Source organism: Vidua macroura, chromosome 12 (assembly GCF_024509145.1).
Source record: "Vidua macroura isolate BioBank_ID:100142 chromosome 12, ASM2450914v1, whole genome shotgun sequence".
Lineage (NCBI taxonomy): Eukaryota > Metazoa > Chordata > Aves > Passeriformes > Viduidae > Vidua > Vidua macroura.
Genome location: NC_071582.1, coordinates 13,929,785 through 14,056,677, shown reverse-complemented (window position 1 = coordinate 14,056,677; position 126,893 = coordinate 13,929,785). Strand labels below are relative to the sequence as shown.

At 41.0% G+C, this 126,893-nt stretch overlaps 1 protein-coding gene across 4 annotated transcripts; it reads left to right on the top strand.

Annotated features, from left to right (window-relative positions):
* Window positions 1–24,715: 24,715 nt before the first annotated feature.
* On the top strand, window positions 24,716–121,853 carry ARNT2 (aryl hydrocarbon receptor nuclear translocator 2). 4 transcript variants are annotated; one of them, XM_053988446.1, is made up of 20 exons: window positions 24,716–24,830; window positions 49,148–49,259; window positions 54,926–54,973; window positions 57,977–58,021; window positions 60,537–60,750; window positions 62,647–62,860; window positions 79,896–79,998; window positions 81,980–82,045; window positions 82,442–82,527; window positions 89,554–89,630; window positions 91,560–91,694; window positions 92,477–92,551; window positions 96,629–96,780; window positions 102,562–102,634; window positions 102,792–102,915; window positions 106,895–106,994; window positions 109,545–109,683; window positions 112,127–112,292; window positions 114,811–114,947; window positions 117,299–121,853. In XM_053988446.1, the coding sequence occupies exons 1-20, from the start codon at window positions 24,800–24,802 to the stop codon at window positions 117,395–117,397; spliced, it is 2,196 nt and encodes a 731-aa protein (XP_053844421.1). In that variant the 5' UTR covers window positions 24,716–24,799; the 3' UTR covers window positions 117,398–121,853. The 4 variants fall into 4 exon arrangements, with proteins under 4 accessions (XP_053844421.1, XP_053844424.1, XP_053844422.1 ...); XM_053988447.1 differs by lacking the exon at window positions 24,716–24,830 and adding an exon at window positions 43,157–43,177; XM_053988448.1 differs by lacking the exon at window positions 24,716–24,830 and adding an exon at window positions 45,540–45,610.
* The last annotated feature ends 5,040 nt before the right edge of the window (window positions 121,854–126,893 follow it).

The window sequence follows — 126,893 nt, the reverse complement described above, 5'->3', positions numbered from 1 at the left end:
TGTCGAGTCATAGAAAGCAAAAACCAACAAAGCTGCCTTGAATGTTAAGTTTGTTTTGTATAGTAATTATGTATTATGTGTGTGTCTTTACTTTTAAAATGCAGACAAGGAGCAGTTCCTGTCCCAGGGAGTATCCAGTCAAGTCAAACAAAAAGATGTAACAAGCAGGACTACCAGGTGAGAGCCTTGTTTTAAGCAAAGCAGGAAAACCTGGATGGATTTGGGAGCTGCAGTATTGGTAGCAGAAACAATTAACTCACACTGAAGGTTCTCAGCCTTTATAGGACCCTGTAGAAAGGTGCTCCAATATTCCTCTTTACTCCTGCCTCACCCTTTTGGAGTATATTGATCCTTCAAGTAAGTCCATTTATTTCCCTTGGTTGGGGATAAGCTATAATGGATTTCTTTAAAGTATGAGTTGGACAAAAATAATCAAGTCAGCACCATAATTAGGTGTGGCCCCTCTCAGCATTCCAGGAAACACCAGCCCTGGCCACGGGCAGATAAGCAGTTATTCTAACAAGCATAATAATCTCGTGTTCTGGAGCTGTGGTGAGGGAAGGAATATAGATTCCAGTGGATCATTTTCCTTTGGTTTTCTGGGCTCCTTGCCTCAGTTCAATAACGCAGGAACTCTGCTATGCTAACACATCACTTCACTTTCTGTTGGTAACAGTATTTTAAACCCTGAAAACAAAGAACCAGGCACCTGATTTACTGGGGAGAGGCACAAAGCATGACAGCATGGACTCAAAGCCTCCAGGAGACACTGAAAACCTAAAAGCACCGTCGTGCCCTCACCCAGAAACCCCTCAAAACAAAAAGAAACACAAAACTCTCTTTGCAGTCGTTTCAATAAAAAGCAAATATGTTGTAAAAGAGCTCTCCTGTTTAAGGACAGACCAATAAATAGCCTGGAAGTGTGGGGCTGTCAGGCTGTTGTTGTGTAGGGAGGTACCAGTGACTAAGAAGATGATTTAACTGAGGAGCTTTTGCTAGCCAGCTGGAGAGCATATTGTATTTGCAAACTGCAATAAAGGAGAATTGAATTTTAACCTTCCTGCTAGAGAAATATAAAGGTTTATAATTGACTCTGGACGTGCAATATTGAAGAGAGCCATATAGTGCAGAGTGCTTGTCTGTGAGAAAAATAAACCAGTTCAGGTATGAATTTATGTTTGTTGTAAATTTATTTATTTGTCATAAATATAGAAATATTTATATAGTAACAGTATAGCTGTATCAAGAACAGGCTCTGCATGCTTAAGAAAAACTGGGAACAGTCTGAATTAGTGTTACAGGTTAATTGTGGCTGCATGGAGTAGCCCTAGGAATATCCTGGCATAACTTGTGGTAGTTACTGTACAGCAGGGTGAAGAGCATGGCCTGCACAGAGGGAAGCTGAGCTGCAGGCAATCAATGTCTGCAGGAATTAATGCCTTGCTACTCTTCTTTCAGCTGGGCAAGAGAAAAATGGGGGGAAAGACACTGAGCAAAGGCTGCTCAAGTCACTTGAGCCTTCAGAGGACTCAGAGCGTACAACTTCAGGTTATAAAAAGCTTAGAGTGTTCTGTGCCTCCTTCCAAAGTTAGCCAAAAGATCATCCTTTTTCCTCAGATATTTAAATGAACTGTAATTCAAATTTGAGTTATTCTCTTGCTTTGTCATCTTTCAGCTGGCTCCATGGTCAGCTGCTCACTGCAACCTATAGAAATCAAGGACTAGAATAAGGACTTCCTCACTACACATCTCGTGACAGGAATTAGAGGGAAATCTGCCTGATATCGTGTCCTAGAAGAGAAATAGTTATAAAAAGTAGACATTTGCACATTAAGGGTTAGGACAATATTAATTTCTTTTATGTGTGAGACCAGATTTGCATCCACACTGAATTAACTTGTCACAGTTAAATTGTGTTTAATGTGTGAGAGGGACACTGTTTCCTGCCTTTAGTGCTGATGATCTGTATTTTATTATTCCAGAATAATTTAACCTAAGATGAAAGACAAACACCTTAATTTTCAACATAAGCATATAGCTACAAACAAATAATTTAGGAATCTACTTATTTCAGATGAATTGTCCTGAATATACATAGTCAGACCCTGTAAAGGTGAATGCATGGGAATTATGCTTGTCTCCTCTAGCAGGACATTCCCAAATCTTTCTTAAACTGACTTCATTGTATTCCATTTGAGATATTACAGTTCTTTAAGATGAGGAGAAAAAGGAACTGAGTATTTAGCCAGCAAAACATCTCATTTGAATTAGGGACGTGCTTTCTAATTTAATGGGACACTTAACTGTGGGCATCAATATCTTAATTAGCTTATATTTTTCTCTTAAATTAGCAGATTCCATACTGTTCTATAATCTGTTTCAGCTTTTCTTCTTTAGTTTCTCTGGGTGCTTGTACTCCTACTGTGCAACTAAAATGCATTATTTAATTCACAGCTTTTCATCCCTAATGTTCTTCTGTTAAACCCATGAGTTCAACTTTACTCTCCTTACTCTTTCTATGCAGTTATTCTCTCTGAGGTCAAGAATTAGGAGAAATCCTCCTGTCACACAAATCCATGTATGTCACCAGTAAAACTGAAAGTGGGATCATGGACTTTGAACCTGATCTAATGGAATATTTAAGATCTATTTACATAAATTGTAGTCTCTGTGCCCAAAGTTGCATTAGATCCTTCACGGTTGATGAGAGGGCAGGCCCAGCCCTAAAAAATCCTTCAGTTTGGAGAAGATATGTGCTCTGAGAGGATGTGCTCTGGAGCCGTGGGAAGCTGTGGTTTTGTATTTCAGGACAAGAGGAAAAAGAGCAGAAAGGAAAGCAGATGATGTGAACAGAGAGGTATGCAGACAGCCCTGATTGTTCATGAGATCAGAGAATGTATTTTCTCCAAACTCATTCTGCATTTGGATCTTGCCACTGGAATTTTTGGGGAACTGCCTCTGAAGGATCATGTGTTCATTTTGGAGGTGGTTTTGACTTGAAAAGAGACAGTGATAGGCTGAAGGGGGGGGCTACATAGTGAAGGTTTGATTTTGCCAACATGTGAGGCAGTTGGTGCTACTGAGAGCCCTGAACAGCAGCTGAGGAGAGGGCTGGGGGTGTGGATATGGATATGCTGAAAATAAAAACGAAAGTCAGACCTGGAGTGTGTGAACAAACTTCAGCTATCCCAGATTATGCCAGGACAGAGGCTGGAAATTCACAACCCTGATACAGGTCATGGGATGAAGCCAGGACAGGCCACTGGCCTCTTCCTGTTCTTCTGTGATAGTTATTCCCTGCACAGCAGGGAGAGAAAATGAAAATTCTTTCCCATTTGAACAGTATTAATTCTACCTATCAAGCTCCCTTTGGTATTGAAATTTCTGAGGAATAAAACAAATTATTTTATGTAGCCAGTCCCCAAAAGCCTCCAAGAGAATAAAAATTGAATGGGATCATCAGGGAAATATTTTTTTCTCTTTCTCCTGTGTCTTTGGGGAAATGTATGATCTGATGAGCTCCTTATCTGTGCATCTTTATTCTTATTCTCCTCAGAGCTGAAGTCAAACATTCAAAAGCCTGGGTCAAAAGAATTGCAATAGCAAAGAAAGTAATCTGGCTGAAAATGAAGGAGTTAGCAAAATGGGGTTTTTATGCAGCCAGCTTCTACAAAGAGAAAGGCAAGTGCAGTGCCTCTGCTGTCCCATTAATGTTCTCCTGACTTAATTTAGTCAGGAGCTGGGATAAGAGAGGAGTTCAGGTCTGAGGGTCCAGAATGTTCTCTGAAGCTGTCTGACATGCTGATGGTTGTCTTGGGCCAGTAATGCTTTGAAGGATGTGCTAAGAAATATTTATATATGTGTATATTATATATACACACATATCATATAATTACAATATTATAGATTCTATTCTATTCTATTCTATTCTATTCTATTCTATTCTATTCTATTCTATTCTATTCTATTCTATTAGTTTTTAATATATAATATGTGAGTCACATTAATGGCCAGTGTTGAACCAGGGCAGAACTGGGCTGCTCCTGTCTTTACAGTCTGTGTGTGGTGGGGCTGGGAGCGCTGAGCAGAGAGTTAATGAGCCCTCCTGAAAGCAGAGAGCTCCTGCTGCGTTGCAAAAAAATGTGCTCAGTCTCTCAGTGGAACAGCCAAAATGAGTGTGGTTCCTGCTCTGGGAGGTTGGTGACCTGGCACTTGATGTTACAGTGATGGGAAGAACTCATCTGCCATCTCAGATGGTGTCTGTGGGCAGACACTGACTGTTAGATTTGTTTCAACACATGAATTTTAGCTTATTAGCTAATGTCTGAATACATCAAGTAGTTAATAGCTGGGTGTGAATCTGGTTTTAATGCTTTGTATTAAGCAACAACTTAAAACTTGTGAATTAAGATGTCTAGGGAGCAAAACTAAATAAAAAAATAATTACAGCAAGTTAGAGCTTCTTAAGAGATGGGAAGAATCTCAAACCAAAACTGGGTTATTAAAGGATGGATCATAAGACTGTGGGTAATGGGGTCATACATTATGTGAGGCTCCCTTCAAGTGTTTGCCATTGTCCATGGCATGTATCCCTTGGAACAGCATGCAGGTAAAAATGCATCATATCTGGAATGTGTAAGTCATAGATGAGGAATAACAGCTATGAACGATCTCATTCAGCTGGGCATAATTTTCAGATTATGTTGTTGTTACTCAGCATCACAAGACATTTATGACCGGAAAATCAAATTGAAAATATGGACTTGGAACACAAAATGGTTCATCATGCCAAATGCAAGCTGGTTGTTTTTTGTATTTTTTTTTCTAGAGAGCAAATCATGCATTCCTGCCATGGATGCTTTGGGGTTTCTTTGCAGGAAGCAGGCATCTCGATGCAGTTCAGAGAACTGCAGGGAAAATGTCTTCAAACAGAAACCTTCCAGTATGTCCTATTGTCAAAGGGAATATCTAAAAACCTAGGATGCAAATGGAGAAACCATAAACCCCAAACTGACTGGTTGTTTTGGAATGCTCTTCAGTGGATGGGGTGCTCCTCAGGGAGTGGAATGGCCTTGACTTAGTGAGCTGAGAGTGATGGGCTTTGGGTAGGACATGTCTCTGCTTTGCTGTCATAGTCCTGTTTCTTCTGAAGAGCATTTTTTTTTTGTCCTCTAAAAGGCTGCACTTAATGCTCCCAGCTTTTTTCATTAGGCAAAATAATTTTCCAAGCTTATCCTCTGTGATTTCCAAGGGGTGCAGTAAAACAGTATGCCAAGCCCAATTTAGATAAGAACTATTATCTCTGAGGTTTTCTAGCTGATGTGCTTGGTAAGATACTTAAATTGCACCTGTGGGTTTATTATCCAGCCACACCACAAACCTCACTGTGGGCCTGAGATGAAGCTGCATGAATAGGATTTATATCTCACTCTTGTACCCATCATATATTAGTCTGTTCTATAAGTCAGTGCTTGATTTGCCACAAATGATCAGCTCTGATTAGAGCTGCAGATGTAGAAGGAAGAGTAAAGTTACCTCTGTATCTTGATTTACCTGTATCTTCTTATAAAACATCACAGCCTTAAAAATTACCAGGCAGTGTAGGGGAAAGCTGCATGAAGATAATGAAGAGTTTTCTGAGAAATTCAGCTCATTCATTAGGACTTCATTCATTGCACTGTCATAGCAAAAGATGCAAGAAAAGTTTCAGTTATTAGTTCAAATAAAATCAGCTCAGCTGGGGAACAAAATAAATCAACCTCAGGCCTCAGGCATATGACAAACAACAATTCCAGTTGAGACCTCCATTTCTTTCTGATGAGACTGTCAAACATTATTAAAAAATCATGAACACAATTTCTTTTCTGTAAACAAAGAACACTTCATTATAATATCTGCCTGCTGATCTTCCATGCCAGCATATATCAGCAATGAAAATTAAATGCCTTTCCTTGAAAAATGAAACAGAAAATAAAATTAACTGAATGTAGGTTTTTTTACATACTTAGAAAGTCCTGGTTATATTGCCTGTATATTTAATCTGTTGCAACCATCTTTTTAAATCAAAATAAATCTCCATCTCTCTTTTCTGTTTTAGAAAAAAACTCTGCTCCAGTAAAAGTGAGCTCAATTATAACAGTTCATTACAGCAAACAAAAAACTCAGTTCCCCAGAGAAAAATAACATTAAGAATGATGAGTTGTTTGCTGTTTTATGACCAAGTGTCTGTGAATGGCTCAGTACTGAACAAATTCCTTTTAATTTTTGCTCATATTGGAATTATCTGTCCTTTACTAAAATAGCTTTTAGATCTCTGCCACAAGTTGAAAGACCAGAAACCAAACCTAGATCCCAGCCTTGTTATTGTAACACAATTGTTTTAGGCTTCTGAGCTTTTAGTTTTTTAGTGACCTGCAGCTTTGTTCCACATTTGAAAATAGAAGTGATGTTTGTTACCTATTTAGTGCTGCTAAGTATTTCAGCGTAATGAAAAGACAGAGTCCAGAAAATCTGAGTCCTATCTCAGTGTGTGTGAGCCTGTTCTGCACCACAGTAGCCATTCCAATGTGACTGATGGAAATCTTCATGGGAATCCCTTCACGCACTTTCCCATTCACTATTCAGCTAAAAAAGGGAATCAGAGCTTGTTCTGACCTTTCTGAAGGAGCCTTTCCCATTGGTAATAACGAGTTTTCTTTCTTTCTGCTATGATGAGTAGAATCCACACTGATGGACTTTTTTCATCATCTGACAGGGAAAAGAGAATGAATTTCTCTCAATGAATCCCATTGTCTAGGATAATGTGAAGACATAGGACTGACTTAAAGGCATCCCAAAATCTGTTTCCACATCCTATCCCAAATCTTTCTCAAGAGAAAGCCTTCAAAGGCTGGAAGAGGACTTTTCCCTGCCATAGATCAGTGCACAGAAATGGTCCTGAAGCTCCACAAGTGCTGGAATTCTCATCCATCTCTTTTGTTCCAAGACAGCCCTGTTCATCAAACACCTGAGGCTTCCAGCTGTACCAGTGCCAGGGGTCAGTGTTGGACCTTCTGGGGGCCAGAGGATGAGCAAGCCCTGGCAGCTGGCTGCGTGGGAGCCAAACTCCATCCCTTCTCCATCAGGAGACTCAGGCTCCATCCCTCCAAACGCCGCTGTGCTCACACATCCACACCGCGTCTCACACTCACCCACTCGCTCTCCAGTGGGTTAACACTGACGTTCCTCTTGGAAACAACGTGTTCTCCAGAAGCTCATGACTGAGATGTGTGGCTGCTCACAAATATCAGCATGCTGAATGCTCTTCCTGCATTGCAAAGGAACATTTCCTAACCCTGCAACGGGATACTGCATTTTGTCTAGCAGTTGGATGCTTTGTCTGGGTGGATTCTGTAGCGGCTCCAAAAATTTCTTACAAAGTGCCAAAAAACTCCTGCTGTTGCAATTCCACCTCAGTGCTAAATTTGGAGAAAAGTGTTATCCTTGCACCAAGAATGAAGAGAGCCCCAGGTGTTAGTGGAAGTTGACTCCAGATGGATCCAGGCTACTCAAGGAAGGCTTTCTCCCAGTGTCACCCTGTTAGCACAGGCACACAGGGGACACAGGCAGGGTTTCCAAAAACACAAAAGATTTTAATTCAGTGTTGTGTGGACCTGGACAGGGTGGAATCAATGACAGTTGGTGCAGCCTCATCTCCTCTTTCATTCATACTGCAGATTTCTGTATCATCATATCAGAGGTGTTCAGCATACAAGCTGGCTGATAAAGGGTATCTGATAAATATGATATACACACCGATTGCAGCTAAACTTTTCCAGAAAAATGAAAATAGATTTGTAAGTTATTTTTCTTCTTCCAAGCATTTATGCTCATTTCCTTATTTTTTAAGTCTTAATGGTAACTAGCAGAAGTGGGGAATTAGGCAAACAAGTAAGATGCAGTGTTTTCTGTTTTCAGTGCATTGCTCTACCCACAAACAGTGTATTTTAGGAAGTCTTGAAAAATATTTTCCATTTTCTCTCAGGAATTCCCACCACTTTTTAAAAGGAATATAAACAAATTAAGAAACCTCAGGCAATGTTGCAAAAAACATTCTTTGTATAAAATGGTTTATAAAAAGATGTGGTATGAAAATATGAGTTGGAGGGGAGGAGATAAGAAAGATAAGGAAACAGATGTGTTGGAAAGCTAGAAAATATTAAACAAAGGGACAATTTTAGCAAGCGAATGCACAAAGCATGAAATATGTGCTCGCTAGGAATTTTTGGAAGAAACTTGTTCATACAATAATACCTCAGGTGGCGACTCACCTACTCCCTCACTTCCCTATTCATGTGAATAGCTGAGAAAACCTACAAAGGAGAGCAAATTCAGCAGGCAGAGACTGCAGCACAGAAACCTGTTCCACTGCTGACCTAACCTATAAATCTGGGAATTGTTAGTACAACGTTCTAGATAGCTAATCCTAACTCCTGTGGTTTGGAGAACCAGGGGAATTAAGTGCACTGCTTTTCATGAAGAGTTTATGTGCTTCAGCCTGTGCATGTGAAGATTATTTATAGAGTTAAGTCCAAGAAAGCTGTTTAGTCTGGGAGAAGATGGAAACCAATGGACAACAAAACAGCGATCGAGACATGATACCTGGGGTAAACAACTTCAAGGGAGTTAAAATAACAATAATTCAATAATCAGCTGGGAAAATGCTGTTTTCCAAGCCTCGGGCAGTTACACAGCTGGCATGCTAAGTCTGAGAGCCTGGAGATCAAAAATAATATGCATCTTAAAAGGATTGTGTTGGAACAAGAAAGGGAGGCGTGAGCTGTGAGCAGCTGCCTGGGGATGAGAGGAGGAGTCTGAAAAAGGAAGGGAATGCAGCTGAACCCAAAGGTGCAGGTAACTGAACAGGCAGGGAAAATGTGGGCTGAAACCACACTCCTGCAGAGATCTTATCTCAGCAGCAGGTGGAAGGAAGTCCTAGCACACCTGGGTACACAATAACCAGAAATACCTGATTACCACAGGGATTTGCACTGGTAACCTTGGTTTTCAGTGGAAGAGCTAAAACTGGAGTTGAAATTCCCTTGTAGCTTGGAATTCACCTTTTTGTGCTAATATTTCACTGAGCAAGCAAGACTGTTCTTTCTACATGGTGGAGAAATTTCTTGTCTACTGGAAAGGATCTGTAGAGTGCTAATATCTTTGTTCATCAAGGAACGTTCATCAACCACCACGTGTTGGCTGAGGTCCAATAATAACTGGTGTTTCTATCCATTACTGGAAAAACAAAAGTCTTTAAGATATGCTTAAGTAAGTATAATAATATATTTTGTTGAAACTGTCTAGAAAGAGAGTGCCTTTAAGTTGAACTTCTCTGGATAACACATTTTGTTTGAACATGATTGTGACACACTTTGTTTTCTCCTCCCTTTTCCTCTTTTTCCTTCCTCTAACACTGCTCCTATGCCATACATAGGGCACACTGAGCCCTTTGGTAAATTGTGATCATCCACATGCAGCACTTCCCTGAAGTCAGTGTCACATCTCCAAATTCACCTCCTGGCAATTATATTCAGAAACAATAAGATTTTCTACTGAAAACAAAAGCTTGTTGACACAACAGCATGTAAGTACAAGCACTGTTTGTGTGGGATGAGAGTTTGTGTTTGGAATGACTCTTTTATCTTTGAAGCCTTGAAAACCTTAATAAATATTTTGGAAGCTGTTTCCCTGACTGGGCTTTGTTTGGGATTTTTTTGAAATCCCATCATGCCTGCCTCCTACCCCATCCCACAGATTTGTGTTGTCTGTCTGCTATGGCTTGTCAGCCAAGCTTCAGGCTCCATGGATTGTCATTATCTTCATGTTTCAATGAGCTGCCCACCACATGCTACAAAAATATTTGCTATTAAAACAACAATAACAGCTCATCCAAGTGGTATTCACTTAAGTATTGAGTTATTGCTTTTGAATTTGGAATCTCTTGTTCAGATCTTCAGGAAAATATTGAGTTTTCTGAGAGGAAATTCCTCTGCAATAAACAGCCATAGCCCACAGCAGAACAGGGGCTACCAGATAGTGACATCCTCATTAGGCTGCTAAACTGTGTCAAATGATCAGCACTTTCTATTGAATATTTGATTAATATTGGAATAAACTTTGTATTTTTATGGGTACTTCAAATTCTGCCAGTGGACATTGCCAATAGCCCAGTTTGCTGTGCAGCTGCCCACAGGCTCTTATGGTGTAGCTGAGTCTGTTCCCCCTCTCCTCCATAAAATGCACGTTGTGTTGGAGCCAAACACCTGCCCCAGTTTGTGCCAGTGTGGGCTCCATGTCTAGGCCCACCCATGGAATAATGTCAGCATGGAATATTGAGCAGGGCAGGAGCTTGGGTTTTTCCATCTCTGTAGAGAGCTAGCTTGATGTTTCCACTGAAGATAAAACTATGCAGCTTGTGCAGCAGGGGATTAGGAAGTCTATCAGAAATCCTGTGCCACTGAGTTTTCAGAGCAATGCACTATCCTTGTTCATCTGCCTCCTCAGAATTAACATCCACCTGAGCAACTCTGCACCTTGGCTAAAGGCCAAGCATGTTCTCAGCCCAAGGCAGGGAAAAGGAAGCTCAAAGACTTCTCCCAAGAAACTGGCACCACAGTGGAGGCATTGACAGCCTCGTAAAACCCATGGAAAGCCAGGTCTTAAATCATCACAGGTTTACAGCTTTGATTGTTACTCAACAGGATCCTGGCTGGAAGAAACAAGGACATGGAAAAAGTGAGCCTTGAAGTGTGACTGAAAAAAAAGGGATGGTATTAATGGCTGTGGCTCTGCAGAGTAGCCAGAGAGAGCTTTCTCTGACAGCTGCCCAGTGTGTGCAGGGAGTGGGCAGGGCTGTGGAGTCACCTGTGACTTTGGTACTTTAATTCTCAAATTAAGAATTTCATTCTCATGGCCCTGAAGCAGCCATGAGGCTCAGGGACCTTTTCCAGGAGGACAGACATTTGTGCAGGGCTGCAAACAGGGGAATGTCCTCTGCAGCACCAGTGGGTGCCAGCTCAAGGGTGTGGGAACTGGGAGCAGCACATCTGGTTTCAGGGCAGTTCATTGTGTTCTATCAAGAGTGATTTTCAGGATTTCTGCTGCAATTTTGCTTTGGTTCCAGCTCTTGACCCTTTCCCATGAGTTCTCTTGCTTTTTTCCTACTCTTGTTCTGCATAAGAGGACCAAGTATTGTGTTTCATTTTCAAATGCAATGAAGTGTTCAAACTCACCACCTTCTTCCTTGGGGAAAAAAGGAATTACAAATAAATAATGAAATGTTCTTAATCATCAAAAAATGCTCAGTATCTCTGACTGATGTCATTAGGAATCTTCCCATTGACACTGGTATCTTTTATTTATTTATTTATTTATTTATCACTGGAAATTATGCATTATGGTTAAATATACATTTTTAAAAAATCTGTGCTTTGTTGAAAAGTGACATAGAATGTGGGACACAGAGATAAAGGCTAAATAATTATCTAAATAGATAAAATAATGGTAATATGCTTAAATAGGTAGGATGAGTTATCAGGAACTTCAAACCAGCTTGCTGATGATATTTAAGACTCTCAATCCACTCAAAAATTAATTTTAGATTTTGGCAAGAAGAATAATATATTGTGCAGGAGATAGCACATGATCAGGACAGTCTACTTTTGGTTTTTTTCCTCACTAAACATAGTACTTTGATATGTATGAAAAAAAAATTTCTTCATTTTGATCTCTAATTTTACTGCAGCATGGAGGGAAGCCTGTCCTATGGAAGGCTGCTCCTATGAAATTATGAAACATCTTTTCACACAGTTATCTAATAATACACACAGTCCCTGAATATCAAGGTAAAATTGTATTTGCTCTGTCTCCTGACAATCATTCTCAAAGAAGGTACTCACAGAAAGCAATTCCTTTCATCCACTTACACTGTTTTGACAATCTGGCTCCCTGTTTTATCCCCAATTTGTTCTAACATGATCCACAGGATAGAAACATGGTGTCTCTGTCCCTGACTTTTCTTCTCCCAGCACATATTTCACTAATCTTGTGTGATAAGTAAATAAATACAACAATGTATATTATTACTTCTCGCTGTTCTGTGTCTGCTAGCCAACATTACTTCATAACCCACTGAGTTTATTAGGGGATTTTTAGAAGGCAGTTCTGGAAATGCTGGTCAGATGCAATTCCACTGGACTTAAAAAAATATTTTTTGTCTTTGTGCAGTTGTGTATTAAAGCCAAATTCACATCTGGGTAGACATTACTTGTTTCTTGTTCCAAATAAGACAGTGATAAAACAATACCACTGTCTGTGCATTCCTCATATTCAGGGATCACTGGTTCAGCAAGCTCTTACTAACAGGCTGATATTTGTCTCCAAGAAGCGTATGAGAGGTGACATAACCAATGCCAGAATTTACTTTTGTGGATCCAAAACTCTTGTTCATTACAAATATGAATTAGTGATCAGTGACAAATCTTAGCACTGGGACTGTATTTACCTTTGCATCTTAGTTCTTCTATTTGCCTTGTATCCATCCTTTGTACCAAGGGTACAAAAATTGATGTAATATTATCTTTGGGTAATTTGGTTTTTTTTCAGAACTCCTGGAGGTCCAAAGGAACTGATCCTGCAGGCTTCCCTGTTCACACCACTGAGGGCCTTGGAGTCTGTCCAGTGCTTCCCTGAACTCCAGTTCCATCCTGCTGCTGCCCACAATTGAGTGTGAACTTTGGGACAGCCACACCCCAGCCTGTCATGGTCCAGTTTGGCATTTCATCCTTAAATTTTATTTTTAATGAAAGCATTTCATGGCATGGGATCCTGCAAGCACTCATGCTAATCTGCTTTAAAACTGATCTATGAAGTCTTCTTAGTTAGCCCTTTAAAATGACAAACCTACAAAATTTTCTGGCACCTGATTCTTCTACTTAAGCATTTACACCTTGTGTTCAGAGTAATGCCTCCATTCCAGTGCTCATGGACTAACAGTCTAACCTGCACAATGAAAGCAGTATCTGGGCATTCATTTACCTCTGTATGGCACTTGTATAATTTAAATAACCTCCCATGACCCTTGTGTGAATGCTAGAGTTCATGTAATTACCAACAAAAATTATCTTGCCCATAAACCGAGTGAACTGTGTATAAATCCTTGATGTCAGGGATAGGATTCTGAAATGTAAGTTATATATAAAAGGAATATAACATGCAGAAGAAATTACTCTTGCCAGAAAAAAGATTGATTCACTGAGTTCTATTTCGCTTTTAATTTATAACAAACTAGACTAATCTCAGTTTCTTTAGCTTCTGTAAAAATATTAAATAACATTATTATATCAAATACATCCCCTGTGACATTAAAGGAAATGGAAAGCTTAGGCACACATTAATTGCATTCCAAAATGTGGCATAAACCTTAATAAACCTAATTTAAAGAACCTGAGAACAATGACATTTATGCTTTAATTAGAGCAAAGGAAAGCTGTGCTGCACACTTTTACATAAACAATTTTTCTTGTGGGACTCGGCCTTTCTGGCAAGGTGCACATTTCCCTGCAGTGTGCCACAGGTCAGACTTCTTCCAGAGGCAAAATTTGCTTCCTGGAGATGGACTCTGCCACACCAAAACACAGCAAGAACAAGCACTGTGAGAACCAAGCTGACAGTATAGGCAACCTTGAAGCCAGGCTTTCTCAAAACCAGACTGGACTATCCCAGGAAAACGAAGTTATTTCCTTTTAGGGAGAACACATTAAAATGGCCAGATAGGCACCAAACCCAACAATAACAGTTTAAGATGATAAATGTTTTTTTAATGATCCCTATCACTCTGGTATTCTAATCACAGCACATACGTTTAAAATGGAAAATATCCAAGTCTGCAAAAAAAACATTTGACATGAGATTAAAAAGGCATCCAAAATCAGATAGATTAATAGATCTAATTTACTTTAGAGGTATTCAAAAACTGTTACAAAAACCAGATTGGTCATACGACTCTAAGTTGTTACCATATGCATCTCACAGGTTCTGTGTTATTTTCCTTATGCTGGCAAACTGACTAATGAGTTCAAGACTGTTCCCCAGACAAGAACATGACAATTTGTGTGCTGTGCATTACAGCACTTTGTGCTCTGCAGCAGAATGAAACATAAATTTTGTGGAAGAATTTAGATGTTCTTTCACAATCTGCTCTGGTAAAAAGGAAATTTTGCAGTAGCTTAATATATATTTAAAAGTGAGAATCTCACTGAATGCAGATGAATGATGTAATACATATACTGCACTTGTATTTACTTTCGTTTTATTTTTAAAATCTTTTACTGCTATTGCCACAATCTCGGCATCTCGTTATTGTTCAGGTCTTCATATTGTTAATTTCTGTAGACCCTTTGTTTTCTCAGGAATGTCTGCTGTTTCTCTGCAATTACACAGAGTTTGGAGGCACTTGGGACCATTGGACAAGCACAGCAACCAGGTAAACCTGTTGAAAATAACAGCAATTTAATTGTTTACTCTGAAACTTAATGGCACTAATTAAAAATGTCAATACTGTCAACAATTCAATAGCACTATCAATTCTAAATACAGGCGTTTTGAAAGATAGCCAAAATACTATTTTCAAAAAGTTGATCATAAAATAAAATTGCAGTTCCCTAGGGCATTGTAGCCTCTCCTGGACTTTCCTTGGTATCAGTTTAAAACCCCTTTTATGTGAGGGGCTGGTGTGGCAACAATGCATTCAAGTCCAGAAAGCTGTCATGACTTGCTTCAATTAACAGGACATAAGTATTTGATGCTGACTTTTGAAATCAATGATTTTGATAGGACTGAAATAAAATTTTGAGTAAAAATGCTTCCACATTTTTGCAAAAAAAGTTTTTTAGGAGAAAAAAAAAAAAAAAAAAAAAGTAGCGTGTTCCAAAGGAATACTTTGATGAAACTGCAGATTCTGGAAAAAGCTGCTGCATTGAAGAAATGTCATCAACCTCTATCTTGGGGCTCATTCAGGCAATTTAATGAACACAAAAGCTAACACTTGTAATCAAGAAGGACTAGTGATACATTTTTTTAAAGGGAAATTAATTTTGGAAAACACTAGAACTCTAACACTGTAGGACGTCTGTGGCATCACGCCAAGTACTTGATAGTAGCAGTTAATTGGCACTCAAATTCTCATTCTTTATGTGGGCATGTATGCCTGAAAAGTGATGAACCCAGGGCAGCTCTATGCAGGACTGGATGCTAAAGGAGTCCCTTAAAACCATTCCTATAAATGGTCACACCTTGCTAGCAAGAGGCACATGTCTAACATCAAAATCCTGGTAGAACAGAAGCTCAGAGTTCATTAATCCTAGACTGTACCAGCCCCAAGCTTTAGCAGAAAGCCCAGGTGGATAGGAAACATGTTCCTGTGCTCCTTGGGATGAAAATGATGATGCTGATGAGCTATGCAATGGATGTCAGGTGATTTGGGAGCAAAGCTCCAACCCATGTGATCCTGTGGTGAGGCAAAGACAGGAATTTTCTGAGTATTATTGCTGCTGCCTGGCAGAGAAAACAGGAATAAATGAGCAGTTACTAATGAGTTCTCCTCTATTTAAATCCTGTGACATGACCCACAGCATCACACTTAAGAATTTAAAAATACTGAATCATGCCTTTGAATTGTGGCTACCTAAAATTTCATTTGACTGTGGCAAAGGTTTTTTTTTCTGAAGATACAATACAGAAGATCAGAAAATGCAAAGTTAATCTGTAGATAAAAATGTGGGTTGCATACAGTGTGAGTGCCAGAAAAATCATTGGTATTTTAAGAAATTCTTTTTCTTCCCTGTTACCTCCATGGTGTTGTAGCACAATTCAGCAGAGCTGGCTTTGCATATGCAACAAGCAATGCTTAGATGATTAGTAACATAACTTGACCTTCAATTCCATCACCCACAGACTGGCTTATTTCTATTTTGCTATTGCTTTGGGCAGGAAAAAATAGAAGGATTTGCCTTCTTTGTGAATACCTTAACAGCAGGACTAATCTGATTCCATATGGTAGTAATAGAAGTTCTTTTTTTTTTTTTTTTTAATAAATGAAAAATGTCTGAGAACAGAACTTGATATTAGTCATGGTAGTATGAAAACATTGTGTCAATATTTTTTTCCATGGGAAATACTGCAAGAAAAGATGCATTTTGCAGATTCTGGTCTTCAGGACACATTCCTACTATTCAGTCACCTGTGCTCAGGGGTAAGGCAGTGAGAGGTACAACAAATATCTCAAACACATACTGAAGGATGTGTTCATTGGGAATGAGACACAGAGTATTCATTCCTATTTTTAATGGCTGTCTTTCATCTCAGGAGGAGATTCTCAAAGACCTGATTTGCTCAGGCCTTTTGAAGATCATAAATTCAGTAAGGTGTCTGAGGATCAATGGGGGGCAGAACTTACCCAGTCCACATTTTGGCCTTGGAAAATGTCTAAACCAACTTTTTCATTCCCAGACCTTGAGCATTCCAGAGGTGACTCTAGCCAAGTGCTTCTGTAACATTCAGCAGCTTTGGGGCAGTCAGGTAACCACTGGGAAGTCTCACTGTTCTCCCTGGAAATAATCTGTTTCAGGTAACAGGAGCAGAGAAGGAAACATTAGACTGATGCTGAGCATGATTAAAGGCAAATTTAGACCAGGACCTGCACCATTCCAGCTAGAAGCACTGGGGAAGTATGTTCCTGTGATCCCATATTATTGCTTATGCCCTGACTAACCACATTTCACAGCTCCCCCTGCACCTGCTCAGTGCTCTGCTCTGTCTCCATCGTGCACAGTCACTGCCATGGACTCTGCCCATGTAATTGGAACAAGGGGGAAAACCTGTGGCAGACAGACAGAGCTGCAGAGCCTTAGCATCCTCCCTCCTGGGGGCTGAGAATTAGCATAATCTCTGTGCTCCTCTGTAGCTCCAATGCACCAAGGGCATTTCTGGAAAATCCTGTTCTCTGATTTTGCCTCCCACCACCGTTCAATACTCTAATTGATAGATGGGAACTTTGAGGTGGAGCACAACGTGCTTGGAATGGGAAATCCCTGACAAAACCTGTAAACGTCACACTACAAAAGGGTAGCTCAGGCTCTGAGGAATCAGGCCCCAGCCCAGCATTCTTCTGATCTTTTTGGCTTTGTCTTTCTGCCTCACACCAATGGGCAGAATAAAATGCACCATGAAAGCGGCAGTATGAAAAAAGTGTCCTGCTTACCCCTTACCAACAAAGCTTTAAAGCTATGTCCTTTCCAACTGAGCTGTGAACATGCAGCCCTGCAGTGAAATCCATGTGCACTCAGGGAAAAATGTTGCTCTGGAGTGGCAGTAAGTGGCTCTTCTAGAAGTGTGAATTGTCCCACGAGCCAGACAGGAGAAGCCCAACATAATATCCCAGCCCTTATCACATTCCATTTTGAAATATGGAGACAATTGTGAAACAGCTTACTACTTTTTATTCTTGTTTTCTTAGACCAGGATGAGTAGGAAAAGAAGATGCTGATTTTCCAGCTTCCAGACACCCAAAATTCATTTGACTAATATTGTCTGGGAGCCTTATCCTCAAAATAAGGCTTTTGACATTGTGGCTTTGAACACTGACATTGTGAATTCAGATGAGATGAACACAGTAGATATCCTGAATAGCCAGGATATTTAGTGACAAATTTTTTTCACTATTTTGTACACTTCAAAGCACACACCTCAGGCATTATTATTCCACAGTCTTTTCTTTATAAGCATTCATCTCAGTTGCCTTGCAGTGCTATTTGCACTGTACTATTACTTCCTACCCCAAAAGATGCAGCTGCCAAACAGGAATCTGTGTGCCAACTCTATCACTCCACTGTTTAAAATCCTGACACTCAGCCTCCTGTTTGAGGGGAATCAATACATGATCCGGCCTGGGTGGATAGAAATTAATTGATGTGACATTTCACAATAAATTCAGAGCACTGGGCTAATGCTCAGAGTGGATTTATTTTGCAAATGAAACCCTCTACTGCATGAATTCTTGTAGTTGCAGTTTGCTGGAAGCTGCAAGAGTACAGCAGAGGGAAGTATAGCTCAGTATTTGCCTCGTCTCTGCCTTCTTTCCTCAATTGTTGCAGAGTTAATGGACATTTTCAGACACAAAATGCTCAGCCAGCTGCATCTTTGCTCTGATTAGTTTTTATATGTTGGCAACTGTTTTTAATGTAAGTATATGCTGACACAGTCTTATTTATATAAATTAGCAGATATGGTAGAAGAATTTTAGTATATTCATGGTGATCTGAAGAATAGATAGGAAAGAAAAATCATCTATGGCTATATATCCAGCTATTCAAAATAGGTGTTCCTTCTTGTTAATGCAACTGCAAGAACCATAAAGCATATGGTAAGGGATGCTCCATCACTTTTAAAGAACAGCTAATGCAGAAATTAATTATGCTGCATTCCATAATTCAGGGATTTGATTTTTGAACATAATGAAGCATGTACTGCCTGGTCTTTGAGACACAGGTACATGTGTTCAGTTTGTGTGTTTCAGAAATAAAATCAAAAGCGAGCCACCAAAAATATTTTGTGCAAGCTCTTTAAATAAAAGGGTCTGCTGAAAATTTGCATAATATCTTACTTGTGAAATGTAAAAACTGTCATAAATCGTAATTCAATTTGTAAGACAATTAAATGCATGTGTTTCTGTTCTCTTTTATGGTTCTTGGAAATCATTATCTTGTGTAGCTGGAGAAAAAGGGGCTAAAGAAAGCAGAGAAGAATTAAAATAGAATTAGCATTAGAACAGAGGGAAAATATCAGACAGTCACTTCCTTCACGTATTTGTTTTTTCTAGCTGTCCTGAGCTCAACTGAAATAGCACAGCATGCTCCACATTCCTCAGAATTTCTTATTTTCCTTAGGACAGAGGTTGCTTTCTACGTCTCCTGGGACTCAGATGGTTTTGCTGCAATTAACTGTGAGAGATTTTCTGCCATTGTAGTCTCTTTGCAGCTTATGATACTCATTAAATCTCTCTGATGATATAAAGAAAACCCTGTAAAGATGATAGAATGTTGTTTATAAAACTTACTGAAACACTCTTCATAAATTCTCATTTCAAACAAGGCAAAGGTGTCCCATAAGTTAGCAGCAGTACTTTTCTAATGTACCATGTTCTTAAAGTATGTTTTTCAAACAGCCTTGCCATAAATGTAAACGTGTCCTGGTCCTACCAGTGGTTTTATTGTATGTCAGAACATATCCATCTTTTGTTGGTTACAAATAGGTCAAGTCTAGAAATATTAAAAAACGAGAAATCACAAACCAAGAAATGAAAAAATGTGAAAACTTTCTCAAGACATGTAGTGTGGATGTTGCATTACTTGAACCTTTAGACTTTACTACATTTGCAGACTTTGCAATAGAGCAGATGGGGCAGCAGGAATCTGGGAAAATGGCAGTTTGGTCCCACACTGAGCAGTGAGAGAAAAAGGCCCTTTTCCCTGCAAAAGCCCAGTTCTGGTTTTATTGCTCATTTGTACTAAACTGACTGATCTTTTACTCCAGCTGGTATTACAGCACTAGTGAGTAGGGTGATGTCACACAAAATTGTTGAAGAAAAGTCTTCACCTTATTGGAACTGCTACTGATGTGCATATTTTTGTTTCTGCAGAATTTTGTTTCTTATTTCTGAAGGTCAAAAGAGATAAAGATGTTCAAGACTCTCTACTGATGTGGAATTCCATTTTTGTGTCTCCAGTCCAACATGTCTCTTGAAATCATTATATCCTGATTAAAATGTACCAGCAACACATCCCTTCAGAAGAAAAAGCTTTTAGTTCAACATGAGATATATGGTATTTGGGGAAAAATAGGTCTGATCTCAGTTGCTGTTCCTGGGATCTATATTTTTGCTCGTGTCTTGGGTTTATGTAAGTAGACCAGTACTCTCTACACCATTTGTTTTTTTTGCCCATTTGCTTTACAGAATGGTTTCAGGGCTATAATTAGGAAAGCAGTGTGAAGAGTGTATTCCCAAAAGCCTTGTGGTCAGTCCTGCCTGAGGTAACCACCAACAGCCTGTCTCAGCTTAATGATGTCTACTGGCAGTGTTTCTGCCAGAGAGTGAGGTTAATGTCGGGAAATGAAATAAAATAAAATCTGCTTAGTAAACACTGCAAAGAAAAAAGGTTATGTGTTAATGTGCTTGCACCAGCTATTCCTCTCTGAGGCTTTATTTTCAAGTTTCGTTGTTTAAATTTTGGTTGGTCATACATGGTTAAATTTCTACAAACTTTGAAGAAGCTCAAAATGATAGAGATGAAATTAAGAGATAAAAGATGTCTGTCAGGTGTTTGGCTCCTAGTCCATACTTCCACTAGCATTGGAACACTTGTCTGATCTCAGTTGAATTTCTTAGGTAAGAGACATCTGCCACACACATTTCACTTTTAGAAGAGTTTCTCTAATACTCAATGTCATTTTCCCTAAAGGAAAACCACTGCAGAATTTAACAGCAATAGCTGTAGAGAACATCATAGAAATTACATTTCTATACCTGCAGGACTGAATAGAGATTAACATAACTTACACATTCCTATCGAGGTGTTTTATTGCATTTTATAGGAAGAATACAATTTTCTCTTAAATTATATGGGATAGTTTAAAGAACAAGGTTGTAATTTCCTTAACAAATGCTTTTAAGACCTTCCTATGATAGTTCATGTTTTAAATTTCATCATTGTCTCTATAGCTTATTTAGGCAAGTGTGGCCACCCATATGTGACGAAACAAATTAAAAAGGGCACATAATGTTCCAGTTTCAAGTACTTGGGTGGATGGGGTTGCTTTAATATACATATATCATATTCTTCCAAGCTATCAAAGACCTTTGGATGAATTGGGTGCAATATATTAACTCAATTACAATGGAAACACAGATCAAAGAATGTAGCTGGGAGGTCTTATTAAAGTATGAGACTTCATTAAAATGTCACTGGTTTTGATTATACTGGATTAAAGTGTCTGAAATTTCACTTAACTTCTTCATGTCCCCAGAAAAGAAAATTCTGCTGTGTAACTGTAAGTTCACAGTTTCAGAACTTGTTTTGCAGTGCTGTTATTAAAGTGGACTTTTCATAAATTGGTAAAAAACACCAAAGATCTTTTTTGTTCATTTCTGACACTGAATATATACTGTCATTTGCTTCAATTTGTTTCCTTTTCCATTTGTGATTTTTATTTCTGACTTTTACTCATTCAAATCCATCTTGGAAAGACTTCAGTTTTTCTAAGGAAATAATAATAAAACCCCCTACTTTTCCTCTACTTAAAAGAAATAAAATCATTTAGAAATTACTAATTACGTCACGGGATGAACACATAGAAAGGTACAAAGTCCGGTTTTTTTCCAACTGGCAGAGCAGTGCTGAGCTTTCCAAGGAAAGGTGTTAATGGGGAGCAGTTTCTGCGTGCTGCAGTGCTCAGCTGATCTATTTCTGCCTCTCCAGCCAAGAAACAGAATACACATGTATGCTGAGCACTGCTCTCAGTGGTAATAGCCCTTTAAATTGGAAACAATCATTGTAAAAGACACCTAACAGACATTCTCTGGTACGTAATAACAAGATTGAGACAAAAATCACTTTTCTTAATTTGTTTATTTTCCTGTTGCTACACATGATGTCAACACTTGTTTGTAATTTTATTAAAATGGTGACGCACCCCCTGTTGTGATGCAGGAGCAGCAAAAAGTTTGCATATTGCTATCTTGCATATCCATAATATTTTGTGCTTGATATTGATACAGCTCTGCTTAATCTCTCTGCAAGTGCCAGGGTAGAGTCCAGCCCTGTCCCTGCTTTTGTTGTGAGGAGCCCCATTCCATGGGATTTAGGTTTTCAAGGTACATAGCTCAGCATGAACTTAACAAAACATGAATTCATTCTGTAACTAAATTGATTTCCTGCTTTGCTGTGTATGTGTTCCTTAAATTACAGTGCAAGTAAAATACAGAGTGTGCATTTCCACCATAACCAGAACACAATTTTACGAGCAGCTGTTGCCAGTGTTATGGATCTCCCCACAGATCTGGAAAGGCTCAGGACGAGACAAGCAAGGAAGTAGTGTATTACAGATAGACAGAGAATAATTCCATTCATTTATGGATTGTTTCAGGGATTCTGAAGGACTCTGCTAATACTGGCTATTAAGATAGAGAAGATGGGGAGGAGAGAAAATCAATTCATTTCTCAATCTATTTAAGTGAACAAAGAATTTGCGTGTGAAACTGAACAGAGCGTGTCAACAAAGCTCACACCAAACAAAAAAAGAAAAGCAGCTTTATTTTGCATAATTATGTCTGAATCACAGAAGATTTGACAGAACCTGTTCCATTCTAAGCCCCAAAGTCTTATTTAGGCAAAGCACAATATCAAATACCCTGTAATGTGTTTTTTCTGGGCTAATCTAACATTTCACAGGATATCATGCAAGGGGACAGCACAGGCAGTTGAGTGGTTTCCTTGGTTTATATTCAGTCTTTGCAGGACTTATTCCATCTGTCTGTTGAAAGCTACGACTGTGCACTGTCAGATCTCTCCAGTTTTTTTAGGGTGGCTTCCTTATCTCTGAAATAGGAATGAAATAAGAAATATTAGTGTGTTTCTGGTAAGAGAGAGAGATAAGGTTTAACCTTTGAACACTTGTAAAGGTCTTCAGAGGACACTTCAGAAGTGCCTAATGCTATAAATTCTGGCTTTATAAGGTCTTTTGCTATCATTAGAGTATTAGGAACTTGACCTTTTAACCTTTATACACATATGTTACCTGACATAATGGAGGCTGGTGGAAAAGCTTTCATGACCAGCATTACCTGTGCAATTTGAACACCAGACTCTGCAGAAATCTGAAGGAATTGAGCTATGACTCTGCAGCAGGGTAAGTCACTCCAAATTTTGCCTTCCTCATAAAAGGTGTCTAGAAAAACTATAACCAAGATTTCATCAAATCACAATGTTTGATCTGAACAGAAATAAGCTGCATTTACAAAATTGCTGATATTAACAGTCTAGTATTAGCAGGGTAAATGCCTTGAGATAAGAATTAAGATTGCCTGCTGAGCATCCAAAACTCTACAGCATCAGCAGGCACTAAAGCAGTGAGATGCTTGGAAAAACGGCTCCACATCTGATAGGGAAAAGCACAATAAATCAAAGATAAAGTAAACTTTCTAGATAACCAGGAGCATTTTGTGCCGTTCTGATTAAACTCCTCTACAGGAAATGAGTCAACACAGCCTCCATGCTTTCCCTGCCTTTCTGCCAATTTACATCTTAATGGATAAACTGGTTCAGGTTACTCATTTGGCAAAGTAAGGGATTGATTTGCAACTTTTCATTTTGACTGCTCCCATCAACTTCTGCAGGGCTGTTCAGGGCAACTGAGCACAGCCATGGGCAGGCATTTAAAGATTAACAGGCTTTTGCAGCATTCCATAGGGATGACAAAGCCATCAAAATTCATTATTTTTTTCCCAGTATTTCACACACATTACACATGACTGCTGCAGTTATTATACCAGTGGCTTTTCAGAAATCTTGCCGTTTAATTCTGGAATACTGGGTTTTTTTCCCCTTGAAGACCCAAGTTATGAGATTATGAGAAGAATCTCCGATTTCATTGAAAGTGTATTTTTGTCCTTGTGTTTGCAATGCAAAGCCTTGAGATGTGAGCTGAGTTACAAAGGATCGGTTGTTCAGTTGCACTACTTAGCATGAAAGCGAGCGCAGTGTGAGCCAAAGCAAGGTTTTTAGAGGGATATGGGACCATTCATACACTCCACCTGGAGGGGCACAGAATGTCTGAATTCCTGGACACTTTTGTACACTTGACGAGCGTGAAGTCAAGGGGCTCTGTCCCCCTTCCACCTTCTAGAGAACCCCATCACCTCAGGGGGAAAGGGATGTCGTTATCTGGGGACATCACGGATGGTGGTAACATCGTTCTACAGCAGCTCTTCGGCATCCGCTCAGCTTTGGGGGGTGCTGACCTGCACCTCGATCTTCCCCTTAAGTTCAGGAGGGCATGAACAGCACTCCAACCTCCCCCTGCAATTTAAGGGTGACACAGAGCAGCCCAACCTCTTCCATCAATTTAAGGGTGATGCAGAGCACCCCAACCTTCCCGCTCAGTGCCGGAGGTCAGCACCCCAACCTCCTCCCTCAATTTAAGGTGACGCAGAGCACCCCAGTCAGCGCCCCATTCCCCGCTGGTTTTGGGGGCGTTGGGCCGCACCCACGCACGGCCCCGCGCCCCTCCCGCCCGCGGGCTGCGCTGCCTGCCCCCGGCTCAGGGAAGTTCGCGCCCCGGGGCCGCGGGTTCGAGCCCCGAGGGGGGCGGCCGGTCCGGGGCCGCGTCGGGGGCGGCTCCCGCCGGTTCTTGCGGGGGGTCCCGGCCGGGCAGCGGCGACCGCGGGCCCAGCGCACATGTGCGGCCGCCCGGCACATGCTCACTGAGCGCGGCGCATGAGCAGAGGCGGCGCGGGGCCATCGGACATCTTGGGCCGCCCCGCACGGAGCGGGCAGCGCCGCCGGTCCCGGGGCGGGAGCAGCCGCCGCCCCCGCGCCGCCCGGCCCGCCCGCCCTGGCGCCGGCTGCCCGCCCCTCCCGCGCTTCCCCCGGGCTGCTCTGAGCATCCCTCCGCCCCTCTTGCATTTGTCTTAATTCTTCTCAGAGACAAGATGGCAACGCCGGCGGCGGTAAACCCTCCCGGTGAGTAGCTGCCGTCTCGCCCCAAGTGGCCCCGCCGCACAACACGCCCCCGCCGCCGGCTCCCCCCGCCCGGCCCGGCGCGGTCCCCGCAGCCCCGCGGCGGTCCCGCCGCTCCTCCCGCCGCTCCTCCCGCCGCCCCCGCGGGGCCCCGGGCCGGGCAGAGCCGGGAGCCCGTGGGGGTTCCTCGGGACACGCCGCCCCTCTGGCCCCGGCTGCCGGCGCTCGGCGCAGCCCTGCAGAAATGAACAGTTGTGCATAAGCATCCGCGGGCTTAGGGCAGCGGGGCGGGCAGTGCGGAGCCGTGCCTGCCCTGGGGATGAGTAGGAACATTGGCTTTCCCTGCCTCTACCTTTGTCAGCTTTATTGTCGGCTCGTGAAGCCAAAACGGTGTTGAAACTGACCAAGGGCACCTCGGCATGTGCCTTGTGTTTGTTTTCTTTCCAAAGAATGTAGTAAATATTTGCTGTTACTACTAAAGTTATTGACAAAAGAAACTTACAAGCATTTTCCCATCTAATTTTTTTTCGTGAGGGAAGGCATTCCCCGGCGTTTTGTTATGTGTCTGTGAGATGTAACATCTGTTTTATTCAGTGTGTGATGCAATAAAGTGAAAGGCCAGAGTAGTATTTTGGAGATGTACTTGGGTCAACTTGGTGTGGATCAACAAGTATCTGACACTAAAAAATAAGTGGGATGACGGATCTTACACTGGGCCCAGTACTAAGGAAGAATATTGCTATTAGAGGTCAATTTCAGTTTTACTTGTTTTAATATGTGCTTGCATTGTGTCATTCTTTGTAGAGTCAGGTTGAGTTTTGACAATTAAAGGCTTGCTTGAGTAAATGCCAACTAATGTTTAAAGCTTGTTCATTAGATTAAATCCTGCTGTAGTTGGTATAGTTGTCATGCTGAAAGTAAATATTATGATATAAACAATTAATTTGGTTCAGTAAGCGCCAATACAGTAAGCAGAAACTGATATTTGTCAGTCAGCGTAGGTTTTAATATCAGAATTCTACAAATTAAATGAAAATTAATATTTAAGGGAAGATTATGAAATGAATACCGTTTAGCTTCCAGGGTACCGTGTTGTGCATCATAACAGAGAGTTTCACTGAGTGCACTCAGTGCAATCAGTTTTGCAGACAGAGGAGATTACAAACAGCACTTTTTGACTTGGGTTTGGTTTGCCGTTCTGCTGTCTGCTCTCCAAGCTGCACAGTGCAGGAACAGCCCTGTCCGCTTAGAGGTCAGTGCTGAAACTGCCGAGTTACAGCAGAGCCGGTGCCCCTTGGGCAGCAGCCTTTTCCACTTTCTGTACCCACCTGCCTGTGGCTGAGCCCACAGAGAGATGTGGTTGCAGGAGGTACGGCACACGTGGACTGCTCCTAACTCCGCGTAGGGCTTCACCATTGTTCTCCTGTGACCGCTTTGTGAATTGAGGGATTGTAATGGGATTATTGAGGAAACGTAAAGAAAAGAGGAAAGAAGGGCCAGGTGTGTTGCCTATGTGCATCTCTGTGCACGTGACATGGTGAAAGTTGACTTGCAGTGTGGTCCTCAAACTCTCTGAAGCACAGATTGCCGGTCCATGGGAAGGATAAGGAAAGGTGTTGGCTTCCTGAAGTGAACCAAGATCCCTTCTACAAGGCTGAGGTTACAGAGCATCATTCTGCTCCTGTCTGGGCAGCTGGAGTGGATCTGAGCTGAAAGACAAATTCGCTGCCTGGTAATGATCCTCCCACGTTTTCTGTGCGAGAAGTGTTGTTGTCAGACACCGGGGCGAAGTCGAAGTGGGGAGCTGTGAGGAAAGGAGACCCTCGATCTGTAGCATAGTGCTGCCTTTGCTCTACCATGGACAGCAGAAGATAAAACTGTGTGAAATATCTGGACTTGTATTGTGGCTTGTTAAAATCATAATTTGTCACTGTTCTTTTTTTTTAATAAGTAACTGCAAGCAATGCAGAGAAACAGTCAAAATCTGTAGTGAAATGATTTTAATCCTGTTGTTTTCTCCTGGGGACAGATCCTCAGCTGGAGTAAGATGAGAGTAGCCCTATTAGTATTGGTGAAGCCGTGCCACCTTGTGCCAGTTGACTTTCTGATCTGCAATGTTAGGGGAGCACAATAGAGGATTAACTTGTTAAGCATCTTTAATGATGATTAGAAATTACAATATGATTAAATTTTTATTAAGCAATTGTCTGGGGTTCTAATAACAGTTGGTAATTTAGGCAGGACATTAACTTGCAGCTACCACAATACCAATACATGTGGTTTTAGTCATATTCTAGATAGTGGAATGGGGATTAGCAGAGAGAGAAAAGCCGGGTGTTCTCTAAGCAAGTGAAAGTCTTTCAGTTTGGGATCTCCTGCTGCAGACCTATGCAGTGCTCTGTGGCAGCATCTTCTCTCTTGTGTTAGATGCAGATTTATCATTTTTCCCACTGATCTTTTTTTAATGGAGAGTTTCAGTTAGGGAAGTTCATAGACATGGGAGCAGTTTGCATCCTTTCCCACCTGAGGCTCACAGGAACTGCAGTGTCAGGGACCAAATGTGTGGTGGCTGTAAGGCTGCCTCTGTGGGCTTCCTGGGCTGTGTCAGATGTACACTGATGGTTCTTTTTGGTGAAGGTGCATAGCTGGGCATCACCCTGACACAGCTGAGGGGCTCTGTGGGGTAAGCTGCTTCCTCTTGCTGCACGCTCAGCCTGGGAACGGGTCTGGCTGGGAGTGCTGGGTTGGTTTCTCGTACTCGGGGTGACAAACTGAAGTGCGAAACAATACAGGTGTGTGGGAAGCTCATCTGCATTGGCACAAAGCATCACAGTTAATTTATTTCCTCCTGAAATAAGATTGGCATATTAAATGGGATTTAAGAACAAAAAAACTGTGGAGGTGTTACAAGCATTTTGTATATTGCTGCTTGCAGCAAAGTAACTTAGTGCCGTGTCTGTTTTAAAGGTGTTATTTTTGGAATGCAAACTTTGTCCGTAACTATTGCTTCTTTGGGTTCAGATTTTACTTAACTTGAGTGTGATACATGAAGTGGTGATTCTTGTATTAGCCAGGGTGGGATGAAAACATAAAATTCTTCATGAGTTTAGGAGTTTTTTTTCCTGAGACATCAGCTGGTTTTGGGTGATGAGTTGCAGTCTGGCTCACTCTGATGGGTGAGCAGCAACTTTCTGCTGTGGTCAGGTGATGAGAAATGAACTGAAAGGCATCCTTTCAGTTCTTCCCACTGAGGTACCCCTGAATGGAAGGTAGTACACACAGATGTATTGCCAGAATGCCACGAACTCAAAAGCCAAGTCAAGAGAAATCATGAGATTTTGCAGTTTATCTAGAGTTACTTTAGAGGGAAGATCCCACAGGATGCATTTTTGGCGATGTTTTATGATTTTATAAATCCCTAGGGTTGTATTTTTATATTTAATTGGGAAAAAAAAAAGTAACTGAGTTGTTCATGTAATCCCTAAAGCTCCTTTTAGTGATTTCTTTTTAAGCAGAGAGCCCCAAATACAAAGGTATGGAGAACATGTCCTCCAAAGGGCATCTGCTACCTCATGAGGGGTACTTTCAGCCCATGGCTAATCCAAAATATAAAAAATTGGCATTTTAACTTAAAGAAATATTACTAAATAAGCTCTCTTTACTTTCAGTTTGTAATGAGTTAACAGCAAATTTTCTGTCATATTCATGAAGACTTGTAAGCCCTGCATTTAAGCTCTTTGTTTAGGTAAGTGCATTGGGTTCCGGGAGGTGGTTTTGGGTTTTATGTGTTTGTTTGACTTGGGAGTTAAGTGGAGAGAAATCACTCTTCTATTTGAACTAGATATTCTGACAACCAAGTAATTTGTTACCCAGTCCTACATTTGGGCTGAAGTTACTAAGTGCTGTGGAAGAATTTTTTTTATGCTGCTCAGTTCATATTCCCAAAAGGAACTGGCTTTCTGACAATCTTTTCCTTAGATTTCAAACAGCTTTGAAATTGATGATTAAAAAAAGAATCTACTTCACTGCTTTAGATTTCAAAATCATTCAACTCAAAGCCCAAAAGTTGTGTTTTATTGCTGCCACTCTGCCCTTCATTACAACACAGACTATCCAGTAAACAAAAAAATCAATTTAACAGCATCCTGGGGAGTAAATGGAGTGTTGTAGTGATGGAGGTTATAATGAGCTCTGATGTTTCTGGTATGCAAAAAAGTAGTCATCATTCTAGGATAAAGTTAAAAAAAAAGGCTTTCAAAATTAGAATACTCATTAGCTAATGGGAGGTTTACATTGCAGATCTTTTTCTTCTTGGGTTTTCATAGCTCTTGTACTGCAGAATTGGTCCTTAATTCAGTCAAACTGTGGTATGAGATGCTAATGCCTCTTGAATTGTTCTGAGACAATGTTTTGTCCTTCAGGACTGTGTACTGAACAGTAACTGGCATTGAACTGCCATTATTTTTATATTTCTATTATACAGGTATAGGGCATACAAAAGATTTCATCTCTTCTATCACAAAATAGTTACTTAAAATTTGCATATGTAGGTTGTGGTTAGTTCCAATTTTTTTTTTTTTTTTCAATAGAATAATGTTTCCCCATTCTTCTAATAAAAATGCAAAACAAAAGAGATATTGCTGATTTCTGTAATACCATATGGTGTTGCTGATATTTCTTAGCAGTAAGGAAAATTGCAATAGAGATTAGGTAGAAAAGAAAAAAAATAGCCTTTTCAAAATAGTCAAGGCAAAATAACCCTGTTGATGTAGTGATTATTGTTATTAAGAGGACAGAAATGGGGCTGTCATTATGAAGATGTATTCAGAGATTATGCTTAAATGGTTGTGAAGATCAGATATGTGTGTCGCTCAGAGTAATTTTGGGGGGCTTACTGCTTCATAACTGACAAGCAAGAATAGAAAATGTGTTAATTCAGTGCTACCTGCACAAATTACAGTGTTATTAAAATTTGCAGTAGGAAAGAGAAAGAGGGGTCTTGAGTTTAAGAGATGGGAATTTAGATCGCGGCTCTTGGTGTAGATCTCTGGCAGATTTTCCCGTCTATCAATAGCAAAGTGTCTTTGGCTGGCCAGCAGTGTTTAGAGATGGATGAATCAGCTCAGGATGAGCTGTTCTGTCTGGCCAGCTCTGGGGAGAGCAGGGATGTGTGCAGATACCAACCCCAGCTGCCTCTCTGGCTGTAGGGCTGTGCTCAGTAAAGGTTATGTGGGAAAGAAATCAGCAATGTCAGAGGTGCTCCTTCACCATTCCGCAACATATTTCTTGCAAAACATAACATTTGCTGGACGACACAGGCAAAAATGTGACATTCCAGAGATTGTGGGTGGGTGCTTGCTCTAGAAACCATTGGTACAGTTTACTTCTTGCTAACAGTGTTTTCTTTGTTCAGCTCTAAAGCATTTCCTGTCACCCCATCTGTATCAATCATTCTGTCAAGGAGGAAAAGAAAAATTTTATGAGGCTGCATTTGTACATTTTATTTGCCTTTTGACTGTAACCTAAGTAAGATAGATGGAAAGAAAAAACTTCAGAAAAATAATCCTTCATCATCTTCCATTGTTTCAAATAAAAATCCACATGAAAATTAATAGATGGGATAAACCCCCATGGACTGTGCACTTTCTGTCTGTTCTGGGAAAGCTACTTTGTCACAAAATGTTACAGGATTTTGGCATGATCTGGCTTTTAACGTGCAGAAATTACATGGTTTGAAAATTTAGGATGAAATGGAGAATGTCAATTTTTTAGCAAGAGCTGATTCAGAGTTTATTTTGGATAGTCAAAATTTCAAATGGATCTCAGTTTTGTTGTTGGCATGGATTAGTGGCCGTAGTCATGCGATGCGTGTGAATTAGAAGCTGGTTTCAAGATAGATCTGATTTCCTTTTTTTTGTACCCAAAGCACGCTGGTCTTCCTTGAGCGAAGCCATCTGCACAGGGAGAAAGAGAAATCCTTTCTTTGGATATCCAACATATTGATAAATGTTCCTAAACTTTCTGCTTCCACTCTCCTTTTTGTGAATGTTTGTTTCCATTTTGCTTATCTTTGGTATTTCTGTCCTGTGGTTTCAATCCTGCTTTTCACACTTAGGTGTCTCCACCTTTCTCACAACTGCTGTAACTACTGTATTTTCTCTGTGCTGAGCTTTGTATTGACTTCTCGGTCTTGTTGAAATGTAAATGAATCCTGGCATTGTGCTGGTGCTACTCCCAAGTCTTTCAACAGCTTATGAATTCAGATTTGTTCTGTGGGGAGCATCTGAAGTCCCCCTTAGAGAAAAGTGGTACTTTTTCTGTGCTGCCTCCCTGCAGCCCAGCAGGTACTGGGAGGTGTAATCAGTTGTGTCAAATTAGGAGCCTCTATTAGCTTACATCTGCCCTGGATGGGTGTTGTTGTTTTGTTCAAGGACAGCTCATAGTATTAATTTCAAATGCTTAGATCTGGGCTGCTGCAGGTTTTTCTCATCTAAATGTCAACTGCATATGACAAGTAGAATAATATAAAATAATTGTGATTTTTTCTCTAATCAAGCAAAAGGGGTGTTGAATTGTTTAATTACTGGCTTTGCCAGCATGCAGATGGAAAGGCTTTTCAGGTAAGTTGCTCATACAAAATGCCTAAAATGGATAGTAATTAACAACTGGCTCTTCATTGGTATGTTAATTATGCTGCCATTTGTCCTGGTGCCTGTCGTTCTTTAAATGTTCAGTTACACTGAAGTGAAGCGTTCACTTCCTGGCAAACACAGAATGTATCAGAACAGTTTGACTCTCAGATATATGCAAATATTTTATGGGAAGAGGCATGCCAGTAAATCACTGAGCTGCAAAGAACAAAAACACTGCATATTTGTATTCCTCAGAGGTAAAAGCAAAGGAACCTGTGTGTCTGAAGAACCTGCAGGCCTGATTTTGAAAAATGATCTCTAATACTTTCTCAGTACTAAACCAGAACACAGTTCCATGCAAGTAGATAGTTTTAGGAACTTGTTACTGCTGGCTGTTTCTATTAGTGAAACTAGGTGGGCATCTGGGTGCTGTTAAATGCCCTTGAAATGCATATATTTTAAAACTCTATTGCTTGTAATACCTGGATGGAAAATTCTAACTGAACTGGAAATGCTTTTAGAAATTGGGATAGAACTAATTATTTTGAATGCAAGTAGAGTTAAAATAACTTGTGTAGAGGTCTCAGATTTTATTCAATTTTCTGTTAAATCCTTTTGAGAACAGAGGTTGTCTCCTGTTTTCTGGACTGTGCTTTGCAGAGTGCATCCCCAATCTCCACATACTATTGCAATAAGTAAAAGCAGGCTGTGTCTGGTATGTCTGCAAGTCATCCAGTAGTGTCCTGAAGAGGGCCAGGCTGCTGAAGTTATGTGGCAAGTTAACTTGCCTATGAGTATGAGGCTGGTATTTTAAATTGCTGAGCTTCTGCCACGTGTAAAGTGGTTAATCAGCCCAGCACACAGTGACCCTCACACATGGCAGCAGTCAGCCCCTGAAATGAGGTGCTGATTGTAACAGTAGCTGAGGGAAGTGGATTATAGCCATAAAATTAGCTATTAAAAGGCACTAGCTACTGTCTGTCACTGCCCTCTGCATCATGTTTCATCCTTTCATGGACAAAAAATTGTATTGCTGTTAGTAAGGCCAGGCCGTGGCTGAGCTGGATTTCCATTGTGTTGTGTCCACTGAAATTGCTAGCAAAGTTCCTAGCTCAGTTTTGAGCCCAGCTTTAAACACTTAAAGTAGTGATAGCTAGAAAAGCTTAGTTTGAAATGGTAAATTCTTGTGTTCCCAGTCACTGAGAGGTGGCTCATTCAGCATCAGTCCATGGAGGCTGCCCTGTGGTCGGTCTGTTGGCTACTCCTGTGAGTCATATTAACGTCACAGTATATGGGACACCACTGTTTTCCTTGGATTTAATTTTTTTTAAGCATCTTTAGAGATACTCTGGCCCTCTGCATATAGATGTCTCACCCTGAAAATGTTTTGCACTTTATTTACTAAGTAGTCGTTTGACCAGTAGAAATCAAGGCTGTGTAATTAAAACTTTCTTTTAATGTAATGAGATTTTCAGTGTAGGAATATAATGGCAAATTATTGGAGCTATGTCAGGATTTCAGTGTTTTAGAGATAGGAGTTCCTCTGCTAAGTTTTTAATGTTTTCATCTAAAAATATTTCTGGTTTAAGGGAGAAAAGATAAAGTAAATTTATTTGGTATGCAATAAGGCTTGTGGGAACAGCAATTGCAGTATATTTCTGCTTACTAGTGAAGGTTTGAAATATGCATTTTTGTTGTTGAAATTGAAGTAAATGAACGATCTCTATGAAAAACATAGGAGCATTTTCAAGCTCTCTTATGAGGACTGGAAAACTGTGTTCATTTTCTAGCTGCATCTCCAGCAAAGGGGACAGTGCGTTGCTGGAATTAAGAATGTCTTAAGTGAACATAACAATCTTCCCCAAATGCCAGTGTTGAGTTCTACAGGATCCAAATTTCCCAGTTTGCAGAAACAAGTTCTTAAAAATGTGTAATGTCTCTGTGGATTCTCTGCCATCTGTGAGTTAGGGTTGGTCCAAGTGAAACTATTTCTCTGGAACTGGATTCTCACTAACAACAAAACATTCTAGATCGGACTATACATGGAACCCCTACCAAAAATAGCCCATTAGAGATACTTTAAAATTAAGTATAAAATTTCCATTATGGATACTTACAGAATAAGACAGCAATAGGGAATTTTCTTCCTTTTTTGTTGTTGATGATCACTATGAAGTACTTGGGTGTCTATGAGTCTTTGGGCTCCTTGTTGTTTATTCATACTTGAGACTTTGTTCTTGAATGATCACAGATGTTGGGTTGTTTTTCTTCTAAGTAAAACCCAAGTGTTCCTGGACTTTCTGTACTCTCTGATCTGTTTCTGGTACAGAAATGAACATGTGCTTTTCTGAGATGTATTAGTCTTTTGCTTAAATATATCTTGATACGCTTTCACTTTTCAGACAAGCTAACATTATACATTTCCTAACTGTTTCCTGACTCAAGACTTAATTATATTTTGTTTTAGTGGTGTTCTCCTCCTGCTTCAGAATGCTTTGGTTCTGAACTGTAAATGGGACTGAGACTTATAATGATCTTTAATGGTTTAGGGGAAGCTGCCAGTCTCAATATCTTTGCTCTCCAAAGCGTTCCCTTTTGTCACCTGTGTTTCTTCTCCAGGTTCCATGCATGTTTTTAAAAAAGGAGGCACGTAAATATGTAAATAATGTTCGAGGTTAGGCAGCTGTAGCTGTGGAATGAAATCTTAGTGCTGGAGTACAGTAGCTGAATTAAAAGGTGTGTGGTTTTACTTGTTGGCATTTTGGTTGAGTACTATCAGCTGGAGATGTGTGAGTGGGTGGAAAGAACAGTAACGTGGAGTTCATGCTGAATTATGTTTTGCTGGAGGAAAGCTATTCATTAGTCTCATAGCTGGCACATGCCTCTTTATTCCTTCTCTAAAGTAGTATCTGACGACTTTGATGAAAAGGTTGATATGACATTAAGGAATTGGTTCTGCCTCATCTACTGATGTGCAAAAGCCTTTCTGCCCTTGGCAGAGCTGAGTGAGACACAGGCAGCATGCCAATCCTCACTTTGCTCTAGGAAGGGCACGCATGTGGTAAATGGTTCAGGGTTTGAGGAGCCTTGGCTCCATCTCCGAGTGTTACAGTGGAGGTTAATGATGGTGTGTCCAAGCTCAGCTCCGCCGTTCATCGTGTCTCCACCTACGCCCCTCCCTGGGTTTTTCAGGACTGTCCTAAGGACGAATACTCTTTCGTCATTGCTAAATTTAAAATGAATGTGGTGATTAGGAATAAGACTTTCAGAGACCAGTAAATTGTCGCTGTGCAGGAAAATTCCTGACTGCTGCACATTTCTCATGTGTCACTGGCTGGCTGCCTCATGTCTGAGAATCTACCAGGGCAAGAAGGCAGGCTCGTGGTACAGGCCCTGGACAGGGTTCAAGTTCACTACAGGCTTTCTTCTGAATCACCGACAAATAACATTCACATGCCACAATTCAGTCATCTGACTTTTGTTTTCATTTATCTTACCACTGGTTTGCAAGTCCTGTTTGTAAGACTGTGTAATTTGAGATGCTTTTTTCATATTTATCAGTTGTAAAAATGACATATTTGTGAGATGCTTATGCTGGGACAAGCAGAGAATGTGTTTCATTGTGATGTGCTAATTGATAATGTTTTATTAATAGACTTTTATTTCAACCACTTTTATGTTGGATTAGTGAAAAATTTTCCTCCCTTTGGGAAGAGAGAGAAAAGGAAAATATACAGCTCCTTTCTCTCTGGAAACAGCAGTTATTATTTATTCCAGGCACATGAATAACCATTAATTTGTATTTTCTTACAGAGTAGGTAGGATATTTGGATAATGTGCTTTTTAAGTGTCTTGGCAGAATATACACATGATAGATAGTTATTTCAGTGCTGAACTAGCAACAATCCAGCTGGCTTTAAAGTATTAATATAGTTTTTACAGCTTATATCATGTTGTCTTATGGTTGCTTTTGACACTTAAATTTGCCTTTGAAAATGCATTAGTTTATTCTTATCCAGTTACAGTTTGTATTAAGATTGAGAACAAAATATGCATTACTTCATACACCAAAGAGATGATCAAACTATATGAAAAATACAGTTGCACTGAGTGAAAATTATGAGATTGTTTTCAAGTGTTTGTTGTGCATTTGCAAGTTAAATTTTAAAAGTAGGAAAATGTATTATATGGGGGTATTTGGTTAGTGGGTTAACTCAAACTGCTCTTTAAATCAAATCAATGAACTGTCCCTGGAAGTAAATACATTTTCAAAAATGAAATGATTCTTTCTAATGTTCAAACGTAAGAATAAAGTATTTGTAGTGATTTCTTGGTAAATGCATGTGGCTGCCACTGGTTGTTTGCTTTGTTGGATAGAGTCCCTGTAGTAGCTGGAACCTGATTGCCAGGTTTGGAATTCAGACTAATCTTGTGTGTCCTGTGTATTTGCCTGTGCTGCTCTTCAGTCAGCAAATAGCAAAGCTAAAACCTTACTTTGGTCAATATTTACAGACAAACAATCAGCTTGTTTTTTGACAAACATCCAGTTTGTTTACAATGAGGGTTTTTTCAGTATCATTCTTCACTTCTGCATTTGGTATATGCACAGAACTGTCTGTATGCTTTTGGGAACAAGTGGCTTGTAATGGATGTCAAATCATGTTTAATGTGAATATGGGGACAGAAAAACAGTGCTTTGTTGTTACATGCTGTTTTTGTTGTTGTTTAGTGGTTCACTGGTAGAACATCCAGCAAATCTTGAAAAAGCAAGTACCAGCATGGCTATTACTGCTGATCACTTCAGAATGTCTAGCACAGCCCATCTGCAAACAGCATTTTCTCTTATGTTAAACTATTAATTTTACAAAGAAAGCATGAGATTCAGTTTTATGAAATATGTTCAGGACGTAGCTCTGGGAAGATGTTAAGCAGAAAAAAGTGATCCAAATTCATGACAAATTCTTGGGAGTGCAGGAAACTTAAAGTAACACTAAGGAATATTCTGCAGCAGAGCTTTGTAGTATTTTGTATTTTCTACATGCCTGTGAAGGTTTCCCTTATGCCATAACACTGAGTTGTGCCATTTGAAATATTTGTAGGAATGAAAAATTCTAGAATGTAACAGCAACAGCAGTAAATCCAATTTTGAGAACCCAAAATCTTATGAACTTCTATTGCTTTTTTTTCTATTTGCAGACATGAAAGATACAATATGTGAAATTACCTAAAAGGAAGAATGTTCTAAAAAATATTCAGTGAAGGGGCTGTGAAAAGTAGAAAAATCATTAAAACCTTTATTTGAAATGTAGGTTTTTTGCTTGCAGAAAAATTCAGGGTTTCGGAGACTCATCTGCAAAGAGGGGGGTAACTGCTAATGTGGGATGGTGTATCAGATTAGTTAAGACATCAGAAGATGTTCTGAAGGCTGTCCTTGTTGGGAGATTAAACTGAACACATCCAGATTGGTGACAGGTGCCAGATGAGTATTGTGGGAACACTGGTGCACTCTTTTCAGGTGGCTTTTTGAGATTCAGTTCACTTCGAATCTGGAATTTTCTTATCCATAGCCCTCTTCCATGGTCTGAAGGCTGGACTACAGTATTTTGTAAACTGAGCAAGGAGTTTGAGAAATAATGGCTGCTCACTTGTACACCCTGTCTGAGTCATATTTTTTGATCCTTCTTGCTGCTATGGGAAAGTGAAGTTGGCTGTTTTCTTCAGTCTCTAGAGAAAAAAATAAAAGAAAAGAAATTTTAATCAGAAAATCTCCTTTGACTTAAAGGAATTTCAGACAGGCATAAAATGAACTGAGTATTTACAATGCTCAGGCTAGGTTTTTGAAAGGAGTTAAATGTGGGGTTTTTCCCCTGCAGTTTTTAGGCAGAGAACATTGTATTAGAAATCGTGAGAAAAGAAGTAAGTACTGAACCACACCCTATTTTTAGAATGTGTTTTTGACGAATACTGATATTCTTTTTAAGGTGTTTCACATAAAAATTCTTACTCTTAGTAATGAATTGGGGTGTGAAAGCACCTGAAAAGGCTAATTAATTATCATAACATCAAATAAGCATCATTTGCTTGTTGATCAGGCAGAACTGAAGTCATTAGTGCTATCAATAGAATGTTGTTTAATGAAAACAATAGCATTCTGATTACCCAACAGTGCCCAAGGACACTGTAAATTTACTGATAATTAAGTATTTGGTAACGCAAGTTGCTGTTCTGAATGAAATTTAAAATTAACAGGCCCTTCTGAGGCACACTTATAAATCTTTGTAATAAATAATAAAGGCATTTGAAGGACACGAGTCAGTAATTTTCAGTGAATCATTTGAATGGGAGTGGGGCACATTTTGCACCTTTGCCGCTGGGCTGTGTTGCTCCCAAGCTTTCTGGGGAGTGAATGTCTTGGTCTGGTGTGCTGGGAGCGCCACAAAGACCTCAGTCTGTGACCACAGTGTGGCTTGCAGGACAGCTCTTGGGCCAGCAGCAGAGCAGTGGTGCTGGGTTTGCTGGGATGGAGTTTGACAGTCGCCACTTCCTCAGAAAGAGGATGTACAAAGCCTTCCTCAGTGACTGTACAGATTCCTCCTGTGATTGCCCCCTGCTCTGTTGTAGCCACGTCAGGGGCAGGATAACACTTCTGTTTTGGTCTGGCTCCATGCATTTTCAAATTTCTACATCTAGAGTAAATTATATAACCACTTGCACCTGTGAACTTAGAACAGTGCTCAGTGAAAATGAGTTAAAAGATTATTTTTATGAAACAATTGTAAGAGGAGAGCAAGAATTTATTAATTCACTTGAACGTTTCTGCTCATTATTTAAGAAATATGTTGTCTAATTTCTTTGAATGTGAACCAAAAGTTATAGTCATAAATACAGCCTCTCATGGTCATGAAATCTGATAGCTGATTTCTTCTGTAATTAACAGAAAATATGGACAAGTGATGTTGGCAATGACTTTCATGTGAATTCTGTGCATTTCTGGTTAGAGGAAAAAAATGAAATAGTTGAGAGAAGACATTGGATTTCTGGGAAAGCTAGGCTGCCCCTGATCTGCATTTAGTTAAAATCCATTTTGGTGAATGTTCTGAACAGATTTATTACCAATTAGCTTTATTTCTTTGCATTTATACAGCTATTGACTATGTTTTATGTACTTGATAGGAGTTTAGAGTGCTGTCATCTTGTTATGATGTAAACTCTGGAGAGCCACGGTATTGATCTGTTTTTTTCTTATGTATACCATTGCAAGTATTTTAATAGAAGCTTCAAACTAATTTCCACAAATTGGCAGTTGAACTTGTACATTAAAAAATAGATTTGTGATCAAGCACTGAAAATGCTTGAAATCTAAACCAGCTTCTATTGCTGGAAAATAATTGCTAGATAGATAGTAATAAGTCAGACTACTTGATAGAAGATTGTGGAAATATTATTTTAAAATAAATAGTTTGAAGATGGATGAACAAAAATGAAGCCTCAAATGATGACATAGTGCAGATAAACTATTGAGCAATTACTACTGTTGTTATTTCTTTATCATAAAACAGTTACATAGGAATTTATAAAAGGAAATTTGCTTGCAAATATTTTTTTGATGATTATAGAACAGGGAAAAGAAACAAAATGAGTTTAGGAAAGAAAATTAGCAGTGATGGTATAAAATTAATAATCAGTGATCCAGAGCAAGGGCATACAATGAAAAATGCTTGATTTTATTGTTAATGAAATAAAGTAATAGCAGTAATTGGTTAATTTCCTATCTTTCTTCTTTGTAGAAGAAACACACTTAAGAAATGCTACTTCTGCTGCTCCTGATGTAAAAACATGCTGTCTTGTCCTGAAAGTAAAATTTTTCATATCTTTTCTAGCACTGACCAAAAGCAGGTGCTTGAAGGAGTACAAAATCAGATTAAGCTTGTGTGGTGCTTCCCCTGGCTACCATCCCACCCTCCAGCCAGCCAGTGATGTTTGATTCATAGAGCTCAGTGAATTTCTTTTCCACAGTTTTGGATAGGCTCTATATAAATCCTATATCGTTTTTTGGCATCCGCAGATGCCCATTGTAGGGAGTTTGGGGCATCCAGAGATAGTTGTGATTGCTCAGGAAAGCTTGGCAAAAATGCTAAGGGTAAGGGAAGGTAAGAAAGATGAGAAGGGGGAAGTTTTGGGATAGTGTGACAGTGGCTGAAACACTTTGACATTGCCTTTGAGGAGTGCACTGGCTTGGAGTGACACCCAAGAGGGGAGAAGCAATGCAGTGGGAGAAGGAATCCAGGCTTAACTCTTCTGGTCTTTATATATATATTTATATTTATATATGTGTGTGTCTACAAAAATACATATATATGTGTGTACATACACCTATATCTATATCTATATATGTATGTATGTATACAGAGTCATGAGAGCGGCCAGCAAAAATGGGAAGCTGTGCAAGGCAGGAGATGAGGAGTGGTTGGATGAGAGGGCTTTTCTTTCTGTGTAGACAGAAGTCCAATCTCAATAAATCTTACAGATATAGAGGCAGATATGACAAAACACATCCATAACTGAAATTACAGTAGAGCTGAGAGCATGGCTGTGTGGGTTATTTTTTTTTTTTTTTAACTTGCACTTGCCAACTGGGTAACTCTCAATTTATTCTCTTTGATTATTTACTAAGCAACAGATTTTACTAGGCCCTTTTAACAATTAGTGATAATCCTGTGGACAGGGCTGTATGGAGATGTTTTGCCTAATTCAGGATTATTGTGCCTGGCTTTAGTGTAGCTTTAGCTTACTTGCCCTCCTGATGTTTTACTGCATGAAATACAGCAACTGTTCTGTTTTAAAAAGGAAAAAAAAAATTGTCCTGTACATGACTTTCTAATTGAGTGCCAACCAAAACAAGATAAACGAAGCAGACTTGTTAAATGAAGAATTAATGGATGGAGCATGATCTGTCTCCGAGAAATTTGAAAGAAAGTCCTTAGAGTTTGTTATTTTTTCCTCATGTTTGTTTGCCCAGGCTGGGTGTGTGCTTGCACGGTTTTTGTGAGTTCATTAATGGGTCAGCTGTGGGCAGTTGTACATAACAGAACAGCCATATATGCTATTTGCTAGTCTGATGCTCAGTAAAAAGTATGGAAAATAACATTGAATGTTACCTTCTGTTTCTTGCACATAACTTATAATTATGCAGTTACTTTTGGCAAATACAAAATGTCAGAGAAGGAGGAAGAATCACCATTCATTTCAAATGGAAATGATGCATAGTTTGGGGAGCCTTGGTTTTTGGTGATTTGCTTGGCACTTTTGCTACAAGTCAGTAATGTCAGCCAAAATAACGTCAATAAAACCAGGGCATGTTAATGCAGAGGTGATTAAGTGTGGAATTATGTTGTATGATTGCATTATCACGTCTGTAGTTGCTGAAAACCAGGTAGGGTCACATTCAAACACCTTAAATGGTCCTGCTGCTGTTGTCTGCTGTTTTACTGTGACCCTTCATGTAAGCTAAGCACCTGCCTCTCTTCTTTTAATGATGTTTACATCAATCCTGAAGCAGCCTTTCCAAGTCAGATTTTCATCCTCCCTGTAAACTGGTCTCTTACAGTAGCTGCCCTACTTCCCTGCCTGATTTGCATGTGCACTTTCCCACTTGTACCTATTTATATCTGAGACGTTTGCCAAGTGTTGGAGGCTCAGGTTGTGTTATCAATGTGAGTCTACCCCAGGTCCTTGGATTTGCTTCTGGCTCACTGCTTCATGCACTTCCAGACTTTGGAAGTGTAAGAAGTACTTTTCTTCTAATGTGTCAGTCCATCATAATCATGGTGGAGACCTGGGTGCTCTTCTGCTTGAGTTAAAGCCCCCACTTCTGCAAGGGGAAGGATTATCAAATTTTAGAGGCAGGCCAGGTGCTTAGGTTCAGGTCAGTTTTCACGTTCATTCTGCAGTGCAGACACAAGCCTTGTTTTAATTCTGAGAGGGTTTATTGTTTTTCCAAGACTAGAGACATGCTTTCAGAACAGGAGCTTCTTTTTTAACCTTTGCTCCCTGTTCTGAATTTCAGCAACATCTTTTGAGGGAAATGGCTGTAGTTTGGCAAGACTTGTCAGCAGTTGGATGCACTTATTAAAGAGAGTACAAGAAATAGTTCACCTCAGTCAGAGGCTGAATAGGTCAAGAGATAACATGGAATTATGAATAAGAAGTGGAAAAATAGCCAGGGAAAAATACAGGGGCATAAGGTGCAATGTCATTTGTCAGGAAGATAGGAGGAATGAAGAAGCAGCTACCTTTTCCCTTCTTCCCAGGCTAACTTCAAGTAGCCAAGTGCATCTTCTGTCTGTTGCTTCAAGTTCAATTTTTAGTCTATAACATTCTCTGCAGTGGGTGCAGAGGTGTGACTTCTGTCTTCTTCTGGATTGTGCTAATTGATTCTGAGTTTATTCAATTACATGGGTCGTGTTGGTCATTTAGGCAGTGAATATGAATGTGGTCCACATCCTTTCCTTACTTCATCATATCTCTGGAAATTTTTGTGCCTTGACCACAAGGTAGGTATGGATGAATGGAATTACCAACATGACTGGAATGAATAAGGTGATTAACATGAAAATTGGAAATTAAAATAAGAATTGCTGTCAAAATAACATTCAAAATCAGCTAGTAATGTATGAAATAATGTTTTGGTTTTACAGATCATAAGATCGATGTTTCCACAGGTTTTTGGGTACTCTGGTTTCTGCATTTCTCACATTGTCCATCAAGCTGCACGAATTCCCATAAAGTAGACCAAAAGTCTCTTTTATCACAGTTTACTTCCAATTCTTTGTCTGCATCCCACCTTCTTTTGTACATCCAGGTGGTGGTGTTGAGCTGTGGGGCACACAAAAGGGCGTGGATTGCAGTGAGATCCCAGGACATCCCACATGGATGACTTGTGTGAACACAGCAGTCCAATGTGGAGGTACCATAGAGGGTTTCACCTCTTTGACTTCAAAACTTGCTCTTCCAGTCTATTGGTGGGGCATATGGCAGATACCTCCTAAGTGTGTCACTGAGCCTGCATCTCCTGCAGAGTCACAGCAGAGAAGGCAGGGAGCGAGGTAACTGGATTTGGCCTCTGGAGCACCAGTTAGGCCACTCTCCTAAATGCTGGGTCCCAGTCTCTGCTGAGCAGACAGTGCCCCTTCACCTGAGCAGCTCAATCTCATCATCTCCCCCCCGCATCGAGTATGCTTAACATTCACCTGGGATGCAGGCAGAGGATAAAGCTCTGATCTTCGTTTTGAAAAAGAGAACGTTTCTCTAGTAACTGCTCACCGTATGCCCTAATTTATCTTCAAGATTAGGGGTGGGCCCCCCTCACACCCCAAAGCACAGGGCATTGTGGTGGAGGGGAAAGTTTTTAATTAATTAGGATTTTTATATTATTCCTATCTTAGTAGCTCTTTCCAGAACCTAAATGGTTAAAGTAGAAAATGTTAGTAATTTTGCTGCAAATAAATTGATCAGTATGCAAGACGGTTGTCACCGGCTGAATCATGGTCCACAGTTAAGGTAAACAGATCTGTGATGACATTTTCTGAGCAGAATACCAATGCTGCTACATTTCTTCCCAGAGGTTTCTGACTCTTCTTATATGCGGATAAAATTTCTCTCCAAGAAGGTTTTGTTCACAGGAAGGAAATAGCATCTTTGTAAGAGTCTTCCTTAAAGGTGGGATTTCTTATATTTTGTGATTTATTTGTAATCGTAATTCTGTCGAGAGCATGGCAAGGAATGTTTTTTGCTTTCTGCATATCCTCTCTGTACAGTAGATGTTTTTGATGTGCAGTCTATTTAAAGTGTCTGGCAATGGAATGCAAGTAAAACAGTACTAACAGAGTTATCAGGAACAATGAAAACGAGGGGGATTTTTTATATTCTTTGAGAGTGAGCTCTGTTTTATAATCTCTGTAGTTAATATGTAAAAGCAATGACTAAATATACAGCTAGATTTTTAGCATTAGTGTTTCTGTGAAGTATTTTTGACTACATGATGGCTTCATGTTTTTGTTGGCATATTCTAAAGTAAGAGCTACGATATAGTTTATTCTTAAATGTCTCTGTGCTAGGCAGAAAATCCCCCTTGCAATTGACTGCAATCAAAACCATTTAGCTGAGATGCATCTAACTCCCGTATGACTTCAGGGTAATGAAAAATACAGTTTCTAAAGAAGTTTTTAAAATCTGCTTTCTTAGAATATTTAAAAGAACATTTTGAAATCACTGTGTACGATGCTGTTGATGGGATTGGCCGCGTTCGTAATTCTGTGTTTAGCCTTAGATCCACATTTACTGGGAGTGATTGACATCTCAGCCATTCTGTGGATTAGTGGCTGGAAATCTGTCACATTTGTATTGATAAAAGTAGAATTTCCTCTCGTTTAGTCAGGTGTTGGTATCTGACTTTAGCCGTGTTTATTACAGTAGACACTGAAGGATAAAGGATCCCTGTGGAGAGCATGCTCAGTGGTACCTGGCACAGAATAGCAAACCTGGAACTGGTCCTCACAGCTCTTGTCAGGGATTCAAAGTCTCTGGGAGTCAGAAAAAACATTTCTCCAGTAGACTTTGGGTTTAAACCTGGCCCTGTCCACGTCTGCTGTATTTAGGCAAGGGGAGTATAGCTCGAGTGGCTGAAAATAGTGTAATTAACAGGACCTTTTGTAAGACAGACTTAGAAAGTCTTGTCATGAACAGCATTTTAAAGCTCAGCAGGATGCATGGCTGAGAGGAGATGCAGAGGGGGGCAGAGCAGAGGCCACCATCCCTGGAGCTGTGTGATGCTCCCTGTGAGGACACCTGGCCAAAGAGCTGCCCTTCTCTGGGGGATACCTCAGCGAGTCACAAAGCTGTGTCAGAGAAAAGACAGAGCTGCATTTCAGGCACTGGATCTGGGGTGGGGCTCAAGATTTAAAGTTTTGGCTTGAGAGCTGTGGTTTAATAATTCCCTAGCAAAAAAGAGAAGTCCAGGTTCATCCTGGCATACTGCACTTTTCAGTAATTCTTGGTCTGATTGGGGTTCTCGTGTACTTTCATGGTATCCTTGTGCAGCATTTAGCTTGCTCTTTGTGCTTTGCTTTTTGAAGTGCACAGCAGCTATTTCTTTTGCAGATCTATGTAACAGCTTGAGACGAACACGGATTTTGGGGGAATAAATCCCTGTATTTTATCCCAGTATTTTAATGTGCGTTTGCAGATTATCTTTTATTTCAGAAACATCCATGAATATTTTGGGGTCGACCTAAATGTGACACTGAAGTAAAGTGTAATATCCAAACTTTGAATGTTCAGCAGTAGAATTAAGTCTGGACAGAAATGGAGGGACTAATTCTGCTTTTACATTGTTTCTGAATTAATGTGGCTCCTCAGGGATCCCCAAGATGAACATAAGTATTAGTGGCAGGATCTGGCCTGCTCCCAGACATGACAGTGATAAGACAAGAGCTGTTAAGTGTTGTCCAGCTGGAGGAATGTTCACTAAAGGTTGCAAGTGTTGTGCTGGGTTTTGTTCTAATAACATTTCTGTGTTCTTTGGCAGATCTCTAGGAACTCTCTAACCTCCAAATGAAATACCGCACGCATTTGTTCAGCAAAAAAATTATTTCTATTTGACACTAAGAAACACTAATGCTTTTAAAGATCATAAAGAAATTTTTCAGAACTCCGCCTTGATAGTTACAGATGATTTTCATGAATGTTCAGCTTGACCTTGTTTCACTTCCTGAGAATTGTCCCCTTACATTTGTGCTTTATTTTTGGGTACAGTAAGCAATGCTTGTTTATTTCCATTGGCAGAAGGAAGTCCATTCTTTGAACATTCAATCTCAGAAAGAGCACCATGTTTCCCAACACTTATTGCTGATGAAACACTTCTGTGAGCATCCGTGATAATGTGTATCTGGACATGGGTTTAGATAAGCCTGAAAACATGATCTTTATGATTGTTGACTCAGCATGTCTTTTTTGTTGTTGTTTTTGTTTGTTTGTTTCTTAAATATATCTGCAACCAACTTGATGCTGCAGGTCTGGGCTTCCATACTAATTTATGCTCCAACAGAGTGGCTGGGACTGCCCTAAATTTATGTAACTCTTCAGAATTGTGAGGTATTCTTAAGACTTCCTTATGTTATTTTATTCTTTTGGTCTGTGTCTGATGCATTCTCCTGGGTTTTTTTGTTTTGTTTATGCTAATAGGCTCCTTGTGATGCTTCTCTACCACAGTATTTCTATCCGAGACTCCAGTTTATGTGTGCCATTTTTTTCTTCTCTCTCTTGTTTTCTTTCCAGAGCATACATAGACAGATATCTTCACATGTTTAGTCAGAGAAGCACCCGATTGTTCCATCAGATTTTGCTTTTGGCTCTGCCTTCCCAGGTTGGCCCTTGTTTTTGAGATAACATGTCAATGTTTTTACTTTCCTCAGCAGGCATAATTTATAAACATAAAAATATCATCAAGATCTGCTTCTTTTTTATATTCTCATGAATGAGTAGAGATGAAAGTAATTTGGGAAGCAGTTCATATCCATTCTTTCTTCTATCCAGATGTTCTTGTGGCCTTCAGCTCTTCTGAGTTAAGTTCTTACAGCCACGATCTATTGTTTACATTTCTGCATAGCCGTCCAACTTGGATAGAGCTCCTGACACCCAGCTGGCTGCAGCTGAGCACTGAGATCCCTTTGTCATCTCTGTCCCTGGAGTCCTCCTGCAGTGCTCTGGTGTCACCGTTGGAACACCAGGGTAGTGTGTGAGGAGCTCCACTGCTGCCCTGCCTGGGTCAGGTTCAGGGTGTTCCATGCTCCATGGTGCTGTTCCCTCAGAGTTGCTTTCTTTGCTGTGTGGCTTGAAAGAGACCAAAGCCTCTTGGTTTTTCCATCAGCAGAACTTTTAATTCTGTTGTTTCAGGGGAGAGAGCCTGGAAAGCTGACTGCTTTTCTCAGCAGTGTACCTCGAGTGGCTCACGAGAGCTGCAATAGCTCACACTGTGGGTGATGTCTCTGACATGGGAAGCTCTGAAATGGAAAGGTAAATTACACACTGATAGGTGTGCAGATCTGTCACAACTGCACCACACTGCTGCAGAATGGAAAGTCTTGTGATTTGAAGGCCTGAGCCTTTCCTCCCTCTTAGCTGAGCTTTCATGTGGATGAGTGTCAGTGCGTCCCCTGATTTTTTTTTCTTCTTGTGCTCATATCTTGGAAGTGGAAGTTTTTGAAGACCTCCTTCTAGAGCAGTAAGTACAATGAACTTGGTTTCATTCTCCCAAGACTGTGAAGACTTATCTGAAGGCTGATTTGTCTAAGAAGTTAAGTTATTGCACTGTCTTTGATGTGCAATTCTGTAGCATCAAGATATCTACACGGTAATTCTTTAGCTTATACCGTGATAGACACATGATCTGTTTGTAGTAAAATATATTCTTTCATGTGTTTTTGGACACTGACATAACTGAACCTCTGCTTTGGCCATTCCTTTTAATTTTTTTCCCTCTTTATAAAAAATACACAGTTCTGTTTGTCCTTCCTACTTGAATCTTGATAGCTGCCCTTGCCTCTTACATTTTCATATGTGTAAGGCTGAAAATACGTGCAGAAAAAGAACTCATTCTGCCTATCCACAACCACCTAAACTGGACAATGATCAAAACTATGTCTAGATCTTCCTGACTTGTCAGGAGTGAGAGCAAGGGCTCTACAGAAAGGTTTGCTCATCCTGTTTTGGATGCACCTCTAAGCATGGAATGCATAAAGGAGAGCAAGGGGGCTTTGTTTCCTTTTTTGGGGAAGCTGTAAAGTTACCAGAAACAATTAGTTTTGGCTTTTGGATGCAACCCTTGGTGTGTTTTTTCATCATCTTTGGTTTAGATTGAGGAAAATGAGGTTACAAGAGTTTCTCAACACAGTATAGTATTGTTTTACTCTTAAAATATTGCTCAGAGATGATCTGAAATTGTCTTAGTATCTCCTTGATGATCTATATGAAAATGTGTTTCTGAGTGACGGGGACACTTTGCAGGTAGATTTATTATGGTTTTTACCATCTGCTTTAATAAATGAGTGAGCAGAGCATTTCAGAATGACCTTCGGTTCTATCCATGAGAGACGAGTTTGAATGTTCTGAGTGAATTATGTGCATTAGACAGCTAAGGGTACTTATTCTGGAAATAGTGATTTGCCAGTTGTTTGCATGCTGATGCTTTTATTTGTCTGGAGATATGCTAATGTGCTTTAATGTTGTATTTCCACATAGCTGCAGCTTTAGCCATTTTCTGTGGTGTGGGGGCATAGGCAGCAGTCTCATTGTTTGGCCTTGCAGACTTTGTTAAAAAATATTGGATTGCTGTGTTGCTTTTTAGTTGGAAAGGAGTTAATAAAACTAAATGTACTAGAAGAAATCCATGAAATCAGTGAACAGATAAAATGTTATTATTTGAAATGCATAATGTTGCATAATGGATGTGTATAAAGTGTGGCAGAGATGGAAGTGCTCTCCAGACATAATGAAAGAACATGGATTCCTGTTTCCATAATTGAAGTTCTTTCATACTTATCTGTTGGGGAAAAAATAGCAGGATTTTTTAAACAGATTTACTTTCCATTAGTAATTATATTTAGCTGTAGCTCCAGATACCTTGCCAAGTCTTTTTTTTTTAAAGTTGGAAGGAAGATGCATTTTCTTTCAAGATAATTAAATGTTTTGACTGTAGATTTTTCCTCCAGAGTGAATAAAGTATATGTGCATTAGAAAAAAGTTTTAATTGCTCATATAGTTTATAAGAGTTATATGGAGGAAAAACATTCTTAATCCCATGCTTAATAATGGGATTGAAGAAAAGGGTATAAATATGTTATATTCCACTTTTCTTTTTTGAAGTATAATGGACTGTTATTAATAGACTTCAGAAGTACGTGCCATTAGTGGTCTGAAAGCCATTGCATAAGGTGAGCTTTTGCAGTTTCTCACATCAGAGTTTTGAGGTTTGATTAAACCTGTGGCTATACCTCGAGCCCTGGCAGAGGGATAAATATCAGCCTGGATTTTGGGCGCAGTTCTGCTCTGCAAGACACCAGACAGAAATGCAGGAAGCCTTTGAGCTCTTCCAAGTTCACTCTGGCCCTCGGAATGCCTCCAGAATATAAATAATAAAAACCAGTATCACCTGATAATTCATCTCTGCTCTCAACTCTTGGCCTCTCTGCCAAACTGAGTTTTTGAACTTTTATTTTCCTTGGTACCCTGGTACCATGATCCACAGCTTCATTTGCCTTGGTGATTCAGCTCTGCATTTCTGTACAAGCACTTTAACTGTTGTAGAAGGTTGTTGGCCTTGATCTGACAGCTTCTTTGAGACTTAAAATGAGACCCATTAGGTCAGTGGAATTACAGAGATATCTGCCTGCAATTCTCTCTGTCTCCCAGGCACACTATAATGTCTGTTGATCTAGCTGGGCTTTTTCTAAAGGATCTGTGAAACTGCTGGGTTTTAGTGGGAGAGCTTTACTTTTCCTCAGAAATAAAAAGGAAAGATTTCTCTGTTTGTTTTGGGAAGGGCCTGTCTCTAATGTTATCAGCAGAAGTTTCTCGTTGAAGGTAATGGATTAAGGGATTTCCCCCACCTCTTCCCCTACCTCTGCCTTACAGAAATGGCATCAGACATTCCTGGCTCGGTGGCCTTGCCAGTGGCTCCGATGGCGAGTGGACAAGTGAGGATGGCAGGATCCATGCCTTCCAGAGGAGGAAAGCGTCGCTCTGGGTAAGCCATCTCCTTTTTTTTTCAGGTCTGAAGCTCGAAATTACTTGCCTTGGAAAAGTCAAAATGCACCTGTATATATGTGTGTGTTTATTATGTAATGTTGTATTTATGTAAACTGCATTATGACATTAGTCACTGATGTTTTGTTTTTCTCTTCAATGCATCTGTTCTTCCTGCAAGATCAAACTTGCTGATAAGCATATGGCTTGTTGTTTTGCTTGTTTCAAAAGATTTCCAGGTTTGGCAAAGCATCCAGAAAGGAGTTTGCATCCTGTGGCTGTTGTAGATATAGTGAATGGGTATTGCCTATATCTATTTAATCTCACAGAGATTTATCAAGTGAAAAAAGGTAGCAAGATTGCAAATGCAGACTTATGCAATTTCATCTGAAGGTTACACTTGGAATCTCTTAAAGAGAGGCCTATTAAAGATGTTTTCTTTATAGTTCCAGGTACAGAAATGCCATGAGAGCTCACTCTTCAGAGATTGTGGACCATGATATTCTAGGTCTCACTGGAAGCAGCACAGTCTTCTGGGAGGAGGGCCTGAATCAAATTCAGCCCTTACACAAGCTTGAGGGCTCTGCTAAAGAAGAAAATTTGTTTTGTGTAGTGTCAGAGGCTGATGTGGTGTCGGGGTAGTTGCCCACATCAGATTGCTCTGTGGCAACTCATAGTAAGTCTCTGTATTAGAAGAAAAGTGTAGCAAGAGCTTGGGAAGAGCAGAAAACTACTCTCTAGTGTTACCAACTCCCTCTTGTTTTTATCAAAGGTTGATCACAAATAGTAATGGTCTTCGGATGTTTTCTCAGAGATAACTGATCTGAGAGTCTCTTGAAAAGAGATTAATTAGTCTTATATTTAGTCCTAAATCAGAAAGTGGTGGGGCTTAACAGGATCGACAGTGAGTGAAATCTTCACTGGCGAACACCTAAGGAGGACATTATTCCTGGCAAGAACTGCTCTAGGGATTGTTCACCAAGGTACGTTGCCAGCTTTGTGTGTCTGCTCCAGTAACAGTGCTGGAGTCTCAGTCTTGGAGTGAATTAACAAGGGGAAGGTTGAGCTTGCCTCGAATGCGGAGCGAGGTTGGTGTGCTGTGAACACTCTGGATGGTTGTTCTGAGGGGTGTTCCTTTGGACAGAACAGTTTGAATATCTCCCCCCACTGAGTGCCCTTCTTATGCTCGGCTAACTGTATGAAATTGGTTTGAGAAACTCCTAAAATCTGTCTTTGACAGGCATCACATATTATTTTCAAGCTGCTCAATGAGAAAACCTTTTTAAACTTGCACTCAAAAGAAAAGACAAAGCATTAACATCTTTTCATTGCTATCTAACATAGATAAGGTTTTGTACTTGAGTTGCAGGATATTTGATCTCTTTTTTTGATCATAAACCATGTCAGCTCTGAATATCAGTTTGCAATTCACTGTTGCCAAGGTTTGATGCTGCTGACTGTGAAATATTGTGATATTAAATACGGACTTGATATTAATTGAAATGCTTTAACTGTTACATTTCAAGTATTGTCATTTATTTGTAAGAAGGTGAAGTGAGGGGAGGGTGGGAGGAACATTAAATCAAATTATTTTAAATGTCTATAATGTGTTAATTCAGTGAGTAAATTAGTATAGATTCACTTTTATACCTGGATCGTGGTATTTCATCTGTGCACTATAGCTTTGAACTAATTGCCTTTCTCCAAGCCTGAGCTGAGACTGCTTTTTTTTATTATTTTTATAATTTTTTTTTAATGTTCGCTCTGTGTATTCAGACCTTGAGGGAAAGAATGCCTGCTGTGTCTAATTCCTCTGAGCTTCTCTTTGAACAAAGTTGCGACTAACACTTGGTCCTTTCACTGCTGTTCTGGTGATACATCTTTGTACACCTCCATCCTTGGGCATTTTAGGAGTGTTCTGTGTCCAACATAAAGGAGTGGAGCTAGCACACACAGCCAGCTTTCCCAGTTTCAGTTATCTCTGAAAATTGTTTCTTTTTTCATAATTGCTGAGGCAAGCTGGCAGAATAATTGCTGTGTGGACTTGAATATAGATCAGTTTAAACTCACTGGCTGTCCAGAAGGTGTTTCTGCCGTGTCGGCATTTGGCTTCATTGACAGCTTGGAAAAATATTTTTCCTTTCTATAAATTATACCCACTACTTCATAGAAAAAAGTGACAGCATAATGCACTGCAGTGGTCAATGACTGCCTTGGATTAATGCACCCTCAGTTCTTTATTTAATGTGGTTTTAATGCAGGCTTTGCTGTGTTAGAGGATAAGGGGCTTTTTTCACCTTCCTGGGCTGTCTGTACTTGGGCAGGGAGGGTTGGTTTTTTTTGGATGAGCTGTTTTCAGTTGCATTGGTTTTGTTTTGGTTCACGGTGTCTTGCCTTTTCTCTGAACCAGAACTACCAAAATCTGGGGAAAAGAGACCTCACTCCACCATTCTACCCCTCAAAATTGTGCTCAATAAAAGGCTGTAATACAGATCCCCATCTGCTTCTCAGCTGCATTTGCTCCTGACCATTCCTGCCTGCCCTCCTCCTACACTGTGTAATCATGGCAAGCATCTTTTGACATTTCTTGGGAATTTTACATAATAATTTTGTTGCAGTGTTGAAATCCTCTCACATGTCAATGTTTTAATATGTGCAGGTCCACCTTGTTGGAGGCATTTTGGTTTCTTGGGTTTTTTATGAAAATATTTCTAATTAAGAATAACTAATTTTTAAAAGTATTTTTATTACTGTATTTATGGTAGCCACACATCTTCTAAGGAAAATACATTTTAATAAGTACCTCATGCATCAGGCCTTTTCACGATTGATGTGAACAGTATGAAAGAGGAAAACAAGATTTATGCTGTCTCTTCAAAACAAAAGAGCATAGTGCAGCTCTTTTTTAAAGCCTTTTTTTAATGGGAATTTTAAATGAAGATAAAAGATAGTCTTTCTGAATCTTCCGAAATGATGTCATTTGTCTTTTGGGAGGCTGCTTCTACTGTTTTGCTAATGTGCAGTATATTCTATCTAAACAGAAGATCTTATCTGTCAGGGTGTGAGGAGGTTGATGGAATATTATTTTTACGTGTTCTGCTGTGTTCTACTAAAGGTTACAACTGATTCACTGCCTTTCCTTCTGCCTTGCTGTAAAGCAGACACAATGGATCAGGCAGGACAGTGGAATCAATGACTTTATATCTGGGGGAGTTTCTTTTTAATGTTTCAAAGGGTTTTTCATTTTGCACAGTGAAATTAGGAAATGTGTTATTAACAAAGATGGAACAGTGATACATTTGCTCTTGCATTTTTTTAAAGTATTGATATTTTAAATTAAATTTATGTTCAATTTCTGTATGAAATAAAGGAGTTTGGGTAGTTTAACAAAGCAAAGGCATTATTTAAAGACTTAGTCTGGTGCAGACTGATGTTATACCCTATGCATTCAGATTCTGCTGTGATGAGCCCACTGTAAATGTGGGAGGTGTTACCTGAGGATATTAACCCATCAAGAATCTCCTTAAGGAAGAAGCTGATATCCAACCATCGAAATAAATAGGTGTGTTAGTCACCCTCACTCCCTCAGAGGTGGTGATACAGTGCAGGCAGCAGGATCAAGCCTTAAACTGTTATCATCATCACTAATTCTCTGCATTGTATTCCAGTAATAATAAACCAGATTAAATGCAGTACAGCTAATATTTGATTTTGGGGAAAGCCCATTCCTTAGCACTCAGCTGGAGTATTTGGCTGGAAGCGAAATAAATCATAGGATCATATCCACAAGGTATGTGATCTCAGCGTACTGGAGAGGAAGGAAAAGAGTAACAATATTAATCTGTCCCAGATTAAACCAGTGTCTCATAAAGTCCCTGAAGAAAAGGCTTTCCCCCACAGGTGTATAACTTTTTCTGCAGGCCTTTCCACCCAGTTTGAAACTGTTTCTCTCGGGTGTGTTTCAGCTGCCAGTGAAACCAAGTGAGGGCGTGCCTGATGTGATGGTTTTGTGAGTGGCTTCAGGTGGAGCCATCCCAGTGCTGCCCTCCACTTGCAAACAAACAGCTCTCCTTAACATTGACTTCTGCATTTTCAGTGCAGGTAGAAACATTCCAGTTCATATAAATGGGAAGGTTTTTCTGGAATGTCACATTATTACATGTGGGGAGGAAGCAGGTAGGTGAGAGGAGACCCTGGGCTGTACCACATGTGTAAATGTTGAATTTCTGGGAGTGCTGCAAGTGAATCAAGGGGGATTCAGGCTGCTGGTGGCAGCCCTGAGGGCCACATTTGAGGTGGCAGCAGCAGCTGGGTCCTGCCTTAGCTGCAGCCCTGGCAGAGGTGAGGCCAGTGGCCACTGGGGGTCGGTGGTGTTCTGCACGAGGCAGCTGAGGGACCGCGGACCTTGGAACCGGATTTGGTGGTAATTGGGTGAGCAAAGATGTAATTTATAGTGAAAGCGACGATTGCATCAAAGCTGAGCAAGTTAAATACGCAGCTTTTCTTAAAGCTCTTTGGGGAAAATGGTTTTCTCTTTGCTTCCTCCAGAAATGAATAATCACTGTTACCATCTGGAAAATATTATTGTAACTTTTCTAGAGCCATGTCCAATTCCTGTGCTGACTTGCTGCCCTCATTCCAATTGTATGGAGGTTGCTGTGACTCAGACACATCTTTTATGGGCCAGGCTGTCTTGGTTCAGAATTCAAGAAGGAAGAATTCAGAAGAATTTAGGAAGGCAGTGCCTGACTGGCACTTCTACTTCTCTATGCTGATGTAGTTTTAGAGACAGGTTTTGCATCTTTGTTCTCACACTCTGGACATACAAATCGCAATTTGTCATTGGTAGGAATGACAAATTAATACTGAAATAAATATCATTGTCACTTTGAAGGGTTTTTGCCCTTAATAGGACTTATACCCCTTAATGTGTACAGTGTTAGAGACATGGAATGTGTAGTTGTATGACGTTTTACTGCACTGAAAGGTTGGAAAGTTTAGAGTGTTGAAGAAATCTGAGAAAATGTTTGCAAAACAAAACTATAATTTCCTATCTACACTAATTAAAAGTGATTGATCAAGGTCTGTATATAATACTAATGTATTTTTTATTAAAATAAATACACTAATACAATAATTGTCTATGATAGTTATTTTCAGCTTGACTTTTCACTTTAATGGCAGAGTTACATCCTTATATTTGGGGATATAAATATTTATCCACCTCTTTTTAGAGGTATAAAATGTCTAAAATGCTTTGTAAATTATACTGTTGTATAACTTTGTAGTGATAACATCTATGATACAATCACACTGCCTAATCAGAATCTAATTTAGATGTTTAAATAAGGAAGATAATCTTCCTAGTCTGTCTGTGTAAGAAGTGAAGAAAGAGGTTCCTGCTGTTTGTGGCTCCCTGGAGGAGCCAAACTGGCGGGCTGGGATTTGGCCCAAAGAAGAACTCGGCACTTCCACAGCCTTGAGAAGGTCTGGGACATAAATCAGCTGATGAGCTGCTGCTAGGTCTGGAGGGGATGAGCAAGACTGGAATCCTCAGTCGTTAACACCGCTAGGCAAAATCTAACAACACTGAGAGCAGCTGGCTTGAATGTTCATGCCACCCTTGCCAATGCCTTCATTGCTGATTTGGAAATCTTGCTTTTACAGAATGGACTTTGATGATGAAGATGGGGAGGGGCCCAGCAAATTTTCAAGGTGAGCATTTACAGGAGTTGGCCAAATCACTGACTTCTTTCAGTGGGGAAAGACGGCTGTCTCATTACTGATGTTTGAAAATCAATATGAATACAGGTGAAGAACTTGACAACAACTAAGTCCAAATATCAGTTACTCTTTTTATCAGCTCCCTCTGAAAATTAGGCATTCTGGCAGAAACCTGCCTAATGTAGTTATTGGCTTATAAAGCTGACAGTGTGCGTGTGTCACAATTTCACTCTGCAGCTATATCAAATGAGAAAACTTGTGATTTTCAGCTTAGTATTTCAACTGCTGTAGATGGACCTAAGTTATTTGACATTGCTGAAGTTGTCTTTCAGCCACTGAAAATGAAATTTAATTTCTAATTTATTTCAGATGTTAATTGCTTGTTAAGCCAATTTGGCAGATCCTAGAGGTGGATTGTTTTTTTAAAGTTAATGAGCTTTACATTATGTACCATTAGGTGTAACTGAATAGTAAAAATTGACAAAAAATGTTAATTAACATGGAATATTCAAAGTTAGAAATAAACAGTAAAGCCTCATTTCCATTTTTTCTTTTTTCCTTTATTTTTCCTGGTCACAGTTTGCATTTTTTCATTAGAAACCAAGCAGCTGCACTGAGGGGAGTAGATACTTTGAGGGCTCTGGGTAACTGCTGATTATCCACATTGTAATTCCAGCTCTGTAGCAGCAGCAGTTTTGAAGCACAGCTGTCACTGTAGGGTTTAACAGGGTTTTTCCAGTCAGAAAGAGAAGTGTGCTGAAGATACACTGTGGCACCATATCATAATTTACTGGACAAGACCAGCAGCACTCCTGTTTGGTTGATTTAATTTACAGAACCAGGCCCTGGTGTTAAAACTGGTGATTTGAGGGCTTAGTCCTAATATTAGCTAGAAGACACATGTTAAGGGAACAAGATTTGTGAGGAATGGGAGCTGATGTGTGCCTGCACAAGCATCAGGGTTTCTGGGCACCCTGATACATATGTGTTGGTCCTTCCCCATTCTGGTTTTGGCCTTTCAAAATTTGGGTTGAGCCAATAATTCCATCGCTTCTAATGGAGAGGTATGCTGTGATTAGACTCAGTTGATTTTAGGTGTCAGATCAAAATCTGATATTTAAGTCTTATTTGTATAGACCCCAGATTGTTCTGTTTTTAGAGAGTACAGAAAAAACATGCAGAGACACCCAGGGCTACGTTCAGACATCCTCTTCTAGTTGTTCCCTTCTCCAGATTGCTCACATGACTTATTCCTAGATTGTTTCGATCAAAATTATTTAGTTATCAAAGAGCTGCTGTTTAAATGTTGAAGCTAACCCAGCTGGCTTTGACTGAAGTGCCTGAAGGAGCCTGTGTGCAGAGGTCAGCTGGGAGACTGGAAGGGAAAAGCCAGTAGTTGGAGGCAATAACATCCTCAGCCCTGTCAAGCAGAGAAGGATGAGTAGCCAAGCCCCAGGCTGGTGGGAGCACAGGAGTAGTGGTGCTAGCACAGTGCTCCATGGCAGGTGACACACTCTGGTCCTCAGGGCTTCCAGCTCAGCTCAGGTATCCCTGCATGACCCCTCATCTCACACAAAGCCTGTGCATGTGCTTCCCCCTGTAACATGCCCACTCCTCTTGAATTGGTCTTTTTGCTGAAAATTACTTGGGTCTCAGTCTGTTCTCCAGGCAGAGTCAAGGGGAATAAAGTGGCATTGTCACTTGAATGTTCTGAGGGTGCTGGTGTTGAACACAACATAAAGAAGTACAGCTCAAGGCTTGCTTAAGCTTTGTCTTCGCTGTTTGAATGAGGAATTTGCATAGGTGAATTCCTTAAAAATTGTTTTAATTCATTTCAGATAGAAAAAAAGAAAAAGTTCATTATTGATTTGTTAGAAGAGGAAAAACATGCTTATTTAGGCTGTATTACGTTTTTAGCTAATACATGGGACCTTCATAGACTGTCTGTTGTAATAAATTACATCATTCTGGAAAGGTGTAATTTTAGTAGAAAATCTCATTTAACTGTTCTTGAGCAGTTGCAGTCTTCACTTCTAGAAAAGCTATTACCTTATTTTTGTGTTTTCCAAAACATACATTTTGTGTTTTGGAACTAGCAGTTTCATTTCAAACAAATGAGTCTTTCCATAACTATGCTAGCAAAATCGAATTTAAATGATTCGTGAGTTTTTTAGTAAAGAGAAGGAGAAGCAGCATGTCATTTTTTACTGAAATGTCACGTTGCTGCCTGTCTTTGGGACAATGCTTCAGAAACAGTGAAGCTTTAGTCCCACAGGATCAAAGTCCCATTGGTCTGGATTTCCTCCACAGAGGTGTTGCTCAAACACCACACATCCCTGGCTGGGCATCCAGCTTCTGTTGATTTGAGTAGCAATGAGGTACCTGTTTACTTCTAGGGAATTGAGCCAGTTTAAATTTCACTTCTGTTTACAGAGCAGTTTCACCTGCCTGCCTGCCTTTTGCCAGCCTCCACGACAGTCAGTGCAGTGTCTGTACCTACAGAGCTTTTTCCTGAAGGCTCCCTTCCATAAGGCATCGCCCTTCAGCCGTGTCTCTGCCCTCCCGTGTTATCTGTAGACCATCAGTGCCCTCTGCTGAATGGAGGGAGCTGTGGTTGCAAGCTGGAACAGATACACCCGTTCACTTCCAGCACAGCAATGAATATTTCATGCTCTGCTGTGGATAAAAGCTCACTGGTGTTTTCTGTACTGGTGCTGCTTGTAAAGTTTCCCAAGAAATCAGTGTATGTCAAAGTGTTTGCTTAAATCCACTGAAACGTGTCTTCTCTTTTTGTAAATATACAAATGAAGTTTCTGGATTGGCATGGCTTGGATCAGGCTCTGTGTTTTCTTTGCTGTATCATTCTCATTCCCTTGTTTTTCTTGCTGTTATTTGTAATGGTTTGCAGTTGTGAATTTTTTTGCTTTCTGCTGTGTGTTGGCTATCATGCAATGCATAACCCTTGTTGATTGATGTACTATCTTTTGTTTCTAGGTATGATGGTGATCAAATCACTGGTGATAAGGAAAAGTTTGCAAGGTAGGCGTGTCCTGTAGAGCTCTTCTGCTGAGAGAAAAGAGGGGGATGTTCGTGTCCAAAAAATCTCAGTACGTGTGCCTTAGTTTAGAGAGATGGTTATTTTGTTTTAGGTGGGATGATGATCAAAGTACTGCTGACATAGAAGGGAAAGGCAGGAAAAAGGGAAGTCAAATATGGTTTGCCCCCATTTTTCTTTTATATAATGCTGTTCATACTGATCTTTTGGCTGTTCCAAAACTACTTGAATTCAGAAATACAAAACCTTAGTGGTTTTGGATCAGCTCCCCTGTATCCCAAAATTTAATGTCCCTTTGTAATTTCCATATAAAAACAAAGTTAAAAATGACAGAATTAGGACATCATTCTGTACAAGTTTGTGAATGCCAGGGTTCCTAGGACACATACTTTGAAAGAGGAACACAGCCCCTCTTTTTCTTTTAAAGATTTAAATTTGAACTAGTTTCGGGAAACTTTTGGGGTGTTGTCTGCTTGAACATTTCCAGTAGATTGACATGCTATTACTTTCTAGCTTTTGAGATCATAAATGAAATGGACTATTCGGATACCCCTTTTCTCTCAGGAAGTTTTACAGTCTCTTTGTTACTATAAGGGTTGTTTTCAATGTCCAGAAGTACTAAAATACTTGAGTGGTAGACAATGTATTATGTACTTATAAGTGTGAAATGTATGTTGAATCTGTCTGTTCTTTGTCTCTCTCTCTTTTTTTCTTAACCACTGCTTCTGTGAAAATGCTGAACTTAGAGCAAGCTTTCATCATGTAAAAATGCTTTTATCTTCCCTGTGTCCATATTTATCTGCATGTCCCAGCTGGCATGTACACATGTGTGCTCTGTGTACATGTGCACTGTCACACCAGCCGTGTGTATGATCCAACTCCCCCTGTTCCCTCCTACATCTGTGCAGGCCCACACGAGGGCTGTTCCTCAGCCAGGTGAAATGAAAGGTTCACTATTACAGTGTCCTGGACAGTGACCTCAGGCAGGGTTTGGCTGTAATTTACTGAGCAGCCATGGGCTGTCACAGCTGGATTTTCTGCATATCACCCAGTAAGCACAGGAATAATAACTCTGCATGTAGCCCTAACAAGTGTTTCTGTAGACTGTGCCTCGTGCATGTAACACCTGTATGTGCAGGGGCAGGATACCCAAAGCAGGGCAAGCCCTTGCATTCCTCTATTTCAGGAAGCAGTGTACAATTATTTCCTGCATTTTAAGAAAAGGCTTAATTCCTAAAAGTGTCCAAAAAGCGTGCCAAGCCTAGCTTCTGCTTTCATGGTTGGTCTTCATAGCAGTCAGCTCCAAAGAATGTTGCAGTTTCTTTTAATGTTGTGTTATCACATCAGTCAATGCTGGTGGACTCTCCAAGTGATCACCTCTCACATCTTGTTGGATCAGCCAGCGATCCCACAAGACAATGCCATGCACAGCTCATTGAAATCAGTGGAAGATGCTGCTTTGACAACTGAAGCATCATCTACCTGTCGTGTACTTGTATTTAGCTGCCACCTGACAGGTACAGTATGAGAAGAATAAGTGCTGGGCACTGAAGCATTCTAGGTCCATTTGGACCATTTCAGATGTATATATTGATGTGATTCCTTAATGCTGATCAAGCAATGGTGATTTCCAGAATGGGAAAACTGAACTCTGAGATGTTTATTTCTGAAAGATTCTGGTGGGTGTCCATTTTGGGATTTCTCAAATTAGACTCACCACCTCAGCCATATGATTCCTCTAAAGGATGAGAACATTGCAGCCTAGCCCAACTTGGGGCAGCATCAAGTACTGTCATTGTTATTTCCCTGCTGTGCTAAATTGTCCCTGAACATAAATTCCAGTCTGTGTCTGACAAGCTGGATGTTTACTTGCTGTCTTTCATATTTATTTATTTATTGGGATTTTCTTTTTGGTATGTACTGTTATCCCATATATGATCCCAGTGCTGCAGTCTGATCCTGCAGGCATGTAGTGACTCCCTCCAGCAATGTGGGGTGTTCCAAACAGCATTGTTTGGGATCTGTGTTGTCACTGAGTGTTTTTTTTTCATAAGTCAGTGCTGATGTTTCCTGCTGATCCAGTTGTTAGTGAGAGGTTTCCTCTAAAGGACACCTTTTATGAGAAGCTGAGACATGAATCACAGCAAATCTGTGAGTTTGACTGGAGATGGCAGATGTTAGCGCCTCACATATTTCTGCTTCATTTTGGTCCTTAAACCAAAGGAGATTAAACTGGTTAAGAGATTAAGGCCACAAGCCAATAAATAGAAATACAAGTTCTTTTCACAGCTATGGGTAAATCATATTTATCTGTCTGTGGCCTGGATTTTCTGTCTGTAAAAGGAGGGATAACAGTGGTTGGCTTTGTAAAGCACTTTGCTCTCCTGGGGTGCAAACAGCAAAACAAGTGTGAAGCATTATGATTCATTACCTCCAGTTCAGATTCTTACCCCGCTCACGTCTCTTTCCTGTTGCTTTGGTGTTTCTTTAAATGCTCAGGGAGAATCACAGTGAGATCGAGAGGCGCAGGAGAAATAAGATGACCCAGTACATCACCGAGCTGTCGGACATGGTGCCCACGTGCAGCGCCCTGGCTCGCAAGCCCGACAAGCTGACCATTCTTCGCATGGCTGTTTCCCACATGAAATCCATGAGGGGCACTGGAAACAAATCTACTGATGGAGCTTACAAGCCTTCCTTTCTTACAGAACAGGTAGAATTTACAAAAATGTTGGTTATCCCTGGGTTTTTGGTCTTAAAAGGTGTGAAGAAATGCTGAGAAGAGTAGAGCCTCAGCTTGATCCTTCACTGTAGTGTAGCAGCTGGTACCAGTTACATATCCAAGGTGTGAATACAGACAGTTTTTTGTGACTGTTTGGATGTGATCTTAACACTGTGACAGATCTTTCTTCTTGGAGAAGCAAATTGGCATTCTTACCATTGAGATCTGTCCATCTGAAAAACAAGTCACTTACTGCCTCAAAGAAAGGAATTTTCACCTCCAGATCTGGGTTCTTCCCATCTTAACAGAGATTCTCTAAAATAAGTAAAAATGAGTCTGGAAAGACCTGCCTCTTTCTCTGGGGATTAGAGAAAGGTTAAAAAAATAATTTAGTCTTAATGCTGGAGTTCCCAGCAGCTGAACTGGGCAGAGATGAATCCCATCTGTACTGGCTGAGGTACTTCTTGGTTACATTTTTGATGGAAGAAGGAAGATGCACCCAGTGCTTGAAGGAAAACTCTATTTACTGAGCACATTGAAAATTCCTACCACCTGCATTGTTTTTGAAGTCCTATGGGTGTAGTGTTCATTTTTGTGGTCTGAAGTGATTTAAGCACTTACACATGGAAGTTATGGCTGGAGGCAATAGTTCTTTCTCTTAGATAAACAGCAGCTGCTGCTGACCCCTCAGTGCTCATGACTGCTTATTCCAGCTCTCCTGGAGTGTGCTTCTGGAGGGACTGTGCCATTCTGCGGGTGGCACACCCTAGTCACTTCTCATTGCAATTTTTTCTTTTTTTAAATCTTGCAGAATTACAGAGTTTGCTTTCATCTTTTTTAATAATGTGCAAAACTTATTATACTATCCTCAGTATAGTGTGACCAGCTGTGCTATGAGGTTTTTTGTTTAGTCAGTAGTTCAGGATCAGTGTGCTTTCTCTAAAACAAAGCAGCAGAAGTAGACAGTCTGTTGAGTTTCTTGAGATGAGTTATCCATTTCTTAGTAGTTCACCAGATTTTTATCCTCACCTTATCAGCTAATATCTACCACTCAGACATTAACCCTGCTGAGCTGTCCCACCTGGAATGGGACTCAGCTTGTCCAGACCTCTGTGTTTGAGTTCCAGGTGCAGTAACTTATCAAGCTCTGGTGGTCACTGGAGCCACCAAAGGCTGTTCAAGCTTCTTTGCCAGGAATTGGAGTGGTGGTTGTCATCCTTTGCCATGAGATGTTTTCAAGCTCTGTTAAGGAAAGGGAGTATTTCTGGGTGATGCTGAGGCTTCATACTCACAGGCTGGAAAAAGAAGTCAAAAAGCAATAGAACCTTCTTGTGTAGCGGCTTAGGGCCCCTAATGGAAGAAGAGGCTGGGGATTCTTCCCTCATTCCCATTACACTATTGCCTTTTGTCCACTGACTGTTTAATTTACAAACAGAGCTCATCCTGAGCAGGGCCGGGGAGAACCAAACAAGAAAGTCTTATTGCTTTCTTTCCAATTAAATTATTCAGAGCTTTTAATTAAGGGATGAGTTTGCCATGAGTTAGAGCTGTTCATTTCTTCTGTTTGTACTCTGAAATATCTTTTTATTTTTTAATGTTAGATGCCTAGCACAGATTATACAGTGAGTATTAGTTGTTTATTTTCCTTAAGTGCATGGAGATCACCAGACGAAAGGCAATAACAGAAAATGAAACATTGTTTGTTATTGAGATGGGCAATTTATGCTTTGCTGCAAGTTTGGTTGTATTGTTACATCAATGAAAATTTCTGTCTCAGTTTTGATCAGCTACTAAGATCACAAGAAAACAATATTCTCTGACAGTGACAGACGTTATATTTAATTGCCTTTGCTCACTGGCATTCTAATCAAATCCTTTCTTTGGAAGGAACTGAAACACCTTATCCTGGAGGCTGCAGATGGGTTCCTGTTTGTAGTTGCAGCTGAGACAGGCAGAGTGATCTACGTGTCAGACTCTGTGACTCCTGTGCTGAACCAGCCTCAGTCGGAATGGTTTGGCAGCACTTTGTACGAGCAGGTTCATCCAGACGATGTGGAAAAGCTGCGAGAGCAACTGTGCACATCTGAAAACTCCATGACAGGTCAGATATGGCTGATGTATGCTTCTGTGTGTTCAGGATCCCTGGAGAGCTTTTCCTGACATTCAGAGTGCCAGGTGTAAAAATGTGGTTAAAGTGAAACTTGGCTAGATTAAACTGTGTTTTCTTGCAGGCAGTACAGTAATATAAATCTTCTTTTGAGTGACTGCATTTTGCTTCCTATTCATTGACTTCAGTCAAACCACTTTCATGTAGCTCTGCATTTAAACTCTGGTTTGGAATCTGGATTGTTCTCAGGCTTGGTCTGGAATCTAGATTGTTTTCATTTCATCCTCAGTGAACTTGTGACTTCTTTACAAGTATTTGTTTCTTTAGGGCAGCATTTAATTAGAAGTCAAAAATCATACTTTAGACTTTTCTGTTTTCATACAAGTTCCTTGTGGTTTGCTAATTGGAATCTTGAGGGGAAAAATTCCAGTGTTTGGCAACTGAAAATATACTGGATTTTAATCATTAAGCTCCTGTGCAGTAGTGTAAGTTACCTGCAAGTTGATTACCTATCATATTGCACATAAAACTAAACCATATTCATATCTACAACTCTGACTTTTAGTTATTCGTGCTCAAAGCTGCCAATAGGAAACTACCTTGTCTTTAATAGGATATGTATATGTTAGAGCTGTGAGAATTCGTTAAATCCTGTTGTAACTCAAACTTGGAAAGGAGGAAACTTTTTATTCTTCACATATTATGTTTTTAGCTGAATGAAAAAATGTAGGGGATAATATTAAAAAATCCCCTGATCCTAGCAGAAGTCACATTATTTCTCTTTGCTTTAGTAGTTAAGATTTCTGACCTGGTTTGCTGGAAGTTTTGTTGTGTTTCATAACTCAAAGGACAGTGATCCAGTTTTGAGTGAACCTGCACACTGTTTACAGCTTCCATGTCAAAACACTGCCAAATTCATGATTTCCTGTGGTTTGAATGTGATGTGGTTTTGGCAGAGCTTTCATGTATTCAAATGGGAAACTCAAAGCAAAATTCTGTGGTGAAACTCCAGATGGATAGAAACCAAGTGAACAGTTAGGGGAACCTGTACAGGGCAAAACCAGCTGAGTTTCATACCACGAGACTTGCAAAAGAGCACAAAGTCTGTTTTTATTATGCAGCCTCTAATACATTTTAACATACACACCATCTTGTCCAAGAAGCAGTTACTCCAGAGCCTTAGTGAACAGTCATGTTTTGACTTCCAAAAGTGCTCAGTTATGGGACTTAACCTGCTCAAACTAGAGCTGGACTAGACATATGCAGAGCACTTCTGAAAACCCAACTCTGTATTTTTTCCAGCCTTAGCTATGGGCTTTTCTTCTGCACTGAATTGATCTGTAGCCAGTGGAAAGAGAAGTTCAATAGTATTTATAGAGATAAATCCTTTCCCTGCCTGAGTCTTTTGGAGTTGTCAGATTGACACAGAAAGCCTGTAAATCTGGTGTACATGGACAGCTGAACATTTTCCCAGCATGAGGAAAGCAGGGTCAGCTTTTTGAGTACTTTTGTTTTAAAGGTGTGTCTGGTAAAGTACAGTAATTTTGTATACAAGTAGTTCTTCAGGTTTTGGAGCACACAGATAACCAGAAAGTTTTAGATTTATTATTTTAAAGTTGTATTTCCTCCACTCCACAAGAGTGTTGAATAAGAGAAGCAGTCTTCTATAAGGACTGTCAGTCCAGCCTCAATTTGTTTATAAGCAGCAGGCAGCAGGACTTTAGCACCATCACTCTTGCTCCTTTGAGATACCTTTCTAGGAGAAAGGTGATTCTAGAGTCCATTCAGCAGTTGCACTTCCCTTGCTGTAACACGGGCCATATTGAGAGCAGCAGCTTTGTAACAATTAGTGAAAGAAATCTTGCAGTGACCTGAAATAATGTGTCTTAGTGACATTTTAAAAGATGTCAAGGAAGCAAATGCATTTCCTCTAATTTGGTGTTTATTAAACCAAGTTTTCCTTGGCTTTCCAAAGGCATGTTTCATGCAGAACAAAAGGCAGTGTAGAGCTTGAAAGTGATGGAAACCACAAACCAGTCAGCTGCATCTGGAATGTTTTTTTGCTCAGAGTTTGCTCAAGTTTGCTTCAGGCAGTAGGAACATCCTCATCTTGTAGTGACGTCTGGCTGTTGAGCACAGGATCTGCTTAGGGAAAAGATTTTCAAGTGAAATTGTCTGTTATGATTTTTAATTTTGCTCTCTTCCTCATTTTCTCAGGGTCCATTTTCTCAGTGCTTGTAACCTCTCCCTTCAGCCCTTGAGCTGGGAAAGCAGTGACAGCATTTTGACTGAGGGCTTTGACTGAGGACTGACTTCACTTGCCCTGCAGCAGATCCAATCGGTGTCCTTTGGTTGTAATTGTCTTGTTACAAGTGCTGATCATTAGTGTGGTATTGCTGGGATTTTCCCAGCACCTCTTAGCAGTCCTGCTAACTCAGAGATGCTGCTGCAGACCCTGAGAACTTGGGAGGCTGCCACTGCCAATGGGGAGGGACAGAGAACAAGCCAGTGGAGGAAGCAGGCTCCCACTCACATTTCTGCCCCCAGGAATAAGTCTGGGACTGGGGCTGTGCTCACATGAGCATTTCTTTGGCAGTCACACAGCTTATGCAATCCTCACCTCATTTCACCCTCTCCTCCTTTGGCATTTCTGTGGTACTTACATATGAGTCACAGCAAGGGGTTGACCTGCTGAAAACTAAACTAAGCTAAAACCGCTTGGTTTTGGTAGAGACAGCTCTTTGGCCCACCTGATGATGGGGTTTCTCAAACTCTTCTGAGTACTAACACCAAGGAGAAGCAGGAAGTGAGTAGTTAGGAGGAGACTGGACTTCAGGAGCTGTAAAATGTATGTCATATTGAAGTGTCTGTTAACCATGGCCTCAACCACGTGATGTGTTTGGGGAGTTAGTTGCTTGCTCTTCCTTGAAATCTTAGGATATGTGGATGGATGGATAGTTTATATTTAATTTTGTGTCCTTGGAGATTTTATTCCCTGGAAATGGAACAATTGTCTACTTGTTTATTGTGCATTAATTGCTAACACATTGTAGCAACATGAAAGCTGAACTGTGAAGTGTATGAATGGTTAGAAATGATCTAGAAAAGAGCAGCTGAGCCGTGATGATGGCAAAAAACTGAGCTCCCAAGAAGTCCTTATGTGCGTCATGTGCATGATTAATCAGAATGGGGCAGATATTCAGAGTGATAATTCATTTTCCCTCTTTGTTCTTGAGAATCTGCAGATGTCAGAATAAATCACTTCAAATATGGATGAAGATCAGATCCCACAGGAGGATCCATTAGCAAAGACCTCTTTGAGCTCAGGGTGCACTGGTGGAACTTGGGGGATGTTTGGTTCAGGTGCAGGCTCAGCCCCAGTGCAAGTGAGAGCCTCTCAGTTGCAGACAACTTATTTCTAATGGTACAGGGAACAGACAGAACTTAGATTTAAGCATAGAGAAAAGCCACTTTTGAAGAATTCCTCTGCTACATTAGCTTTCAAAAAAAAAAAGGCTGAGTAAGTATTGTAGTAGACTATCCTTCTGTTAAAATGCAGTGTTCCAGAGCACTTTGCAGGACTCATTTCTACAAATCTAATTCTCCATAAGTAGTTCATGAAATAAGAGTGATCAATACAGACACCTCTGTGTGGTTGCCTGGAAATATTCCCAGTGATTTGATGATGTGTCTGAGATGTGCTTGTCAGGGCTGTAAGATCCCTGTTCCTGCTCCAGTATCTGCAGTGGTGCAAATGGAATCACCCAGGTTTGTTACCTTCATGCAGGCAGCACGGCACATAGAAATCAGCTATAACATCTCCCTTCAGCCTCAGCCTCTGGAACCCGAAATATGCCATGGAGCAGCATGTGCCATCCCACCCATGACACAAAGGCTCCTCAGGACAGTCAGGTTTCTCGGGAGTCCTTGCAAACTGTTCCAGCTGAGCAGTTTAGGGATGCTGAAAGTGCAGAGCAGTGACTGCAAGAAAATTATGAGAACCAGAACCTCTACAGCTTTCATTTTCAAGTGATTTAAAAATGACTAAGTCACTTCACTTGCTAGCTGACAAAGATTAGTTGAGGTTACTTCTGGACAGAACTTGTATGCCAAGTTTAGTCTTGGCAAGATCTTTTATTGCCATATTTTTTAAGTGCGACAGAGTAGAACTTTATGATGGAAATTATGACTGACCACAGCAAAAGTTGAGCTGATAGGCATCTCTTGAGAAGAAAAAAGCATTGTGTGACAATTTTCTGTGGTTCATGTATATTATGGAAGTATCACTCCATGCTATACAAGCATAGATTTGGATTGGGAACCTGTCTCACAGAACCTTCTAATAAGATGTTGTCTTGCAGTGATGATTTCAGCTTAGGCAGTTTTCTGTCCAGCTGCAAACCCATTACCAAGTAGTTTGTAGACACAGCCACAAAATCCAGATGTTGTAGATAGAGTCAAATTGCAAAAACGAGAAAACTAGTGTTCAGCTTGAAAGAGGGAAGTGCCAGAGACCAGGGGCTCGCCAGTGGAGAAGCAGAGTAAGGCATTCCACAGCACTGAACAGATGATAAATAACCATGTGAAAGAGAAAATTAGGGATAACTTTTCTCCTCAACACATAATCTTCCTGAAAATCAGCACAGGATTTTTTTGTGCTGTGAGCTGCCTTATACTGCCATGTCTGTTTTCCAGCTCTGATTTCTGCATGATCTTTCCTAGAAGGAAGAGGATGGTTCTCATATTGACAGTCAGCCAAGTGAATGCAAATGTGTTTTGAACTCTGACTTTCCATGAATTATTTAGAACTCCAGCTGATACAGAGAAGAGCTAGATGAGACTCCTCTTTGGCTTCACATATAAAATTCTCCAAAGAAATTCAAAGACTGAGTTGAGCTATGACAAGAAACACAGTCCTGGCAAATACAATCCTGTTCTGCTTTAAACGTCATCATCAGTAATAGTAAAACTCATGTTTAATGGAAAAGTAATATATTATCAAAACATTGTATGGGTTGAGTTCTGCACTCTATTGGCAAACTGCTGTATGAGTTTCTCCACATCCACTTTAAAATTGGATCAGCCTATTTATTAAAAAAAAAGGGGTAAAAATGTCTATTGCAGGTATTTGTGCCAAAAGTTCTATACTAAAAATATATTGTCAAAAGGTCTGTCTTTTTTCTGTCTTTTGTAGACATTCAGATACTTGTCAAAGATTGATACTTTTCTACTCAGAGCTCTTAACACTCCCTGGGAAAAAGAAAAAAAAAAAAAAAAAAAAAAATCCCTTTTTTCAGGGCAGTGTATTTTTGCTGAGACAGTTGGACTAAACAAGAAGCTGTCGTAGAGCTCCTTTGGGACTTTGTTCTGTAGCCTTTGGTTCTGAAGAGCACATTTTGTCAGAGGTTTATGCATCAGAAAGGTACTCTGCATGTGAAGGGCTGTTTCAACTGACAGCACTTGATTTCTTTATTTTTTATTTTCTTTACTTCTGTCTGTGAGCTCTTTTAAGTACATGAACCCTAAAGAACCATCTGTCTCTGAAACGTGCCCAGCCCAGCAGATTAGGAAGTCAGAGAACAGAGAATTAAAACCAGATCCCAGCATTTTTGATTTTAACATCTTAGTACAGGGTGACTGACCTAGTAAGACAGTTGCCTCTGGGCAGGTGGGGAATGAATTGTATAATATTTTGTTTATAGAGAGTTAATAGCTACTTGTGCTTTTTATCCCAGGATACAACAGAACTTTTCACTGAATGTCCATGAAGCATCACAACCTGTAGAGTGAAGACAAGCAGGCACCCAGTAAACAGCACACAGCAAAGCTGGTGGGATGGGGAGGAGAGAAAGTTTCCATAGACTTGATATGTCCTGAATTCTTTTATGTCTCTGCAGAACTGTCCAAGACTTGACTCAGTTTTTTATGGGATTTTCCACCCACCCACACATACCCACACAGCCCCCACTTTATTCCTTGGAGGGTTGGAGGCTGGAGACAGCTGTGTCAGGATTATGGTACCTGCAGTGGAAGGTAACAGAGATTTCTGAAAATAGATACTTCAACACTGTGGTTGCTCTGAAAAAGAAGGAGCAATTCTTGAAATATACTGCTATGTATAGAATGTATATGAGTGACTGATGTGAACAGCATATTTCAGGTTCCAGTCTGCTTTTGCTGTAGAAAAAGCCCATTTTGGCAAGGCATCTTTTTGTCTTTTAAGTGTGAAATCTGGAAAGAGATTTGCCTTGTTGTTGACAACTACCAAATCATCATGTGATACCTGTTTTTCAGTAGAGTTATGTGGTCCCACTGGCATTGCTGAGAATGAGGAGGATGTTTCGGATGTGAGACTTTCCATCCACACCAGCCCATTGCTGTGCTGTTGTTCCAGAGAAAAAGACCTGCCCATATTTTTTGTGGACTGCTTGTTCTCATAGCAGGAAGGTCACGGTGCCAGCCAGAGATGGCCTTAGAACTTGGGCAGTGCCAAGCATAGGAATTTGTGGATTTTCAGCTTTAGTCTGTTCAGCCCGCAGGATTTTTACATGCAGGATGGAGGAAATGAATGTCCTGCTTCTTCCATCCCCATTCTGCTTGCAAATAAATGAATTAGTGCAGGAAACAAGGAACCTGTGACTGTAGGGCATCCTAGAGTGCCATTCCTGCCCTTTGACACACTAGACAGTAACACAGAAATAAGAAAAAACAGTCTGCTCCCAAGAAATTGGTACTTTCAAATGATCCTGTTTTAAATGTATGGTACATTTAATCTCTCAAACATTCCAAGAGAATTTTGTTTTCCTTTGGTCTCTAGGACTGTTTCGGGGTGGGGGGTGGGAAATCCCAAATATTGGGAGAAGCCAACTATGTATAAAGCAGTTCAAAAGCAACTCTTACAAAAACACAGTGACCCAGTGGTCTCTCCACTGCTGACACATTCCATTTGGGTGGATAGTACTGGAAGAAAAACCAGTGATAACAAATTGCATTTTTTAAAAATTACTTTGGTAATTATAATGGTGGTTTAAAGAGGTCAGTACATGCTTTTACCAAGACAAGGAAACAACTTTAGCCTAGTACTCCTGAGACAAACTCACTACACCTGATTAACATTAGGGAATGCTTTTAGGGTGAATTTTCAGGTGTTTGGACATGCACATGCAAGTGGATTTTGTGGTTGCTGTTTCTATTCAGTCTTCACCTTGAATTTCCCACTTGGAAACTGCTGCATTCTTGGGTCTGTTATCACAGATGTTGGACTGGATCACTTTCACTTGCTGGGTTTCAAGGGTGGTGGGTACTTCTTTCATGTTCAATATTTGTTCAGCCTCCTCTGTTTTGTTAAACACGATGGGCTGTATGAAGTTAGTGGGGTTTTCCCCCCTTTCAAAAATACTGGAGTTTTACAAATACCTGAACAACTTCCTTGGTTAACACATTGGCAATAAAACAGTCCAAGTGTGCCTGGAGGGTTTTGGCACTGGCAAACTTGCAACCCTCTCAGGTTCTTCAGTGCTTTGATGGCAGGAGATGCTGGGAGAATGCAGCTTTAACATCTGCCTTGTGGAGAAGGAGCTTTGACTGTTGTGTTGTCTCAGTGAAGTCAATACAAGGCACTGAAATATTTTATTATTGGTGATGAGCTGTAGCAGCAGCCTAGGGAGGTGTGGTGAGGAGGGGTGCCTCGTGTGTAGGAATATTCCACCCATAATTGGTTTATCCTGTGCTGCTGTCACCTCTCCTTCCTTAGCTGAGGCTCAGCTCTGTGGCAGCAAAGACAGCACTTCTGGGTCTTTGGTCCTTCCCTGGCCTCCCACCAGCTTATTGAGGCCACAGCTCCCACTGGCTCCTCTCTGATGCCCTGCACAGAGCTGCTGGAGGGAAAAGCCTCCCGTGGGGCAGCTCACAACCAGAGTGGGAGCATGGCCCACAGGCAGTGTTCTTTGGTTTGGTCTTTTATTGCAGTCCCTGGCATGTGAGCTTATGTCTTCAAACAGTCTTCTTTCTATTTTTGTAGTGTGGAGACTTTTGCATGTGATTTTTTAAGTGTCTGGAGTCTTCAAAAAGAGAATTAAAACTTATAATGGATGTTTTGCCCCACACACCTTATTTTAATTGAACTAAAGAAGTAACCTGTAAAAACAACCAGACAGCATCCTTGAGCCTTTTTCTTCTCCCTCTCTTTCCCTTCTCATGTGTTTAAATTTAATTCTGTCCACAGCAATGTATCTTACAAGGTCATCTTGTGGTCGTTATTTCCTCTAATGAACTATTCCATGGTGTGTCACCACAGCCAGATTTCAGAACCAGACAATACTAGTATTTACTAACAAAGCATAAATCCCAGTTACTTGAGTTTGATAATGAAGTTCAAATAATATAGAATGCCAGGAGGTGAAGCTTTTTTGGCAGAAGGGCTTTTCAGGAAAGCTTTTTGTTGAGCATCCAAGTGAAGCAAGTAGGTTAGTTTAGAAGCTACTTACAGCGTTTGTGTATTGATTTATTATGCAGCTGTGGATGGTAAAAGAATAAATTACGTATTCCAGTGTTATTTTGGATAGCTGTTCTGTCCTGGGAGTATCTGCTGATGGTGCTTTGGAGTTTCTGGGGTTTCCATGCCTTTTTCTAGAAAGTCCAACTGTCTTTTGAGGAGCTGTTTGTACAGGTGTTACTGTGATAGTTTTCTCCAGCTCAGAATTTCCTTCAGGTACATCTGATATTTGTGACAGAAGGGCTACCCCAACTGCCCAAATCATGGAACCATTAACCTTGTCATGAGTACTTGTTTTGGGAATGAAAACACCTGCAGAGATCCCAGATAGATCTACAGATCTGTATGGGCTTTAATAAGCTATTTTACTTAATATTCTGAACGTGCCCCATACTTTCAGTAACCATTCTTGAGAGTTCAAAATATATTTGGTTAAAGTGTTTTATGGGTTGGTTTTTTGAAGGTTTTTTTTGTGTTATGATTTAACTTTCAACATATGCTTTGAATTATTTGCTCCAGTTTCAAGTCCAGTTTTTCCAGGTCCATCAGCAAAGAGACTTGCATGTGATCAGTAACACTATCCCTTCTGATAGTCCCTGAAAATTAACTGAATAGCAAGGCTCAAAAACCCACATAGTTTCCTTTTTAATTTAATTAAAATGATGCATATTTGCCCAACACTGTGGAGAATGACATGATGCAGACTGGTTAGTCAAACATGAAGGCAGGCACAGCAGGGACCTTTCGGCCTCGAGCTTTTGTAATAACAAGTTGTATTAAGCAAACAACTGTGTAACATGAGGGGTTTCTTATTGAAAAACAAGAAGGGGTGAGAAAGCTTTTCAATTTCCCCCTTGTGGGTCAGTGTCTCCAGTTGGTAAGTAGGGAACAGACAGATATTTAAAAATAGGTGCATTTCAATTGCATTACTTATTTTTTATTTTTTTAACTTTGCTGTTGATTGGATCAACTCTTCATTCTATTGTAGGAATGTCATAACTTGACTCTAATGCTTATACAACGCCTTTTGCAATTAGATGATGTAAACCTTAACATATTTAGAGAGGTTCAAGTAATCCCCCTGAGAAGCTAGGCCAGTGAGGAGAGTGAGCTTTGATGGTTTATATTTATAATCATGGAATAGTTTTGCTTGGAAAGGACCTTAAAGATCATCTTGTTCCCCACTCCCCCCCTGCCGTGGGCAGGGACACCTTCCACTAGACCAAGTTTCTCAGAGCTCCATCCAACACTTCCATGGAAGGGGCATCCACAGCTTCTCTGGGCAACCTGTGCCAGGGCCTTGCCACCCTCTGAGTGAAGAATTTCTTCCTCATGTCTAATCTAAACCTGCCCTTCTTCAGCTTAAGGCCATTTGTCATTGTCCTTTCACTCCATACCCTTGTAAAAAATCTCTTTCCATCTCTCTTGGAGGCTCCCTTTAGGTACTGGAAGGGGCTCTAAAATTACCCCAGAGCCTTCTCTTCTGCAGGCTGAACAATCCAGCTGTCCCAGCCTCCCCTTATAGCAAAGGTTCTCCTGCCATCTGAGCATCTTTGTGGCCTCTGGGCTAATTTGTTTCAGGTTTTATACTGATATATCCAGAGGCTACCACTGCATATAAATAGGACACTCAGCCTGTAAGCATAAATTTAAGCTGACTGTGCCCTGTTAAGAATATAGGTGTAATGAGATTTATATGGACTTACTGAGAATCACTGTGCATTATATTATTGAGTATTTTTATCTGCAGCTACAGCATTTTGAGAATCTTGTCAGTCATGTGAGTTTGGACCCTGTTCCTAGCTGCACCTCTGCTGCTGACTGACTGCAGGCAGGAGAAATCATTCCTTTGGGTTCAGTGTCCTCACCTTTAAAATAATAGTAAAGCTGTAGAAGTCTTCTGGAAGTTGCTGTGATGTCTGCTAACAGCAAATTTGTGCTCCAAGCCAGTTATTTGTTTTGTATGTCAATACATTTATCAGTGTATTGCAATGTAGTGGTGTGTGCAGTGGGGTAGGGCTATGGGGCTGCTTCCTGCTGCAGGATAAAGCAAGCACATGAGGCCAGGGAAGCCCCAGCCTGGGAGATCTAAAACAGTCTCATAACATTGGGGTGGAAGGCAGTGCCAGCTTTGGAGCAAGAGCCAAAGAGCAAGAGCAACTGCATTTTATCCCTGCCATCCCACAAGTTTCTTGGCTGGTATGTGTGCAGTATGATCACAGCTGGGAAGTCCTGTGTGGTCTCTGATGTAGTTCCAGGCTGTGTGAGCTGACTGATTTTACAGTTCTACTGTATTCTCAAGGGATGTTTGCAAAGCAATGTCCCCTCAGCTTCGTTCTTATGGAGAATTTAGCAAGCACAAAATCCTGTATGGCAGAGGAGAGGTACGAGTGTTGTGCTGCTGTACAGCAGGCTGGTAGGGTGCAATCCCATGTGGGCAGGTCCCATCCTCTGTAGAGCCAGGCCAGCTGGGAAGCAAGAGTGGGAAGTATATGTGGAGAGACCTTATTTCCACGTGCAGTGCTTCTTGGTCCTTGAAACTTCTGAAAGGATCATAATTTTAATATCATGGAAGATTACATCAGCCATCTCTATATGACAGGAACGTGTCCATTTTTGTCATTGTCCCCCCCACCTCACCCCTGCCATGTCCTCACTTTCCTGTAAGCCAGGGATGGAGTGGTGATTCTGGTCCATAAAGGCTGTGGTACCAGCAGGGGATGACCTGTGCTACCCAACACCTTCCAGGCAGAACCAGGGGCTCCTGCACCACGGGGGAGAACAGAGCACTCACTCTCTGACTGATGTGAAGCAGGAATGTTACAGTAAACAGCAGCTTAGTGGGTATTGCCTTGAGAGCTGCACTGTGTCCCTGATGTGAGCGAAATGTGAGGCTGTAAAAATCAGCACTGGTTCTGGGTGCACTGGGTAACTGATGCCAGTCTGGTGCTTATGCCCTTAGTTTGTAATTTTAAGAGGATGGTCTTAAGTTCACCTGTGTTTTGAGTGTTTGCTTTCGTCTCGATGAGGGGGCAGAGGGATGCACTTTTTGTTAGTACAGTTTTATTAAAATTGTATTGTTTGGTGTGTACTCTGATATGGGTATGTGCGTGGTAGGTAAGTCTTTGCTTTTATAAGCCTTGCCTTTATGTAAATAATAAACCCCAGAATGCTAAAAAAAGGCTGTTCATGTTTTGGGGTTTATTTAATTTGTTCTATTTATAAATTGCAAACTTCTTCTGGTTTATGTAAATGTGAGTTCCTGGAAGGAGAGTCTTCAAATGCTGTGTTTGCAAGGCAGTTGTGATTCTTAATGTGTTCTGTAATTTTTTTAATATTGGAATCCACAGGGTGGATGTATATTTATTACACTTAATAGAGCTTAAAGCACTTGCTGAGCTGCAGTAAACACCAGATAAAACTGTATCCCTTACAGTTGTGGGGCATACATTGTAAAGTTTTTTTATTTTGTTTTAATTGTTGAATTAATGCAGAATAATTGCTCTGGAATAAGCATATCAAGAGTAATTTAATATAAATTGATCAAATTTAGGCTATTTATTCTTATTGGAGACATTTTGTTTATGCATTTGTAATGCATCTGTTGTTTTGAAGAAGAGCTCTGTCAGTTGTGTAAAGCTGAATGCTCAGCTGTAGTCATTGCATGTGTGTAAACTGATAAATGGCAGTTTCAAGAAGAGTTTCACCTTGTCTTCTTGAACTTGACTGTTTATCTCAAACAGTTACCTGGGTCTTGATTCTCTACAAAGTGGAGAGCAGTCAAAGATTTTTAAGCTGATCTTTTCTGTTAATTTCTAAGGACTTAATGTACTAATACAGAACATCACCAGGAAAATCCTTTGTTCTCTGACCCTTCACTTTGAGGGTGAGCCTACATTTGGAGCTGTGTTCAGCAGCAGCAGTACCTTGACCATCACTTTGTTTTTATTTTTAATTATTTCCTCTTGTTTTCCTCCATCCTGGTCTTGCTTTTTCCGGTTTTATAGTAAGATAAAGATGGTTTTAGTTTTTATAAGGATTTTTGAGTTCAGTATTCCTGTGTTCTGTTTGTCTTCCTTGAGCAGCCTGTGGAGTATTTTTGATGAACACAAAGTCATCTTTTGTTATCTTGTCCAAACCAAACTTTATCCTTTATTTTATTTTGCCTGGAAAAAAATGTGTGGACAGTCGGTGGCTGAGAATAATTATGAAATATCAAACTTCTTCTTTGTAAGACAAGACATTATCATCTAAAAGGTGAAACTTGCTGTGTTGCTGAAGGTATTGAGGTCAAGGTGAGATCTATTAGTTCAGACTGTTTCCCTATCAGGTCCATGATTCTGTGCAAGACAGGAGTCCATCTACTGCTGAATTAGATGGAAATGGAAAATTGTACCATGTGCTTTGCCAGCAGTATTTCTGTGCACGTGAGGCCAAACCAAATTTCTCCTGAGATTTTTGAGCTGGGTTTTTCCATGCTGCAGACTGGATGTGGGCACTGTATGGTTGTTTTAGACCAAACCATTTCAACTTGCACTGAAATCTTTGCAGAAGAATGTGCTCATGTAACAACCTTTCTTTCTAGTTACAGGCTGCAGCATTCTTAGGAACTGGGGATCCAGCAGAGAAAAAAGCATTTGTGGTGGAATTAGGTGTTGAAGTTTATGGAGTTTTGAATTTAAAAAAAAAAAAATAAAACAAAAAAAAACCACTAAACCTGAAAAAAGTAAAAAGAACAGACTGTGTTTGATTACCAGGCTATAAACCTTAGCATGCAGTGCATAAACATGGAGGAAAATTTTCTGACAGGCTGGTGCTATTGTGTGAAAGTGGATTTGAGCCAAATTCCCAGATTTGAAACCCCATGAACTTCAGTAGGCCCGGGCCAATCCTTGGCTTAGGTTCATCTCAAAACATCGCAAGCGCAGAACACAAGTTTGAACGTTCTCAGTAGGAACTGGAGATCCAAAAGGGGAAGGTTTGTGCATAATCCAGTCGCTGTTTGCACACACAAGGGACACATCAGTGCCAACATGAACATTTGCCCCCTTGATCATCATGAGAATGTTTTTAGAGCATCTTTGAAAACACCCTGCAGGAAATGTTTCTAGCATGTGTCCTCAGTACTTCAATCTGTTATCTCTTTACTGGTGAGAGCTCTATATGGCTTCTCTAATTCTACCCAAATAATGAACTTGCCTGTTGTCCTCACCTCCGTGTGCCTGTGTGCCAGCCCTTTCCTGTCACAGCAGCTGACATCAGGTTTCTGGATCACACTGTGGTTTCCTGCTTGGAGAACAACTGGTTTATTACAAGTTGAAGCAATACTGCCTTCTGGATGGGGACTGTAGTGGGGAGATCCAACAAATTATCAACTATACCCAGACCAGCCAGAGAGATTTATGTGCCCATTTTAATCAGCATTGTGCTCATTTGTTTGCATTCTCCTTCTCAGCAGAGCAAACTCTGGTTTCCTCTGAGTTGTGCAGCTGCTGTAAAGGGCAATAAGACAGCAGTGTCAGTCACAGCAGTGCTCCTGCACTTGCTGCATCCCAGGGTTGTGTCTGGAGCTGGAGAGGGGAAAAGTTTAACACAGAAATGAGCTGCATGCAATTAACAGTTTATGGGGAAGCTCGTAAAGGATCCAGCTGGTGGTGGCACTGGGCTGTTAAATGGCTTTTCTGAAGAAACTAGAATGAGAAATTTAAAAAAATACACACATGCACTGTTCAGTTAACAGAAGTTGTCAGAGCATCCTGGAATATTTCTTATTAATAAGAGTATCATTTCCAAGTTCAACATCAGATGTGCTTTGTGTTTGTCCCATGGAGAAACCTAAATGAGCTTTTATCACCGAGGATGCTGGAACAAACAGAGATGGGAATACTTTATGATTCTGTGACAGAGCTATCATCATGACATGCCAGCTGAGCTGCCAGTGTGACTAAGGTGCAGTTTGTGTCAGTTTGCTTGATTTAGTCTATTAATTATAATTCTATCTATTGATATTTAGCTATGATTAATCTATAATCCTTCCTCTTTTTAATATAATTTGATCATAAGATTCTAATAACAGATGAGACACAAACTGCTTGTTCTATTTCAGAATCTGTAGTATATTGTTAGAGTTCTACAAGGTTGACATGTGCATGCTGGACTATTGAAACAAGCTGCTGGGAGAGCTTTGTCATAGTATCAGTACAGCAAACATTTCTCTGACTCACATACCCCCTGCAGTGATTTTGTAAATCAGGAGAAAATTTAGAACTCTATTTGTTATCTGGGACATATTTCAAAGACATTGCCAAACAAAAAGCTAAATTTAAAAACTCTGGCTTTTGTTGTTGGGGGTTCCAGACATGCCAAAGGAACACGTGTCAGCAATTTTAGACTTAGTGGCCACGTAATTGTGAAATAGCCTTTTTCTTTTTTGTTATAGATGCTCTTAGATGACAAAACCAGAGAAATTTCTATTAGCTGTTTGAGTTACATTCACTGTCAGTCCTTTTTGTTTAATATTGGTGTCTGTTCAAGAATTTGTATTGGAATGAAAAAAGAAAGTGCACAGAAAAAAAACTTTTCTTTTGTTTGTGTGTATGTTATTTTGCCCTAAGAGAATATTGCTTTTAGTGGTTTGATTCAACTGGCCTGTTGACATGGACAGCCATTGGATCCTACATATATATCTTGTCTTTCTGTGCTTTATTGTATAATGCCTTCATTTCTGAATGAGTTTGCCTCCTGCCTGATGGTATTCTATTTCTCTAAATTGTCTGATTAGTTGGGGGGATGGGGAGACAGACTGTGACTTTGGCTATAGAAAATGTGACAGAGTGTCCAGTGCAGGGGAGAGAAGTGTGTTAGAATTTCAGATCCATCCTGCATCGTGGGGTCAGCACAGCTGAGCTGGAAAATGTGGTGTGATTTCTTCCCAGCTCACACCTGAATCATAGACCAGGATTAATATATAGCCCAGTGCTTTAAATTGAAGAACCTTTAGGACTTGTTCCCCAGGCTTGCTGACTTCTCAACCATCTGAGCTATACCTTGGAGATAACACCAAGTGAGGTCTGACCTTCTGTTGGCAGGGGTGGCTTTCCTCCAGAAGGAGTTATCTGGAGTATAGCTTAAAAATAAAATACTGCTGCCTAGCTCCTTATCTGAAAACTATTGCATAATGATTTCATTCCCATTCATGGATGGAAGTCAATATTTAGAGGTAGAGTAATACTGAACTTAGTGTTTGGCAGTAAGTTTATTTCAGAACTTCATTTTTGGACAGAGACTTTTAGGTCAGTCTGGTGAGGGAGACTTTGAATGTATTCTGCATGTTTTCTTCAGTTCATTACAGACAGAATAGGTGCCTTATATTGGGTAAACCTGGCTACTTACACCACAGTGAAGACTTAGGCTGGTATAGTTTCAGCTACTGAAAGATACTCACCTAAAACATGTGGGTTTGTTCATGGCCATGTGTTGTCAGCACTGGTGGCTGTCATCTAATTGCCTGGCAGCTGTTCCACTGCATTGCTCTGGTCCACTGTCACTTCTGTGGCTGCATCCAGCCCTTGAGCATTGTGGATCTGGTCCAGTGATTCATTTCTTGTCTGTGCTGCATTTTGTAGTCTTCTCTTTGCACTTGAGCTCTAGACGTGAAAATTCATTCTGTTGGTGATAAGCAGAAGGATTCTGTGTGATACTCAAATCCCTGATCTGAACCTGTAGTAGTAATCAATCTTCTGTTTTAAATGAAAAAATTAATCTGTTACCCCTTCACACCTTTGCATGCATTCCCTCCCTCCTGTCCTCTCTTGAGCTGACTTGGTGATTGTCATCCCTTTGCCAAGCTGTGCCTGTGGTGTGTGATTCTGAGGGTTGGAGGGAGCAGGGTCCGGCCCTGGACCTTGAACAAGGTTGTGTTGCTTTGTAGTGAACCAGATCATCTCACTGATCGGTCTGAAAATGAACTTTAGCATTTAGAAATGCTCTTGACATGTGAGTTTTTTAGCAACTTTAAAAGGGCCCCAGCACAAGGGCTGCTGTGACACAACCTGTATCTCATCATCAAGGAGAAAAATGTGGTCTTTTGTGCATCTCACCATCCTGACAGCTCTTACTGAGGTGGTGCTGTGGTGAAGAGTGTTCTGGATGGGCACAAGCACAGGGAAAGAGGAGCAGCTGTCAGGAGACTGATAAATGTTGCTTTATCCACAGTTCCGGTAAAGAGAGGAGCAAGCAGATAAGTCAAAAGCTGGTCTTGCTGTCATTGCCTTGTTTGCCTCCAGGCATTTGACTCTGCCCTGGAAGTTGGTCTTGGGCCAGCTGAGAAAAGAGCCATCACTCCTGTGGCTCAGAGTCAGCTTTGCTGAAATCTTTAGTGAAACCAGCACATAACTGGTCCTCCCCTGTGGGACCAGGATCAAGATTTTTTTGTTGGTATTTTTTTCAGCTCATTAATTTCTTGTTATCTTAGTTTCTAGTAAATGGAATTAAATTTATGTACTGAACACCAGTTGCTCTCCCTGGCTTTTCTAGGACGAATCCTGGACTTGAAGACGGGGACAGTAAAGAAGGAAGGTCAGCAGTCCTCCATGAGAATGTGCATGGGATCCAGGCGCTCCTTCATTTGCAGGATGAGGTATGCATTTACCCTGGGTTCCCATCGTGGTTCCAGTCCTGTCTCAGCTTAGACTTCAGACATTTTGTTGCACCAATTTGGCCTTAATTACAAACTAAAGCTGTAATGACACACTGCCATGAAATATTTCTAGAATACTTTGCTTTAGGAACTGGAGTGAAACTGAAACTAGTCTTCCTTAACAGTTAAAACAGCACCTCATTTCTGTTGTAGTTATTCTTATGAGTGTGGGGTGTAGGTTCCTTTTTCCAGAGAACTTCATGACGGCTTCACCCCTGGAATTTTAGCCATTGTCTTTTCTAGTAAAGTTACTCAAATTGATACTTTGGGAACAAAGCTTTCGCAAGTGTTATGAGCACCCAGCTCTGTGTATTTTTTCAGCAAACCAAGAATATTAAAAGCATCTTAAAGATAAACAAGAATTCAGCTGCAAAGCTGCCAGCTATGTAGGAATTAGCCAAGCCTGGTATGAATTAACCAGATGTCAGCTGGCTGATGTTAGATAAATGAGTAATTGTTAGAGGGCTTTTGATTTGCAATTTTCCAACTTCTGGATTGTTTCAGCTTCTTTAAAGAAATTTGTCTGCCCAGTGTTTTTTTTTTGGGGGGGCTTGTGAGCACTTCTCTTGTTTTAGTGCTAACAGGCTAAAATGCCTGTTGCTATTGCAATAAATTTTTGTCTGTGGTTAGGAGGGGAAAGGACATCATTGTATCTGTAGGCTATGTCCAGTATAAATGCTGATAACAGCACTGCAAAATTCATCACAGAATGAAGCACACAAAGCACAGTATTTGAGACATTAAAATACAGATACCTGTACTTTGGTAATGTGGTGGATTTCTTCCAGTCCTGTGAGGGTGTTGAATGTGTGGATTTTGGGTGCCTTTGTAAGGTGTTTATAGAATTTATACCTGCAAGATCAGACTTCAGAGCTATAGAACCTTTTTCCTCCTTAACTGGGAGGGAAGAAATACAGCCTAGCAGAGCAGCACTGAGAACACTGCTTTTTTCTTCCTCCCAAGATGCACATCATGTTTTCTGTGTTTGTTCATAGAAAACCAGGCCTAGTGTCCTGTTTGCAGTTGTTCCCCAGCTTTCAAAACAGTTCAGATTGCAGTCATTTCCTAGCACCCTGATTCTGTAAATTCCAGTGCATGAGTGTGATTCTACACATGCCCATAACCCTACTGTTTTTGTATTTCTAAATCTTATTTTAGTTGTTCACTTCTTCTCTTTGGCAGTGACTGATAAGAAAAAAAAAAAATTAAAGGAATAAAAGAAAATTCTTCTGAGAAGAATGGGCCTCAGATAATTTGAACTTTCCTTGTGGTTTCTTCTTTCATTGTTGTTATTATTTTTCCATTAAAAATGAACTGCTTTTACCCTTCAAACTATTTACTCAGCTTCAGATGGATTGTTGAGATTTTATAGTTAGGCATACTTATAAATATCACAAAATACACATCAGCAAGTGTTAAACAAAGTTACTTGACAGTGTAAATAGTTTGATCTTGCAAACATTATCTTAATGTCTACAGACATTGTAGCTGGTGTATGGCAGTGGAATTTTTCTGTCCAGGGAAGCTACAGGAACACTGAGATTGGTTTGTGTGGACGTTTGGGGGCCTGACATATTTTTCTCTAGTTTTCACCCCTGTTTTATGGTATTTTGAAGTGTGTCTATTCTTTAGCCACCCTTGGGATATCAATTTCAAATAGTCTTTATCCTGGGGGAGTGTGGAAGGGAATCTTTTTCTAGTCTTTTTCATTTTTCTAAAATAAAGAAGATTTTTATAGCACATATAAAAAGCTCAGCCTGTGGAAGCAGCATGTTCTATGTAAACACGAATATGCAACCTTTTGCCAGGAATAAGTATCTATTATTGTCTTCTTATACAAGTAGTAAGGATCTCAAAATGCCTTTTTATCATGTGTATTTACATTCATTTTTGAGCCTTTAAAATACTAATTTACTTTTAGGTGTGGAAATGCTCCTCTGGATCATTTACCTCTGAACAGAATAACCACCATGAGAAAAAGATACAGGTACTATTACTTAATTCACCACAAAGCAGCTGTAGTTGCCCTAAGCCCTCTCATTTGCCACTGGGCTAATGCCCACTCCAGGAGTATTACCTGCTCCTGCACACACTGGATCCTTTTGCAAACCTAATCTCTTGCATGTGTCACTCAGATTCTTTGTCTTACACCAGCTCCAGCTCTGAATCAATCTTCGATATCTTTCTCAGAGAAATATTACAGAAAACAGGTGCAGCTTGAATAGCAGCATAACAGAGCTGGCAGTGTACAGAACCCTAGGCGGATTCTCGGGTGTTTCCAGCATAACTTACAAATACTGGTAAATCATTAGTAGCCATAGTTTGAAGGTATGAAGCTATTCTGCATGTCAGTGTGATGTTTTTGTGTTTCTTGTTCATTCAGGAATGGCCTGGGCCCGGTGAAAGAAGGTGAAGCACAATATGCTGTTGTCCACTGCACTGGCTATATCAAGGCTTGGCCACCAGCAGGTTTGTATCCCTTATGGAAGACTGCTTGCACCAAACTGTCCTCAGGACAGCTGAAAACCTGGCTCAGGTTTCCTTGCTGCTAGAAAAACAGGGAGAGTTTTAGTGGGGTAGCTGATTAAAGCTCACCTTGAGAAGCTCTTGATAAGAAGAAATCAGCTGTTGTACTCACTCAGGGCATCCCTGTTTTCCATGTGACACCCTTCTCCATTTCATTGCCACAGAGGACCTGTAGGAATTGCCAGTAATGCAGGATTCCACAAACTGGGGCCAAAAGTTTTCAACTTACATTGGTAAACCAATATAAAAATGGCCTCATTTTGAGAAAGTGGATGCAAAGGATTGTGTACCTCTTAATGCTTTTATACTTAAGTACTGAATTGCAAGCACTTATGTATGAAAATGTGTAATTTCACTTTAGACACATGGAAGTTCTCAGTAATGGTGTTACTTGAGAATGTTCAGTATTTGTGATAAATTCTGTTTTGAGGCTGTTTTTCTGGGAATCAAGTCTTGGCACACTGCTTTGATCTACGGAGAAAAACATTTACCTGCTGGAACTCAGTGTTACCTATGGGAATATTTACCTTTGAAAAATTCCAAGAGGAGACAGTGGAGCTCATCCAGACCTCATTATGAGGGGGGTTACTTGACCTTGGCGTTAGCAGGAGTTGAAGAGGTTGTTTGCAATGCGACAGCGCCTGCTGGCATGAATCAAACCAGGAGCTGTCCTGCCCTTTTGTGGTTGTACACCATGGCCATAAATCACATTGATCCAGGGATTGTGAGTTCTAAGAGGTGGTTTGTACCAAATGTGTGCAGGGGTGTGCAGACAGCAGCGTGCAGATGTGAACTTCTTGCCATCTTTTTTTTTTTTCTGAAATGTGGTTTTGGAAGGTGAGGAAAACTGCCCCTCTTGTTGCTAATAGGATTTAATAGGATTCAAGATGTTGCAATTTTGCTTCTTTCTCAAAAGTGTGAGAGCACAGTGTCTGTAAAGTGCTCTGGAAATGGATGTTTTTTTCTGTTTTGTGTTCTTCTACAAAAAGATGTACTTTTCTGTTGGTAATTCTGTATGTAATTGAATTCGACCTTGATATACAGCATGTCTCCTCAAGAAGGTGTATCAATTAAGATTTTGTTTAGCTTCAATGAGAATCTTTCCAGACATTATGGGACGTTTAAAGAGATCTGACTCTTCAGGGGTGTATGTTGCTGATACAGAGCTACAGGTGCATGAACTCATGTCAGCACTAGGTCCTGATGTTGGCAGTGTGTGCTCTTCAGCCCTCAGTTCTGCAGGACAGCAGCTTGGGATTAAAATGATCTATTGGCTCTTTGAGTGCCCAGTGGCCAGGTACCAAATCCCATTTGGCATTAGTGAAGTCTTTTCCCCATCTCAACTCTTCCAAAACCTTGCTGCTTATTACTTTATGGGAAGTTTTTATTTCACTGAAGGTCTAATGGGAGTTTTCCTGCCTAGTGCCTCTGTGTCTCTCCAGTGTTCTGGTGTGTTTCCAGAAAGAGGTTATAACCTGTCAGCCTGGACTTTGCAAAGACAATCCAGGCCATTTCTCAGGATGCATTCTCTTTACCTTTGTGGCTTTTCTCTGCAATTGTTTGTGTTTTCACTTCACTTCTCAAAATGGAGGTCACTGGCACTACACATTCTTATTTCAGATGAGATTGTAGTGATGGATAACACAAACAATAGTTCCTGTCTTGCCTGGCAGTGCAGCATCCTTCTCTTTAGTGTGGTGCATCCTGAAGCCATCCTAAGACATCTGATATAAATGTATATGTCTTCTAGGTTGCCTTTTTCACACTTGTCAACTGCAAATCTTGCTTTGAATTCTGTGATGTTTCAATTAGTAATATCAAGTTCCATCCTATTTCTGTTGCTTTAGCTTATGACTGTTACTGTTCCCCAAGTGCATGCTTATGCCTTTAGTAATGTTGGATTTCATCCCATTTCTATTACTCCACTCCTCAAAATCACATGGTGCTCCTTATGATATCCCATTGCTCCTCCACAGTGTTAATGCCTCCAAACTAATCCTAAGGGATGTTTTTGATTTTGGCAGCCTTATGTGGAATTTCATTGGTCTTTTATGTTACCATCCAAATTGTTACTTCTATTAGTCACGTCTGGGTGCCTTTTTCAGGGCACACAGAATTGAATCAGGGCCTTTTCCATGAGGGTTTATTTGCCTTCCCAGTCTTCCCCACTTTGTGTTGGTGATTGTCACGTATCCATTGGCTTTCAAAGTTGAATGGGAATATCTATAGGCTGAATTGTTCCCCTATATATTTGAGTAAATAAGTGACAACATCACTGGATTTGTTGTCATTTCCAGTGGTAATCCAACTGTAATCTGCAAAGCAAATGAGATAACTACAGCAGTAATGGAATTTGCCAAGGTTTCTCTACCCTGTAATAAAATTACTTTGTTCAAATCAGCAAGCCCTGCATGGTCTCTGGATTCTTGGGAATAAATGGGCTTGTGCTAAATCACAGCTATTTAAAAATTCAGTGATCAAAAAGATAATTTTCATTTATTTTTCAGTTGCCAAGTGGACACCAATATAAACTCCAGATCCTTTTCTTTCAAAGCATGCAGTGTGGCATGTGCATTACATAGCTAATATACAATATGAAGTGTACTTTCACAAGCAAAAGAACCATTATTATCAAATGTCTTTAATCTGTACTTAGTCTCATTTGTTTAGCACTTGGTATTTTCTCTTTCTGGGTTGAATTGCATTGTCTGTAGCCAGTGTTCAGATTTTTAGTCCAACGCTGAATAAATCAGTGTTGATACAGAAGCAAGAAGAGAATTGCTTTGTGATCATTATTGCTGTGATAGACAATTTGGCAGTGCTGCTGCAGGGATGAGTCTGTGCAAATCTGAAGTCATCTGAGTACTTCAAGCAGGTGAAAATGAATAAGCTGCAGACAGCTGGTGGCATATTTTAAGGACTGGATTTGTGTTATGGCTCAGGTCTGTGTTCAGCATGAAAACACTGGCACATCCAGCCTGCCTTTGTGGCTTTTCTCACTTGTGTAGAGCAGCAAGGCTCATGTACTGGCAACCTGTCTTCAGCCCCTTCTTCACTGAGAAAGGGGAGAGAAAACAGAGGAAGCATCCTGCCTCACCCTCTGTTCAGGCTGTGTGTTGTTGGTCTGTTGATTTTTCTCCATTGTGCCTAAAAAGACAGGTAAAATTAAGATCAAGTGCAAAAGCAGGCATGCGATGCCTACACACTTCTGTCCCCACAGGTTATATGCTGGCCTCAAGTAATCAGGTGTAAATTTGGTGTGGAAGTCAAAGGAAAAAGGAGTCAGATATTTCAGATGGATGCTCCAGCCAGTCATGTTGTATGTTTGGTTAAATAATGAGAGTGTGGTGTTGGGTTATTTTGAATGAGGTAAAAGGACCCCTTGTTTGAAGCTGGCTGAGCAGCAATCCCAACCCTTTGTCCCTCTGTTCCCAGCAAAGCAGCACAGATGGAGCTTGTGATCCTCAGCCTGGACAGTGCTTCAAGTTCATAGCCAGTCATAAAACTGAGAAGTGCTGACCTTCTCCTGGGGCTTTTTTTCCTGTTTTCAACTTAAGCAAGATTTGATTTTCTTCCATTTTTTTCCCCTCTGAATACCGTATTCCTGGAAGGAAATGAGTCTTCTGTGGTCCATATGATATTTTCCTAATAGGTTTGTTTTGCTTTCTTTTTGTGGCATAAGATTTGGTGGAGAGAGAAGATAAAGTCTGTCAGGATGTTGGTAGTTTTCTGTAAATCAAAGCCAGGATCTGCACAAAAGCACATAGTGAAGCAAAAAGATAGATACATGTTTTGAAACTTCAAATAGAGTCACAGAATAATGTTAAATTCAGATAATGTTGAAATATTTTTTTTCTCTTTAGTTAAAAAAGAAACATTTTAGTCTTCCAAGTCAGACTTACGGTAACATCTTAACCACAGCATGCCAAAGCTGTTAGGTTATTTTAAAGTTTTGGCCAGAATCTGGACATTTGTGCAAAGTACTCCCTCTTCCAATACAAAACAAAATAGTTGCTGGATATTCCTTGCACTGCTGTCATTTTTAAGGCTTTATTTATTTTTTAAAGAGTGGTTAATTTAGTTTTTATTGGGATTTTTCATGAGATTTTTATCCTTAGTCTGCTATCCACAGCCTTTTTTGTGAAAGCCTATTTCCATTGTTTTGTATGAGAGATGAAGTCACACAGTGTAGTTCCTTCCCTGGCAAGTAACTATCAGAAGTGCATCTAATGAAGACAGGCATTATCAGGGAGTTGCTAGTGACCGCTTAAATTCCATCTTTTTAAAGAATTATAAATAATTTCTTTTTTAGTGTAGTGAAATAAAACCATAAATCCATCAGTGCTGTTCTGTGTCTTGCAGAAGATGTGGGGCAGAAGGGTAGAGAAAGAAAGCAGAAAATGAAGCTTTTCTGTTGTTAGAGCCAACTGGAAGCTCATTGGGAAAACTAAAAAGTTCCTTATGTCCACACCAACACATGCTGTTGCCTTGTGGGAAACTGTTTGCTGGTATAGAGGACACTTGGAAATTAAATATAACCTCTGATGGCACAGCATTCTATTTGTGATGCTCAGTTGCAGCTTAGCTGTGCCAGTTGTTGATGTGAACTCAGGCAAGCACAGCACTGTATTTATTATTCAAGAGGGCTGTATATTTGGTGTTGAGAAATAAACCCTCTCCCAGGGTTACACATAAAGAATGTGAATAACTGAAATATGTTTATTTTGTTGATGCCTCTTAAAGGTCAGTTTGGTGGCTGCTTTCCTCCAAGCTCTTACAACTTTTTTTAGAGGTAATGATGGGACTTGGTGGTGTTAAGGAGCAATATTGCATTTTGTTAAGAGCTGGACAAACTGGTAGAAAGTGCAGTGCACATCTTTATTTACCTGTCCATACTGGAGTGTGTTCAATAGGAAGTGTGCTAAAGCAAAAGTAAATCTCATCTACAAATTGCACCGTCTCATATAAAGACACCCAGAGTGGATCCTTGGAAATATCAGCTGAAGAATAAAGAAAATAATTTCTCTCTGTGGAATACTGCCAATAATAGCACCTACATTGCAGAGAAGCAGAAAATATTCTTGTCATATTTTTTCTCTAGGCACTTTGGGAAGGGGTTAACAATCCACTGGGTGATGTATTGATTAATTCCAGGCAGATTGGTTTTTACTCATAGAGTGTCTTGTGGCATAACCCAACTAAGGCATTTTCCAGTTTGCTATACAGACCAAATGTAATCCATCTTGGGGAAAAAAGGAAAAAAAAAAAAAGAAAATTAGAACAACAGCCTCCCTTTGTCAACAGAGTGACATCAGAAATAATGTTTCTTAGCTGGGTTTAATTTTGGAGGTTGTTTATGTTACTTTGATTCTATTTGAGCAGTAGCAAGCATGGACCAGGTTCCTAAAAAGGAAATCACTGTTAAAAGCTACAGAGAAAAAAAGATCATGCAAAGTGGAAGCTGTCCAACTGTATCTTTGCTGTCCTTTGCAATACTCTGTGCCACTAAGGAAATGATTGGAAAAAAGCTTTTGAGGCCAAGGGAATGTGCTTTAAACGTGTCCTTCTCAAATGCAAAACTCGATTTGAAAGGGATCTTTTGGTTAAGATTATCCAGCTAGAATGCTTCAAGTTATGTCCTTAAAACAGCACTTGTTAGATGAGATAATAATGCTCCTCCTTTGTAAAGCTCTTGAGACCCCTTGATAAAATTCTAGTTATCAGTAGGGGGCTGCAAATAATCTTGTGTACCCCAAATTGTGAAGTTATTGCAAAGCAAGTTTCAATATATTACACAAAAACATGGGGTGGTTTCTCATACTTAGTGTACTTTATTTTATTGTATAGTTCAGTGAGGACCAAAAAATACCTGTAAAATGCTGTTTGGAAGCTGATTGTCAGATAAGATTCAACTGTTTTGATACAAAATGACATTCTTAGAGATTACTCCATTCAGCAGCATTTTTAGTGGTTTTTCAGAGGTGTCATTTATGAAAGTGGTGTGCTGTCATCCTCTGGACTGTCCAAAGATTGGCTTACACTGGGGATTATAAATTTAAAAAATAAAGTGGCTGTTGTTTCATAAAAGGTAGCTGCTTTGCAATTAATTTCGTTAATGCTGTGACGTGCCTCTTAAACGATTCACTGCCTGTTATGATTGAATTCCTTGAAAATCCTTGTGAAAGAGTTTACAGATCACTTAAAATAGGTCAGTGGTGTCACTTCTGGAAGATGTTTTTTCAAGTGTTTTATACGAATTTGGTATCTCAGTACTGGAGCTGGGAAATAGCCTTAGCTCAAGGCTTAGCCAACAAGCAAGTAAACAGTGCTAATCTGAGTGTTCCTAATTGTGAAACGCTGAGATGGAAGATAGTACACATGTATGTTTTGAAACTGTTCCTGTGTTTATAGTAGTTACTCCTGTTACACAGCTGGAACGAGCAGTGTTAGCAAAGCATACGCATTTTTTTCACTCTTTCAACATAACAACGCAGGTTTAGTCCATTATAGAAAAAAGTAAAACCAGCTGTTCAATATGAGCACGGATTTAGTGATTAATTTAGGCTGTGCCTTGTTTTTAAGGCTCATTATAAAATATTATTCACAAAGAAAACTGAACATAGTGTGCATTCACTGACCATAGTTAAGTGACCCCATTGTTCCATAAGGTGCTGGTGGAGCAGCACTCATGGAAATGTTACTGTCCATCTTGGTGTATAATGGAATTTTAGTATCTGCTTTTGTCTTCAGCAGCCAAACTTGCTGCTATGGGTACTGTGTATTCATGTGAGGCATACAGGATTGATACATCATCTGATCTGAACCCAGAAATAATGACTGAATCTTAGAGAAGAAAATGAGGTTATTTGTAAGACTTAAAGCATCTAGAAAAGCACAGAGCCAGGACAGCAGCATCTCTGTTTATCCCAATTTCCTAATTATAACAGTATTTGTTATTGTTTACTCCAGGAATGACTATACCAGAAGAAGATGCTGATGTGGGACAAGGTAGTAAATACTGCCTCGTGGCAATAGGAAGGCTTCAGGTAATGCCAGTCTTTCCATATACAAACTATTTCTGAAAGCATGGTCATTGTTCTGGTGTGTTTATAAAAGATTTACACACTGTTTTGCTACCAGCCTGTAACTTTTAACATGCCTCCAGTTTATCAAGTGCCTTGATGTCTGTGCAGTCAGTGACTTGTCTAGAACTTGTCAGCAGAGCAAAATGAAACTGATTTTGATGCTGGATGTGTGTACTTAAATCCAGTAACAACAGCAGAGAAGCTCCTGATGAGTGTGCACAGACCTGCCATTCTTCAGCGTGTGTAGTGCTGGGGTGTTGGAGGTAGTGAGAAATGTGGCAGTACAGGTGCTGCAGGTGGTGGGTTGAAGTGACCCCCAAAGCCAGTGATATGCTCCCTGGCATTTTTCCAGTCATTCACTCTCTGACTAATCAACTGCTTGGAAAAGTATGATTGCAGGAGTTACTCTCAAAATGGTAAAGATAAAGCAGTCAAGAGGCACTTCAGAAATCATAGCTTTATTCTCAGCGTGTATTGTGAGATGTGAGCTGAAGGAACTGGGAGAATAAAATTTTCCTTCCTTTTTGTGCAGGGGGTTGCAATTGTTGTAGTGCATTTCCTCCTTTGTGCATTGCTGAGCAGAGTTCAGAGCTCTGAGCTAAAGCAGTCATGGTGAATCTCCTTCACCACAGCAGGGAGGACAGTTTTTATCTTCCTGGTCTGGGAATTCTGCCATGGGTGAACATGTTTGAGCCTCTTGCATGATCCCCTGGACTCGCTGCCATCTGCTAGGAGGGGATCACTCTTCCTGACAAGGTGGAAAGATCCTTTCACAGGGGCCAAACCCATCTTACCCGAGGTGAGCAGCCTGCAGGTGTTAGCACATCTGCAGAGTGGCTCTCCATGGCCGTGGCAGAGCTACACAAGTACTGCAGGATGGGTTTCAGGTTAATCATGCTTTCATAATCAAGAGTAATATATTCCACAAATGGAAAGAAGGAAGTTATGGGGTTTATGTGTTACAGCTTCCAAAGAAAGATAGTTTCCAAGTAATGTCAAAACGTCTGTTACGTTAGAGGAGCCATTGTGGTATGTGAGGGTGGGCAGGAGGGAGCTGTGTGGTGGGTTAAATCAGAAAGGAGTCAGGGTGCACAAATTAAAAACTCTTGTTCTCTAACAGCAAGTTGAAATCTTGCATATGGTTAATTGGCTAATCAGTTCTGAGTTAGCAAAAAAATGTGATTTTGCTCATTTTACATTGTTAGCAGAGATAGCTCTGGAACTTGTAAAAAAATCAGTGGTCTCCTTTGTACCTCCAGTGGGAAAGAATAGATAAGAAGTGGCCTGATAGCACAGATTTCAGGCAGAGAGAAAACACACAGTTCTTTCTGGTGAGATTTGAGAAATATTTAGAAAACTGTGTTTTTCATTATGAGCAGCCACTTGCTGGTCTATTATCCCCTACCTCAGCCTCTGGAGGACTTGGTTCAGGTGTTTCAGGTGAGGTTCATGTCACCTGAAACAGGAGTGATTAGTCTGAACAGTGCTGTTGGTTAGGTCTACAGATAATGGGTTGGTTTCCTATCCTAAAATGCGTGTACTGCATTGTCCTCTGCAAGTCATTCATTCTTGGTTGAGAGAGATAGGAACCACGATGCCTGATGCGCTGCAAAGTGAGATGAGTCCAGCTGGACTTACATTCTCAGTATATCCCCCCTTCCTGGGAACCTCTGGTGTGTTTGTTTCTCTGCTGTGCTGTTAATCCTCCATAGATGCCATGGGGTGAGATATTTGCCCTGCAAACTGGACTAAAGGCTGTTCTGTCATTTATCTGTGCTGTTGTTTTATTTTACTTCCTTCAGCTGCTAGCAGTCTGCCAGCAGATTCTGTCCTTTAGCTGTGGGCTCAGATGTGCCTTTGGGTGACTGGTGTGGACTCTCTTGGCCCTAGGTGACCAGCTCTCCCGTGTGCATGGACATGAACGGCATGTCGGTCCCCACGGAGTTCCTGTCCAGGCACAACTCTGATGGAGTCATCACCTTTGTGGACCCAAGGTGCATCAGCGTCATTGGCTACCAGCCCCAGGTCTGTGGCCACTGGGAATGTGGAGAATGGGTGGAGCTAATGCAGAAAATCCCAGTTGCAAGCATGAAGTATTTGTAGCTGATAATTCATACGTCAGGCACTGAATGCTGTTCGTTTTTCTTTGCTGTCCACGCCTCTGTGTGGGGTATCTGTTTATACCTTTAGATCTGATTAAAATTCCAACAGCAGAGCGCTCTGAGCCTTGCACTGCTTTCCAGTGAAGACATTTCTGTGATAGAAAGTTAACAGTGCTTGGAAAGAGTTTTAGTCCTGTAGACCTTTGATTCTGCCAATCTCTTGAACAGTAAGCAAACATAATTTACAGCATCTATTTTCCTTTAGGCTTACATCTGCTCCTCTGAACAGGAGGCTAGTACAGAACTGAGTAGAATAGTAAATGAACCACAGCTCTTCCTCAGATAACTCCCAGCAGTTGCAATTTAGAGGCAAAAGTAGTTCCTTGTTCATTTGCTTATTAATTTTTTTTTAATTTTAAATTGCTTTATTATAAGTGCTTTTACAAAAAATAGTGCCATTAAGTGAGCTGTAGTAGCAGATGTCAGTCAAGACACCATTTCACAGGTATTAGAAAATAACTTAAACTTTTTTGTAAAAACATGGGGCATGATGCCTACAAACCTTGTTTGTATGGTTCATCCCTGATTAACTGAGTAGTCTCATTAAATGTGATAGATCTTGTGTTTGCAAAAATGACTTGTAGGTCTACATGTGGATTTGTGTTGTAGATTGGGTTTTTCACATAATTTTATGTTTTATTCTAGGATCTTCTGGGGAAAGATATTTTAGAATTCTGCCATCCTGAAGACCAAAGCCATTTGCGAGAGAGTTTCCAGCAGGTACTGTGTCCTGCTCCTTTTGTTCCACACTTTCTTATTTTGTTATTATTTTGTCCACAGAAGTAGTTTTTATTTTATTTTTATGCAGGAGAAGAAGTGGCAAGATACAAAACAATCTGTTGGTCAGTTATCAGTTGGTTAAGCTGCATAATAAATGGTAGCTTAAACTGCAGCATGGGTTGACAATATTTTCAGAAATAAATTTTCTAGTTATATATTTGGGTTTTTGCTGCACAGAGTGAACTGTTTTGGAGTTGCCTGTGTTGATCCCCCTATTTTAAGTGGTAACCAAAATGATTTACCTTCCAAGATGGGCTGTTGACTTGGAAGTAGTTACATCCCTTTGTGACACTGGATTGTTTGTAACTGAGTTCTCTGCTAGCACAGATTATTTGCTTTTTCGTGTACTTTAATGAAGTTGCACCACTTTACATCTACATGTAATTTGGCCCTTTTTCTCTGTTAGAAATTGAAATGTACAGGGAAGTAACAAAAGAAATACAACATACAGGAAGAGTTACTGGTTTGGATTAATTTTTACCACAGGCCGCATTTACATCAGCTGAATCAGTGACATTTATTCCATTGCAGAGCTTGCTGTTTCAGCTTGGTCTGGGACATGCATTAGCAGGGCTTTCCCTGAGCTGCCTCCTTATTGCTGGGCTTTTCAGTGCCTTTCCTGCTGCACCAGAACACTCAGCACAGGATGTTTAACCTGGTGCTGAGGCTCAGCTGATCTAATCAGTTGATCTAAGTGGTTCCAGATCAGTTGATCTAAGTGGTTCCAGATTTTCTAACAACAGCCAACAGCTCAACCAAGTTGTGTTGATCCATCTTGCGCTGGATGCTGAGATATATTTTCAGCTGTGAAATGTGGATATGAAGTGACTTCTGAGTAATTTGTACAGCCAACCGTTTGTTCAGGCATGGCATGCACAGACAGAGCCTCTGGGGGAAAAACAACTAAGTACTGTGTCCCTAGAACAGATTGTGAAACTGAGGTTATGGTCTCTGCAGAAGCGTTGGAGATGGTGTAAGATATTCATCCTTCTGAGCTGTTTCTCACCATCCCCTCTGCAACAGGGACTACCAGCCCCATGGTCAAGTGTGCCTCCAGTTCCCATGCACAGACTGAGTGTAAACAGCAGCTTTTTAAAATTCAAGATGTTGATTCAGAGGCTATGAGAATTCAATGCTTTAAACAGGTCACCACACCCAGAACATCTTCTCTGCCTCACCTCGGCTGGGGATGTGATGCTGCAGCTGAATCCTTCTGATCTGTCACCAGGAGTCAGCTCCTGCTTCCCCTCTTCTCTCCTGCCTGCCCTCCTCCCCACCTTCCTGCTGCCTTGGTGCTGGCCTGGGTGGACTTGCTGGGAGGGCTGAGGCCCTAATTCCATTTGCATGGAACTTCCAGCCTTGGGCTGGTTCAGCTCCCTGAACTGGTGCCTGATGGCATCAGCGGCGCAGCAGCGGTGAGAACACATATGCTGTTTTTCAGTGGTGCCCAAATGATTGATTCCACTCATCTGTCCAAGGGACAGTGACAGAGAGCTGCTGGATAATGGCCTGTCAAACATCCTCTGCAGGGAATCCATCCAGTGATTGCCTGGGTCTCAGCAGGGCTGACTAATGAACATTGCAGTTAATGACTTGGTCCTCCCTGTGTTCACAGGGAGGGACATCAGGCTGTGGCAGGCTGCCAGTGTGTCCTAAACCCGCTGGGGACTCCACTGTCACCACTCACTGCTAGGCATGTGCATAAGTGATTTGCTGCATCAGGGACCTGCATGATTTGCTTAAGGTCATGCAGAAAGACAGCAGGAAAAAATGCAATTAGAAGTGAAAGTTCCTGTTCACTCAATCTATGTCCAGTCTATGAAAATACTGTGTTGTTTCCTTAGCAGGCAATGCCTTCTTGGGTGTATTTTTGTTCAGTACAGTAGCAGATTGGAGCTGTTATTCCCATCATGCAATAAAAGACTGAAGTAAATAGTTAAGCTTTGCACCAGGTGGTTTTTATTTCTGAAGAATGTAAGAAAGTAAAGTTTAATCATTGGCTTTGAAATTTTTTTTGTGCTAGTTTGTTTGTGTGCTCTGTCTTAAGACAGTTCAGGATTTTCCCACCAGCAATCTCTCTGCTTTATATATTATTACAGAATTACTGTTTGCTTAATCAGGGTTTCAGGGTAATAGATCACTGCCATTTGTTTTATTATTATTAGTTTGGACTTAGAAATATCTTAATTAAAAAGGTAACTGTGATTTCAACTCTTTTTCCTTTTTTTCCTAAAACCTGAAAACTTGACACTTCTGATTTGCTGACAGTATCAGAACCAGGCTGGTGCATGACAGAGGAGGGAGGGAGGGAGGGAGGGAGGGAGGGTGAGTTTTGCAATTTTTGGTCAATTGCCAGTATCTATCTCAGAGCTTTGTTTCCTTGGGAAGATAAATTCATTCATCAGGGTGGGAAAAATCAGGCCAGAATAAGATAGTCTCAAGGCTAAGACAAACAAATACAGGTTAATATCAAAGGGTCCAGTATACAGTTGGATACCCAGTAGAATAGTATTCAGATTGCACACTATACACCAGCTCTGTGGTTTCTGCCCTGGGTGTGGTAGTAGAAAATTGCTGATAAAAGAATGTTGCTCAGTGAGCTCAGAAAAGCATTAAAAGGCCCCAAGAAAACCTGTAAAAGCATTAAAAAGGCCCCAAGAAAACCAACCAAAAGTAATTTACTTCAATATGATTTTGAACTTCCCTGGGCTTGTTGTGTCTTCTGTTTGCATTGTCTTCTATTTACATTCTTCCATTTAGTCCCATATCCAGTTGATTAATTTGAAGTGCAAATCTCTGAAAAAAGCAGCATTGGAACATTTTTCTTAATCTAATTGCTTGTCAGTGAAGACAGAGGGTAAATAGTGGGACTTCTACTTTTAGAGAATCCAGGTTGCAGATAGCCAATAAAAAGTAAATTCCAGATGTTAATGATTAAGAATCCACAAGATGTGGCATTTATTTGCAGTAGACCTTCCCTTTCCTTCCTTGAGGCAACCCTGGGATAGCCTGGTGGAAAAGCTGTAAAATATAAACAGAGATAGGCCAGGTAAGTGCCAGCTGAATGACTTAAAACCATGAAAGTTTTCTTCTGGCTTAACCCCAGATTGCTGGATAACATGTGAAATGCAGTTGCAGGGCCAGTGTGAGAAGATTGCTTTGAATGTACTTCAGTACTACAGTACTGCTTCTTAATCCTCACTTGGTGCCCAACTTCAGCTACCAAACCCAGACATCTGAATTCTTAGTTACAAACAAATGGCCTGTGCATGCAAGGAATTTCTACTATTAATATGGACAGTGGCTTATCAGTGTTCTCTCCATTCAAACACTGTCTCACTCTTTTTTCTGCTGAAAGACAAAAGCAAGTGTTTCTTGCTAGCAATTTGCCATCCTAGAGAGTCTTTTAATGTGTTTGGGGTGGGGCGAACCAACACCTGATGCTTTCTAAAAAAACCAAAAAGTAAACACCACTGTGTTTAAGCATCATCCTAAACTTTGATGCTGATTTATCACATATATTAATTGTATATTAATTGTATCTACTTGGGTATCCAAGCAGAAAAGCAGTCAACCTCAAAATGGCTTTTCTTTTAGGCTTTTGTTTACCTGTAGTGATTGGTTTATCGTTTACAGATAAACATTTAAAAGATCCTCAGTTTGGTTTCTGTCAATCTCTTGATAAGTGTTTCACATTAAAACATTCTTAAAGTTTCTGTGTTGGGATTACAGCACAACCTGATGATTGTCCTGTGTCTATTCTTTTTATAAGCAGGCATTTTGTACAACAAATGGAAATTGGCATTTTGTATGACAAAGCATGAGAATTTCAATCTGAAGGAGATAGCTGTAAACATGGATACAATTTTGCATATTCTCTCCAAATAAAAAATTCCTCTGCTGTCCCCGTAGCTTTCTGGATTTCAAGTTTAAAATGCACCAGTTGCTGCTGTTGACTATTCATTTGCACAGCAGATAGCAATCTCCTGTTATTAACCTTTCCAAATGGCTTTGCAGGTGGTGAAACTGAAAGGTCAAGTCCTGTCTGTGATGTATCGTTTTCGCACCAAAAACCGGGAGTGGATGCTGATCAGAACCAGCAGCTTCACATTTCAGAATCCTTACTCTGATGAGATTGAATACATCATCTGCACCAACACTAACGTCAAGTATGTGCCTTTCTGGGTGCTCCCCTCCGTGGTTTTGAAGGGACTGTAACCATTCTTTTTTGCTGTAAAATACATCCCAATTTTTTAAGCAGATGCTTTTTGTTTCTCTCTAGCAGTGCAGGCTGTAACAGGGTTTTGCTGCATCAGGAGATCTCCCAGTGTAGCTGTTTCCCTGTGTCATTATCCTGTGATGCTTCCAGGGCCTGGCTGCACTGGGGGGAAACGTCACTTATCTGTTATGTCATTAGACAAGGCCATTGATCTCAGTCCAGGCTGCCTTGAACTAATGCAGAGCTTCCAGCAGCACAACAGCTGCCCTGATACTGGAGGAAGGTTAGCCTGACTCCTGAGCCAAAAGAAAATTCCGTGTCCATGTTCATTGTGATCATACCATTCTGTAGTTCTGGGCTCTTCTGCTTCAGCTGTGTCTATTTTACGACCTAATGAAGCTAGCAGAATTATTTCCTAGTAGGTTTGATTGGGAAGGGTTCCTAATAGTTCAGATTTGATAGAATATCCCCAAGTGTGAGGATGATCCAACTCCTAATCTTAAGAGGAAAATGAAATCATCTGTCTTGGAATTAATATTTTCAAAAATCTTTCATTTGGCCTCTTAGGAGGAGGTCACACTCAGAGTATGGTGGAGGTTGATCTCTGTGGACTGAGCAGAGATGCTTTTGGAGCCTGCTGAGTTCTCAACCAGTAACTGCAGAACCTAATCTGGCCTTGATTGCTTTATATTGTGAGGTTTTTTAATAAACGTTTCTTCTTTCCAATATAAATTTAATCTATTCTTAAAACTAAGTCTGCTTCTGGTCTGACCAGAGATTTTTTTGCCAAGTCTTTAGCTGGGAGGAAATTACTGGGTTTGAGATCTCAGCCTGTTAGACCATATATCGGAAATGCTGAATGAGCAGTCTGCTGCTGGAGGTGCCTGCTGAGAGCTCCACTGCAAAACCAAACCCCTGGGGCTTTGGCACTGGAGTTTGGAAGTGCCTCTGGCCATTCCTTGGCTTGCTTCTTTGGCACATACCTGGACTGGAAGGGCTGTGCATTCACCTACATGAAACCGAGCATCACAATTGTTTTCCTCTTTTTGTTTTTCTCCATACCCAAAAAGTTGGGCTAAAACTGAATAGTTAAGCTCATTGAAAACAGGCAAATGTGTCTTGAAATCAGACAGCTTGTCTGCACTGTGCATCAAAATAGCTATTTTCACATTTCTGCTGTCCCATAATACTTTTTCAAATAATTTGTATATGCGAAAACAAGCCTGCAAAGTAAAAAACATCTTCTGAGGCTTGTCCCAGGCTGGCTTAATTGTGCTTTGTTCCCAAGAGGCCACGGATGAAAAAGTGGGGCTGGAGTCTTATGTTGTGTTGACTCTGGGAATGCTTTTTTCTGAGCCTGCACTGTACAGTTCAGCTTGGCACCACAGCACTCCCTGTGATGAATAGGACTGTGCCAGCTCCTGGCTCTGCTTCCATCTCTCTTGCTAGGTTTGAATAACAACCCAGAAATGCTGACCTAATATGGAAGTTGCCTGCTGCTACTTTGACAGAGGATGTTCCCTCTTTCCTGTCATGTTGAAAATGTTCTGAAATGGGCAAGATACAGCCCATTATACTCCTGCTTTTGAATAGTAGAAAGAATGCATTATTCAGACTGGTTTTGGTTTTCCCCTTATTCTCTCCCAGTTCTCAGATTTCCAAAGAGGACTTACTGTAAAGTACTGCAGTTCCTGCCTGTTTCTGGCTTTTTTTTTTTTTTTTTTCCCACATTTGGGGTCATGTTTTGACTTCGGATTTCCTAGCTGCCCTGAAGAGTTGTACGTCATGGTGTAGCTGGTGATTGCCAACTTCTCATTAAGCTGCTGCTGGGACTGGTGGTTTGGCACCAGCCCTGGTGTGTGTGGCCATCCTTCCATGGTCCTGGAAGGTGCTCTGGGTCCAGCAAGGTGCTTCCCATGGAGACCAGGCAGGGATGCCTTGCTCTGCCCAGCTGAAGGCACAGAGACAGATTTGATATGCCTGTCACTGTGGTAACCTAGGCAGCCCCATAAAAACCAGGCTTGAAGTAGTTAAAAATTCAGCATGAAATTGTAAAGACAATGTAGCCAAAAAAAAGTGGGTTTAAATCAGTTTTTAACTGAGGATTGCTTAAAGCCACAGTACTTACATCTGTGTGCATCTGTTAATGGAATAGCTCAAGTTGGTCAGTGAACAGCATTTTCCCAAAAGACTGTAGAGGGCAGTGATGATTCCGGTTCTTCAGGGATTCATTGATTTTTACTGTTCTTTTTTGGCTTGGTTTGGTTGTTCTGTTTCCTTTTTTTTTTTTTTTTTTTTTTTTTTCCTTTTTTTAAATAAAGATACTCTTTGGAGCTTCACACAGTGAAATGTCCAAACTTGCTTTTGGTACAGAAGGATAAGGAAATATTAGGTTCAAATGTTCACTTAGTTCTTTGCAAAAAAAAAAAAAAAAAGAAAAGCAAATAAAACTTCTCTTGGTTTCACTTGGGTGTAGTCATCCAAGAGAAACTTCCTGGAGAAATGAAGCATTTAACATTTCACATTTGTGCTGTGTTGGGCTGAAAAGAAGAGTCCCCTGTTTGACCACATCTTCCTGTGTAGTTGACACTGTTTGATTTCCAAAGAGAAAAAATAATTGTTACCAGTGTTTATTTATTATACAGATAGAGCAGTGTTTGAATAAAATAATGTTGTGGTGACAGGTTATATAAAGGTCTTATATGTACATATATTGATATGTATATACATCAAAATAAAGAAGAGATGTATTTTTCTGGCCTGTGTGGAATATCTGATGTTTCATTTTTGGAAGCTGCAAGTCCTGGGCTGCACTGTGTGAATTTATGAGTCCTGTGGTTGTCCTGAGCCTCGAGATTCGTTGTGTTGCAGTGAGCTGGCCCAGGTCGCTGCTGGAAGCAGCCTGCTGGATGAATCAGCCTGTGGGAGAGATGCTTTCTGCTCTGGGTTCTCCTGGGCCAAAATCCTAAAGTGATCAGCTCTGCTGATAGAATTGCAGTTGGTGGTAGTGGTGGTAATGACTTTCTCGTGCTCTCATGTCATCTGTGGCCTGTCTGATTCTGATGTTAGACAGACCCTTTCACAGGGGTGAGTTGAAGCTCTAGGCTAAAAGAGGGAGATACTGAGAATTTCTGAAAGAGGATTTTACAACCACAACCCCAAGGCTTTTACTACTCTGCTTTTGTCCAAACCAGACACAGGAAACACGTGTGCCTGTATTACATAAAAATAGCTTGGTAGAGATGCAGGATTGTTGCTTCTCTCCCACCAAAGAGCTTGTTAATTTTGAAGTTCAAATCACTTTTGTTTACTCTGATGCCTGGCAAGGGAACCAGTGACTTCAGTTTTCATAGACAGAGCTTAACATCCTCTCAAATGTCAGAAGAACTTCCACACTATCATCCTTTTTCCTCCATGTGTATTTACTAAAATAAATTCGAAGTAACGGTCAAAGCCTTCAGATTTGCTGAACCATTCTTGTCCAAGCCAAGGGCTTTCCTAGTTTCATACTGAACCTGTGGGTCGGTACTGTTGACCCAGACAATGCCTCGCTTGCTGTGTTGGGTAAACTGTAGAGCCAAGAAGTTGTTCATTTATGCTTGAACCTCTGAAACTGAAAGTGAAACCAAGGACAATTTTTGGGTTCAAAGTTAGAGGGCAACTTCGAGTTTTGCCCCAAACTGATGGTAATCCCTTGTTCTGTTTCATTTTTACTGTCCAGCAGCTGGGTGACTGTTGGCTGTCAGAAGGGCTGGTGAGATGGCAGAGTCTGAAGCAGCCGCAGCAGCAGCACTGAGCTCTCCCTGGTCGGCTGCTCCATGAATTGCTGCACATTTTCTTTCAGGTTTCAAGCACCATTTAAACTATTTATGCAGTAGCAGCCAACAACAACAGAAGATGCTACCCTGGCTTTGCATTTCAATCTTAATTAAGTGCAGCATAGCTTGCACAGGGTTCAGGAAAGATACACACAACTATTTGGTTTTTATAGGAAATGGATTTTGGGAGGTTGTTCCCAAAGTTCAGTGCTGTTAGCACAATGTGGTGTTTATATTGTAGTGCAGCTTAATGAGTATTAGAGATGAAAGATAGAGAGGGGCAAAGGAGCACTAAGTTAGAGAAGTGCCTACAAAACAAATAACGAGTGAGTGTGCTGTTTGGTTTGGCTCATTTGTATGCATATGGCTGAATCAAGAAAACATTCTTTATAAGGAACAGAGGAGAACCTAATGTGCTGTTTATTGACACACGCACCGAGTCGGTGGTAATAAAAACAAATGAAACAGTGTAATTAGCTTTTACATTAACAACAGGATTTAATGGGTGTTTGTTGTCCACAGGGTGGTATTTAGAAACTTCCCCATAGATTCCCCACCATTAAATTGCCTCCCATAGTTCTGTTGGAAAAGTTTACATTTTATGCTTGTGAACAAGGAATGTCTTTTCATTCCAGAGGTAATTTTTAGGAATTTTCTGTTTGCTAAAATAATAGGGAAAATCCGTGGCTCTCTAATGGCTTGGAGGACTGCCTTTTTTGCATGTTACTGCTAGGACAAAAGTTATTCCCTGTATTATGTGTTCTCACACTGTAAGGCTTGCAGAAGGCTTTTGGCCAGTTACTCTGACCTGCTGTTTGTTGCAGGATGCAGATTTTTGCCATGGAGCATAAAAACTGACCAAAGTGTTTCCTGGAACAGCTTCAAGGAATAGCAAAATGTGTTACTTACTTCAGTAGCTTGCTTGAGTGATTCCTCACGTTTCCACCAGTTTGTGTCTAATTTGTTATTTGACTTTGTCTGTAAGTTTGTCTCTCAGTCCCTTGGCATTTGAATCTATTTGAAAATTTGAAAGGAGATTTGAAAATCTAAAATGAAAATCTGAAATTTAAGCCTGTGGCTAAAAATACATTCTGATTTTCCAGAATTTCAAATCCATGATTTTGCTGTTTTGCAAAATCTCATCTATTCCTGTTGTGTCCAAGTATCATCTCTCTGGGGAAAGACACGCATGGTGCGTAATTCCTGGGTTTTGGGTGATTTTTCCTTCAGAAAGAAGCCAGAAACATACACAAACTGTGAGCACTGTCAAGGATCATTTACAAATACCGAATCCAAGTATTTTGTCAGTTTAAGTCCAATCCTATCCTAATCTCTGAGATCTAGTATAATTGTGGGGGGTTCATATCTTCTTTGCTAACTGAGCCAAGAGCCTCACAAAGATGAATGTTCTACCTGCACATCTCCAGGCCAGAAGTTTTTTTGCTTGTTTGACCAAACAGCAGAAAGTGACTGTTAATCAGAGGTGCAAAACATCTGGATAACTTCCCAGCTGCTGAGGTGTTCTGTCACTGGGCATCTTCCTGGAGAGCAAACTTATGTTTTCCTTCAGCAGAATCAGAGAGGGGGTCTGGTGTGTTCATCATTAACATGAGGAAGACAATGAATTAAGAATAGTGAATTTTTAAATCCTTTAGAAGGAGATTGTGTTCCATACTCTATTATCCATCTACATTTCAGTGCTATCACAGCAAAATTCTTCCTGTGCCCTGTTGCATTCCTGTGGTGCAGGTTTTCTCAATGAGAAAGCTGTAAAAACAGATGGATCTCACAGGAAAGGATTTAGTAAATCATCTGAGACACGTTTCACTGGGAGTGTAAAATAAGAGACCATGACTATTCCTTTTTGTATCTTAATTGGTTTTTGTAAGAAAGTCATTTTGTCTCCCTTGCAGACAACTTCAGCAACAGCAAGCAGAACTCGAAGTACATCAAAGAGATGGGCTGTCATCCTATGACTTATCTCAGGTGAAATTTCTCAGATTTTTCTTTTTGTGCTTCTGATCATTTAATATGTAAAACAACAGCAGATTTCAGGAAAACTAAAAATACATTGTGACTATCCCTGAATTCCTTTTTGTCAAATACAGTAGAGGGAATTACCTTCCTCTCTGTATCTCAACAGGTGCCTGTTCCAAGTATACCAGCTAATGTTCATGAGGGTGGAAAGTCTGTGGAAAAGCCTGATGCTATCTTCTCCCAAGAGAGAGATCCTAGATTTGCTGAGATGTTTGCTGGAATAACTGCTTGTAAGTGAATGTCCCTGATGTTTAATTTATAATACTGTGTCGAGCTTGGTTACATGATGTAGAGCACAGCTTCAAGAGAATGAAGAGAAACTGCTGCGTGGCAGAGAATTTTCTAAGCAGCATCAGTCTTTGGGACATTTCCTAGCATTTGTCATTAGTTGGTGTTTTCCCTAAAGATGACTGAGTAAATTCAAAGAGGGAAGGATGGCTTTTGTGTCACCAGAGCTGCCTGGTTTTGATTCTCTTTTCAGTTCACAGGGACACCTTAGGCAGTGCACCTAGATATTAAATATACTGAGCAGAACATTCCATTTCTAAGTGTATATTTTATTTCCTAAACAATATAGGTAAATTCATTTCTCTAAGTAGGAACATATTTCTCTAAAAAGAGACAAGAAAGTTACCATATAGTCTTAAGATAGGCTGCAGTTTTTTTATTAAATCACCAGTTTCTGTATCAATGTTTTCAGAGTCATATGCTGCCAGCAATATACTTGTTCTCTGGTCAGTTGAGGCATCTCCAGTCATGTTACCTGGTTGTGAGAAGTCCTGACTCTTCTTCCCACAACTTTTAAAATTTTTAGCAAATTCTTCTAAGATTGATAGGAGTCTCAGAAACAATATGTTGTTCTGTATTCCTTGAAAATTACTGTGAGGACAGAGTCTTTGGTGCCCTCAGCACCAAAATCAAAGGATTTCCCAGCCCTGTTGTAAGAGGTAAGAGCCAGTTAACTTGTCAGTCAGACAGATGGAGCTGTCTCAAAGTTAGCCCCAGCCTGTGCTGCCTGTTGCTCTAAGAGAAACCACTAAGACTGGCAGCTGAAGGAATCATCTGAAATATATCTATAGGAAACCAGCCAATGCCATGGCTTGGGGAAGAGCTCATTGATTGTTTATTGTTCTTAACTATCCTCGCTGAAAAAGAGGAATTTTTACATTTGTTTTAAATAAATCTATGTACAAGTGTCATGCAGTGCAGGGAGGAAACTACCCACAGGGTTTGACTCCAGGGGTGTTGGAAGGTGACCTCGCTGTTGGTTTCTTATGTCTGGATTGGCTTTTTCAACTGGAGAAGACATTGTAACTGCAATATATACTTGATACTCTGTCCTCCTGTTGCTAGGACTTCTCTGCTATTCCTGTTCATCCTTCTCTGTTTACTCAAACAGTGGAGTCAACAGCTGAGGCCATAAAAGGGGTCCATTAGAAGGTAGCAAAGCTCCAACCCTAAACACCAGAATATGTTTTTCCAAGCAAGAACATCTTGCTTTTTGGCTGCCTTACTGGCTCTTTTTCAGGCAGCTCTCAGCTGTTTGTGGGGAAGGGTTAGGGTTAAGGGTGTTACAAGCTGTGAGGTAGCTGGGAGGTTATGTTCTTGGAAATGCCATTTCTCTTTTCATTCTTATCAATTTACAGGCTGTGCATTTTTTGGGACATTCTCTCTCTCTCTGAATTTCTCATGGGAGCTGTGATCAAGGTCTCCTCTGAATGATAAAGGATAGTTCCCAGTTAGGGATGAGGTACCCTGTCCAAAACCAATATTGACAAGCCTGCGTGCTGCCTGCCAGACATTGGCCTTATGCTGATACCCGATCTTGTTCCATAAGAACATGGGCTGACACAGGGAGAGTGCTGCTATAATTGCATGTAGTGACCATGCTTCATTAAAACCCCAAAAGCTGGGAGAGGAAGCCTGACTTCATCAGTTCATGCAAGTGATTTGAAGCATGGGATGATGCAATTCTTAGAGATTCAGTTAAGAGTCAGAAGCCTTGGTGATACTGGTCCTGCTGGGGGAAGGGCCATCATTGACCAGTGGAGTTTAGAGAGAAACAGGTAAAATTCACCAAAATAAACCCAAACAAAAAACCAAACAATCAGTGCTGTACCAAAGGTGAGAGCAGAGAATTGTTTGAAAAATCCTGGGTAGGAATACAGCTGAGAGAGATGTGGGCCAGATTCAGAGGCTAAAGAGCATTCAGGGTAACTCAGGAAGGAGAATTAGCTGCTTGCTATTAGTTTAGCTGTTCCCTTTGTCTTGCCCTCATCCTGTGGCACAGACCCTGGTAGCTGCCATGGCAACTCTGCTCCACTTGAGGAATTCCAGTTCATTTGGGGCACTCTCAGTTTTTCTGGTGAGTTGTTCTCAAATATCTAAAGCACCCGCAGGATTTTGGCTCAGTCTCTTCCAACCCTGAGAGTTTGATTTCCCTGCAAAGGGTGGCCTTAGAAAATGGGACATCTCATGCAAGAATGACATTACTGTAGAAAAAGACAAATTCATCTGTCCTTCTCAGATATGCCCACTCATTCTCAGTTCTTCCTGTTGTATGCACAACCTTCTCTACACCTTGTCCCCATTTCTCCCTGTTGTATTTTTTAAAATATGAGAGCTTAGTTTTGCAGCCCAGCCTTGGTTTCTGTGCTGGGCAGTAGGTAGTCAGGGAAGAATTTCTACAGATTTCTGTATTACAAAGACAAGCAATGCCAGCTTCCATCAGTGGCTTCCACGCTCCGAGGCTCCTGGGAGGGAATTTGAGGTGACATTTTTCTTTTGAGAGGTGAGCTTAGATTCTTGTTAGGAACATAATGTAAGAACAATTTAGGTAACAGATAAGAGCTGGTGTGTGTTGGAGGCCTTTGGTGAGTCACACTCAGGAGGTCTCTAAAAGCTAGGGAAAGCTAAAAAAAAATTTAAACACCTAAAAAATACTTCTGTTACTTGTGAGTTGAGTGGGCCTTTTGTCCGAGAGAGCATCTTGTGAAATGAGTGGGAATCTGAAAAGAGCAAGGGGGAAAGTGAGGGGGCAGACTTGATTCCTAGGCCTGTCAAGTACATGGCAACATATGGGTGCAGAACCATCAGTTGTATCAGGGTGTGTTGCACTTGGAGGGGAGATGGAGAAGGTGAATAAAGGGTGGTGCAGCAGACCTGTGAATTATTTTAAGAGAAGTAGTAGTGGGATTTCCCTGAGCTTTGGAATAATCCAGTACCAGAAAATTAAATTAAGGGACCAAAGGGTGCTGTTCACCCAATCTTGTTTCATTCAATTAGAGATTGATCTCCAGTTGCCACATTAAGAGTAAACTATAAAAGTTAATGGCATCTCTTGTGCAATTTATTCACAACACTCATTTGTCTTCTACCCCACTTCCATCCTCTTTCATGGCTCCCCATCCTATTTCATGGCTCCCCCCAGGCCACATGAGGACAGCAAATTCCACAACAGACCTGTGTTTTGCCTTGCCACAGCTCAGGTGTGCAGGTCTGGTGACACTCAGAAGCAGAGTGCCTCCAGCCACCTGGGATGCAGTTGGGGCTGCAGGTTGTCACCCTGACATGAGCGGGCAGTGCCACCAGGCTGTCAGGGAGGTGGGTGCTCCTTGGGCTGTCCCGGGAAGCAGATTGTCAGCTGGCTAGGAGAGAGCTCTTGGACACCCTTCCTTGGGTTCTGTAACCCAGCAGGGTGGGGGCTCTCAGCTGCCACCTCAGTGTAGTCTGTGGTAACAGCAGTGGGGCTGGAGGACTTTTCCTGGTGGCAGAAATGTGCCCTCACCTGAGCACCTGAGGTGCTCGTGCATCACACCCTCTTCAGACTGGGCTGGTTTCCTGTTCCATGCCTCCATCCCCCTGGGCAGCCCCTCACACCTTCCTTCCAGAACAGCTTTGTTCCCCTCTCCAGCCTGTGCCTGGGGCACCCCTCACTCCCCACCTGGGCCAGGGCTGTGCTCTCTGCAGTCAGGAGCAGCTCCCAGGCACAGCCTGTGAGGAGAGCATAGAGGTGACACAAACCAACTGTGCCTCTGTTTTCACACTGAATTGTCAGTTTGTGTCGTTCCTAATGTGTTCCACAGGGCTTCTTCATGAAGCCCGAAGAAGGGAAGAAAACATACATTGCAATTGTCTTTAAATATTTTTTCCTTCATTCTCTCACCCCCTAAATTAACTCTTTTTCTGTGATTTGTTTTTCTCTTGTAGCAGATAAAAAAATGATGGCCTCTGCATCCACAGCAGGGAACCAGCAGCTTTACTCACAGGGAAGCCCATTTCAGCCAGGACACTCGGGAAAGACTTTCAGGTATTTGGTGCAGATCCTGAATGTGTCAGTTCCTGTCTGAGAGGGGAAAACTGTCCCCCTGCAGTACTGTGGAAACAAAACCAACCCAAGGTGCAAGAGCTTTCTTTACACGAATGAATTTCACTTTGTCCGCACTTCACTGTTGGTGATGTTCAGCACTTAGGCTGGGCTTACAAGCTGAGATGATTTGGGTATCTCTCTTAAAAATATTGGCTGGTAAGTAGGTACTTTTTGCTGTGATATTGTAATTGGAAAAAAGCTAAGGAGCAGCAACAGATTCTGAAGGGAAATAACTCTGAGATCAGAGGTCAGAGATCTGAGGAAAATTCAACCAAGCTCGGAGGGTGCAAAGATTTGTTTTGCACTTAGAGCTGTCGCTGCTCCTGCTGAAGGGCTGCCTTGAAGGGCATTGATGTGGGTATCAAAGGGAAGAGAGGGATGCTGCATCCACAGCCCCAGGTGAGGACTGGGACAGGGGCATGAATACTCTTCTAAGGCAGCTTCTAAATACATGTAAGGTGGTGGTCTGGCATGTTCCAAGGCATTTTTGAGTTCTTCGAAGTATGTGTCATTGTCTACCAGCTGGCATACAGGTTCCAATTGCTTTTGGAGAGTGCGATAACAGCAATCGTGTTGACCTTAGTGCCTTGTGATATCACCACAAGATATCAGGAGATTCATTCTCCTGTTCAGACCAGCCAAGGCTGTGAAAGTGAAGGAACAGCCACTCAGAACCTGCCAGTTCCTTGAACTGGAAAACATTGGCAAACACTGATTTTATTTAAACCAATGTGCTCTTAAAATCATAATTGCTAATAATCTCAGTGAAGAGAAATAAGATCCATGTGAGTGTGTTTTGTCAAATTAAAACCAAGTATAACTTGGGGAGATATGAGAGTAAACGTCTTTTAATTGGATATTGTGTATTACTGGGTGACTGACTTGCCATCTGGGGGTTTGGCTTGTGTTCTGTTCATTTCCTTTGCTAATTTCTGATATTTAACTGTAGCTTTTTTCCTACTGCTATTCTGTTACATCAAATAATGGCTTGCACTTCTGCCAGCACTTCCACCCTCAGTGAACTGTCCTCTGTATAATCTCCAGCCTGGCCCATTCAGTCACTGAGCCTGGGCAGCCTCTAGGCACTGTTCTGCAGAAATCTGCTTTCAAAGTACAGTTCCAGATACAGCCCAAGCTCCTTAGGTGATGGAACTTGCCAGTCCAGCTGAGAAGGTGTTGGCAGTAGGGCCAGCCCTCCCCATCAGCTGCTGTGTGCTCCAGCCAGATTTAGATGGACTTTCTGGTTTACATTTCCCTCTTTGGAGACTCTGTGATAGTATAAAATAAAAACAAAACAGATTTTTTTTAAAAATTAGAAAACTCTGCAAAGAATTTCTAAACATCCACTTTGCTTTTAGGCAGTAAGAAATCCAGAATAAGAACTCACATATTCAAATGCCTGCCACGTTTTGCTTACACTCTGGGAGGGATTCTGTCAGCCTTTTCCAAGGATTCAGATTCCTGCTTTTCTCTCTGCTCAGCCTTGTTTACTTCTTTTCCCAATCTGCGTTCTTCTCTCTCTGTAAGATTGTGAAAATAAACAATAGGGATGGGATTGGAGAAAGGAACAGGCTGTTTCAGTGGATCCACAAAAGTGGTTTTGTGTGCTGTCTTCATTTCTATTCATTTATATGTGACATGTAAAAAAATATGGTTTTATATATAAAAGTACAGTCATAATTTGTAGTTGTCTAGATTCCACTGCTCAGGACTTCCATGAGAATAAAATGGTGAAGTGGAGCGGTTCCTTCATAAAATTTTTCTTATAATTAGGCATTTCTGGGTATTTCTCTGTAGTGAAATTCAGTAAGTAGGAAACAGCTAACATATAAAAAGGTTCCTTAAAAATATTTTTTTTTTTATTATTATTAGTGTTCCAAAGTTACTGCATGAGTTTAACTTCCTGTCTTGATTATTCTTTTGCCTGGGTATACAACTGCCTGTTCTTCTTTAGCATCAGTTGGTGAAAAAAGGAATTAAAAGCCCTTATTCTTAATATGTAGCACATAATTCTTCATTTCCCAGGCAGGAAACAAATAAGGAAGTGTTTATAAGTATCGTCTTTTGTGCCCATCCTCATTTAGAATGACATTTAAGCAAATGCTTAAATGCTGTTGACTTTAAGCACAAATTTGTGATGAAGTACCTGCAGTACTCTCTGCAAGCTGGATTTTTTTTTCATTAAATGTTAAATGGTGTGGGGCTAAGTGTGTATGCACCATGTGTGGGACTGTATTTATTCTTAGAAGCCCTTTCCAAGAGATTACTGAAGTCTAATTCAAAATCATTTTGCCTGCTGTGTCTATTAGGACTGACATTTAGAATGCCAGTATGTTCCGTAGTTTTGTGATGGTTTTAGTCATCTTTCTTATCAAGACAGATTGAATAATTAGCTTTAATGTATTGTCAGTATTTCTTTATCTAGGATACAATTTCTTCATTGAGAATAGGCCCTACAAATGAGGCTCTGTGTCTGTTCTGAACCCTTAGTTCATCTGTGGTGCATGTGCCTGGTGTCAACGACATCCAGTCTTCCTCCTCAACAGGCCAGAACCTGACACAGATATCCCGGCAGCTCAACCAGAGCCAGGTGGCCTGGACAGGAAATCGCCCACCATTTCCAGGACAGGTATTGATTACAAGTGCTTTATTTTCGTGGGCATTAAAGATTTTCACTCTCTGTGCTTTTTACAGCAGTGTTAGTAAACCCATTTATGACTTCAGGGTAATTAATTTGTGGTTGGGGTGGAGGTGTGGCAGAGTGAGCAGCTGCTCCATGTGTAACTGCTCTTGGTTTGGGATGGTGGTCATTGAGGTGGCAGTGGCTGCACTGACCCAAACCCCACTGGAAGGTCTTGTCCTGTGTTTGTTTTATGTGTGCACTGGATGAAGGAAGAAGGACAGATCTTCTACTTTAGTATTAATCCTGTGAATTAAATCTCTCTTGGGCCAGGACCTTGCACCCAGCAGTGCTACCCACTGTTATCAGGGTGGGCAGAAGGGGCATGTGCAAATCTGTGCATGGATTGAGAGCAGAGGCTGCTCAGCCTGGTGCCCCTCCATTAGCACTGCCCAGTGTGGCTCACACTGCTGTGTGCTGGAGGAAACAGCACATACCCCCATCAGATGCACTGTGCTTGTCAGTGTTAGCCCAGAAATCACCTCTTGTTCTGTGTAACAGTTAAAAAATTGTTCAAAACTCCATTAAAAGACAAATAATATGAAATAAATTTGATCTTAATAATGCTGCTCTTAATCCCTCCTGAGTTCTCATTGTTTGGCGGGCTGGAATGATATGTTGGGGTGGTCACTAAATAAATTTCCAATACGTGAATTGTTTCCACATTAATCAGTGATTATTCCCAGCCCTCAGAATGTCATGGTTCTCTGTCACACCTGGTTAATGAAATCCAGTCACAACATTAACTCATTTCTTCAAGTCATATGGAAGGTGCTGAAAATGACTAAAACAAATTACTCATTCCTCTTTAATTCTGTCCAAGTCAACCGAGTTTGGATGTGAGTGTAAGGAAATTGGAATTAATTCTTCCATCTCAAACAAAGTAAAATGGAGCTAAGCCTTGCAAAAGTGACATGTGGAGCTCCCACTGCCGTTGTGGAAACCTTCAGAACCATACAATTTCTTAGCTTGGAACTGAACTGAAGACTTAATAGCATCTTCCGTATGTTGTATGCCTGTTGGGATTTGTTTTCCTCCCCCAGCTCCCCTGCATTTGCCCAGAAATTATAGAATCATTAAGTTTAGAAAAGACCTTTATGGTCATCAAGTCCAACATTAACCCACTGCTGCCAATTTCACCACTAACCCACATCCCCAGGTGCCACATCTACACATCTTTTAAACACCTCCAGGGATGGTGACTCAATCTCTTCCTTGGGCAGCCTCTTCCTGTTCTTGACATCCCTTTTGGTGAAGGAATTTTTCCTGCTGAGAAGTGGTGGGAAGTGGCTCAGTGAGCACTTCTGCCAGCTACCTCAGTGCCCTTGCGTGGATCCTGCCCAGCCCATGGACCTGTGTGTGTCTGAGTGGTGTAGCAGGTCACTGACCTTTTCCTCTTGGATTGTGGGGGCTTCATTCTGCTCCCTGTTCCTCTTTCAGGGAAGAACAGCTTCCTTTGCATGCATTGATTACCAGTGCACATCATTACAGGTATCCAGAGGTGTAATCACCTTCAGTTTCTCTTTGTGGGGTTGGTTAGGTAGTGACTTTTTCTTAGGACTGCTGGACTCCCATAATGTGGGAAATGGTTTATAATCAGATCCTGTCTGTGCACCATACATTAGCACATGGCTTTGGATGGAACACTACACTCCCTTTAGTCTCACTGTACCAGTTGTACATGTCTCAAAGTAGCCTCTGCAGTGTTTAACCATTTGTGTAACATTCTGGGAGATCCTGTGACAGAGCCATTTTATAGGTGAAATGACAGTAAGCTGGATTTTAGTACTTTTGAATTAACTCAGTTGCCCAGTTAAAGCAATGATAGGCTGTTTCTTCCTTTCTGCCAGGACTTGGTGATTCACCTTCCAAGACCTTTACAAGGCAAAGTAACTGCTGCCTGTATTTCATAGGCAGGGAGAGAAAGCAGCTCATTAGCTTTGAAACTTCTTTGGCCATTTAGCCCCGAGCACTGGAGACTCTGGTCATCTGAGACCTGCATGTGTCCTGCAAGACATCCAGATAACTGATTTCACTGTGGCACTGCAAAATCAATACACCTGGAAAATAAAGATAAATTCTTCATACCTATTGAGTTTGAGATTAATCCTCATGAGAGTGGTAAAAGAAATCCTTGTTTTCCAAATAGCTCTGATACAGAGTACCTGTGAGCTAATCAGCAGGAGAGCTGTAGGTGTTGGTTTATAGACTGTTGTACTCCTTCTGCAGCAGTAAGCTGGCTTGGACAGAAATGAAATACAGCTGAGACACAAGAAATGTGCCTGTTGGCATCCACAGAGTTTATTTAGTCTTTGCTTTATGTAAAAAGTAATTCTGCTATGCTGTTCCCCAACAATAAAACATTTTCCTGCTTTAACGCTTTATTCCTCAGCAAATTCCATCGCAGTCTGGCAAGGCTCAGTCGTCTCCCTTTGGCATTGGAACAAGTCACACCTACCCAGCTGACCCATCATCTTACAGCCCCCTGTCCAGCCCAGCCACCTCTTCTCCCAGTGGGAATGCCTACTCCAGCTTAGCAAACCGAAGTGCTGGCTTTGGTGAGTTGTAAATGGTGTAACACAGAAATCCACGTAGAAATTAAACTCTTCAGCATTGACTTCATTAAAAATCTTTCAAAATTTATTCAGTAAAAATTGTTTTTTATTGTTCTTTGGGTGGATCAGTTGGGAAGCCCAGGTGGTGAAAGGGTTTTGCTTTCTGCTACTGAGTAGAGAGGACAGAACTGACCTGTTCTCTCCATGCTCCATCTCCTCCACATCCAGCACACTTCGGAATATTGTCATTTTATGATATGAGGGAGCTTTTTTATTTTTTCCCAGTAAATGGTGTCCTGAAAAATTCAAAATTTGCTTATGGGACTGGTAATCATCCTCCCAAATTGTGGTCGGCTGGTTCCATTTGCCTTTTTTTTTTTTTCATTTTTTATCTTCTTCATGGTGGTATCCTCTTGCACGGAGATTGCACATTGAAGTTTGGCTGAAAACAGGATTTATTTTGTACCCCCAGTGCTACCAACCTAATCAGAGTAGGTACCATGTTTTGAAGTGGTTTTCTTTTCCTATTGCATGCTAATTTGGTGGCTTTCAGATTGTGACCCAGTAGGTAACCCCTTGGTAAGTTTTTTGCACGCCACCAGAAGAATAATATTCAAGAGTAAAATATATAATGGATTCCATGAAGAATGTCACTGAGTGATAATAATGTGCAATCCCAAAAGGCACAGGTAGCAGTGTACTGATGTGTGTTGTTTGCTCCTGTCCCTGGGGAACAGACCTGGCACAGACCTGAGCCTAGAGAAAGGGCATTGAGATGGAGCTCTTCCCACACAGCTTATTTCTCCCTCCATTTCCATTTCCACCAGGCATTGTACATTTGTTTATGAGACAGCTTTGTATTTCAGGCTTAAGCTACTTGGCAAGAACCCTTTCCCTTAATGAGAAACATCTCCTGACCTACATCAGTTTGGGTGCTATTAATAACCCAGCCTTCACGGAGACGAGCGGCTTCGACCGCCGGCTGCCAGGAGCTGTTCTGCTGAAAAGCAGCATCATTTGCTTCACTCAGTTAATTTCAATATGTTGTTCTGAGGGGAAATAAAACAAAACAAACTTGCAGCTTCCTTTTAAAGGGTAGCTTAGATGAATTTTATTTTGGCCCTTAAAATGTCTTGCAGGGTTTTTGAGTCAGCTGAATTACTGGTTGTGGTAATGTCAGTGAGGGAAGAACTGTAATCATGTGCTTTGGATGTGATAGAAATGCATCACTACAGCCTGTTTACTTTCCTGTAAAACCTTCCCTTTATCTGTTTTGCATGGCTTAGCTGCTGCCCAAAGGGATTGGGTTAAATACGTGTGTCTGTATTTTCTGAAGTCATGACTGTGAGTAGTGGCTGATTTGACGTGATGGAGCCTTGCTGTCAAAGACTTGGCATAGCACAGGTGTGGAAGTTTGGCACAGGAAATTTGGCACCCTTGGCAGAGGATGCTGGTGATCAGGAAGAACCAGACATGCACAGCTTGATCCTTTGCTGTGAGAGGGAAACAGGCAAAAATAGCTGGAGCAGTTATAGAGAAAAACATTAACAAGAAAAAAGAGGAAGAAATGTTTGGAGGAAAAGCATAAGCCTGGTGGCAAGCTTTCTAAAATGCTAGTTCTTAGAAGGAGATTCTGTAACTAATGAATGGGAAATTATCCAAAAATATTATAATTCAGTGGCAGTCTGTAGAAATGCAGGGTAAAATGAGTCCAGCTTAAGTGTTATCAATTGCTGTACTCATGAAAAATGTATGTAATGTGTAATAGGTAACCAAATTAATGTGTGGCAACATGCTTTTTTTTTCTGGTAGACCATTTAGAAGAAATTAATCCCCTTGAAATCATCATTTGAAGTATTTGAAGTGTATTTACAATAAAGCCTTGCTATTTGTGTTACTCTGTCAAATGTAAATGGCCTGAGACTTTTAGGAAAGTATCACCATATTGACAGGATAATAATTTGCTGTGAACTGCATATTAAATAAATCACTTTGCAGATGTATCACTGGAGGACAGGACAGTCCAGCAATACCTGTATTTAATCAGCAAGGCTGTTGTCTGTTGATCATACTGTTTCTACATCTGCTTAAAAAATCCTGGATCTGCTTACATGCTACTTAGATAAGTACCAAACTGTGCACCCACTGCTCCACAAGAATTCAGTGTTTTGAAGAGAAACGGCATTCATATGGTGAAGTTTAGTTTTTAAGTGAAATGAAAAATAGTCCTTATTATGATTAAAAAAATGATGGGGGGCACGCTTGACAATTTTTTCCAGTGCCTGGCTCACTGTGTCACTGTGCATTTTGCTCTGGGCAGTTCATGGCTGTGCAACCATGGCCCTCGGCTTTGCTCTGGGGCTGAAACTTCCTCCAGCTTCCTCCTCCCAGGGCTGGTGTCACTCAGGGCCTTTCTCCAAGGCTCCTTTGCAAATCCAGGCACTGCTGGATGCCGCCCCAAAGCAGGCAGATGTTTTGGAGGAGCTGCTCTCTGACTTCTGCCTTTTCTTCCCCGCTGCAGCTGAAGGTGGCCAGAGCAGCGGGCAGTTCCAGGGCAGGCCGTCCGAAGTGTGGTCGCAGTGGCAGAGCCAGCACCACAACCAGCAGAGCGGCGACCAGCACTCGCACCCGCAGCCCAACCAGAGCGAGGTGTTCCAGGTGAGCAGTGAGCCCAGGGTCCCTCTGGTCACCTCTCAGCTCTCAGTTAGAGCCGTGGCCCCTGAGGATCAGGTGCAGCAGGGCCTGCAGCCCTTCCCTGCTGCTGCCGTGCTGCCACAGGCCTGCACTGCTCTTAGCTGCCCTTAGCTACTGAGGTGCTTTGGGTTTCTGCCACACAGCAGCATCTTTGCTGACACAGAACGCTGTTTTCCCTTCTCTTTGCACCCTATACTTAGGGCTTTCATCTTCTACAGAGAATCTGTGAAGTATTCCCAGGTGGAGTGTCTTCCTTATCCTGGTGCTGGCCTCTGACATCTCAAGTTCAATTAGATATCAATGTCATTCTCTTTGACAGCTCAAGCAGGAAAGGAGACTGATACTGCACAGAAGATAGTGGACAATAATTTTTTAAGGTTAAACCCAGTCAGATATCAGATAGGTGGTAAACAATCATCTTCAACTACCTAATTAATTACATTTCTGAGTCTTGACTACAGATAGCAAAATCCTACTATAGAGTAGGACTTCATAAGTTGACTAATAACATATCTGTCCTTGTATAACTGGTTTTTAAATTAGATGAAGACAGTTTACAAGAAAACAATGCAGATAAATGCAAGAAAGACAGTTCAGGCCCCAAGCAAGGTTTAGAAGTGGGGCGCGTCCTTCTCTTTTGGAAAGTAAATTCACCTGCAAGACTGGGCTCGTGTGCAAGAATGCTGCAGAAGAGCTGTGAGCATGGGAATATTCCTGTGTGGATGAACCATTGCTTTCACACAAGATCAAACAACAGCACTTCATCTGGAATAACTGCCTGTCTGCATGCTCTTAGCCCACGGCCCAGGCAAGATTGGTCTGTTGCATCTCTTTGTGTTGGCAAAGGTTAATGGCTGTCCAAGAGGATATTCAGGGTAATTCCAGTGGAGCTGCTGACAGCATGGTTTGATGGCCAGCAGAGACGTGGGGCTCCAAGCAGTGTCTTGCTTGTTTCTTAACAAACTTCTCATGAAGTTAGTGGAAAGGAAGACCATGGGATAAAAGGAGAGCTGGGCTCATCTGCAGAGCTCTTGGAGGTGAGCATGCATTTGGAGGGAATTAGGATAATAGCTGGATGGGATAAGAAACTTGGATGAGTTTAAAGACCTCCAAGAAGTTGCTTGGATTGTGCCCAAAGTCAGCCCTGGGTTAGCTGGGCTTAAGAAGAGAGGCAGACTCAAGAGGAGACCTTGCTGGATCTGTGCCTGAGGAGACTTTGCCACAGAGGCCCCAGCAGCAGAAATGGAGATGGAAATGTAGACAGGAGGGGGCAGCTACAGATTCCCTTTGGCTGGAAGAGAGTGTGGGAAAATATCAAATAAGTCCAAGTTTTGGTCAGAAAATGAAGGCTGACCCTGGCAGCTCAGACACTGCCAGTTGTGTTCACAGTCTCTCTCACCACATTGACAAGGATGCTGTGAAGATTTTGGATGGATTTTAATCAGTATTTATTTTGGAGGAACTTCCCAGTGCGCAACAGCTCTCAGTTCTTTCACAGAGCAGATCCCGTGAGCTTTCTTACTTGTTTTTTGGTTTTGTTTTATTGTGAGGATAGTGAGCCATCCCTGGCAAGACTTGGCTTTGTGGTAAGAGCTTGTTATTGTAAGGATTGACAGGAAAAGCGAGCATAAACTCTGGTTTTCCCAGCAAGGGATATCTTCTCCCTGTGGCTTCAGCCTCTGGCTGAGAGGAAAGGTTGAGTGTTCTTTGGAGCCTCCTGCAGAGACCTCACTTGGCTCAAGACATGTGAGAGCAATTAGCAGGAAATCCCATTTCTCCTGAGAAATTCCTGCTATTTCCTCTGCCCCTGTACATCCATGAAGGTGCTTGGGTGCCTTGTTAGCTGGGGTGATGTCCAGTCTTGAGTGTTCACCTAGAGACTGCGGGTGAGGAAGTGAGACCTTGCCCAAACCCATCCTGACTCAGCTGGATCTCCAGTGTGTGAGATGTTGTACACTCCCCATGCACTCCCCATGCAGAAACCAGAGAGTTTGCTTCTCTCCATATGTAGCTCCCATTCCAAGGAAAGCTGTTTCAGTCTGGGAGGAGTAGGAGGCATCTCAAATGTGTTTTATTTCAGAGGAGCAATCCAAAACTGCCCTACTTAAATCCCGTTTCTTGTTCAGAAACACTCCAGCAAAACATAAGTAGCATGTAAACCTTAGGCCAACCCTCTGCACAGGTCTGGTTTTCACCTTATTTATCTAAACTTGACTGTTTCTGGTTTTACACTGAAAAGATGAACAGGAAACAGTTTGTGTCTGGATAATGTGTTGGCAAGTGAGACTTCACTTTGGTTTTTCCTTACTGTGCAGGACATGCTGCCGATGCCTGGGGATCCAACACAGGGTACTGGCAATTACAACATTGAAGATTTTGCTGACCTGGGCATGTTTCCACCATTTTCCGAGTAGCTTGCGAAGCAGAAATGGAAGTTCTTCTTCTCCAAGGCCATTTCAGTGTAATTTTGGCGCTGCTTTTTCTGTGTTGCATTTCTGTAGAAGCTACTAAACCAGAAGACACATTTCTCATGTTTCAGATAGTGGTGTAGGGCTTGCTCTCTCCTCCTTGGGGTGCGTCAGTGCCAACAGAGGAGCTCCAGCACTTACTAGTGTTCATTGACAGCTCCATTTTTTTTATTATTTTATTGTCATCTACCTCAGAGATAAAAATTTTGCTTGTTTTAAAAAAAAAAAAATCTCTGAGTCTCAAATATTTGAATGTGAATGATGCATAATATTTCCTTTGAATGGTAATTTTTCAGTAGATAAAGTAACAAAGACTAACAGAAAAAAGGTAAGGTCATGTCTCGTTACAGTGCCTACCGCTCCATTTCGATGCCTTGCTTTAAGCTTAAGTTTCTGAAAGCAGACACAACATTCTGTTTTCTTTGATTCTTGTAGGTTTTAGGTCACTTTAAATGTTGAGATTAAGCAACATAATGTAGGCCTCTCTCACCAGAAGATTCATCTCTGCCTTTTCTAACTTAAACTTGAATGTGTGTACATTTTGGTACTTTATGTATATCTTGTGCTGTATGAAGTGATTTCCTGTACTGGTTTCTTTTGCCTTTAAAAAGGGTCCATTCTGGAGTTTACTGAAAAGGTTGATGATGTATATGAAGGATTTGAATATCGTGGGAGTCTTCATCACTTCACATAGGTGTTCTTACTTTTAATTCAGGTGGTTCTCTATTCAGAACAAACATTTACTTACATAAGCTATTAGTCTGGTTTTGCACTGAATTGAGGCCTATAACCTTGTACATTTCTCACTGGCTGCTTTAATTATTATTGTTCTTGCTTTCCCAAAAATATTGCCTCTTAAAAATGACTGTAAACACATCGAGATTGCATTTTCTATATTAGCTGCATTTCCTTTCTGTGAAGTACTTTTTTATACTGTGAAACCTCACATTTTAACAGTGGAAAGTGGTGGCCTGTTACTAGGAAATCATTCAAGCTCATTTGCTGCAAGCAGTGAGATGGTTTTGTAGTGTATAATTTTTTTAGGGTGAGTTGGTAATAGATATTGATTGGACTATTGTCCACTGCATACACAGTGATAACTTGAATTTTTGCTTGGATTCCCAAGCAAATGCTTCTGTTAAACCCTGTTAACCCTGTTCTGTTAAATATGGGATTTTCAGCATACCAAGTTTGTTGAGGACTCTTGACTGCTCTGAATGCTGTATGCTTTTTTCCACAGAGGTAAGTTAATCATCTTCCTCTTGGGTGAGTCACCTGCCATATGTCTTCATGAGAGATGTGGTAGGAATCTTTTTATTCAGTATTTCATATGCATGATGAGTTACAGAGGTTGGATTGTAAGGATTTTATCCTGATCATTTCTTCTGGGATGGGAGGAGAAAAAATCACTCACAAAGCCCCAAGTTCCTGCATGCAGGTTATTCATAACCTTTGAGGTTGGGTGTTGCAGCCTCTGCAGAGGAGGACGAGGAGGAGGAGGCAGCTTCCCTCAGCTTTTGGACATCCAGGGGCTGTCACGGGCCTGGGAAGAGCAGCCCCAGGGCATAGCCCCCATCCAGAAGATCTCAGTGTGTGCAGCAATTCTTAGACTTCACAGGATTAAGCTCTGCCTTCTCATAGCCACTCTCGAATTCTGGGGTGTCTCTGAGTGGGGACAGGGTGCACATCACCGCAGTCCATATGTTTGGGATAAGATCCTGGGGAGCAGGCAGGCCCTGCCCCACAGCCTGCTCTGGCCACACAGGCTTCAGGTGAGCGTGGCCCAGGGACAGAGCTAGCACAGATGGGGCTGTGCCCATCTGACTCTGCTGTCCCAGCCTTCTCCCAGATCAGCATGTCGTGTTCAGTAGCCAGGAAGAGTCCTCCGTACTGTTTCTCTCACTAAATCTGGGACCAATCTCTTACCCTATGTGCAAGTGGGGCTAGGGAGTCTTTTTTTTAGGACAGTTTTGTATATCTCTAGATGAGGTACTGGAGAGGCCTCAGATCTCCTGGTCTGCACTTGCCTCACCAAATCACACTGAGAACAAACAAAAAATCTTCCTATCTCTTCTCCCCCAGAGATCAGGAAAATACCATCTTAGGTGACCAAGCCATGTGCTTATGCACTTTGCTTTTAAATACGTGGATGTTTATTCTCTTGGAGCCATCTCCCTTTCCCCTCATGCTGCTCAAATAAATGACTGCTCATTGAATTGGAGAGGCAAAGAAAGTTCTGCTGCCTCAGAGTAAAGTTCAGTGGTGTCTCTAAGAGGTGCCTGGATGCTGCACCAGTTGAGTGAGGTGCTCAGTGTCTCTGCAGGATTTTGAAAGGGGCTGCTTATGAGGGAGGGAGCAGTAGGTGAGCAGTTTGTGTCTCTCCACAGAGGATGCTTGACATGATAAATGTCAGTTCTTCTGAAATTTTTATAAATTTTTCTGTAAAGTGAATCATTAATTCAGCTAAGAAGTGCTGTTCCTGTGTTTTATTTTACTCAACAAACTGCTCTGAGTATATTTATAGTTTATTTTACTTCCTGAATTCAATTTAAATACAAGGTTTTTAAAGTAATTTTCTTTCTCCTGACATCAGCAATGATAACTTCCTCAGTGTGTTGTGGGTTTTTTACTACTGGAGAAGGCTTCCCGTGTACAGATTTTGGTTGTGCAGTTCAAAGTGCACTGTTAGAAGAAATTTAAGCACATCTCTCTTTTTCTTCTTGTTTTTTTGAAGTCAGTACGCCTGAGGGATCAGAGCATGGACTGCTTCTCACCTTGTGGGCTCCTCCTGCCTTCCTGGCTGGGGAAGGTGATGGCTGCTCTGTGAAGGGCAGTGTGGATAGTGCCAGGTTTGGCTTTTCCCTGTCTCTTGTGCCATCCTGAGCCAGCGCTTTATTCTTGGCATTTCCACCCTTGCCCTGCTCCTCTGCCATTCCTGGCCGCCCCATCTCCCCAGCCCGGGTGGGAGGCACTGGGGCTGCCGTTCCCAGCCAGTGAGGAGGGAGCAATTAACAAGTTTGGCAATTTTGTGCTTCTGAGGCAGCGGCTGCTGCAGGTGAGGCTTTGCTCGTGCTGCAGGGCTCTGCCCTGGCCCCGCTGTGTCCATGCCTGCTGCTCCCAAACAGCCACCCCAGGTCCTGTGGCTGACAGAGCTGTGTAGCCTTGGCTGTGCTGTGTCTTGTGTTTCGTTACTACAGCAACTTAACTTATCCTATAGCTGCAGTTATAAGGTGCATTGGGAATGCTGATGTTTTTATTACGTGCTGTCGGTGTAGCTTTGTTGACACTTTGGCTTCCAGTTTCCAGAATTTCGTAGGTGGTGGATTTCTCAATTTCTTTTGTGGATTTTTTTTTTCTAAGCTGGAAATAAAGCTGTGATTTCTGATTGAACTGTTGCAAACACAGTGTTTCTTGAAACTGAATCTTTTGGGTTTTAAACTCATGGAGCAGGAAACTGCAAATAGTGATGGTCTGGGTGAGTTATTTCAAGGAGCAGACATATAGACTGAGACAGTTTTAGATACTAAAATATTTATATTCATTTATTCAGACAAACAGTCCAAGACTCCATCGCATTACTTGTACAAGTGCTACTGGCAGTACCTACAGTGATGCTTTAACCAGATAGTTCCATTTGTAGCTTTGTTGCCTTTTCTTTTGAAGTACAGTATGAAACTGTAAATACTTCTTGCAGAACTGCCTTTTTAACTCTTAATTACTTTTGGCACAGTGTTAAATAGTGTTGGATTTACCCAATTGCTATGACATATATTTTTATACATAGGTGTACTCTTTTTTCAAGAATAATACAGCCATTTTGTCATTAATGCCTTATCAGTGTCATACTGCTGTTGCTCTTTGTTTGCAAGGTATCAAGTGGACTAATTTCTAGTTCAGATATTTTCACTTTTCTTGGCAGTGCTCAAGTTTGGCTTCAGGTGATTTTTGCCAGAGCCCCATTTTTCACAGTTGTTAACTGTGAGAAGAAGAGAATGTGGGCTTGGACTTGTTGCTGTTAATGGAGCAAAGAAAAGGTGATGGCATCTAATTGTCTTTAAAAGGTCAGACTTCTCCTACTCTAAACCAGAGTGCATTTCATGAAACTGATTACTGTGGGCACTGATTACTTTGTGTAGATTAATGGTCTTTAAAAAAGAAAGGGAAAGGGAAAAAAAAAGGAAACAACTCCGAAAATGGGCTTCTGTCATTGTTAGGCACTTGGTTACGTATCTGTTTAAACTCTTCATATTGATGTGAAATTGTGCTGTGGATAAAGTGTATTTTGTACTTCTGAATGTTCTATATTTATGACTAACAAGTACAGAATCAGTTGTGTGTATGTATAACTAATAACTGCCTTTTTAAATTTCATTAAAATAAAAATGTCATGAGCTGTTGTTAATTCCTGTCTTTCTGTAAATAAGTAAAATGTGCTGTTGGGAATTCTCAAGTAAGAAATAACCCTGAATTACAAGATCCATGCCAAAAATCAGAAGATGAGGCATTGATCTTTGTCTTTGAAATCTCTTCCAGTGCTGTGTAGTTGGGGACAGGATGTTCCCCTTTCATCTGTCTTGTAAAGGCTGTCCAGAGGGAGCAGGAGAGGAATGATAGTTCGAGAGCTCAACTTATAAAAGTGTTCCAGAAATACATTAATTAACAGCCTGTTCTACTGATGATGCTGAGGTGTGTGAATTGGTGGCTGTATTGTAGAGGGTTTCATTAGAACACAATTGGTTTAGAGCTAATTCATGGTCTGGGGCAGTATTTATTCACTCCCTGGGATGGTATCACAGTGGTTTCCTTGTCCACCTTTTGGTCTCGTTGTTCAAAGTTAAAAAATACTTGTATCCTTGCTACAAACATTCTGGTGACCTTTTCAGATTGCCTATGTAAGGCACATTTGCCTTTCACTGTGGGTCTTCATTGCATTTCTATTGTTATTTCTTTGTCTACTTGATACTTTGCGAGCAGGACTTACCTTGCTCATAAATCCAAAAAGCTGGTGACCGTGCCATGGCAGGAGCTGAGGACACTGTGCTCCAGGGCCTGCATTCTTGGCAGGGGGTAGGTGTTGTTTCCACAGCTCATATTCCATTTTTAGGGCTCTGCCTGTGGAGAACAGGCGTGGGCTCTGCTGGGATCTGCCAGGGAACTGGGGCACTGGGATGGGATTAATCAGATGCAGCCGTCAGCCCGCCTGCTCTGCTGGGTTCTGCTCACTGTGCTCATCCCAGAGACACAGGCTGGTCAGTGAAAATGGGCCATTCGTGCTGTTTTGCTGTGAAAATTGGGTTTTCAATGAAGTGATGTTCTTCTGCATTTGCTCAGGTGCTGGTGAGCATCTCTGATGAACAGGCATGTGCCAGACCTTAAGCCCCATTTGGAAGTACAGCCACTTTCATCCTGGCAGCTCTTTGCTGCTTTTCCGGTGCAGTTTAAAAGGCTTGTAGTTGCTTTTGAAGAACATTATCCAAACAGAAAGGCACACACAAAATGGGTGTTGCACCCATGCCAAGCAGAGTACAGTGTGGTTGGGCTGTTCTAAGATCCCTCCTGGCACTCCTTTCATGTGGGTCATCATTAGCTGTGCTCTCACGTGCTAAATCAAGTGTACTTCTGGGCACTGTGGTGACAGCTGGGTGTGGGAGTGCTGGGAGGTACTGATTTTGGTGTGGAATCTGGGTTTGGTGATGCTGGATGTGGAATGGAGCCACGTGTTTGGTGACTGATGGTCTCAGCAGGACACTGTGGTAGAAATCCATCCAGGCTGGCACGCAGGGATGAAATGCAGCTAAGGCTCACTGTGTTGGTACACTCACCATCTTTGCCTCTATCAGCTGGCACTAATGAATCATAACAACAGGTTGAGTCTTCATTATGGTGATAGAAATACATCTTTCTTTATTTTTCCATTAGAGCTATTTCTTAGCCTTATTTCTATCAAAATACCATCATGGTTCCCAGTTTCTCTCCAAGTTGTATATAACAGGGACAGATACAGGATGAATACTTCTATCATTTTTTATCAAGTTTCAGCATATTCCTGGTTGAAAATACTTGGCAGCATCTTTTTCAAACTTTGTGGTCTGTCCCACATAAAATGAAATGGAATCGCTTGAGCTGTATTAATGGATTTGGGATCATATCCAGGGGTTGTTAGGGCATCTTTTCATTAGCTCTGGAAAAAATTATCTTCTAATTATAGACTGGCACTAAATACTGATATACAAAATGTGCCATTTGGGACCCAGCTGAAAAAAAAGTCACTGCTAGGCTCACCCTGGACAATGCAGAAGTGCATTGCCATGGCTTTTGCAGATAAAAGTGTAAGGGCTGTACACACACCACTGCAATGACAACTGTGCAGACAGAGCCTGGGGACAGAGGACAGCCCCACTGCAGCTTTGCAGCTTTCCCCAGTACACACGCCCCTTGTTAGAGATCCCCCATCACTTTGGTGTCCTGCTGCCTGTTAGAAATAGCAAGCACCTCTTTTCAGTTAGGAAGGTGAAATTTTAAATACTTGGAACATTTTTGAAAACAAGAAGCAGAACAAGGTTGAACTTCTTGGTGCACTCTGTCATCCCAAACATGTTTTGGGTGGCTCTCAGAGCCTCCCCCAGTTGCTGCCCATCCCTGGCTGTGCTGTGGCTAATGACCCTTCCCTTGGAGCTCAGTGCAGTTCTGTGTGTGGCCCTGATGGGAAGTGGCTTCAGTCTACAAAATAAAATCACAGGATAGTTATTTTCCATTGAGCACTGGAATTACTAGCCTGATAGACCCATTGACACTGAGGAGCAAGGATTTTGAAGACCTGAGTTGCTGTTTGCTTTATTGTCTGAGGCCTCCAATTTACTAAATGAACACACTGCCCTGGCACCTGTAAACACAACCCAGTGCCTTCACTGCAGTGCACGTAGCAGGGGGAAAAGGCTGGGTAATAATACTTCCCACTCAGTGGAGGAGTTTGTCCAGTGGAATTGTCTCAGAAGCAGCCTCTCTCTTCAACACCTCCTGCATGTGACAGACCAGGGATACCAAAGCCTAACTCACAGAGGGATTGTAAATGCTGTGAGATTCCTTCCTTCATGTAAATCACACTCCAACAAATGTTACATTGTTTGTGGTTCACATAATTCAGAGCAAAAGTCATCAGGAGGCAACACTCTACAGGGCTGCTGCTGATTTAAATATATTTCATTTTAAAATGGGACTGTTAATGGATGTGTCCCATCCTTCTTCTGTAACCTGATGGTGCCTTCTCCAGCCATCAAGAGAGTGCAGACTACTCTGAAAATTTAGAGCTGGTTGAGGTAATTCAGGCTGGTCCTTGGATGTGAGGGACAGATGGAGTCAGCTTGCTCCAGCATGCTCTGCTCTGGGAAGTGGGAGTGACGTGGAGCTCACTTGCATAAGAGGTACCTGGAAACACCAGTTGTCACCTCCCCACAGTGTCCCCTTGGCACAGCTTGCAGAGGTGGGATTGCATTCCTGGACCTCCTCCTCAGCCCACCAGAGCTCCTGCTCAGCTTCTGTTCCAAAATGGAAAAAAATTATGTTATAGTGAAAGAAAGTCTGGGTTTGGACAGTGATTTTATGCAGTGTCAAGGAGTCATGGCCTCTTCAATACCAAGCCCATGTGTCATCGTGGTTGTCTTGTGTAGTCAGAAAAAGTTTCTGCCCGATGATTTATTTGGTGACGTAGGAAGGGATCATTGTCAATGCACCCACAAAGCTCAAACACTGAATGTTTGCATCCCTTCTGATATAGCACGGAAAACTACCAAGCCCTCTGACTGAACAATGGTTGGATTTTAATCTATGAAACCCTGAAGATAGATGGTTGCAGTTTTGTGAAAAATTTGCAGAATTGATACTTTGGTAACTTGAAGTGCTTATCTTTGCATTTGTCTGTTTAAAAACTGCATTTGGTGAGGTTGAGGAAAAAAAGTATTCAGTGAAATTCCTATGAGAAGTTTTAATTATTGAGAAACTATAAAGCATTGTGCACTTCTTTTAAGCCATATTGATCCCCCCACTGCACAGAGATGCTTAAGCTAATGGAGTTCTGAATTGGAGTTTATTTAGATTCTTCACATATTTTTTGTGACCTCTGTGATTTAAGGTCGGCAACCTCAGCAGGGAATCAATGGAAGTTGTCACTTTAATCATTTTAGTTCTAAAGGTTCATCAAAGTTATGCGAATTGACCTAAATTTTCAGATCCTGCTGGGGGAGTGGGGTTCTGCACTAACCTGCCAAAGCTGACCTGGATATATCAGCTGGTAATGAAATACTGGAGCAAACCCACTGAAGTAAGTGTCAATTATATAAATAAGGCTACTAAAAGGCAAAAATCTTAATTCAGTGAAAGGTAACATTTGATATTTATAGATCACTGTAGATACACAACACTTGATCGCAGAACTGTCGAGTCCTGGAAACAGATTTCCTTTGACAGGTTTGTAAAATCCCCATTTTGTCCCTTGCACCACTGTGTTGGTGAAAGGTGGGTGGATTTTTGTACTAATGTTGATAAGGTGTCAAGGCAATTTTACAGGACTCTTTAACAGCAGCCAAGACTCCAGCATTGAAAAAGAGAACTTTTTGAGCAGGGGTGGGAATATCAGATAACAGATTCCTGTTTTCCTCTTGGTTTTGTGCTTATTCTCCCATCAGGAGCATGTTTCACAGCCATTTAAAACACTGGAGCTGAGCTTCCAGCAACAAGTCCATTAATAGCTCTGACTTCCAGGAGGTTCTAAAATTGGGTTAAAGATACCCTGAAGGCACAAATTTCTTTGCTGTTTAAGTCTGCCACCCAGAAGAGAAAATGTTTCTCTGAGAAAGTAAATGCTGCTTGTCAGATCTGTTGATTCCCTGTCACCTATGAAATTGAGGTAAAAATGGTACTTTTCTCAACTGTGCCTAGAAATGCCACTGAAATGGTTTCCAGCTTCCTCTGTTTGCTCACCAGACTCAGAGTTGGGCAGTGGAGGAAGAGAAGGTCTGATTGCTGAATCACACAGGTCACAGCAGGACTTTGCAGGCACAGCCGTGAGTGTGCAGGAGGGGCAATTTGGACATCTTCTATCAGAGAATTTTTGGGAAAAGGCTGCCAGAGGTCCTGCTGTCTCCATCCTTGGCTGGACAGAGCCTTGGTTGACCAGGTCTCAAGCTGGGGAGGGCCCTGCTTTCCCAGGAGGTCCATGTGGTGCTGTACCTTCAGTGTTCCTTGGATTCAGTGGGGTCAGCTCCAGCCCTCAGCACAGCCAACGTGTCAGAGAAGCAGGAAGACCCAGACGTGGTCACTGACCCTGAGCCAGTTTAAAGGTCCATGTGGCCTCCTCAGCCTGGCAGAGCTGGCCCAGGACTGAACATCCACGGCCATAAGACTCAGGCTTTGACCACCTCCTCAGCCACTGACTCATCCTTTCCCC

Coding starts and splice junctions, on each gene's coding strand:
- ARNT2 (XM_053988446.1), top strand. CDS start 24,800: ATGGCAACGCCGGCGGCGGTAAACCCTCCCG. Junction 89,631..91,559: donor TGGCAATAGGAAGGCTTCAG/GTAATGCCAGTC, acceptor TCTTGGCCCTAG/GTGACCAGCTCTCCCGTGTG. Junction 92,552..96,628: donor TGCGAGAGAGTTTCCAGCAG/GTACTGTGTCCT, acceptor ATGGCTTTGCAG/GTGGTGAAACTGAAAGGTCA.